General features: G+C 37.6%; 2 protein-coding genes and 1 pseudogene across 3 annotated transcripts; all 3 read left to right on the forward strand.

Annotated features, from left to right (window-relative positions):
- The first annotated feature begins 6,659 nt into the window (after positions 1-6,659).
- On the forward strand, positions 6,660-7,208 carry LOC144250004 (ragulator complex protein LAMTOR4). The gene has a single exon (XM_077792364.1). It carries the CDS (start codon positions 6,679-6,681, stop codon positions 6,976-6,978), a length of 300 nt encoding a protein of 99 aa, XP_077648490.1. The 5' UTR covers positions 6,660-6,678; the 3' UTR covers positions 6,979-7,208.
- A 21,395-nt stretch (positions 7,209-28,603) lies between these two features.
- Positions 28,604-101,600, forward strand: Mbd2 (methyl-CpG binding domain protein 2). Of its 2 annotated transcripts, XM_026409954.2 has the most exons (7): positions 28,608-29,273; positions 45,941-46,100; positions 63,368-63,505; positions 88,107-88,197; positions 89,642-89,819; positions 94,347-94,485; positions 97,968-101,600. In XM_026409954.2, exons 1-6 carry the CDS (start codon positions 28,726-28,728, stop codon positions 94,471-94,473), a joined length of 1,242 nt encoding a protein of 413 aa, XP_026265739.2. In that variant the 5' UTR covers positions 28,608-28,725; the 3' UTR covers positions 94,474-94,485; positions 97,968-101,600. The 2 variants fall into 2 exon arrangements, with proteins under 2 accessions (XP_077648387.1, XP_026265739.2); XM_077792261.1 differs by lacking the exons at positions 88,107-88,197; positions 97,968-101,600 and having other exon boundaries at positions 28,604-29,273; positions 94,347-94,479.
- Positions 101,601-139,682: 38,082 nt separating this feature from the next.
- LOC113197542 (large ribosomal subunit protein mL42-like) lies at positions 139,683-140,098 on the forward strand (annotated as a pseudogene).
- Positions 140,099-144,179: the final 4,081 nt, after the last annotated feature.

Below are 144,179 nucleotides of genomic sequence, written 5' to 3' on the forward strand. Positions count from 1 at the left end.
TTGAGGATGATGCAAACCACTGCAGTATCCTGGCAGATGAAAACAGCAGTCCCTTTAGAAGAGACCTAGGCCAACACTGAAAAACCACACAGGTATTCAGTTGCCCTTATTTCCTGATCAGTTTTGAAAATTGGAATTTCATATAGTGGATGGTAGACAGGTGGACCCTGGGAAACTGCTGGAGAATAAGCAGTGCTAGCTATATGAATAAATAACCTAGGCAGTCACATGAGGCCCCACTTAGAAGAGTCCCACACTTGGTTTAAGGTTCTGCTGTTGTCTTGAAATGTTTAAGCAAGAGACCCTTCATTTTTAATCTGCATGGAGCCCCATGAATTATTCAGCCAGTGCTGGGAACAAGGAAGGGAAGCTGCATAGACAATGTCACTTATAAAATACCTGTATATCAGGCATGGAGCTTAGAGCTTGAACAGGTCATTGCTTTCAATATAAGAGCTCTGGAGGGTAGATATCATTGTTCTCATTTTACTAAAGATGAAACAGATTAGGAGAAATGAAGGTGCTTGCTTGAGTTTATGAATTCAGTAATGGGTCCACTTTTCAGAGTTCTCCACAAGGAAGAATTACTTAATGATATTTCTCCATAGAAGAAATCAGCTCCCTCTGGCTGTTTTCTTTGGTGCTTCAAATAGCAGATGACTTGTACTGGGGAGAATAAACATCCCTCAAGTATATTAGGTTGCATAAAAATAAAAGTTATGTGTTGCTTTATTGAGTATTTTAGGAAAAGAATTGTTTTCTTAATTCTGTAAATCTCTCCCCATGGTTTTAACTAATAGGCTAAAATTCAGGATGGTTTCAGGAAATAAATATCTTGAACTTGGATCATAATTGTGTATTTAAGAGCCAAATGAGAAAAACACTTGTGAGGCAGAATAAATATTGTTAATTAAATAAAATTACGGTTGAAACAATATTCATGGGGAACCTAGGGCTGCAGAGCATGGCTAGTATGAAGACACTGAGGACATCCAAGTGTGGTCACATACACCTATAGTCCTGGCTACATGGGAAGCTGAGACAGGAGGATCCCTTGAACCCAGAAATTTGAGACCAACCTGGGCAACATAGCAAGACCTTCTTCTCTTAAAAAGAGAAGAAGAAGCAGCTAGGGATAGTTCAGAGCATTAGAGGTCAAGACATTATGAACATTAAGGACATTAAAAGGGATAAGAATGACCACTTGGGGCCGTGGTTGTGGCTCAAGCGGTAGCGCGCTCGCCTGGCATGCACATGGCGCTGGGTTTGATCCTCAGCACTACATAAAAAAATAAAATAAAAAATAAAGATATTGTGTCCAAAAGCTAAAAAATAAATATATATTAAAAAATTTAAAAAAAAAAAAAGAATGACCACTCATTTCAGTAAAGAATGTGAACAGTGACTGCTTCTCTCCTCCCTAGCCAAATTGGCCACATATAATTGAGAGGACCAATCCTAGACAATAGTCAAAGGCTTTAACTTGAAGAATATGAGGGGAACAGGGCTGGGGATATAGTTCATTTGTAGTGCTTGCCTAGCATGCAAGAGGACCTGGATTGTATCCCTAGTACCACCAGGAAAAAAAAAAAAAAAGAAGGGAACTTGAGTGAGTGTCTGTATTTATTTCTCATAGAAAGGGATTGGTTTTGTAGGGTCTTTGGCTTATTGCAGTAGCTCTCAACAGAGAATGATTTTTTACCTTAAAGAATTTTAGCAGTGTCTGGAGACATTTTGGGTGGTCACATTTGGTGTTTGGAGCTCTGCGCTACTGTCATCCAATGGAAGAGGCCAGGATGTTGCTGAACATCCTGCAAGGGATTGGATATACCCCCACAACAAAGAATTATTCAGCCCAAAATGTTAGTTGGTCCAAGGTTGGTATCCTAGTAGTGTCTATACCACCTTGCTCCCAACTACCCTCTTCACATCAGACTTTCCAGTTGTAATGAATAATTGGCCTTCAGTTAGTTTTTAATTATAAATTGGAGTTTCTTTTAAGTTTTATTGTGTTATAAATAAGACATTTTAGAAAATGGAGGGCAAAAAGGTAAAAACAAGTATTTAGTTTCTTTAACTATGGGAATTTACATTCTTTGTCTAAAAAACAGGTATTTTGACTTGCAAAGATATTTAAGAAAAATATTAGCTCTTTTATGGAGCTTGTGAGTTGCCCCTAGGGTGAAAGCCTAATGACTCAGAACTAATTTAAAAGGCTAAGAAGCCCAAACCAGAAAACACAGAAAGGCTTTGGATGATTGGAAGCAAACTATAATTACGCTACACAGGCTGATGTACAAGGTTCATGTCGTGGAGCATTTACTTAATAACTTTCATCCAAAGGTCTCAAATCCTTGGCATAAACACTTCAATTGTCATAAAGAAAATCTCTCTTTTTGCTATCACATTGCAACTTCAAGCTTTTTCTGTGTAACCTGAAAGCATTTGTCATGAACCATTTTAGGGCTAAGTTTTTTTTTTTTTTTTTTTTTAAATATTTATTTTTTAGTTCTCGGCGGACACAACATCTTTGTTGGTATGTGGTGCTGAGGATCGAACCCGGGCCGCACGCATGCCAGGCGAGCGCGCTACCGCTTGAGCCACATCCCCAGCCCAGGGCTAAGTTTTTCTAACAGTCAGCTTCTCCTTGCTTTGACCTTTCATTGTGGTTCTGTTAAGTCTGATGAAAACCTGCATAGTCATTTTGGTAATGACATTTTTAATGTTGCTTGCCAAAATATGCTACACTGGCCCAGTCTTGTCATTTTGGATGGAAAGAGGTGAGGACCAATGTGATCACAATGTAAATCATTTGGTTCTAGTGTATAAATACAAATCTGCAAGGCTTTTCTATATGACTTGATGTCATATAGAAATTATAAGCAGATTGACATAGAACAGGTATACTGTGTTAAATTTTAGACATTTAATTTAATGTTACATTTCTTTTTAAAAGAGTCTCTTTTCTGATTACAAAAGTAACACAATTATTATGACGCATTTGGAAAATGTAGAAAGGAGCTAAGAAGAAAATGAACATAGACTGTAATAACCCGTAACCTTGGTGCTCAAAGATAACCATACTTCATAGTCCTTCCATAAAACACAACTTAAAATGAAACTTTTGTTTTATTTCACCAGTGAGTTTGTGTATCTATTTCTTCACCAAACCATGAAAACCATTGTAGATGTGTTGCTTAAATAAATAACACAGAAAGAATTTTGTCCACTTACTTGTTTTTTTTAATATTAGTTTGAAGAAAATGAATAAAGATATTCTCACTACCATCTTGGAAATGTTAATTAATTTCAATTTAATCAATAATCTTTTTCATTTTCCTGGTTTGAGACGAATATAAAAACTTTATAAAGGAAAATAATCCATATGTATAGGACTTATTTCCTAACATTGATTCAAAAGTTTCAATCCTAAAAGTGTTTCTTATGCCTCTGCTTTTTAAAAAAAAAAAAAAAGGTCTTTTTTCTGATCTATTGTTTAAGAAATTAAGACAAACAAAGTATAACTATCCTAGTGACTCATGATGCTAAGGCAGGAGGCTCACAAGTTCCAGGCCAGCCTCAGCAAGTTTGAGACCAGCCTGGGCAACTTAGTAAAAGCCTGTCTCAAAATTAAAAATTAAAAAGGGCTCAGATATAATTCAGTGGCTCCATGTTCAATCCCCAGTACCAAAAAAAAAAAAAGTATAAGTATAAAGTCAAAATCCTCATAATTCCCACTGTACCCTGTAGTGACCACAGTTAACAAAATTTGATAAATTTGTATTTTAAATATTATTTATAATACTTAAGATAGGTAGATTCAATGATAACCATTTCTAATCTGCACAGATGGTATAACGCCATATGTATTATTCATATTAGGCTTTTCCACTTACAACATCTTGAACATCACCTTTTTTCAGTGCAAACAACAATAAAAAAATTAACTGCATAGCCAATGATCTTCTTTCTCTGCATTTGGTCCATACCAACTCTATACTTAATCCATTGTTCTTGGCTGTGTCACCTCATGGCAGATGACAATGCTGAGAAAGCATGTGACAGCCAACAACCACACAGCCAGATAAGAAGTAAGAGAAGCTTAAGGGTCTGGCTTAGATTTTTCAAAAACTCTCTTGAGAACTAACTGTAGTCCTATGAGGAATATCTCAGTTTCTTCTAAGGCACACTCCCACTGACTTAGCAGCCTTTTATAAGGTCCCACCTCCTAAATGTCCACACCATTGCCCAATACCACCTCCCCAGGGACTAAACTTCCAGCAAATGAAACTTGGAGGGATTTGTCACACTTAAACTATACCCAAACCTTTCTGTTCTGGGGACATGCATTAGTCTGTAGTCAGCAAGCTGAAGACCCGGAGAGTTGATGGTAATTCTAGTCTAAATTGATGGTAATTCTAGGCCTGAGAAACAGGATAGCTAATGTGTAGGTTTCAGTTCAAGTCAAAAAACACAGGAGAACAAAGACAATCACAAAGAGAGCACAGAGTCCCCCTTAACTCCCATCCTCAGCCCTTTTGTTGTATTTAGATCTTCAGTGGATTGGATCATGCTGACCCATTCTGGGGAAGGCAGTCTGCTTTATCAGTCTACTGATGGAGAGGCTAACCTCATCTAGAAACACCCTCAAACATATAACCAGAATAAAGCTCATCCAGATATATGGGTTTCCCATGACCTTGTCCAGCTGACAAATGAATAACCATCACAAGACCATTTCCTGTCTCTAGACCATTCTATAATTTCACACAATTGGCCTGTTCTCTTTTTCAAATTCTCTATTAAAGGTCAACACCTCCAGCTGACCTTTCCAAATAGTAATCTCTCAGATACCTCCCCCAGAGTTAAACACATTTTCTCATGTCTTACTGAGTTTCATTTATGACACTTATCCTAATGTCTGATTACAGGTGTGTGCCACCATGCCTGGCTTGTTTATTTGTTTTTATTTTGTTTTTCCCTCTCTCTCTGTTTTTCTCCCTCTCTTTGAGCTCTTTGCAGTTTATTAGAATCCACCAAAAACATGTAGAGTAAGTAAGCTATTCAACATCATTTCACATGCTGAGAAAGAAACTTTTAATGATTCATGTAGAAACTCTTTCAACATCAGTAAAAGAGTTGGACACCTGCATAATGTTAGATTTTTTAAAAGGCCTATAGATGGGGCTGGGGCTGGGGCTCAGCGGCAGAGTGCTTGCTTAGCATGTGTGAGGCACTGGGTTCAATTCTCAACACCACATAAAAACAAACAAATAAAAGAAAGGCCTATAGACAAATCTTCCATGCTGAAGAATTCCAGAAAATATGTATAACTAAGTCCTGCTCCAGAGAGTGGAGCTTAATCTACTGCTATTACTGGTGAGCTAGACATATTGACTTGCTCCCAAAGTATAAGGTGCAGAAAGAGAGGAATAACAAAACCTGCAGAGACCATCTTTATTTAATGATCAAATGGATATCACCTACCCTACTCTCAGAAGAGCTCAGCATCACTTCTGTGGAATCCTTGCTGAAAATGTATAACTTCAATCAAATCACAATAAAACTTCTGACAAATCCCAACTGAAATAATTCACCAATATTCATCAAAACAGTCAGAATCCTTTAAAAAAAAAAAAAAGGCTGAGGAACTACATAGGTTGATGGAGGAAAAGGAGACATAACTAAACGCAACACGGCGCTCTAGATTGGGTCTGGAACAAAAAGAGGACATTAATGGAAAAACTGGTGAAATGTGAATAAAATCTGAAAAGAACATCAATGTTAGTTTCTTAGTTTTGAACTATGTATTATGGACATGCAAGATGTTAGCCAAAAAGGAATCTGGTGAGAAGTTTGTGTGAACTTAATTATCTTTGTAATTTTTCTATAAATGTTATTTTTTTCCAATATAAAAGTTTATGAAGCCAACTGTGGTGATGCATGCCTGTAATCCTAGTGGCTTGGGAGGTTGAGGGAGGAGGGTCCCAAGTTCAAGGCTAGCCACAGCAACTTAGTGAGGCCCTAAGAAACTGAGTGAAGGGGCTGGGGATGTGGCTCAATCGGTAGCGCGCCCGCCTGGCATGCATGTGGCCTGGGTTGGATCCTCAGTACCACATACAAACAAAGATGTTGTGCCCGCCGAAAACTTAAAAAAAAAAAAAAAAAAAAACAACAACTCTCTCTCACACACTCTCTCTCTTTAAAAAGGGCTGGGGAATATAGCCCAGTGGTTAAGTGCCTCTGGGTTCAATCCCTGGCACCAAAAACAGCAAAATAAGCTAATGGGCTGAGGGTGTAGCTCAGTAGAAGGGTGCTTGCTTGCATAGCATGCACAAGGCCCTGAGTTTAATCCCCCAGCACTGCAAAAAAAGAAGAAAAGGAAAAACAAAAATCCAAAACCAAATCTTACAAAAAAAAAAAAAAAGGAAGAAGAAGAAGAAGCCAATCACAAACCAAAATCTAAATGAGCTACAGTATATGTGTTTTTTAATCTTTACAAATAAAAGACGTAAAAGGTGAAATCACAAAGTCCTCTAGAGAGTAACCTCTCATGTTGCTGCTGGCATTTTAAATTTTAAAATATTCTACATCAAAACTATTCTTTTTCATTTTTTACCAAATTTTAAAAATCTTTAAAAGATGCTATCATTAGCTCCTCCAGCACCTAGGGCTGCGATGACTTCTGCACTGACCCAGGGACTGGAGCGAATCCCAGACCAGCTCGGCTACCTGGTGCTGAGTGAAGGTGCAGTGCTGGCGTCATCTGGGGATCTTGAGAATGATGAGCAGGCAGCCAGCGCCATCTCTGAGCTCGTCAGTACAGCCTGTGGGTTCCGCCTGCATCATGGCATGAGTGTCCCCTTCAAGCGCCTGTCAGTGGTCTTTGGAGAACACACACTGCTGGTGACTGTGTCAGGACAGAGAGTGTTTGTGGTGAAGAGGCAGAACCGAGGCCGGGAGCCCATTGATGTCTGAGTTTGCCAGAGAGCCAGGGATGGAGAAATGGACTGGATCCTTTGGCTTCTGTGATGAGACACATGTGTCCTCCACTTCTTGCTTAGCTTGCTGGATCTAGGGTCTTCTGCTTACCCCCCCTTTCCACCCACCACCTGAAGAACAGAGGTTTTCGTACTTTATGCTGTGTTAAGGAGAATTTGGGCAAGTGTTTTTTTCTTTTCCCTTCTAATAAACATGAGTCTGATGTTCCTAGAAAAAAAAAAAAAAAAAGATGCTATCATTGCAGTCAGTGCCCACTGAATGTTTATAGTTGAAGGATTCTTTTTAATATACTGGAGCTAAAACAGAACTAATTGCTGTTGAAGTCAATCATTAAGAGTTTCTACATGAACTGATTCTCATTTGACCATAAGCTTAACTTTTTTTTTTTTCATTTACTTAAAACCCGAAAGATTATTAAGAAATGAATGGTACTTAAAGTGAGAATTGCAGAATTTCCTGTCCACCCAAGGTGTTAGAAATCAAAAGATACAATAGATTTTTCTGCCAGTGTCTGAAATGGCTCCTTCTAGAAGGTAGTAACTACAGAAGATTAAGAGTAGTTTGTTCTTTTTGTTATCGGTTAGGCAGTTAAATGCAACTGGGATAATGTCCTTGACATTCTTTTGTGTAATGACAATAAATAATCCATTGTAGAGAATATCCTGGTTTGGGATTTATACAGAGTTATCTGGAAATCAATACTTAAGATATTAAAATGTATTGAATTATTTAATTTATCTTCATACAGTCACAAATTAAAAGTCATTGGAAGACTAAGAAAGACAGAAAAAACTGTTACAAGTTGGAAAAGATTAAGAAAATGTAACAAATAAATGAAAGGTGGGATCCTGGATCAGATCTTGGGACAGAGAAAGGACATTAGGAGAAAAACTAGTAAGATATGAACAATGTCTGTAGTTTAGTTAATAGTTTCGTGCCAATGTTTACCTCCTGGTTTTGATAATTATACTATGGTTATTTAAATTGTTAACATTAGGGGAAAGTAAAGAGTTAATAACAACTTTCTGAACTACTTTGGCAATTTTTTTTCACAACTTCTGTGGGTCAAAATTATTTCAAAATAAAAGAAAAAAATGCATTGGAAAATTCCTCAGGAAGTTGCTACTTCAAAGTGATATATAATATTTCTCAATATTTCCAACAAAGCCAGTTTTTCCTCAAGCCTGGAAATGGAACATTGTTTCTTCAGTGGAGCAGCTGATAAAATGCAGTGGTTGGCATGTCCTTTAGGAGTATTTTATGCAAAAATACATATTTCAAAATACCAGAATTATACTCTGTACCCTGAGATGTTTACATGTTAAGAGGCCCACTGAATGATTTGTATTTCTCAGTAATGTTTATGCCAGAGTATTTGCTCATTAAGTACAATGTTGAGCCAATTTGTCTAGGTAATTGAAAATTATTTCTATTTTTTCTTTTTTTGTCAAGTGCATATGATTGAATGTGAATAAGTCAATTGTATATGTCATGTGACCACTGTAATCCAATGGAGGAAAAAATGCATAGGAATTTACTAAATAGACAATTGGAGATTGAGTTCTTGAAATTACTTTGTAAGTGACAATCATTAAAAGAGGTCCTTTTGTCAGTTCAACAGTTTTACCCTGTTTTAACTCACAACAAAATCCAGGTTGGAAATGTCCCATTTCCTTACAGATGAGAAATGGAGACTCAGAAAAGTTAAATACCTGTCCCAATCTAGGCTTGAAATTCAGATTGAGATACCTCTAAATACCTAACTATATGTAGTAGTTGATCTAAACTGTAGAAATTCTACCCTTGGTGAGTTGTGTCATAGTGAGAGTTCAGTAAATCTTTTCTTTTTTTTTTTTTTTTTGGTGTCAGAGATTGAACCCAGGGGCACTCAATCACTGAACTACATTTCCAGCCCTATTTTGTATTTTATTTAGAGACAGGGTCTCACTGTGTTGTTTAGGGCCTCTCTAAGTTTCTGAGCCTGCCTTTGAACTCACTATCCTCCTGCCTCAGCCTCGTGAGCCGCTGGGATTTACAGGTGCGCTCCACCACACCCAGGTCAGTATGTGAGTCTTTTTATATACTTGAAAATCTTAATTTTAACTATGGTATTTCATTAGAAAAGTCACATATAATCATATTTTCTTCAAAATATAGAAATGTATAAGAAAATCCAAGATATTAAAAACATTCACTAAATTATTAGGTTCTATGAATAAGTAGCCATATAGATTAACCTAATAAATTATGTATTTTATTAGTATATTAACTATATCAAGATTCTAGGGTCTTTAAATTGCCTTTAAATAGCTAAATTCAAACTTTCTATTCTCCTGTCCAGAGGGCCTTTTATAGTACACTAAATGTGTTTTTGCAAAGCTTGAAAATTTTTCAATGATCTAAAAGAAGTAACTCTCAATGTTTGTTTTGAAAAATAGTAGACCTTTGGCCCTTTATTTACCATTCAAAACTATAGTGAAAAATGTATGGGTAATCTCCTTGGCTGAAAGTTATCCTTTTCAAAGCAGAAATAAATAATTATCCTTACTCTGATCTCATTGAGAATTCTGAATAAAAAATTTAATTATGGACTTTGGATATGGGAAATATTTGCCAGCCGAGATTTTTACTCTACAATACAGATACTATATAATTGGATCAGTAGACAAAGATCATTTACCTGATAAAGAGGGAAAGAAAATTTTGTGGCTATTGTTGCTTTCACCTTACAATTAAAAGTGACATAATTAGACACTGCACTTTGGCACCCTGTTATAAAATACAGGTTGAAACCTCTCCCTGACATCATGAAACCAACAAGTTTCATCCTGTGTGCCCCACTATCCCTCTCCATGAAGCTGAAGTGTGGTAAGGGCTCTCAGATCCTCTTGCTAGAGTAGACAGTATTGTCTCAAACCTCTCTAAAAAAAAAAAAAAAAAAAAAAAAAAAAAAACACAAAACACCATCAATTACTTAGCTGACTTTCAAAACTACAGCGTAACCTGGATAATTGTTTCCTGGACATTGCTGATCACACTCTTGGTACAGGTTAAAAATACCTTTTCCTAGGCACCTCATCTAGAAATTCTGATTTAATAGATTGAGGTGAGACCTGGGGATCTGAATTTTGTGTTTGTTATTGAAGTGCAAGGATTGAAACCAGGGCCTCACACTTGCTGGGCAAGCAATCTATCACTGAGCTACATTCCCAACCCAAGAATTTGAATTTTAGATGAATGCCACATGGGCATAGTTGAGACACATTGGTCTCAAATTTAAAAAAATAAAATAAAATAAAACAAAGCAGCTGTTACTCTTGTTGGGTATTCTTAGGGGACTAGGAAGAGTATGAACTTTACTAAGTGGATAAACTTCAGGTTTCCCCATTGACAAATTATTAAACCTCTCTTTCAGTGTATGTTTTATTTTTTATTTTTTAATTTTTGGTACAAGGAATTAAATACAGGGGCACTTACCACTGAGTCACATTCCCACCTTTTTTGTTGTTGTTGTTTTCATTGTGAAACAGGGTCTCACCAAGTTGCATAGGACCTGGCTAAATTGCTGAGGCAGGCAATTCTCCTCCTATTCTCAGCCTCCTGATTCACTGAGATCACATGCCTGAGCCACCTTGCCAGGTGGTGTCTGTTTTAAAAGATGATAATAATGTCTACCTCTAAAATTTATTACAAAGATGTGGAGGGTCCAGGCTCTTGCCTTCACTAAGTGTGATTGGGGAATGAGCAGCCAACAGTCCCCCAGAAATGTGTTGAATATTGAATATGTGAAATCTTGGGTCTTGCTCTAAACCTGGTGAATCAGAATATGTCTGCTATTTTGATTTTTTGGATGACTCACAGGGATATTACAGTTGGAGAGGCACTGCCCTAGTCACGGAGTAAGTGTTCAGGAAATGCTAGATTCTTTCCTGTCATCATGATCCTTGTACCAATATTTCAGTTCAGCTGGAGCTTGTCCGGCATCAACACTTACTGTTGGTTGAAGTCCATGGGGTGCATTTTGAGCTCTTATACTGGGAACAGCATTCATAAGCAAACAAATGCATGCACAGGAAATCAGGCTACTGCAAAAGGTAATTCTGAGGATTTCACTCTCAGACCTTTGCTCCCACACGCCGCTGCAGGCCGGAAGCTCCTGAGTATTTTTCGGTTTTTTTCTAAGGATGACTGTGGAGTTTCTCGTCTGTGCCTCACTGACGGTTTCCCACAAAGCTTTCTTTACCATTTGGGAATTGTTGCGAGCATGGCCAGCCAATAGCTAATAATTAATGTGGCCATTGCTTGAATAATTTAGGGAAAGCCTCTTCAGAAGGCCTTGGGTTTTCCTATTATTTATTTTCTTTTTAATCTTTAAAGTTTATCGTTGAACCCCGAGGAGTCAGAAGAGGAGAATTAGGTAGAACCTGTCTTACTGCATCAAAGACCTTTTCAGTAATTACCCGCGTTAATATGTACAGCACATGTTAATACATGACCAAGAAAAATGAAGGTTATATTTGAAAATTTAAGGGGTACACTCAGGGAACAATGGAAAAGACTGGCTGTTGCAATTAATATTTTAGCTGGAATATCATTATTAAAACAGCAAGTAGATTTAATTTTATATTTTAAAATAAATAAATGGCTAATTCTTGGATTTATCTATAATTTAGCCATAGAAAGGAAGTCTTCTTCCATATCTCATATTTTGTAAAGCGTGCGCCCCAACAGAATTCATTGAGATCTGTATTTGTTCTGCCACTGATATGTTCCTTATAAGATTTTCCTCTTACCAGACATGAATCCCATTCTCAGAGGCTTCTGTTTATTCTGAATTCTGTTGCTAAGGCAGCATGCCTTCATCGCAACCTCAAGGCTTCCATGTATTTTATTGGTCTTGCAGAAAGTGAAAAGGTGCATTTTAACCTATTGTCCTTGGGGAAATGTGCATACTGAAAGACAGGCCTTCCAAGTTGAGTCTGTCTAGAATTTCACATAAATCTTGACATTCACTGCCCACCTTTTATAATAATGTGAAGGATATTTATCTATTTTTCTTCTCCATTTCAATGAGATAGATTCAGCAGCAGAAATTTAAAAATAAATTTCTTTCATTAAAAATAATGGGTCATTTAAGAATTAGGTCTTCCAGAAATAGGCTCTGTATATAAATAAACAGAACAAACCATTGTTTCTGTCATGGGTTGAATTGTACCCCACACTCAAAATTGATATGTTGAAGTCCTAATCCCTAGACTCAGAATGTTGGGTGAAACACATTGTGAAGTCTCTCAGCTCTTTTAAGAAACTTGTTAAATTGTTCAATGGCTCTTTAACTGTGATCCTATCATCTTTTTCTTTTACATGTAATTTTGGAATAATTCAGACCTCTGGAAAATTTTAAGAATAGTAGAAAGTACTGTCATATATCCTTTGCCCAGGTTTATTTGTTTTATTCCCTCCCCCACACACAAATTATTTATTTTTTTAAACTATTTAGGAATAGCATTTGAACCCATTAATATTTCTGCACATATTTTCTCTGTCCTATCACTATTTTTGGCATGTAATTCTGTATACAAGAACTTAAAAAAAAAACATGCAATCTAAACATCAAGTCGATATCTTTTCCTAGTCATATTTTCTTCCAAAACAGTTTACAGTAATATGGTTTTCATATATTTCAAATAGTTTTTATCTATAAGTGTTCCCTTTAATTTTTCTCAACTCCTCATTCCTCACAATTTTGTTCCTTTAACCTTTCCCCTGTATTTTATCACTATTTTCTGTAGAGGAGCCATAGCCAGGCGCAGAGGTGCACCACAGTAATCCCAGAAGCTCTTGAGGCTGAGACCGGAGGATGGTGAGTTCAAAGCCAGCCTCAGCAAAAGCGTGGTGCTAAGCAACTCAGTGAGACCCTGACTCTAAATAAAATACAAAGTAAGTCTGGGATGTGGCACAGTGGTCAAGTGTCCCTGAGTTCAATCTCCAGTACCAAAAAAAAAGGAGAGAACATAACTGAGTCATAGCTTTGCTCCACATAGTGCCCTCATACTACCACCCACGAGAGCTTAGCTGTTATTTTCAATTCTTTGTAATTCTTCCCTTACTCATATTACAATATAGCAAGGTTCGTTCTATTATTTTTTATTTCTATTAGTTCTTTGAGTTTGAGTTTAGGGTGGTTTCAGTAACTAAGGAACAAATCACTAGCAGAAGTAAGTCTTGCCTAGAACCAATTTTTCCAAACAGTTCTGCTTGGTGTTTCTCCATGGCCTACATAGAAATTTGCTCTGCTTTCAGTTCATGTTCCACTTCTGCTATATATTAGATAATCTTCACCAATCACTTAATCTCTCCTAACCTTAGTAACCATGTCTAATATGATACTTATCTGTCTGTATACTAAAGTGCCTTGTTATTTCAGGGTTTCTTGTGAGGATAAAATCATAAGACCTTAGTAAAGGGCTTTAGAAAAAATGCCAAAGTATTTAGAAACAAAAGATATCCAAGTATCCACAGTGTGTGAGGCGGGGGGGGGATCATAGAGATTACTCAAGCCAAGTGGGTTATTTTACAGATGGGGAAACTAAAAACCAGAAAGATTGAATAACTTATTCACAGTAACTGAACTATTTGGCAAAGACAAGTTTCCTGGTTCCAAGACCAGAGCATTTTTAACCTCAGAGAACTGTCTTCCTAGAGAGAGTCTACTTCTCAGATCGCCCAAGTTTGCCTCCCCATGTCATCATTTAATGTAAAAGACACAACCACAAGAGTAAATGTACAAAGTTTGAATCAATATGCAAGTTTAGAAAGAGGTAGACAATTTAAAGAAAACACACAAGGAATATGGAAGGGTTAGGATTGTGTCTGACATTATTTGAAAGGTGTCAGGAAATCATTCTTGCCCACCAAGGTACAGATTTTGTAAAGGTTCAACAACCAGAACATATATAAAGCTTCTGCAGTTTAGCCCCTAGTTTAAGGTCAATAAATGAGCAATAAAAACTGCACTCATCTTTATCATTTTTCAACGGATTTAATTACAAGATGGAAAAAGAGTGTCACAGACTAATAGCAGAATAGTCCTGTCTGAAGCCCAAATTCAATATTGATCTGAAAATTAAGACTTTTAAGTCTTAATTTAAGACTTGAAGATACTTTCAGAAGAAACAGGCAACAAATTAATTAGTCTGTCTTGTGGGGTGTTGAAGGAGTGCCCTCTCTGACACTAGGTTAAAGCTACTCTTTGGAACAGATCTCATTGATGGAACATGAAAAGGCAAAACAGTCGACAAGGCTTGGAACACACATGTCTCAAAAGGTTATCCGGACCCGGGTTTGATCCTCATCACCACATAAAAAAATAAAGGCATTGTGTTGTGTCCATCTATACCTAAAAAAATAAAAATAAATAAAGGTTATTAGAACTGTTCTGATACCAAAACTTCATTGTGTATCTTTTATAATTCGAGTGAATTATATGAGGGAGAACTACTGGGTTTGAGAGAGAGAAAAGATTGCAACCTGCCAAGGTCAGTACAATCGCCCCAGGAAAATACAGCTGCACAGATCTCCACGATTTCTGCCAGTTCTGGGCCCTGATAACTCTGATCTACACCAGAGTTATCCTATTGTCCTCAGTGAAGGGTTCAATGGCCAGATCCAGGATTTGACATTAAACAGCGAATTCACTTATAATTAAACTAAAAAAAATCAAGTTCCTAGATAGTCTTATCTAGTTTGTACCTCTAGCTAACTAATCAATCATGGACTTTTAAACCTGAGAATAAAGTCAGTTTTAAGATTATAATGGAGGGCTGGGGTTGTGGTTCAGTGGTAGAGTGCTTAGCTAGCACAGGCAAGGCCCTGGGTTCAATCCTCAGCACCACATAAAAATAAATAAACATATTGTGTCCAACTACAACTAAAAACTAAATATATATAAAAAGATTGTAATGGAGATCTGTTTATAAATATTTGAGACAAATTTTATGAATAATCCATGTAATTTGAAAGATTACAATATTTTATCAGAACATTTATTTATGAATTTTCTCTCTAACAACCTTTTCCCAAATGTAAAAGCAACATGCATGAACTATGGTGTTATATTCCTGAACGGTACTGTGGTAAGCAGAACTAGTATTGTTAAGATCTTAAAAAAAAAAAAAAACAAAAACACAACCCAGACTTGAGGGGAAATACATGCTATAAAAGTATTCCATGTTGGGCTGGGGATATAGCTCAGTTGAGAGTGTTTGCCTTCCATGTACAAGGCCCTGGGTTCAATCCCCAGTATCCCCCCAACCCCGCCAAAAAAAAAAAAAAAAAAGTATTCTGTGTTTTTAACTCAGTAAATAAAAGTAAAAGGCATCTGCTCTTAAAACAAATCAGTTTTTTTTGGCATTCAATACTAGTTTAAGTAGGTCACCCTTTTGCTGATGACCTTTATCAATTATTCAGGGAAAATTGCTGAGGTGGTCTCTCATGTTAGCATCATGTTATCAGACAATAATTCAACTGCTTTTGAATCAGTTCTTTCTGCTTTGAAATTCACTGTTCCATTTACTATGTTGCCCTCTGTTTCTTGCAAGTGTCAGCAAAGGCTTTTGTAACACCCAACCCTTTTTTTTTTTTTTTACAAGGTATCTCAATATTTAAGAATTACTGAAGTATTGGAAGGGAGAAGAGGAAGTACTGGTCTGGAAGACATATACAGAGAGGGTGGAGCAAAAACCCACGCTCTCCACCAACCACACCTCTGAACTGAACAATGCTTCCATGAGGGAACAGAACTAAATCACACATATGCATAACTCAACCACAGTTGTGCTTTGCTTTTTTAAATCCCAAAGCCCATAGCTCGTCTCACACTCTAGGTTTCTACTAATTCGAAAATAGGTCCAAGAGAGTACAAGATATATATTTTTTTTATTCTCAATTTTATTAGTGGTCAAAGTCATTTGGAAAGAAAAAGAAGCCTCTGAGGGCTCTTCCCTACCAACTCCACAGCCCTACCCCCTGCATATTGAATATAAATAGCCCCATGTGACAGCCAACCGACTCTTCCACCCAGCAGTGGGGTGAGAAGTTGGTTCTGGGAGAGCAGAGGCCTGTTGGGGCCTGTGGGAGGCTGAACACACCTGCCAGTTCTCTGATTAGAACCTGAAAGCTGGGTGAGCCCCACAGTGCCCTCGGGGAGGCCAGCAGAAGGGTTCTGAAGGCTGGGCTACCTTGCCATTAACCCCAGGGAGCCTCTAGATGGTTGGGCTCTCCTCTTCTCAGTGTTTCAACAAATACCTGCTCTTGCCTTGGGGAAGAGCAAAGAGGAAATGGAGAGACAAGAGAGAAAGTAAGGCAGCGCCTCTGGGAGAGTGCAGCAGAACTTCTCTTCATTATTAGAAAGTTAAAGACCAACAGTCTAAAACTCCTGCATCTGCTATACCCACAGTAGCTGGAAAAAGAAATAACCACTAGCATTTTGGATGTGATTCCATCTTTTTCATTTTGTTTCACCCAAAAGTATTGATTTCAACATCCAATTACGCTTACAGTTCAGCTTGGAGACAACTATTCAAGATTCAGAGCAAGGGGCTATTAGTTACTGTCTATTGGGTCCAAAGTATGTACCCTAAAGATGGGAGCAAACAATGTTCAATCATCTTTAAAGTAACCTTTCTGGTATTGAAGAGATAATGCTGTGTCTAAAGGTAAATAGGTTTCCCTTTGATTTCTACCAGCAATATCTTTCTTGTTATACTTATTGATACATTTAGAGAAAAGTATTCCATTTAAGTTGACATATTTTCCATAAAAGGATCACCCATAAAAACAAAACACACACACACACACACACACACACACACACACACACGCATCGTCCGTTCTTTGATTCTAATCAGGCTTTTGATAGCCCCTGCATTAGTTCTAGTGCTCATGTCTTTCACAATGGTATCTGCCACAGATATCAGATATAGTAACAACCAACAATAAAGAGGGCATTGAACGGTTACAGAATAGATGGAGCAATACATCAGGTATTTTTTTGTATAGTCACCTTGATTTGGTAGAGATCAAAGTGGTTGGGTTCCCCCCCACCCCCACCCCCTTCACCTCTAAGTTAAATTACTAATGAAATCAAAGCTGATTTCATTCCTTATGAAATTTTTACTCCATAACAGGCACGTAAAGCAGACATACCTGTGCTTTGCCTGACACTTCACAACAAAGCAATCTATGTCGTAATGGTGTTTTTATTTGACAATTCTATGTGTCCCGACATGCAAAAACCTAAATTAATACTGAGAGAAGAAAAAAAAAATCTTTGTCAGAACAGAGTCAATAACCAATGAAGTAATGCAAGAAGTTTAAGTATACTAATCCAGATGGCAGAAAAGTTGTGGTGGTCAGGATCTTTGAAGTGGCCCCTAAAATATCTATGGCTTTGTATAATCTCCTCCTTTTTGAGTGTGGGAAGAACTTTTAAATTACTTTTAGCTAATAGAATATGGCAAAGGTGATAAGCTGTCACTTTGATAATTATGATAAATGTACAGATATAATTAAGGTCCCTGATTAGTTGGCTTTAAATTAATCAAAAGGCAGATTATTATTGGTGAGCCAACCTTAACCAAATAAACTCTTTTAAAAAGGATCTCAGGAAATCCGAGAGCTGGGGATATAGCTCAGTTGGTAGAGTGCTTGCCTCACATGCACAAGGCCTTGGGTTCAATCCCCAGCACCATCACAAAAAAAAAAAAAAAAAAAAAAAAAAATTGGGCTGGGGTTGTGGTTCAGGGGTGGAGTGCTCTCCTACCACTGGGTTCAATCCTCAGCACCACATAAAAACAAAATAAAGATATTATGACCATCTATAACTAAAAAATAAGTAAAAAGAAATCTGAGACTCTTTGTATACATGTATGAATATGTAACAACAAATTTCACTATTATGTATAACCATAACACATCAATAAAAATATAGAAGAAAAGAAATCTGAAACTCTCTTGCCCTTCTTGAAGACACACACCACAAAGAGTTGTACAGATGCAAGCAATGAACACTGCAAACAATTATGTGAGCTTGGGAGAGGGCACTGGGCCTCTGTTAACACCTGGACCCAACTAAGCCATGCTCACTTTCTTGACCTACCAAAATTGTGTGATAATAAATTTATGTTGCTTTTAGCTGCTAACTTTTTGACAGTTTGTTATTCAGCAACAAAAAACTAAACAGATTACTTTTTTTAAAATTACTTTTAGCTGATAGAATATGGCAAATGAATACTGTGAGTAGTTCAGTGCTATCAGTCAGTGTTAAAATGTCTTTAAGCTCATAATTATAGCCAAAGGCCATCTCTGAAATTTGGGTCAACTAGAGGAAAGGACAATATTATGAACTATTTCACATTATCCTCTAAGAACCCGAGCTTGTAAACTATTTGCTGAAACTCTTTGCAGATATTAGTTGAAGTGGCAATATAAAATGATTAAAAAGTTGATTTATACTATATTAGCATGTATTTTTATCATTTTAACTTTTAAAACTATAAGCTTAAATACTAATAAATTTCAAAGGTAATAAATATAACTTTACAGTGTGTGTGGGGGGGGGGAGAGGGTCAGGCAGACATCCCTTGATCAGTTGATCAAAATTAACATCCCCAGTAGTGGAAAAAAATTGAAATCCTTTGTCAATGAAAAAGATGGAATGAGAGGAACACATTACCACCTCTGCTTTGTTCCTGCCAAAGATGTAAAACTGAATATAATCATGAAGAAACATCAGACAATTTCAAATCAAAGGACATTCTGCAAAATAACTCACCTGTAATCTCTTGAACTCTTCTAGGTTATCCAAGGCAAGGAAAAACTTAAAAACTGTTCCATAATTGAAGGAAACTAGAAAGACATAGCCAGATCCTTTTGCGGTAAAAGACAATGCTGGGACAGTTGGCAGAACTTCAGTGGGGGCTGAGGCTTGTAGCAATACATCAATGTTACTTTTTGGATTCTGATGGCTATGTTGAGCTATTGAGGAGAAGAATGTCCTTGTTGGAAGAATTACACACTGAAGATTGAATATCATACTGGGAATTTTTAGTTTAAAATGATGAGGGAAAAGATGCTATTGCAATCTTTCTGGAAGTTTGAGGTTGTTTTAAAATAAGAAGTAAACAGGGCAAGCACGGGGTGCATACCTATGATCCCAGGAATTCTGGAGATCAAGGCAGGAGTATTGCAAGTTTGAGGTCATCCTCAGCAATTTAGTAACTTAGACCCTGTCTCAGAATAAAAACAAAAAGGGCTTGGGATGTGGGTCAGTAAGTGTGTGTCACTCTGGGTTCAATCCCCAGTAGGAATAAAAAAAGAAAAAAGAATAAACAAAATCAAATAAAAACTAATATTTGGACTTTTAAAAAATTTTATATTTAGGTAAACCCAGAAGTAATTCCCATGAAGCACTGTTACAAAAATATATTTTTCTTTTTCTCATAATATATGACAATGCTAGGAAAATTATTTATATGGCAACTGTACAATTTTTCTATTCATTTTAAAAACTCAAATTCATCATTTTTTAAAATTTGTGGTTTCACTAATCATTTTTTCTTTTGTAATTAATTGTGATTTGCACAGACTCTGAAAAGTACATAGAAGATATTGACTAGAATAAGTACAAAATGTCTCTTTATTTAATTTTTTTCCAAAGTCTCTTTTTATACATTCATCTGTTCATTAATTCTACATTTCTCTCTAAAAATTAGTTTGAATTTTTCCTCATGCATCATTGAGAGCTATTGATTATTCAGGAAAAACTAATTACTGTATTCTACAAGTCATAATGGCTAACAGCAAATCCATCTTAGATGTTCAAATGTTATTTAATATTTATTAGATATACAAATATCATTTATTTTCATTGTTACTAGATTCCAAAAAGTATTTTCTTCATACATATATCAATAACTCTAGAAAAATTACATACTTGTAAATATTTATGTCTTTTGAAGAAAAGATATTTCCCATTAAACTTTTGGACATGAATCTTTTAATTACTTGCTATTCTCATGAAACTTCTACATTAGAATAATTAGCCCCTGATTAACAGATGAAGGGAAAGGACTAAGGGCATAACTGTCACTCAAGGAGCAGGCTTTGTTCTCTCTCCTGGGACAGCAGCTGTAATCTTTGACACTTTGATCACTGTCCCTACAGAAAGTCTGATCTTTGTCAGTGCAAGTCACCTTTTTGTACTAGCACTTCTCCTTGCATAGTAGATCAGGGCTATCATTCAGGGTTTAAGTTTTTTTTTTTTTTTCCCTGTAAGTTAAGAGTGACAGCTAAAAACAATCTCTCATAGTCCAGCTAAGAAAAAAAATATATATGAAGAGCCCTTTCAGATTGTATTCTAGGAACCTTAGGAAATCAGCAAGCTAAATGCTGAAAATGTCGATTTAAGGAACAACCGCCTAATAGACAAAACTGACCCAACCACACACAATGCCCACACACGGAATAATTAGTTAATATCTGTCAACATTAAAATTACATATTAACAAAGGTAAAATGCTATTTAACTTCAATGTGTAATCAAAAGAGTTCAGGTTTTAAAACCAAGTTCTAAAATCAGGTGGACATGGGGTACAATGTCCCAGAAAATTGGAGGCTGAGGCAGGATGATTCCAAGTTCAAAGCCGGCTTCAGCGACTTAGTGAGGGTCTAACCAACTAAGTGAGACCCTGTCTCAAAATAGAGAGGGCTGAGGATGTGGCTCTGTGGGTACCCACCCCTTAGCCCCAGATTCAAAAACCAGTACAAAAGAAACAAAACAAAACAAAACCACAAATAAAATGAGATGGACCTAGGCTCAACTCCAGCTTTGTGTATCAATTGTGTAAATTGATGGGTAATTCAACCTCTCAATGTCTTACTATCCTTGTCTGTAAACTGACAATAATAATATTAATTTTTCAGGGTGTTATGATGACTAAATAGAATGCAGGGAAGGTATCCAACACAAGAGATGGCATGTAGTAGTCACTTAGGGACAAAATAGTAACTATCCTTAACATCATGAGACTTTTGAGTGACAGTATCAAAAGGAAAGCCATATTATATTTTTTAAAAATTGAGATATTTTATTAAAATAATAAATGTACATGATTTTAAAAGTTAAATAATACTAAAAACTTTAAAGAAATTTTGTAACAGTTGGCCCATCTCTATTTCTCTGCCTCACTTCCTGGAGGCAATAAATTTCTGCTTCTTTAGCAACTTCCTCTAGTATAGATTCATCTTCCCAATTTTGGGTTAGATCACTCAATTATTAGTATATATTACAGAATATCACAATATTGTGACCATGATTATAGTTTCTTTCTTTTTGCCCTCTGAAGTTAATGATGATTTCTTTAAAAAAACTTTTTTATTTATTGTTCTATACAATTAGCACTGATTTTTCCCAATACCCTCAAAGAGCTTTTAAGTATAATTTTCTGCATAACCATCAGAATGGATACTTAATCATTTTTTTCCCTAGATATGTGCCTCTTATGTAGAATATTGCTCCTGGGCCTGTTGTCCAGGTAAGAGCTTCTTTTAGGTAGATCCGAAAAGATTAAATAGCATATATTCTAAAATGATATATCATTAGTGAAGAAAATTTCCACTTTCTCAAGATGATCCTAAGAGGTTCCCCCTTTGAAAGCATATTCAGAAATTATTATCTTATTTCAATTGTTTTATGGTAAAGCAGAGTTGGCAAAAACTAGGCTCAAATAAAATTATATTTCTTTTAAATCACATCATTGATTTTCCTTATGTTCCCCTAGACATTGAAATAGACATTGATAGCCACTTCTTTACTGAAATGTTTTGGCAGTATCTTGTCCCTCTCTTTTTTGGGACCATTTAGACATTATTATCTGTTTTTTTTTTTTTTTCTAGTTTAGAAAATTTCTCTGTTTTCCAACCCTCCCTCCTCCCTCCCTCTCTCTCTCTCTCACACACACACACACACACACACACACACAGCCCTTTAACAGATGATTTTGAAACATGACATTTAAAGGGATAATCTTCAACACTCATAGTTTTGGTACTTTTAGAGGGGAATGTCTCTTTTCTTTTGTTTTTAAACATTGAATTCTTTTTCCTTCTTCGTATTCCCAGTTAACTACTCCAACTCTGAAGCGTGCTGAATTTGGGAAAGAACGAATCTTTGTAGCTCAGGCCCTTCTTTTCCAGTCTGGAATTTTCCTGCTTGTCCAGCCATTTGTTTATGATTATTCTGACTATGTTTCAAAGAGTAAAGTTTGCCCTCCTCATCACCCTGGAGGTGAATGGAGAGATCATAGACCGTCTAGTCCTAACCAGGTAGGTTAGTCCATTAAATATTGCAATTCAATGAGAAGCCTATTTAGCGCTCAGTGTGTGATAGCCCCTAACCTGGTCTTTCTCAATGATGGAGTTATTTGAATGTCATTTTTCTTATTCCTTTCTTTACTTAGATCCACTGCTCAGGAGGGAGAGAAGGGTACTAAACTTTGGACTTCCTCAAGACTTCAACAGTAGCCAATGTATGTGATTCTCTTTTTCATCTGGGACATCAATATAAGGTGCCTACAGAAGGATGATCTCACCAGTGCTGCCTAAGCCATGTTGTCACCAGAAGGCAGGAGTCAGTTCCTGTGGCTGGATCTGGTGAGAAGGTGGCATTGCCAAGAGAGATCACATGGAATGAGAAGACCAGGCCCCTAAAGATACAGCTTGGAGGAGCATCATCATTTGGGGAAACACAACAAAAAGAAAGTATAACAAAGACAACTGAAAAATAATGAAGAGAGAGATGCAGGGGAGGGAGGGAATATGAATCAGAAGAGAATGAAAACATTTTGAGATGTAAGGACCACAATAGTCATTTCTCAAAATTCTCATTTCATACAAAGGAAGGATTCGATTACAAGAGTACAAATCAGGACACCGTGCCTTAAATTTGAGAAAGATACATTCTCCTTTTACAAGAAAAATAGTTATCCAAGACCCCTCTCCCCCAGTGTTGAGTAAAATTATTATTCTGATGTTTCTTAAGTATGTGAAAGCATAAAACTAGTTTTGACCTCCTAATGTTGATGGCTGTTACATTATTATAAATACTAAACAAATTCAGAAGGTAAGTACAAGTGAAATTATTAAAAATTAGTCACATTAAATAACTTTCTGTTATGGATGTTTTCTCCTCAAGAAACCAAATTACTGATCCCAAAATGAATATGGTTGAAATTGCCAGTAGTCCATTGGGTTTTAACCTAAAGGTTCCACTGTTTTCTATGTGTGACTAAGTTTTCCTGCCACTCTTCTCTACTTAAATACTTGTAAAACTTTTGTTCAATGTGCCCTAAATATATTTGATCTTTACACTGCACAACTTTATTATTTACATATTATATTGGCATCTGTTCTTTTACCATTTATTAGTCAATATCATTGAAAATAGCATGGCTTGTTACTAACTAGATCAAGCTGGGCAGTGTAATAATGTGGCATGATTCAGATAGCAGATGGTTATGCAGACAGTTCATTATGTTAGGATTTGTGAACCAAATAGCATTATTATTGTAATGAAAATTTCAGGTTAAAATTTTTGGTAGTGGGGGCTGGGGATGTGGCTCAAGCGGTAGCGCGCTCGCCTGGCATGCGTGCAGCCTGGGTTCAATCCTCAGCACCACATACCAACAAAGATGTTGTGTCCGCCGAGAACTAAAAAATAAATATTAAAAAAAAATTGGTAGTGAATTGGCAAACTAAGTCCATAAACAATTACCAAGGCTCTCCTTTCACATATCTGTTATTCAGAGAATAGAACAGCTGCTGTGAAATGATCAAGTACAAAGATAATTTATTGGACCATACTCTTTGGAACTGGAATTTTCAAGGCAAGCAGAGGTGGTCTCTTGGAATGCTTTTCCTTCCATCAGGGTGTGAAAGGGAGACTCTCTTGGTTGGCAACCACCAAGGAAAAGCCTCCCCAACCACTCTACTTTGCTCTCTTTTAATTTCTCTTTGATTTCCTCTCAGGTCTTTTAAACAGGGGTCTCAAGCTAGAAAGCTGCCTGAATTCTAGCAAAATTTATACAGTTCAATGGGGTAAGGAATTGTATCTCAGCTAAGAATGCTTTCTGCTGCAAGTGTCCAAAAGACCAAGGGTGATTTAATCCAAAATGGTCTGGTTTCCCATATAAGAAGTTTGGAGATGCATAGTTTTAAGACTCTGTTTAACTGCTCAGTAATGTTAGGCTCTTCATCTGGTGGTTCTGCTCTTCTTAGAATGCTGTTGGCCTTTTATCTTTGCTTCATAGTTGCAAGATGATTATCACAGTGTTAAAAATCAGGTACATGTTCCATCAAGGATCAAGGAAAGAGAGTAGTGCCAATCATGTCTTTTTTTAAATAAAAAGTAAATGCTTTCTTGAATCCATTCCCCCACCTCTGTCCTCACCTAAGCGCGTTCTCTCTCTTTCTCTCTCTCTCTTCTCTCTCTCTCTCTCTCTCTCTCTCTCTCTCTATATATATATATATATATATATATATATATATGATAATTAAATAGCTAACTACGTACAATAAATGGATGGAGGAAATACTTAACTGTAATGTGGCACAAATACTTGGGCTGTTGGTGCAGGAGTGGAGGGGCTGGGATGTAAGGAAAGGTTCCTTGGATTAAGTAATGTTTAAAGTGAGATGGAAGAGATAAGTAAGAATTAGCCAAACTGAGGGCACTGGGATAAGGGTGGGGGTGAAAACAGACAAGCTTTTCTTTTTTCATGGTAGGTAGCAGACAGTGTGAGGGTAAAGAAACCAAAGAAAGAAAGTAGGGCAGTTTCAAGCAGCCTGGTAGATAAAGTTCTGAACATGGGATTAGGAGTTGTCCTCTGGACTTAGTTCTGCCCCTTGTGAGACACTGAGATGATGGGAACTTCACTTAGAGGCACAAGGACTCTGCTGAGATGTGTTTCCTGATTTATTGTGTTACTAAGCCTCCCAGTTTGTGCACAACAGCCATAGTCAGCTCATATTCTCCTGTATCGTGTGTCCTAGCATTTTGGTGTTTTGTAGTCAGGATTACAGTTTAAAACCACTGTTTAGCATATAAAGGGGTACCTCAGGGCTCTGAAACCTAAAGACCTTTTTTCCCCTTTCTGGTAGAACTGTATTCTTTATTTTAAGGGGTCAAATTAAGTAAACATCTCTGTGTCTTTTAAATCTAAACATTTATTTATGACTAAACTAATACTACAACTAGCAGGAATTTGAAAAGTCCAACACTTCTTAAAAGATTCCCATTGGTTCAGAACTTACCTCTTCTTGTATTTGCTTGCTTTTCAGATAATTAACTCTTCTCTTTGGTTGGAGCTATTTAGCACAAGATTCCTCTGTAGTTATTCCAAGTAGAAGGTTATAAATGTTTTTTTAAAATTTATACTGCATATACTTGAAAGTGTCATTTGGCCCACTGACAGGCTGTGCCAGCATAATTTTGTTTTAGTTGGGAATTAGGTGAACTGTAGTTGGGCCAACAGTGAATCATAAAACCTGCTAATTAGAGCTGGAAAATATTTTTTTGGTGGTGCCCTCACTCCTATGTCATGTCTTGATAAATTCTGATCTGATTATTTGGACTCAGTAACAGAGGGATAGTGTTGCCCTTGTTATCACTTGATGCAAATATACTCATTGGAAAAAGTAAGAATTCCCAATGTTTAAATCCGTCTCCTGGTGGGTGTTTTATCACACTCAAAGATTCAAAGATAGCTTATGTATTTGTCAATAAAATGTGCACATCTCAAAAGCAGGCACTGCTTCCTAACAGTTCTTCCTAGTTTTATTCTCTGAATCTCTTCTATATTCCACAATAAAAATCCAAATTAACACCTATTTTTCTTGAAAAAAACTTTTATATAATGGTTTAAGCTTAGCTCTATGTGGTAAGCAATAAAGGGAAAAATATTTGAAAGAATGGATCATCTTTCAGGGGTGACAGTTGGTGTTTCAGCACCTGCCTTTACACCTGGGAGGCAGTGATCAGGTTAAATCTCCATTGTTTTGTTTAATGGGCAAGATTTCATACATAATCGGGTCTTGCTTTTGTCTTTCACTTCATCTATACAATAAGCCAGCAAGATCTTTTCCATTGGAAGTGAGATAAGTTGAAAATTTGGTCACAATTTTATAATGTTGGTATGCTTTGAGAAGTGATGAAAAATGCATTCACCTAGACTTAGGAAAGATTTGTTTTAAGAAAAACAAAGAGGCCTGTCTCTTAGGCATTTAGAATCTGTTCTCAATGCTTTTAGGTAATCACTCTAGTTCCTAACTGGGATATCTTCTTCTTTTATGGGTGAACAAATTGTAACCCCCACCACCTTTTTGTACTTTGCTCTGTGATATTGCAGCAGAAAAATTCAAGTGTGACCTAACAGCTTTGAAATGCCTAAAATGAAATTTTTCATAATAGAAGTAACATGAAACTTTACTGGATTTAGCAAATGGAATCTAGTTGTAGAAGTCAAAATAATGACCTCAAATTCATGTGACTTATTCCTCCAAATATGCTCTTATGTTGACTATATATTTGATACATAGCCTTGTCAGATGCAACATAGAATGGTAAAATTCTCCAAAAGTGTCTTTTCCCATCTGTTGTCTCAATTATTGTTTCCACAAAGATTTTGCTCATGTTTAGTCTACAATATTCACTAGGTATGAAATCAGGGTGCTCTGCTTACAGTTTCATCCAAACTCGTTTCATTTTTCTCCAACTTTTATCCCTTCACTGAGCCTTAAATATTGCCATTCCTTAAGATTCAGTTTTTTATCTTCTATTATTATTATTACAATCTTTTCTTTTTTTCTTCTTTTTTAAAGAGCTTGACTCTTCTTTTTTTTTAAAGAGAGAGAGAGAGAGAGAGAGAGAGAGAGAGAGAGAGAGAGAGAGAATTTTAATATTTATTTTTTAGTTTTCGGTGGACACAACATCTTTGTTGGTATGTGGTGCTGAGGATCGAACCCGGGCCGCACGCATGCCAGGCGAGCGAGCTACCGCTTGAGCTACATCCCCAGCCCAGAATTTGACTCTTCTGACTAACAGAAGAGTTCATTCTCTTTCATTTTTTTTTTAACTTTATCTTATTTATTTGTATGTGGTGCTGAGGATCTAACTTAGGGCGAGTGCTCTACTGCTGAGCCACAACCCCAGCCCCAGGCAAGCTTTTTAACTTGCTTATTACTTGAAGGGTGTCCTTCAATTGTCACTTTCACAAATAACTCCTAAATGCATACATTTCCAGTTCTAACCTCTGTCCTGATAACTTGCCTTTAGCATCTAATTCTCTGTTGGCCACGTTTTGAGACACATTGCCTGTAGGAAGCTCTTACTATATTTCTAATAAATGTACTTTTTTGCTGTATGCAGGTGTTGCTGGGACTCAATACCTTTGTCTTTGTGTACATCACTGAGCTATATCCCCAACCCAATTTCTCTCTAATCAAGGACACTGAAAGAATGTCTTGCTCAAAGACAAGTTTGTGTGTAAGAGATATTTGCGCATTGAGGCAAATCAAATTTCCATTTTTCCATTACTTGAGCCGTTATTTCTATACATTAAACTTGGTCTTCAACTTTTAGTGCCTAGCTTTAAAGAAACCCTTATCTGACTGTGCTTTACGCTTTTCAGTCTTCCAAATATTTCATAACATCTTGAATTTCAATAGGGTATTTCTACATTAAATTTATAAAATTCTAAAAATTATGGAAATTTTAAATGTTTCCTTGATCTATTCGCCATTACCCTCTAACAACTGCTCTGGAATGATGAGCTAGCAAACCGTGATGAGTTCCACACAGGTTCCTAAAGGTTGGTGATAAAAAAGTTGGACTTTCAACACAAGGGAGTATTTACCAAGTCAAACGCCACTGATTTTTGTGTTAAGACAAAGAAGTTTAAATTAAGATCCCAGAATATTTGGTAAATTCTAGCTGGATTTGGAGATTCTGGTTATTCTAAGAAACTAGAATTAAACTGCTCAGGACTGAAGGGAATAGCCCAAATTATCTTTTTCCTTTCCATAAACTCATAAAATCCCAGGCGAACTGGTCGATGGCCCTGAAGCCGGCGCCGGAGGACACTTCCTCATTCCTTTACCCTGAGCTCCCTGGGAAGCCGTGGCTTTCGGGGTGAAAGGGGTACCTAAGTATCCCGCTAAGCGAACAGCGGGGCTAGTAAACACAAACCGTGGTCTGGTTTGCTTTTTAATTGGGAAGCAGACACGGGTACTATCAAACCACGGGGAAGTTAACCACTTTGGAAACACACTCGGCTAGACACCGTCCCTGGCGACTCGGGCGACCCGCCTTCCGGGCCCAGCGCGCCTCGTGGGGACTGGGGGCCGGAAGGGCGCGGCCGGGGGCAAAGAGGGCGGGGACCGGGGGCGTGTCCCCGGGGAGGCGGAGACAACATGGCTGCCCCGAGCTCTTGGAGGACCTAAGAGGCGGTGGCCAGGGCCACGCCCCGGGCGGGAGGGCCGCTCTGTGCGCGCCCGCTCTATGATGCTTGCGCGCGTCCCCCGCGCGCCGCGCTGCGGGCGGGGCGGGTCTCCGGGATTCCAAGGGCTCGGTTACGGAAGAAGCGCAGCGCCGGCTGGGGAGGGGGCTGGATGCGCGCGCACCCGGGGGGAGGCCGCTGCTGCCCGGAGCAGGAGGAGGGGGAGAGCGCGGCGGGCGGCAGCGGCGCTGGCGGCGACTCCGCCATAGAGCAGGGGGGCCAGGGCAGCGCGCTCGCCCCGTCCCCGGTGAGCGGCGTGCGCAGGGAAGGCGCTCGGGGCGGCGGCCGTGGCCGGGGGCGGTGGAAGCAGGTGGGCCGGGGCGGCGGCGTCTGTGGCCGTGGCCGGGGCCGGGGCCGTGGCCGTGGACGGGGCCGGGGCCGGGGCCGGGGCCGCGGCCGTCCCCCGAGTGGCGGCAGCGGCCTTGGCGGCGACGGCGGCGGCAGCGGCGGCTGCGGCGTCGGCAGCGGTGGCGGCGGCGCCCCCCGGCGGGAGCCGGTCCCTTTCCCGTCGGGGAGCGCGGGGCCGGGGCCCAGGGGACCCCGGGCTACGGAGAGCGGGAAGAGGATGGACTGCCCGGCCCTCCCCCCCGGATGGAAGAAGGAGGAAGTGATCCGAAAATCTGGGCTCAGTGCCGGCAAGAGCGATGTCTACTACTTCAGGTACCTCCCTGGGGGCGGGGAGGGGGCCACGGGGTCAGGCCGAGGTCAAGGGTCAAGAGCTGGCCAGGTCCGGGGATGCAAGATGGGAGCAGGGGCCCCAAGGGTATGTGGCAAGGACAGGCAGGCCTGGTAATGGAAGGTGTCTGGAACCCTTGGGTGAGATTGACCCTAGCATAGTGAGAGGTGGAGTCTGAAAGGTAAGGGTGTCTTATGTCCAGGCGTCAAGGAAGATAGTTTTGAATAAAGGGTTACTTTAGCAGGGATGGTTAGTACACTGAAGGGTTAAAAAAGAAGGTGTAATTCATCGAAACTATAAAACACAGTCACCCTTGGCTCTTGTCCCAGCCTGTCCTAGATTCATCATCACAAGAGTTGTTTAATCATGCACATGTAGAAGAATTAGCTGTCTACAGGAACAAGATTTCAGTACTTGGTGGCATCCAGGAAAGTTTCATATGAAGTAGCCACTTAGAATGCCTGAAGTTTTTTGGAGCTCTTTGGTGTTGCAGAACGTGTTCTCTTCGGAAACACTGTAATAAATTGTTAGAAGCCTAGACCAGCATTTGCCCCCCAGGGAACATTTGGCAATGTCTGGAGACATTTACGCTTCTCACACCTGGGGAGGAACTGCTACTGGCATCTAGCGGATAGAGGCCAGAGATGCTATCCTTTAAAACATACGCCAGCCCCCGCAATAAAAATTATCTGCCCCCAAATGTTACCAGGGTAAGGTTGAGAATTCTGGTTTAAATACTTAAGGGTTTTCCACCTTAATGTAGTCTTGCAATCCTGTGGTCATGATGTTCATGTCCTTAGTTTGTCTAATAGTAAACTCAGGAAACTGTGGTTATCGATACTATTGGAATTATAAACAAATTTGTGGAATTGTATTATAAATAAGTTTAAGGAATTTTCTTATAAGCCTTTCCATTTAGAGAAGAGTATAAACATGTTATATCCAGTGGTTTGGAGGGCCGCGTTTATGGACTGAAGCATATTTCGGGAACGTGTTTGAATGTTGGAGCCAGTTAGCCATCTGAATAATGTTATGAAGGATTTCTCTTGTGTCATTCTACTGGGAAAATGTGTATATACATATAATACAATGTTTATGAATTGCGAGTACTCAAATAGATTTAAAAAAGTTACACAAAGGTCTGTACATAAGTACATACAAGAATGAGTACTGTTGAGTTAGTGTTGATACTTTTTTTGGTGGTGATTCCCGGGATCAAACCCCGGGCCTCTGGCATCTGTAGACAAGTAAACTGTCTGTTCAGTCCCTGAACATTTTCTTGATGGCTGTCAAATGTATGGATGAGTAGTTTCCGTAAATTCATCTTACCCTTTTAAGTTAAAAAACTATAAAAAAGTTGATGCTGCACTAGAATTTATATTTTAACTTGAGACCACACATCTTGAAATCTGAAATGATAAAATGAAAAAACTTTTAAAAACATACAAGTGATTATTTTGAATTTCCCTATGATTAAATATTTGATTTAATGCTATAAAAGTTTTTGTAGTTAAAAAAAGTTTCTTTTCCCAAGTTCATTTGTTTCATGTAGTGCTATTCACAATTGTTCAATTTTATGTGTTCTTTCATTTATAGCACATTCTGTTTTCTAAGTAGGCAGTCTGTATAACCAACCTTCTGTGAACTGTGGGCTGATGTAGGCAATTACATTTGACAAGAATATTCTATGTCTGGGATTGAACTCCTTGAGGTCTAGTTGCAGTTGAGCATCTTAAACTTTCAATTTCACATCCTGTGGCAGTTCTCTTGGGATATAGTTTGTTTGGTTTTGGGGTGATGTATTTGTTCAAACTAACTTTTGGTTATTGCAAAGTGTTTCTCTCCTCTCTTCCCTCTCAGTGCCCTTTCTGGGGGCACCATGACACATGCCTGTAGTTACAAATACTTGGGTGGCTGAGGCAGAAAATCTATTGAGCCAAGGAGTTCAAGGCCATCCTGGGCAACATAGCCAGACCCTGTGTCTAAAATAACACAGCTAGAACTTTGGGCTAGGGGGATAGCTCCATGGTAGAGTGCTGCCTAGCATGGTCAAGGCCCTGGTCTTGATCTCCAACGCTGCAAGAAAATAGAAAGGTTGTTGTGCACATTTCAAATGTGTTTCAAACATTTTCTTGAGCGTGTTGTCAATTTTTTTGGGCGGGGAACAATGGGGATTGAACCCAGTATTTTGAACATGCTAGGCAAAGGCTCTACCACTAAGTTACACTGCCAGCCCTTTTTATTTTTCAGACAGCATCTTGCTAAGTTGACCAGGCTGGCCTTGAACTTATGATCTTCCTGCCTCAGTCTCCAGAGTAGCTGAGGATTACAGACATGTGCCATCCTGCTCGGCTGTTAAATTTTTTATACAAATGTGGTAAATATTTTATGGCAGAAAAATATGGTAGAATTGATTTAAAACAAACTTTCTAAGCAAATTAATCTTAAGGCAAATCAAAGACCATTTTAGTGATAATTACTGTATAGTCCTTTTTATGAGATGCTGCAGAATAATTTGCTTTTTACTTGTTTATGCAAAATGGAAAGGACACATTGAACAGAGTTCTGTTACTTGTGTTTTGTTCAGGTTTAGAAAGAGAATTGTCTATAGTTTATTGACTGCTTACAAAGTCTTAGTCAGTCTCAGAATTGTTAATACCCTATCTTGATTTCCTTCTGAGAGTTTACTTTCTGAAACAGTAGAATAATATGTAGCATGGTGTGACAGCAGTATAGTAATTACTTTTACTTGTGACTTTACTTTTACTTGTGACTTCAGCTTTCTGTGATGAATGATGGTGATCACCTATTTATTTTAAAAGAGGACAAATTATTTTTCAACCCGCAGTGTTGTGTTTTACACACTAGTGTACCCATGTGCACCCCCCCTTGAAAAAAAACCAATAGATCACAAAGCCTCTGTCATATTAAATAGATGGGTTTAAAAGTGAACTCTGTTGTTAATGAACACCTGCCCCCAGTTTTTCACACAGATTCTAATAATGGTATCCCCTGAATTAGCCTGCCCCTGGGGAAATTAATTTAAACTAATCTGTGCCTGTTAACATAGGGTGTGGCTGACACTTGTTAGTTGGACTGAATTTAAGCTCATGGAGAAAGCTTCATATTTTGGTAGAATATTTTTTGGTTGCTTCTTGAAATTGCCAAGTTCTAATAGGAGGGCATGGCTCTGGTTCCAGTTAAGCAATATCACTATGCCTTCTATTAGGATTCTTGATAGTGTTATGGCAGTTCATATATCATCCAAAGTTTTTTAAAAGGATGTGGCTTGATAAAAAAATTATCAAGCCCATTGCTATAGTTTCTGAAAAAGTTCATTGCTGTCATTTGAACCCATCATTTGAAGAGTAATTTTCTAACTGGTCTCCTAGATGGTATCATTTCTAGTTTTGATAAGACTTGATCATTGGCAGTTTTGAAGTATTTTCTTCCTCATAGGATCCTTAAATAACTAACTCTTGCTTGCCTTTTTTAAAGTCACATCTAAACTTGTGTTTTAGAGTCTAGGTTGTAACTGGGGGTCATGATAAACTGTTACAGTTGCTGTCACAACATATCCTCTGTTTGGATATTGAAAGCATAGTAGTAAACATTTTTGATTCTTAAAAAAGTTATGATGCGTTTGTACAGAACACTTCTCTGGGGGAAAAAAGGTCCAGTGGAACCAGAGAATTAAAGTAAATGCAGTGAGCATAGGCATAAGAAGAAAAATTAAAAAAGATTTCGCATTCTTGATCTGGAAAGAGGACTCAGATTCAATTGAGGTCTATAAAATCATGAGTGATCTTAATAAAAATAGGAGCATAGGGAAGGCAGCAGAACCTAGGAATTGAGGGACATGGAGGTGGTATTCCAACTCCTCAGTGATGAGTGGTGCCACCTTAAACAGTTGTAAGATGTGTATGATTGTTACCTGTACCTCATATAAATTTGTAGAGCTCTTGAAGCTTTAGACATATTTAAGGACTAATTAAGAAAAAACAATTCTTAATAGCTAACCCCAGTTGTATGGATTGTACATATAAATAGGTTTAAAATTTGTAGAGGTATATTCCACTTGGTATTAAAGACTGGTATCATGCTTTGAAGGTCTGAGTTCTGAAACATCAAGGATGTCAAAGTCTAACCAAACTTCCATCATTTCTTTTGTGTTTAAAAACAAAAACAAAAACCCTAACAGTCTTCTGGGTAATATTTGTAGAAAACTGGACCAGGGGAGTGAATGTGACCCTTGTTACAGTTCTTAAATATCTTTATTATTAAAGTCATGTTAGATTTCAGTAAAAAGACTTCCCCCATGTTACGTATTGAACATCTCTAATCCAAAAATCTGAATTTGAAATGCTTCAAAATCTGAAAATTGAAGACAACGCAATATAAGTAGAACTTTCCATGCCTGGCTGCATATGATAGATCACAGTCAAAATGCACTAAAATCATTGCATAAAATCACCTTCAGGCTCTCTGTATAAGGTGTTATGAAACAAATTAATTTTATGTTTAACCTTGGGTCCCATCCCGTAAGTTCGTCATCATTGTATATGTAAATACTCCAAAACCTGAAAAAAAAATCTGAAATTAGAAATACTTCTGGTCTCTGGCATTTTGGATAAGAGATGCTTAGCCTGTATATTCTTTTGTTTATTTATTTTTAGTTACTGGGGATTGAACCCAGGGGCACTGTACCATTGAGCTATATCCTTAACCTTTTTTATTTTTGCTGAGGTAGGGCACTAAGTTAGTTGGGTTTCTCAAAACTCCTGAGGCTGGTTTCCAACTTGGTGATCCTCCTGCCTCAGCCTTCTGAGTTGCTGTGATGACAGGTGTGTACCACCATGCCTGGCCAGCCAGTTTATTTTTCCTGGTTATTCCTTTGTAGTTAAACCCGGCACTTACTGGATTACTTTCATATTCATTACCGTGGAGCCTGTGGTTTTCTCACGTAGCTGTCTTCCTTCCCCCTAAACACGATACTGAACACAGACATGCTAAATAAATGTTTATCTATTGATATTGCACCTCAAATTTTGTAAAAACAAGCCTTAAATGACTTCTTAGTTTTTGCTTTATTTTTATTGCCTATGATGTTGGGATGAAATTTGTTAAGGTATTTTATTATGTCTTAAGATTTTTGAGTTTTTAATTTTCATCATTAATGTGAGGGTACAGTAGAAGGAGTTTTTTTCTGAGATTTTGAATATTTGGGATATTGTGAAAATGGCGAATGGGATATTCATAGTACACAGATACAAAAAAACAGTATGTGTATAGTATATTAGCATAGGGTCTTGTGTGCCTTAACTATGTATTGTGTGTCACACTTTCTGAATTTTGTCAGCTATTAGTACTTTTATTAGAATTATTTTACATGAATTATATTGGATTTTTGTATTTCTAGGAGGCATGGGTACAATTACTTCCCTTTTACAGAAGGGAAGTTTGCACAGGGCAGTGAAGTAATAAACTGGAGGTTATACTGCAGGTAAATGCAGAGGTAGAATCCTGAAACAGGTGTTTTAACTTCAGAACTCAGACCTCTTAACTACTTTTTTGTGCTGCCTAGAATAAAGTTCTCTACTCATATTCTCAAATATTGCAACACCTCATGTCTAATCTATTTTATTGAGCTTGGTGTGCAACTAGAGTAATGTAATTATTTACTATTATACTCGTATCCTGAAGATGGCAAATGATAAATTTGATAATGAAGCCACTGTACCAAAGGATAACCTTTCAGCTTTATGTAATACTGGAAGAAAACAATGAAAACTAGTAGTATATTAACATAATTAAAGAAATATTCTGGGTAATATAAATGATCAGTTTGTTCAGAAATATTTTGTCTCTGATTTATGTTAGGAGTAACGCTATTAATTTCAGATATTCAGATAGGCAGCACATGCCCTAAGGAGCAAGCTGTAGGTTTTCATTTTAAAAGCTTTCATTTAAATTAGAAAAAACCAAATTGTTGCTTGTAGACTGAATTTAGCTTCATCTCATGATAGTTTGATATGGTTGCTGAAGAAATTTATTTACTGCTTTCAGAGTTGAGATAAAGTTGAAATGTACCATAAAGATTTTTTTTTTTTTTTTTTTTTTGGTACTGGGGATTGAATTTGGGAGCACTCAACCACTAAGCCACATCCTCAGCCCTATTTTTTATATTTAGAGACAGGGTATCACTGAATTGTTAAGCACCTCACCATTGCTGAGGCTAGCTTTGAACTCATGATCCTCCTGTCTCAGCCCCTGCACCCTCAGCTGCTGGGATTACAGGTGTGCACCACCACGTTTGGTCCCTAAGGTCCCTAAAGATCTTTTAAAGGGTGCTTAACAACTGAGCCACATCACCAGCCCCTTTTATTTTTTATTTTAAGACATTGTCTTACTAAGTTGCCTAGGGCCTCGACAAATTGCCAGGGCTGACTTTGAACTTGTGATTCTCTGGCCTCACGCTTTCAAGCCACTGGTATTACAGGTGTGCACCACCATACCTGGCCTAAAGACTAATTTTTAGACAAGTTTTGTAGTTGGAGAGAGGAAAGGAATCAAAATATTAGTTATGAGCTTGTTTAATTATACAAAGTTTGGCATGCTTTTGTTTTATTCCTCTTGATATTGTATGTATGGTTGAAGCTTGGGTCCAGAAATGAAAGATACCGGTGTGGTGTCAATACTTCTCCATTAGCTATACCAGCACATCTTTTTGTGATATGCTAGAGAAATTTTTGTTGAGGTGCAACATTGCCATCTGTCCTACATCTGATTTTTAGAATCTGACATGCAAAAATCTCACCTGCCACAATACCCACAATACCTGTATTAGAGGAAATACATAGCTCAAAGGGAACTGATGCATATGCATTCTAAAAATAATCTCCAACTGAAATTGATAGATGATTTTTAAAAATTACTTTTAAAATTTTATTTGTAAGATATAGTCATTTTTAAAATAATTTAATTATTGGAACAAAAGCGGTGGTTTGCAAAGTGAAACTGATTTCAAAATTTTTTTTAGTGAGGATAATAATTCCTCATTTTTAAAATTTATCTTTTGGATCTTCTAAAGACCTAATAAGCTGTCAATTCTTATTTCATGGACTTGTTGTTTGGCCTGAAATTAATACCCTTTGTATCTCTTCCTTATTGTTCTTTTATTTCCCTGAGCCATTTCCACTGAGAATTGAGTAGGAAATTTGTAAAGGGAATTTTTATTTAATTTTATCAGAACTTCTCAAAATTAAATTTCCAATGAAGGAAAATAAGAAGTATGAAATAGAATAAAATTTAAGTAATATCTGGGATCTCATCATTTGGCTGTTTTCATTTTCTTTATAATATAAATTCAAACTCATTAGTTTGGGAAAGTGATATAACTTAACTCTATGTGGATATAATATAAAATTTAAAAATAAGATGTAAAATATAAAAATCCAATTTTAAAATTGAATGCTTATTAGCACTTGTCAGGTTTATTTATTTTGGCACTGGGGATTTAACACAGGGGTACTTTACCACTGAGCTCCATCCCTAGTCCTTTTTGGTTTTTATTTTGAGACAGGGTCTCACTAAGTTGTGGAAGGCCTCCCTAAATTGCTAAGGCTGATCTTATACTCACGATCCTCCAGTCTCAACTTCTCGAGGCTGGGATTACAGGTATGCACCTAACATTTGTTAGGAAGTATTATGAGTGATTTACAAAAGTGAGATGATGAACAAATCCTCTTTTAAAGATTTTTTTTTTTCTTATTGAATGCTGTTTTTTGGTGTTCTTTTTCCATTGTTCTTTTTATGCTGCAAGTATTCACAGAGCAAGGAAGAATATCCTTAAAATTCTTTTTAACAAGGCTTTGTTGGTTTTAAAAAACCTTTCTCAGAGGCTGTTGGGGGACCTCCCTGCAACATGTCATTTTGAGTGTAATTCTGTTAATGCTTACATTTACTGTAATAACTAGTTAGCACATCTTTGTCATCTACCAGATTCAGAACCTCCCTCGTTAGGGAGTTGGTTGGATTCAGTTTTGAATCTTCAGTATTTAGTATGGTCCCTGGTATGTGGAAGTTTGGTATTATCTTGCTGAATGAAGCAAATAGTTAATATATTTCTCTATTAAATCTGGAAGACTGGTGGGTTAATGCTGGCTGTAGATTGGCTGTTCTGTGTCCCCTTGTTCTACCCAGCGTCTTCCTTGTGCCAAATCAGCTATACAGATATTGAGCAGCTGAAGTAAATGTTATTTTACTTTAAATTTGTGTGTTTGTAGTATTTATTTGTATTATTAGTATTTATTTATATTGTATATATGTAGATTTTTAGACATGAAGGGAGCTATAGAATTTTTTATTTTTAATATTAGAAAGCATTCTTTTATTCTTTGCTTGAAAAGAATAAAATTCAAAAATTGCTTTTGAATTATTTTGGAGGATAATATTGCTTTTGCTGTAATTGTGAAGGTGCTGGTTATATATAGCATGTTAAAAGCGGAGTGAGCTACAGTAAAATGATATAAAAATGAAGTAGAAGTGGATACACAAAATACATGTTGCAACTTTTTATTATTAGATTCCATAGTCACATATTTACTTGTCAAGTTAACTGCAGTCTCTAAATGCTTCCCATGTACTTGTGAACTTATTTGAGGAATAGTAGCCCTGATTTAGAATAAAGAATGGGGACTTTGGATTCAGAAGAGTGGGACTTGAATTGTGCTTTACTGTTTTAATGTGAACACGTTTTTAATTTTCTATAAACCTCTGATTCCTTAAATATAAATTAAGGGTAAGAATTCTGCATCATGGAGTTTTGAGATTAAATGAATACATGTGGGGCATTTAGTATGAATAGATAGATGGTAGATAGTCAGGTCCATAAAATTTTAGTTCCTTTTTCCTCACTTAATTTAACCAATCAAGTAGAAGCATGTGCTTAGTAATTATGTGAAGACTTAACAGTATTTTATTATATTTTGAAGTGTGATTGTGATTAGAGTAAATTTTAGACTATAAACATTTTTCAGGCCTTTACAAAATAATACACTTTTTGTTATGAGCAATTTGTGCTCCATGTAGAAAATGTAGAATAGTATGGAGAAGAAAATGACAATCATTATAGTCCCCCAAAGAACTACTGATAATATTTTAACAGTGTTTTACAGTCTGTTTTTAGATACATTTGTCTGTGCATATATGTATATATTTTGTGTGTGTGTGTGTGGGGGGGATGCGTAGACACAAGTTTTTTATTAAGGGAAAATTCATACATGTAAAAGTAGATAGGAAAGTATAATGAATTCCCCGTACTTATTCAGTTTTAACAGTTATCGACTCCTGGAAAATCTTGTCTTATCTCAACTCACCCCCAACTATATTTTCACATAATTCTTAAACATTTAATTTCTTCTGACATTTCTATGGCAGTGTCTCATCCCTAATTTAAAATAAACAGTATTTTTCTTTTTTATTTTCAGAAAACAAGAGCCTTAAAGCAGTGGTGTAAAATTAGTTAGTATCTGCATTTTTCATTTTCAGATTTTAGTCAACCTGGTCTTTTATTTTTTCTTATTAAACCAGATAAAGAGGTGTCATAATTAGCTACAGTAATATACTCTTTGTAATTTTTGTCACATTAAGTGCTACTTTATGGAATGAAATGATATTGGTACAGAATTTGGTTTATTTCTTTTATATCTTATTGTGACTTCCTTGAACATTAATGTTGAAGAAAAAGAGGAATGCTGTCACATCTTATCAACAGCCAAATAAAGAAATTTTTCCTAATTAATAATGTATAGTTCTCCACCTCCATCCCCACAGCCAAGGAAATTGTTTAATGATCAGATATACTTGTGCAAAATCTTGAAATTTTTAAAAACTGCTTTCCTGTTTTCAGGGAAAAGAGCTTGCATGATTTTTAGTTTACATTAAAATATTTTATTGTAGAATTTGTCAAACGTATATTTAAAAGTAGAACTGTTCAAAACCATTGTGAACACATGGTCAATCTTACTGCATCCCTGTCACACACAATAAATCCACTACTCCAACCCACCCTTCACTATTTGAAGCAAATCTAACATCATACAATGTAATTCATAAAAAAGTACTTCAGTAGGTATCTGTGAAGGTAAGGTTTAAACTTGTGGAAGCTTTATAACATATGGAACTCTATTGCAGAACTAGAAGAGAAACCAACATTTGCTTGCTGTAGGAAGAATTGACATTGCTTATTTCTGTGGAGAGTTTTTAGTAGAGATAGGATATTAGATGGAGATCTTGGATATTGGAGGCAAAATTATACCTTGTGGACCATGTAAAAGACCATTTCAAACCATTCAGCCTATACAAGATAGAGTGAATAAAAAATCAGTGTGGCTGAAGCAAATGTTTCTAGGTAGGAGAAGTGGAAAGTAGGGTTGAATGGTAAAAAGGATGCCAGATGGAAAAGGATCTCAGTTGAATTGCTATTTGGCTTCCTTTTGCTAATGAGGTGAAGTTCCTTGAACGTATTTAATTATTTGCAGTATTGGCGTTTGAACCCAGGGTTACTCTACCACTGAACTACATCCCCAGCTCTTTTAAAAAAATTTCTTACTTTGAGACAGGTCTCTCTAAGTTGCTAAGGCTGGTTTTGAACTTAGGATCCCTCTGCCTCAGTTTCCCAAAATGCTGTGGTTGTAGGTGTGCAACTCTGTGCCTATTTTTAGAAATTTAATTTTTAATCAATATATAAAAATTGTACATATTTATGGGATTATTTTATTTTAAAATTAAATTTATTTTAACTGATAACATGAAAACTACAATACAGATTATACCTACATTTTTAAAATCAAATTTACATTGAAGGCTTTTAAAGAGGAACTGTGATCAAAGTGGTATTTTAGGATAGCTAAGAATGGGAAGAGTCTAGCAAATATCAAATCAGTTAGTCTGTCATGGTTATTTAGATCTGAGATGATAAAGACATGTACTGGGCAGTGGCAATGGAAATAAGGAATGGGCCCAGGGTGATTATTTAATAACTGATCTGACATGGGAGGTAGAAATGACATAAGATAAATCATACTGGGGCTGGGGATGTGGCTCAAGCGGTAGCGTGCTCGCCTGGCATGCGTGTGACCCGGGTTCGATCCTCAGCACCACATACCAACAAAGATGTTGTGTCCGCCGAGAACTAAAAAATAAATATTAAAAATTCTCTCTCTCTCTCTCTCCTCTCTCACTCTCTCTTTAAAAAAAAAAAGATAAATCATACAATATAAGAATAGAAATATGTCAGAAACATAATAAAAAGGGGGCTTAGGATGGTCTATTTTAAAATGTACATTTAAAGGTCATGAGGAAAAGAGTTGTGAAGAGGGGAATGATGATATTTTAGTTTTTTTCATTGTGTTTTGATTTTGATTTCTGTTCTTTTATTGATTTGATAGTTTTTCTAATTATAGCTTTTGTACTTTAGTACAAAAAGATTATTCTAATTTCATATTTTTCATGTCTACTAAAATTTGATTTCTGGAGCCAATTATTAGTTAAAAGTTAGGGAAATCTTTTATTTGAACAGTTAACTTGTAAGCTAACAAGTACAGCTTAAAACATAAAAAGGTTAAAAAAATTAGAAAGTTGATGTTTCTTTAGTCTCAAATTTCCGATGCTGTAGAATTTTTAGTGTTGGAACTTTTATGTTAAAGGGATAGTTGAAGACTGTCATTTCACATACACAAAGCAGGTCTTCTGAAGATATATTTTTTATGTCATACATCTGGCAACTTAGTTGTCTAGCTCAGGCAGTGATGAAGACAGGTAAGTCCACAGTGTGATTAAAAAGTATGAATACCACTAAATTAAGGTGACTAGTTTAAGTATTCTGGTGTCTTGGTTGCATTTTTTTAGATCTGAAAGTTTGACATCAGATAAAATTTCTTTTTGAGAATTTGTATTTATAAAGATACCCTAAGATGGAGTTGGGTTTAAGAATTGCTTTAAACAGGGCTGGGGATGTGGCTCAAGCGGTAGCGCGCTCGCCTGGCATGCATGCGGCCTGGGTTTGATCCTCAGCACCACATACCAACAAAGATGTTGTGTCCGCCGAAAATTAAAAAATAAATAAATATTAAAATTCTCTCTCTCTCTGTCTCTTTTAAAAAAAAAGAATTGCTTTAAACAGTTTAATTGAAATGAAGCAAGGCTCAGTGTTCTTATATGAACTGGAAAAATACAACTCAATTTTGATTTTCTATTAGTCCTTGTCTTTAGGGTATTTTAATAATGGGTAGCAGAAATTAAAGGTGTGATCACAAAGGTGTTAGTTCAGGAATGGCATATCAAAAGGGCAGTTGACAGGGAATTTTTCTATGTGGTTGAAAGTGAAACAGTATTTTATTACTGGGATTAGAAGTAATCACTTTGGGCAGAGAAAGCTGAAAATGACTAATATCCTTCACCAAACTACTAGACTTAAAAAAATAATTTCCTCACATTATGAATTGATACTTTAAGAATAAGTAACAGTCACTTTTGTAAGTCCTGGTGTTTCTGAGATTGGGACCTAGAACAGTCATCTTAGAGGGCAGTTGGGTGGTAACTTAATCGGTCTGGGTCAGACCAGAGCTTATGTCCTCAGTTTTTGACTTCCAGGGTCAGTCTGCAGTTATGCAGATGGTCTGTATCTCATGGGTAGATTTATTTTTGAACTGTACCCTGAGTCTTGTATTCTGTTGCTTGTCTTCATCTCCTTCAGAGCAAGGTCTCTGGTCTTAACATTTCTTGGGGAAGCTAGGCTGACTCTTCTTAAAGAACTGAACAAAAGTTAGAGTAGTCATAGAAGAGAGGATGGCTAGTTCTGTTTTTTCTCCTTCTCCTCTCTCTCTTTTTTTCTTTTTTTGGTACTGGGGATGATTGAGCCACAGGAGTGTTTTACTGCTGAACTACATTCCCAGTCCTTTTTATTTTTTTGAGAGAGGTCTTGCTAAATTGGTGAGGCTGGCCTCAAACTTGGGATCCTTCTTCCTCAGCCTTCAGAGTTGCTGGGGTTATAGGCATGTGCCACCATGCCTGGCTTGTTCTGTATTTTTTTTTTCCTGAAGACAGCATTTAATGCATGACAAATTACTATAGCTGTCCAAATACAAATGCTTCATAGAATTCTATTTTTTAGTCATAGGAGGTAGTAATTCAGAATGAGTAGGAATGTACTAGTTGTCAGTTGATAGTCAAATGCTTTTGGATATGCCAGTAGTTAAAACTTGACTTGAACCTTTTTTTTTCCATTAATAATTTATTTGTGTAGTATGTCAGGCATTTTTTAAAAAATAATGCCTTGATATTTTAAAAAATAGTAAACATTGGAATGATTTTAAGCCATGTTAAACTACTAATTTTGGTCCTTGATTTATGGAATCACATTTCATTAATACACCTTTGCTTGTCTTTTTGACTTTGAAGATCCAACCCAGGGCCATGCATGGTGCTAAGCTACAACTGAGCTGCAGCCCCAGCCCAATATAGCTTGTGGATTTCTTAGGTACCTATTTACATTTTCTTGGCTTGAGGGAGAGGTGTCGAAAATGGATATTTCTCACATGATTTTTGTTCCATAGAGCAGTGTAGTAGTGAGGCTCTAGTAGGGTTTCAGATGCAATAGGTACTTGACATTTCAGCTGTTACGTAAAAAAATTACTTATTACAACTACATGCCAAAATCAGTAGTGCTTATCTTTTTGGCAAAAGTTGCTGCCTGAATGTTTCCTTCTGGAAAATTTGTCAGTCAAATCAGGGTCTACTCCTGAGCTCACCTTTTTATTGCACTACAGAGATCTTTTGAGGGAAACCTGATTGAAACTTGTCATTTTATTTTGTGGAGAGATTTTTTTGTTTTTATTTTTGAAGCATATTGAACAGTTTATCAGAATCCTCTTTACTAGTAATTTGAACATCTGATTATAAAGGCTACGTGAGTAGTCTAGCTTAATTAAAATAATAATTATATAAGTGACCTAAGAGCAGAGAAATTTTCACCAACTTCAAATTCGTTTGGATCTTTTATTACTATTCTATTTCTTTTGAAGTATAACATACTAACCATAAAAATATTTTCCAGTTTAATTTTCAAAATTTCATGCAAAGTAATGTTTAAGTAAGCATGGTGTTTATCATTTCATTGTGTCTGCAAATGAAAACCACATCCTTTCTTATTCAGTTGATGGTTTCTTGCTCTCAGAAAGTTACCTTGTTCAGTACTATCTTGCGTATGATGTTTGAGGGTTTCAAAAAGTGGCATCAGGGTCTGGGGTCATGGCTCAGGGGTAGAGCACTTGCCTGGCATGTGTGAAATGAGGCACAGGGTTCATTTCTCAGCACCACATATAAATAAATAAAAATCCATTGAGAGCTAAAAAAAATTTAAAAAATGTGACATAATTTCTGGTTGTTGGACTCATTTAGGAAATGTATAGAGATTGTAATGAAATAGACTTGTGAGCTGGGTGTGGTGGCTTACACCTGTAATTCCAGTGGCTCAGGAGACTGAGGCAGGAAGATTTTGAGTTAAAGCCAACCTCTGTAATTTAGTGAGGCCCAAGTCAACTCATTGAGATCCTGTCTCTAAATAAAATGTAAAAAGGGATGTAGTTCAGTGGTTGAGCACCCCTGGGTTCAATCTCCAGTACCAATAAACAAACAAATAAGTATTGCAGAGGTTAGTAAAATTATTTTAAACTTGAATTGGAGAGTAATAGAAGGCTTATGAGGAGAGGTGACATGTTGGCATGATTGGAACAACAAAGGTGTATGACATATTTTGGTGACTTTGTTAGAATCACAGCACCAAGGCTTGTAGGAAAAGAATCTGGGAAGTAAATATTAAAAACTTTTAAAAGTCTTATTAAGGATGTGAAACTATTTTGTCAGCGCTGAGGAGTCTCTGAACATTTAGAACTTGAATTTGGTACTGGTTATGTGGCTGATGGAGGGGAACAGTGAAGAATTGTGATGTGGCTGTCTAGATTGGAGGATTAGGTACTGGGTGGACATTGATGCTGCTGATAGATGAGAATGCAGAAGATGAGGTTTTGGGGTAGAAGTATGTGGTGGGCAGAGATGATTCAAGTTTTAGACAATATTGAAAGCTATTTGCTATTTTGTGTTACTGAACATTTTGGAAATTAATGTTAGAAATTTGCTATATATGATCCTGTATTCTGCCCCTTGGTGTATTTTGGATGTTACTTCCTTTGTTTTATTCCATTATGTTCTGTTTTTTATTTCCATCTGCTTTTATTGTTTTTATTTTGCAGTTCTGGGGATTGAACCTTGAGCCTTACACGTTAGGCAAGAGCTCTACTGCTGAGCTACACTCCCAGCCCTTGTTATCTTTTATCTGTTAACTGAATTCTATAGATCTTGAATTTGGTATCAGGAATACTTAGTCATGGGATTGTGGAAAAGCAATGTTGATAAGATCTTCATTTGTCTTAAAGTTTGTGATGACAGAATACTGTAGAATGTGACAAGTGGTGTATACTGGTTTAAACTTGACCCAAAGAGTTGTTTTATTGTTCCAGGGGAATATTTTATTGTTGATTTCTCAGAGTTTTTTTGTTTTTGTCTTTCTGTTGACTTTATTTTATAGTGATTAGTGGGTACAAGGTTAGTTTTTAAATAAGATATGCTGACTTCTTTTAGAGTTTTTCTGAAATTCTCACAATTTTTTTTCTGGTGATTTATCACAATGACTATACAATTGGTTCAGGAAATTTATTAGATAAGACTTTGAGGGCATTCTTTCTATAAAAAATTTCTTCCAGATTAATTTCTTACAAGAAAAACTTCAGGAATGATTAGTTTTCCTCATAATTCTGACACTTCTATAGTTTTCCAGTTTTGGCAATATTTCTTACTCCCAAGATAGGAATTTGGCTAGCAAAACTAATGTCAGCATTGTATAAACAGATGTTGGCCTGAGATTTTTTTTTTTGGTCATTTTAATAATTATACTAGGAACATTTAAAATGTCAAAATTCAAGGGTTTCCTATTATAAATGTTATATGCTCAGATCAGACAATATGGAGTCTTTGAGGTTGTGAGTAGTGTTTAAAAAGGGTTATTGATTTCAGAATTTGATCAGAATTTTTTTTCTGATTGCTCTTGGCACACACACACACACACACACATATATATGTGTGTGTGTGTGTGTGTGTGTATACTGGTTATACTTGTGTGTGTATAGTGTGTGCGTGTGTGTGTGTGTGTGTGTGTGTGTATAAAATACTTTTGAAAAAAACCCCAGCATTTTCAGAAGTTAAGTTGAAAAGTAAGTTTGTAATTTTGAAGACAATTTGCATTGTGCATGCTGTTCTATGTATGCAGCTTCTTTGGGTTCTCTGGCAGTTACTAGGTGAGTGACTAGTGGGATAATCTGTAGCAACATCTGTTATATGCCCCAGTGGTGCATCTAAGAGAGTGTTATATTAGATGACACATTGTCTCTTTTTCTAATGAAGTTAGAAAGTTTCTTAAAAAAAATTTTTTTTTTAATGTAGCAACGTTGGGGGCAGAAAGGAAAGTATGAAGGAAAGACTTATATAGATATCTATTACTACTGCTTTTTTACAATTAATTTTATCTTTCTTCTAGTCCAAGTGGGAAGAAATTCAGAAGCAAACCTCAGTTGGCAAGGTACCTGGGAAATACGGTTGACCTCAGTAGTTTCGACTTCAGAACTGGAAAGATGATGCCTAGTAAATTACAGAAGAACAAACAGAGACTGCGGAATGATCCTCTTAATCAAAATAAGGTTGGTTAATTTATTATTGTACCTATATGCTATTTCATATGCTCCCCAAAGAGTATTTTATGTTGTATTAATGACTGAAATTTTGGCCATCTGAACCTCTGTTCCCTCCTCTCCCAGCAAAACTCTTTGACTTATAAATTGATTATTTTCCTGTTATTCAGCAGTACCTACACAGAGAGAACCTAAGTACATCATGCAAAGTAGAAAACATTTCAGTATTTCTCTAGGCCAGTATATATTACACCTTTTGATCCATTTGGATTCTATTTACAGAAGATTTCTTTGTTAGTATTAATTGTCCACTTTTTTTTTTTTTAAAAAAAAACTGGGTGCAATGGCCCACACCTATAATCCCAGCAACTCAGGAGGCTTAGATAAGAGGATTGAAAGTTCCAGGCAACTTAGTGAGACCTTGTTTCAAAAACAAACAGAAAAAGGTGAAGATGTAGCCTAATGGTAGAGTTCTCCTGGGCTCAATCCTTAGTACTACAAAAACAAATAAAACAAAACAAAAAACCACAAAAATGCCCAGCAAAATTCTTATTGCCTAAAAAGAGGAAAAATTTTAATGTGTGGAAATATCCTTACCACATACTTCATAATTGTAATTTTCAGGTTCAAAGTTTGAGGAAGGGCAATTTTATATTGACTTTTGGAAGATGTTGACTCTTGGGCATAATCTCATCCTAGAACTGTGATTGCAGTTTTTTTTCCATTAGCTCTGAATTTTATTGAGCTGTTGGTTGATGGTTTATTGTATAGCAATGTAAACAGTTAAATTATATTCAAAAACCCAATATTTTTCTTTTTCTTCAAGAGCAACTATAAACATAAAACCCACAAGTTGCCCATTGCCTTGTGTAGTACTTATGAGATTGTTTTTCTTGTTTTTATTTTTTCTGGTGCTGGGATTGAACCCAGGGTGTTGTTACACATGCTGGGGAAGCACTCTGCCGCTGAGGATACCTCCAACCTTTACTGATATTGTTTAACCAGATTACTTCCATCAGTAAGCCAGGAGTTGAAGTTAAAGTCACCATTGTGGATGCCTAAGTGGATGATTTTAATAAGTTGATTATCAGTTGTTAAATTGTTTTTCTATAACCACATTATGTCACACCACTGGTTTGAAAGAAATGGAGGGAGAAGTCAGGTTTTTTTCTTTCTTTGCATGTGACTGCTATAATTCTGCAGTCTTCGGAGTCCTGAATGGATTTTAGGAATCCAGAAGCAGTGTGATAGAGTAGAAAGGACTTAGGATTCTGAAGGCATGTTTTGGTGGACTGGCTCTGTTCCTTATTGGTAGATACAGGCTTAGGCAACTTTCTTAACTTTTGAGCGCTTTAGGCTTCTCATTTGTAAAATCAAGGTAAGAAAAATTTTCCTTTAGCATAATTGTGAGAAACACATGGACATTTGTGTAAAAACATTTAGCCAAGGATTTAACCTAAGTTAATTCTTTTCCTTTCCCCATTGACCCTTCTCTAAGCTGCCATCTACCTGAGCATTAAGCTACCTTGGCAAACAGTGTTACTTGGTGTCCAGTGTAGTAAACTTTCTGACCTAAGCTGTCTTCTTCCCTGTGTTTTTAACTTTTTCGGAAGGGCATGGGGCCTTTGCTTCATACTTATTTTTATTAATAATTCAGCTTAATAGTTTGTTTTATGATAGTTGATTTCTAAAAATTGATATGGAGCGCAGAATACATTGTCTCACATGATGTCTTATATTGATTTCCATAGGGCATTGGCATTTTTGTTTAGAGAGGCAGAATGGGAAGGGGAGATTAAACTGTTTCTGCATTGCTTAACTATGGGGTTAATTTGAGTTAATAGTTATGAAGATATTAAGAAGGATGAAAGATAGTGGTAGGAGAATAGGGAGCTCAAGTTAGCAAAAGTTGGGACCATGTATATGTGAAGGTGATATGCCTATAAGCTGTGATTTATTTTGCTTCTTAAATGTATAAAAGAAAATTAAGAATCATATTTCTGAAACTGCCTTTTGGAAATTCTAATCACAGTGCAGACTCTACCTATGGAAGGGGCTCAAATATTTACGAAATGAACAGAAAGCCTTCAAATTATCCTATTGTTTCCACAATCACAGTTTAGCTACACTTAGTATAATGTGAAGATTTACTTCCTTGACAGTTAATAGTTTATTAAAAACCCAAAACTAATTCGTCTCTTTAGTTTGTGTGCACCTTTCTGCTCTAGCTGCGCTGGACCACTCATCATCCTGCACCATGGCATGCACTTTCAAGATTCTGCTTGCTCATATGCTGTTTCCTCTGCTTGGAATGTGCTTCCCCCTTCCCTTCCATCTGGCGAACTCCTCCTCATCCAAGGCCCAGCTCCATTGTCTCCATCTCTGGGAAGCCTGCCCTGCATCCTCCAGGCAGAATAATTCCTTCTTCCATAATGCTTTCCTGATGCTTTGCCATTGTATTTGTGACTTTGTCTGCTTCAATTAGACTGTGAGCTCCATGAGGGCAGGCACCATGTCTTTTTGTTTTTGTATATTTAATCCAAAGCCTAGCACACGGTAGGTACTTAATAAATGTTGTTTGATGTTTATTTAATATCCACCTAATTCTAGAAAATTATAGTAGTAATAAAAGTGTACTAAATAAATTAATGTAGCAGACATTATTTTGGAAATGGCTTTCATTTTCATTGTTTTCTGAAACTTCCTATGTGAATTTTTTGAGGCATAGTCTTATTTTTGTGTGTGAATTTATTTTAGTTACGTAGTCATAAAGTGGAGTTTTTCATTTTTTTTAAAGTAAGCTCTCTTTTGGAGTAACACCAACATTAAACATCTCTAATGAGACAGAAAATATGTGTAGCGAAATAAACTGAATTATGTCTTTTAAATTATGATAGTACAATATAAAGAAAGTTGTGAGATTTAAAATTATTAACAGAACTCTGAGGTAGTGATTTCCTATACAGTTATAAGCCTAGCCCAAGCACATCATTAATTGTGTTGTTTTTCAGGTTTTTTTTTTTTTTTAATTTTTTAAAGAATTAGAGATATAGTCAACAAATAAACTTTGAAACAGGCTAACTTACAGTTTAAGTTGACTAATTATAAGCCAGGATCTTAATGTATCTTCCATTATCAAAGGTGAGTTTACTGGTGATTAGTAATATTTTGAAGCGTGATTGGAAAGATAACTTTTGAAGATCTTGCAGAGTGTGTTTTAATTATTTTAGGATGGGTGAGTGGGATGAAATGGGCATTGTTTTTTGGTTAATAGATATTACTGTTTTTCAGTATCCATTTCTACTTGTCTGAAACTCAATCTTAACTTTACCCTGAAAATCAATTCCGTTCTTGATTATGTTATGTCTTATTGATCTTGTTGCCAAGGCTATAATTATTTCTAGGTAATTCCTGTCTCACCAACTGACAAAGTGGGTTGAACTCTCAAGTAAGTTCCTGATGATATTACATTGGGTTAATAAAAAAACTACAGAAAGATTTCAAGGTCATCAACTCAGAAATGGTATTCAAAGTCACTAGCAGCTTTTTAAGAGCATATTCCAAGAAGAAGTTATAGAGTATCGTATCCAGTGGAATTTTCTGTGATGATGGAAATCTTATAGCCATAGCCACACGTGACTTTGAGTAACACTGTTAGTGTGACTAAAAAACTGTATTTTTAGTGTTCTCTTTAAATTTAAATAGCCACATGTGCCTAATGGCAACAGTATTATAGAGCACACTTCTAGGGCTTTGCCTCTCAGTGTGAATAAAGCAATATACTCTTCTCTCCAAAAGCCAAATAATGTGTAGGCATTTATGCAGGTTTTGATTTTTCAAAGAGGAAATGTTTCAAGTTTTCAGAAATAAGACTTGATATTTTAGGAAGAAAATGGAGATTAGAAGCAAGGTAATAGTTTCTAAGAAAATTTAATTTGAAACACTGTAGGATTGTATAAAGAAGAGTATAGTGGTTCTGGATCAAGACATGTTTAGGGAACTTAAAGTAGTTTGGTTTTATTGCTAGAAATTCTTATTTTAATGTTTCAGATGTGTAAATATAGACCAAATTCCTTGTGTTTCCAGCTCTTGACAACATGAAAATTTTATAAATTAAAATGACAAAACTAATAATAATGAAGTTCTCTAACATTAGTGTGACCTATGATGTATTTTACAAATTGCTTATGATATGAATATGGTACAGAACAATTTTGATTTTGGCTTGACAGTCCTACTAACAGCTTGGAATAACAAGCTTGGAAGACAGTTCTTTCATCACATGTATTTAGAAAAACAAAACAACATATTCTTTTGAATGGAATCAATTTTTTAAATCTCTTATTCATTTTTCATGAATTATCTTGGTGTGAGGTGGATTATATATGACTGTACCTTAAGTTGTCAACCATTTAAAAGATGCTTATTTTAATTATTTTCACAAACTAATAAAAGTAAAATTTTTTAGGGAGCTCAGATATATCTTGGGACAAACCTGTGCAGTTTGAAAAAAAAAATACCAACTTAGTTGTTGGTGATAAAATTAGATTTGGATGATAGATATAGAGTGGAATGAACTGTGGAGACTGGATTTGAGAAGGAATGAAACTGGAAGTGGATTACTTGGACTGTTATAGTTCAGAAAAGTAATGATGGCTTGAATTAATGTTGTAGCAGGAGGTGTGGAAGTGGGAGACTCAAGGTACCTGATGATTAAGATTATAGAGAGGGAATTTTGCTGATATCTGCTAAAATTCTTAGTTTGTTCATTGCCATGGTTTGAATGTGGTTTGCCTCATAGAGGTTCATGTGCTAGTTGCTTGGTCCCCACAATAACGGTTTTGAAGTGGTGGAATCTTAAAAAAAGATGAGGCCTCCTGGAAGGCAATAAGATGATGGAGCTCTATTCTCATGAAGGCATTAATCTGGTCTTGTGGAATGCATTGGGTCTTATCCCAATTCTCAAGAGAATGGGTTGTTGTTACTTTTTTTTGGTAACAGGGATTGAACCCAGGGGTGCTTAAGCACTGAGCCATATCCCCTGCCCACCCTGCCCCTTTTTTTTTTTAAAATTTTGAGACAGGGTCTCGCCTAGTTGCTCAGGGCCTTGCTAAATTGCTGAGGCTGCCTTTTTGAACTTGGCCATCCTTCCTGACTCAGCCTCCTGAGTAATCCCAGCAGGGATTACAGTTGTGCACCACCACCCTTGGCGAGAATGGGTTGGTATTAAAAGAATGAGCCTGGCCCATGCCTGGTGTCTGGCTTCCCTGTTTGCACAGTCCTTTTGCTTGTGGACTGCTGCTTTGTCATATTGTGACACAGGCAGAGTGCCTTCACCTAGCACCGTGCTATTTGGACTCTCCAGCCAGTAGAATAAACTTCATTTAATAAGATAGTAGGCTTTCGGTATTTTGAAACTGATCAAGTTAGTCACTTGTTGGGCAGGACTGGATAAGGGTAAAGGAAGAAGAACAAGTTTGGGGATAGAGGAGGAAGATTGAATTAAAATAATTTTGTATTTGTGTTTCCAAAAGAGTCTTGGGGGATCCCCAGGGATTTAGAATTCTTATCCTTTGGTTTGTCATTGGTTTTCCAGTGTAGGTACAAAGAGAAGAAAGGTATTCACAAGATGAAATAATCTTGTAGGGAGTGAGAAGTACCTTCCAGAATCAAGAGAATGTGGTATAACAAAATCCTAGAAAAGAGTTTTGGTAAATGCCATGGAGTGATCAAGGAGGATAAGACTTTGTTTCAAAATTAGAAAGGAGGGGCTAGAATTGTGGTTCAGTGGTAGAGCACCCACCTAGCATGAGTGAGGTACTGGGTTTGATCCTTAGCACCACACAAAAGTAAGTAAATAAAATAAAGGTATTGTGTCCATCTACAATTAAAGAAATGTTTAAAAAAAATTAGAAGGGAACTGGTGACCTTTGTGTAATCCTTCGTCAATAGACTGAGGGATCAGAAATCATATTTTCGGTGCCAGAAAGTTTCTGGGAGATGAGAAATTAGAAACGAAATGTTCTTGATTTTATAAAAGTTTTAAAATTTTGATTTGTTATTATTTAGTGAAATAATGTACATAAATAGTGAAAAGGATTTTCAGTGGAAAATGCCTTTCTCCCTCTCCTATCTCTTAGTAACCTGTCCTTCTGCCTTAAGGAAACTATTGTTAATGAGTTTTTGGTTTCTTTATTTTTAGAGCTTTGCAGCTGCAAATGTTATATATGTGCCTTTTTTTAAAAACAAAACAAAACAAAAAACCCTTTTCCATAAAAATGGTTAGATTATTCTCTTAGGAAGCTTGAGCAACAGATAGGACAATATTCAGAAGAGAATGTACAATAAGGAACATGTTTACAATACGGAACATATTCTTTTTCTTTTAAAGCTCGAAAGATCAGATTTTAAGGAACCAATAGAGAAGTGTGTGGTAGAAGTTCTAACCTGAGAGTCTGTGCCTCAGGAAGACCTCTAAGAATCTTTGAATTGCTGGGTGCCATGGCACACACCTGTAATTCCAGTGGCTTGGGAGACTGAGGAAGGAGGATCTAAAGTTCAAAGCCAGCCTCAGAAAAAGGGAGGCACTAAGCAACTTACTGAGACCCTCTCTCTAAATAAAATACAAAATAGGGCTGGGTTCAATCCCCATCACAAAACAAACAAAAAAACCCCAAAACCTTTGAATTGTGTGTAGTATTTTTTTTTGTTTGCATTTTTCTAGGGGAGTTTATCTTCATCATAATCTTAAAGGAATGAAGTTGAAAAAACATTAACCACTGACTTTAAAGTAGAAGGAGCAAGGCCTTGTCAGATGATGTGAGTGAATAGGCAAGGGACCAAGTCACTTGCTGTAAATCAGATTAGGCCTTTGACTTTGGCATTTGATAAGCGTGGGCCACTACTGAGTATAGGTTTCTGTTAATTTGATATGAAATGGACACAATAGAAGTGAAGAGGAAGTTGCTCTTGTCTAGTGAGGAATAATAATGGCCTAGACACGTGGTGCCCATGGAGATAGAACTGGACAGATTCTAGATCTCTTTTGCAAAGAGAATTAATAGGTTTGCTAATGAATTATGTGTGGAACATTACAAAAAGATTCAAAGGTGAGCTCTTGATTTTCACATTGGATGGATTAGGGTTTCATTTCTGAGATCATTGTAGGAAAAGACTATATGGGTTGATAAAAATCATTTTGAATGTGCAAAGTTGAGGTGCCTAGTAAATATCCAAGGGGAGGTGTCATGTACGCAGTTGGGTATACTGTATTAGAACTGAGAGTCTGAGCTGGAAAGTCATTAGGGCATAGATAGTATTCTGAGCAATGGGTTAGAGAAAAGCACTCACCTATAGAAAAGGAACCAGGACCAAGCCCTGGAGAAAATCTTAAGGATTTGGTTAAAGAAATCAGCAAAGTGGATTGAGGGATTGAGAAAAGGAGAGACTTCCGAGAGGAGAGTGTTTTTTTTTTTTTTTTTTTTTTTAAAGTTATTGCTGTTGAAAGTTTAAGTAGAGGAAGACTGAAATTTCCATTGAGTTTGAGAACATGAAATTTGCTCAAGAACAGTTTTGGTGGGAACAGAGGGCAGATTGGATTGGGTGGTAAAGTAAATTGGAGATAAAATTGGTTAATGTAGACAATTATTTTAATAAATTTTCTTCAGTAGTGGGAAAATTACTAGGTGGTAGACAAAAGAGATGCTGCTTTGGTTAATCTCTGAGTAAATGGATAGCATCAGTGAAAAAACCATGGAAGTCAAGAAAGCCAAACATTTTTGCAGTGTAATGATCGTGATGGGAACATGCAACCTGTGCTAGGTAGGGAAAAACGTGAAAGGGGTAAACAGCAGTGAGAAAATAGGATGGCCAATGGACAATAGTTGTATATGAGGGTCAAAAAATGAAAAAAGTACCAAGTGAGCTGCAAGGGAAGGTAGTGGAAATCAGAGAATTGGTGCTTCATTAGAGGAGATGGTACAGTTACTAGCATTGACAAGCCTGTGACTGTATTAGGTAAGCAAGATTAGATAGAGAAAGTCAAAAGACTCATGATGTTGGGTAAGTTGTCCACATGAGTATTTAGGTCCCTGAGGACAAATATTGGGATTGATTGGATGACTGGGAAAAAAAAATGTCTTAACAAATGATGGAGAAAACAGGAGGGGCAGAGGGTAGCTAAATGCTATATGGGCTTTACAAAAGCTGGTGTTTTTGAAGGAGCAAAAATGGGAAATGATTTGAAAGTAGTAATGGAGAGAAAGGAAGGAAACCTTTTCCACTTCCTGCCCCTTAGATGTGTGGTCGTAATGGATCAAAAGAGAAAGGGAGTGCAGAGTATAACTCAGTGGTGGAGCACTTTGCCTATTCGTAGGCCCTGGGTTGGAGCTATATCACAGGGAGGGGAAATTTGAGAGCCATGGAAGTCTGAGGTAGATGTACAGAAAATATGGATGAGTGGTGGGTGATGATGTATGTGATCTGAGAAATGAGGAAGTGAGGCCATCTCATTATTACTTGGGTAGGCAGAAATGTAAGGTGTGATGGGATTAGTTTTGGTTATTCTGAGAGTGGCATTCTCGAATCTTCTTATGTACTTAGGACCTGTCTGGCACACTGAGCTCCATGACACTAGCTTTGTGGCTTTGCTCTTGCCTTCATTCTTAGCTTTTTATATGGTGATCTGTAATAAAACTACACAGTGACGTGGGGGCTCCTTTCACTTTTTGCTAAATCTCTGAAGGAGAATAGGTCACCATTTTGGGCAAGTTTGATTCTCTTTAAAGTTTATTAGTATCCAAGGTTGGTTGGCTCTTATTCATCTCCAAGTTGATATTATCTTTACCAGTTAAACTTTCTGTTCAACTCTAAAGGGTAATCTGTTTTGTCTGTGACTTAACTCGTCATCCTGTTGGTTGACCTTACACTTTGTACTTTTCACCAAGGTGTTAATCATCATACTGGTTCCCTTTGTGTAGACCAGTGTGCTAGATTATTTTCTTAGCTATACAGCAGTCAGTTACTATGATTTGTTACCTACAATGAAACTTTTCGGATTCAGAATTGAGGAACATATTTTTTATGAACCTTGGTTCTCCAGGGAGCAATTCAGTGTGCCTCATGCAATGTACAGTGCTTGTTTTGATGTCTTAATCTCTTGCCAATGTGCTGAGCTTTAGATTCTTTGTATTCTTTATTTCCTATTATTTCATAATATAATAACACTATGGTTGACAGTGACTGCCAAAAAAACACCATCTGGACACTGGATTATTTTCCCACGGGACACTTGTGTAGGGCTGGCTGCGTGATTCAGAAGAATATGCTGGTCATGTTTATCTATAAGCATAACTTTGAATGTTAAATAGTAATAGATGGACCAAATCTTGATATTATTTCTTTTACATTATTAAATTTGAGGCAGATAATACAGATTACTCCATTCTTGGCTTAATAAGTCTTTACTGAAAGGCTGCATTTAATTATGATATCTACCACTTAACATCTGTAAGTTTAAGACAAAATGAGACTAATGGGAAGGGCTGGATGGCAGAGCACCTAACATGTAATAGCACTTTTTAAAAAATATTTTCTTTTTTAAAAAATCAATTTATTGATTCTAACTAGTTATACATGACTTTTTGTGCCTCAAACATATCCAAGTGTAATAAATCCTTTTGAGAGGGCCTGGGCTTTACTGTCAAATAAATATATACAGCTAGTGTCAAATTAGGTGTGAATGAGACAATTCCATACAACAGCAACCTTAGTTTGGGTAGGGCTGTTATATCTGGTTGAAATTCTTTGGCATCTTTTGTAATAAATCCTTTGATGACTTTATAATTAAATCTCTTTAAGAAATTTTTTTTCAAGCAGAACTCTTCAAGAAATGTTTTTGACAGTGGATTTCAGCCTTCCACTCTTGTGTTAGCTGTAAATATAGGCCTTTTAAAATGAGCTCAAAGTGTAGCCTACCCATTATTAATTTTTTTTTAGTATGATGCTATTGATCTCCTTAAATGTTGTTCCTTACTTAGTATATTAGACCAAGTGGATTTTCCATACAAAAATAATAGATGCCTGATACACTTTACTTTTTGCAAAAACTATGAAGGTTGCTGCCGGGTTTCTGTTCTCGTGACTAAAAGGCTCAAGGGTCACTCCAGTTAAACTGGGCTAACTGGGCTGCATGAAATAACCACACAAGAGACAGAAATACCTTTTTCTTTGGGGTCTCTGTGACAGTTCCTCTGACCTTAAGGGTCCGCAGGAAGAGAGAGCACCTGCTAACCCTTTATATTGAGGAAAAGCTATTCAAATGAGGCAAGGGGTCAGGTTTCAGGGGGCTGAGTTTATCAGCATGATGTCCACTATCAGCAGGTTGATTGACACCTGGGTAGGCCACACCCAAGGGCACAGTAAGAGAAGGGGACACACACAAGGCACTTCCATGGAAGATTCTATCCTAAACAGCAAGGAGTTATATTACGAAGGAACAGGTGAGCATAGCTTCACTCATGGGGCTGTAGCAAGACACACCCATGCACAAGACACTGACCCTCGAACCCAAGAAGAGTGGGTAAGCCTCTGCCACATTTCTGTGACTGAGCGCCTCAGCACCCAGCTGGGGAGTGTGACCCAGACACGTGCAAGGTTGGTCTCCTACAGGTTGTATAACCCTGTGCATACAGGAAAAACTGCTGAATTGTCTATTTTAAAATGGTAAGTTTTATGATATGTGAATTTTATCTAAATTGTAAAAACTGGAAGATTGCCAGGCACTTTTCATTGTTGACATTTGGTTTTATGGAATAGCATTCACTATTGGCTGTTGTATGTATTCTGGAGCAAATCTGGAATTGCTTTTTGAGAATAGTCTTAATTTGATCTAAAAATACTACTCAGGCACATCTGCCTGTGGGTGAGCCAAGGAATGACTTTGCTTCTGGGAAAGCTCAACAGGTTAATTTTCTAAATTTGAAAGGTATGCTCAGTATCAAATTAATGTGAAAGAGATAACTATTTTTTTTTAAAGAATTTGTGTGCCAAGATAACTATAAATTTCTTTTGCTAATTGTTATCTTCTCCTTACCCCCAGAATTAAAAGTTCTGAGGCAGGGATTTTATTATTGGGTTTTGTTGTTGATTTTTCTTTTCATGACTTGTTCAGTGTGTAGTCAGTGTCTGGCATATGGTAGGCACTCAGTATTGGTTCAGTGACTGACTGGAAACTGCATTAGCAGCAGCAGCAACGACAACAACAACATTACATATGCATTACTTCATTGAATCCTTATAAGAATCTTTGCAATAGTTGTTATCCTCCTATCAGATAAGGAAATTGAAGTTAGAGATAAAAAGTCTTTACTTCTCAAACTAGGGCATGAATATCTCTATGTTGTGTATACAAAAGCACAGAATTAAATAATGCTTGAATGATATTTGGAACTATCAGTTTTATTTGAACACTTTGGATAGGTAGAACAACATTTTAACCTTAAGGCTGATTTTTAAAGTGAAATGCAAAATTTGCATGAATTTTAAGGATAAAATGAGCCAGTCATGGAATATGTGCAATGTTGAACTTTCTCATGCAGCTTTTTTCAAAGCCAGTCTGAAAAAAGCCGTATTTAGAATATACAGCAAGTCTCTGGTGTTCAGAACATGTTATGTGAAAGTTTGACCCAGATCATTTTAAGGAATTCATTTCATATATCTTTAAGTTCTGTATATAGTATACTGTTTCCTTCAATTGTTCTGCAAACATATCTACTGTAAACAAAGGCACCTGTTTGTTATTCCCTCTATTCTTCATTATCAATCTTTCATCTCACAGGCCCTCTCCTCTTATTGTCAGCAATATTATTATGGTACAAAACATTTGATTATCAATTAGTTTGAAATATTGGATTGAGAAAATGAATAACAGTGATTTTTTTCCCTTAAGTACAATTCTTTGCTTTCAAAAATATTAGAGGACTTTACATAGTTATCAACTGATTATTAACATCTTTTTGATGGTTCACTATGTGATATTGTAACATACAACTCAAAAGGAGTTCAGAGATTTGAATGGCAGTAAAATTCATTCTGCTTATTTATGTGATCAAGGTTTTTTAGTGCTACATCTATAAAAAATTAAGAATAGGAATAGAATTGACACCAATTTTTGTCCTATTCTTGAAGTTAAAAGTATTTATCTTGACTGTAAAGTTATTTAAAAAAATTTTTTTTTTTTTTCCTGGCCAGGGACAGTGGGCCTTGTAGTTTCACCTGTTCTGGATGCTGAGGCAGGAGGGTTACTTGAGACCAGGAGTTCATGATCAGGCTGGGAAACACAGACTTTGACTCAAGATAGAACAAAAATAATTAAGAAAGATTATATGAGTGTGTGTGTGTTTTCTAGAAACCAAAAATTTGTATGTAATACATTATTCTTAGTGGTTTATATGCTGTAGAAGAAATTTTATCACTAAGAGTTTTATGGTTACAAAGTTTAAAAAATATTCATGTATATAAAAATTTTCAAGTTAAAATAGGAAGTAATTATGAGAATGGAATTATTATTGTGTTTGATACTGGGGATTGAACCAGGGGTGCTTTATCATTGAGCTATATCCATCACCCCTTTTAAATTTTTTTATTTTGAGACAGGATCTTGTTAAGTTGCTTAGGGTCTCACCAAGTTGTTGAGGCTGGTCTCGAATATGATCCTTCCCAGTCGCTGGGATTATAGGCACGTACCATCGTGCCTGGCAGGAATGGAATTATTAATTCAAAGAGAAAAAAGTTTTTTTTTTTTTTTTTGGTGTGTGTGTGTATAGATGGTAATATTGGGTATATTGACTTCTGTTACATATATCATAAAGCGATATAATAGTTTATTATTAAAGTTTCAGTATTTCAATACTTCTGGTAAGTGTATCATTTGTAATTATTTACATTAAAATATGAAATATTCTTGTTATCAACTTTAAAATATGAGTGAAGTGTGTATATTTTAAAAATTCTCTGTGTAAGAATACAAAAAATACTGGACAACCACTGGTTTATGAAACATAACCTTTATCCACCTCTTAAGTTATTCTGTAATTAAGTTAGATCACTCAAAGATTATACAATAATGAGATCCCACTGCTTTAGCCCTTTTCAGAATTATCTTCACTGAATTGTCCTTAGAGTCTTATGTTCTTTTATGAAAGATTACTAAAAAAAAAAAAGGAAAAAAGTTAACCCATTTGAAGTCTGTTTAATATTTCTTGTGATGTTGAGTGTCTTTCTTTATTCTATATTTAGCACCAGGACATTTGTTTTCTTCATTAATTGTTATATTTCCTCCTTTCTGACTGTGATAACTAAATGATTTAATGTTTCTTTTTGCCTCGGTCTGTGGAAAATTCAGATCCACATTTGATGCTCAGCTCTAGCATAACTTTCAACTTTGTCAAAAGGAATTTTTTTTCTCTGCATCCTTGATTGTGTTTTTAAAAATTAAATTTTTTAAATGAAAATTTTATTGCATATCTGTCCTTTGTGAGTATACAAAGAACCACCTCACATGCTTCATGGAAAGAGAAGAAATTTCTTTCAAAATAAAAATTTATTTTCCCCTCAGCAATGAGGATAGAATAGGTCCTCAAAAAAATTAAATACTTGGGACTGGGACTGGGACTGGGGCTGGGGCTGGGGCTCAGTGGTGGAGTGCCTGTTTCGCACATGTGAGGCACTGGGTTCAAGCCTTGGCACCACAAAGAAAGATATTATGTCCATATACAACTAAAAAAATTTTAAAATAAGTCTAGTGTACATTATAAAATTCATTAAATTTTCATTCAAGGACCTGCCTACATACTGAGAATAGTTGACAAAGTTTGCAAACCTTTAGTTCTAATGTTACAATGTGCTTGTTTGCCAGTTTCATTTTGTATTATAAAGAACTGCTTTACTTTTTTTGAATATTGAAAGAGATTTCAAATATATGGGCAGCTCTAATCTTGTCCCTTGTGACTGTTTGCTTTTTAACTCCTATTAAAAGGAGTTTATGGCCTGTTGGTTATTGTTTAGAAGAATTCTGCAATGTGGCTGGGTGTGAATTAGTGGTGACTCTTCAAGTCCTTAGGGGAGAGTGATAAAACAATTTACTGTTTTTGTAACAGCCTCCAGGAAAACCAGTTAGTCCAGCTTTATGGATGACTCAACTTGATACGTTTTTGGAATATAATATTAATCAGTAAAAACTTATTTCTGTCAAATCTGTAGGCCAGTTAAAGAGAAGCAGTAATAAAAAACCCAAATGAGATTGAGAGGAATGATGTAGCATGCTTGAATAAGATCCCCTGTTCTGTGTCACCAGGGGATTAACTGCCTCATTGAACAATAGAGGTTAATTGTATGTCTTGAATCTTTTAGCTGGTTTCCCAATTTTTCTTTAGTGCTCCCAAAGCACAAGTTAATGCAAAAATATCAGCCTTACTCATCAATAGTTTCATGTGGCCCATGCTTCCAGTCTGTGTTGAATCTAGATTCATGGTTTAGAACAGTTTTGAAGGGTCCCTGCTGCCTCCAGTTATCCTGTGTAACAATCGTAATTTCAGGCTCCAATATGTTTGCTCCTACAAATAGCTGCCACTTTTTTTTTTTTTAGCACCAGCAGAATATATTGTTCTTTTATTAAAAAACAAAAAACTTAAAAACCAAACAAGGTATTTGTTTAATAAAACAATTATCTGATTATACCTAATTAGCAACAGAAACAGTTTTCCTTAAGTATTTGTATGTTAAGCTTTTTTAAGATTGAATGTTGATAATTTTGTAAATTGTATGACTTCGTTAAGGACTTCAGAACGTTTTAGATGCATGAATCAGAGATGTCCAAACTTTTTGTGGAATATAGAATTAGCAGGGACCTTTTTTAAAAATTCACACTCGTGGGCCTCATATTTTTTAAAGGTGGTATCCCAAGGTGGTGGTTTTGTAGCCTGTTAGTCACATTTGCTGATGATTTATTTTTTTAAAGTCATCAAGATGAAGCTGTATATTGGAGAGATAATATGTTAGAATCATTTGAGATGAATATAAACATACCTAGGGAGAAAACTGAGATAAAAGAATGATAGAAATGTTCAGTACTTACAGAGGAGGTAGGTGTATTGTGGGTAAAGGGGAAGAGGTGAGGGCACATTTATTAGTGGATCCAAATGTTGTAGTAATTACCATACTTACCTTCTTAGATGCTAATACTCGTTAAGCAGTGGTCACAAACTCCATGCCTTTAGAGCTTGGGTAGGTAATGTAAGTTATTGAGAAATGTCGCAAAACGAAAACCTGACATCCCTGGTGGACAGCTATTGTCAGTCAGGGCCTGTTGTTGCCAAACCAAGTCTAGCATTTCTCCTATACCTTTCCGTGTGTGAGGAGCTGGGATTCCAGACTTTATGTGAAAACACCAGGTTTTTAGATGCTGGTTTAATGTACTGAAGGTACCAAAAAGTGGACAACAGATACCCATCTGTTAGCTTTGGTGTTCCTACCACAAATCAGCAGTCTTTGTTTTAGAGCATTGCCTCTTCAAGTGTGGTTCCTGCATCAGCAGCATCAGCATAATGGTGACCTTCCTAGACATGCGATTATTAGATCCCACCTCAGCTCTACTAAATCAGAATCTTTGGGGATGAGGCCCAGTCCACATTGTTTTAACAAGCCTGATGGGTGGTCCTGATGTATGCCTGGGTTTGAGAATTATTGGGAATATGAAGATATATTGCAATTTCTGTGTGGCGATACTAAAGGCAAAAACTCATCAAATATCCTATAAATTTGTCAAGTATATTTTTTGTTTAAAAAATACATAGGGTATTTTTTTATATAAATGACTATGTATTATGTGTGTACATATGTATGTGTGTTGTATGTGTGTGTGTGTATGAAAAACTTTTTTTTTTTTTTTTGCCAGAATCAGCACAATCATTAAATTGGATTTTCTCCCCCATACCTTTTTTTTTCTTGTTGTTTTTTGTTGGGATATTGCAAGAGAATTTTAATAACAACTCTGTGCCACATTGTGACCTCATTAGAGTATATCTCACATTTTCATTTTCTGCTTGGTTAATACTTGATAAATATGTTACATAGCTTTCTGAAGCTCAATTTAAAATCTCTTGTGTAAAAAGATTAAATGTGAATATGTTAAAATTTAGAAATACTGGTTGAAAAACCCTTATGCAAAATTCTTGAGACCAGATGTGTTTTGGATTGGGTTCTTTTCAGATTTTGGAATATTTGCATACATGCACGAGATAGCTCACTTGGGATTGAGACCCAAGTTCACACACAAAATTTGTTTTTTATGTATACTTACTGCACATAGCCTAACTGTAATTTTATAAGTATTTTTAGTGAACCTGAGTTCCAACTGTGACCTGTCACACAGGTGTGGAATTTTCCACTTGTGATGACGTTGGTGCCCCAAATTTCAAATTAGGCGTGCTTAACTTGTATATCCTTATTTTATCACATTTTTCTTGAGTTTTTTTTTTTAAGAATTATTTCATTTTTATATAAAAAGGAAAGTTAATTTATGTTATTTCATGTAAGTGTCGCTTCCTAATTGCTGATCAGGTTGTTTATGTTTTAATACCCACGTATATTTAGTACCAATATTTTTCTCTATTCCCCAAATGTAGAAATGATTGCTATGCCAGTGATTGTTGTCCTTAAACTTCTCCTTCCTTTTTTATAACCCAAACAGATTTGGCAATTTAAAATTCTTAATACTTTAAAGACCAAATTAATTATGAATTTTATATAGATAATTTTCTTACATTTAAAAGTATATAAGATGTGGTGGCAAATGCCTATAATCCCAGCACCTGGGGAGATGAGGAATACTAAATTACCTACTGGTGCAGGAAGATCACAAGTTTGAGACTTCAGCAATTTAGTGAGGCCCTAAGTAACTTTGCAAGACCTTGTCTCAAAATAAAAAGGGCTGGGGATATAGCTCAGTGGTAAAGCACCCCTGGGTTCAATGCCCAGTACCAAACAAACAGACAACAAAACAACAACAAATCCCTGAAGTATACACAAGATTTTCATTTGTTATGAGAAAAATTCATATTTGTCTTATACTTAAAATGTACTTTCAGAGTATTTAAAATGCTGAGTTAGACTGGGAATTTTGGAATAATCTGGTTTAAAGTAATAAACATAAAATTAGAAAAAATCATCATGTTTATATATGATATTTATTAATGAAAACACATTATATTCATTCACAGGGTAAACCAGACTTGAATACAACATTGCCGATTAGACAAACAGCATCTATTTTCAAACAACCAGTAACCAAAGTCACAAATCATCCTAGTAATAAAGTGAAATCAGACCCACAACGAATGAACGAACAGCCACGCCAGGTAAGAACTTGATTTGTCCTCCAGTCTCATTTTCTAGAAAATTCTAGCATTTTTGCCAGACAGTTCAAGAAAATTCTGGTTGAAATGGAATGTATATGGAAAGAAAATTATTTTATGCTCTAGGAATATTACATGAATGCTGGAGAAACACTATTATAAGATTTAGGTTAAGTATCTTGAGGAAAAATTTAAAAGTTCATTAAAAAAGAATCTAATGACATGGACTATAGTTTTATGCTTTTTGTGTGGTAATATATCAGACTTGGTTCTGCTAATCTTAGTTTTTAAAGATTATCTTTCTAGGAGTAACATGGCACAGAAGGACGAAGCATGCAGTCTGTGTTAAAAAATATTTCTGTTACTTGGAAACTACTTTTTAGGGGGGGACTTCTGATTTCTTATTTCATGAAAACCATCCCACCCCTTTTGAAAAACAGATACACTTTGTAAATATGGTATATTGTCTTGTGAGTTTCATATTTGTATAAATTCAATTTATTTTTCTCTTTCTTATTGCTTCAAGCTGTATTCCACCAGAATCTTTTCTTAGAAAAATGGTATTATCTGAAAGGCCTCCCTGCTGCATAGTAATGCCATATAGCCAGAGAGGGAGACTTGACAAAATGCCAAACCTTCTACATAATGTTGCTTATTCACTCCCCTAATTGTGGTCAAAAGCTCAGCTATTTCTATGAAGTTCCAGTAACAGTGGGTGAGGGAGTGGAGGGAGAAGCATCTGTGCATTGTTTTCCTCTCCTTTCTCTGCCTTCTCCCACCTGAGGATGAGGAACACTGAGTTACTACAACAATGGTCTTTTGCTCTCATACTCCCTTTTTAGATGTCTCACTCCACCCTTTCATTTGAATTTTGTTTTTCACTAGTCATTCAAGTGTCTCATCTCCAGACTTCACAAAAGACTGGGTCAAAACTTTCAGACAGTTACTCTAGAAGAATCTACTTAAAGAAATTCGGTTCCCACATCCTCTGTAGTGTTTTTTCCTCTTCAGGTGAGCCAGGAAAACAGAAGATATTTGGAGCCACATTGGATCAGCATCTTGCTATAGATGTCTCAAGATTTGAAGTTCTAAACTTGCTTTACTGTTGGTCCCCAAGAGATTCAACAGGGGCCATGTAAGTGTATCACATCCAATATCAAAGATGCGTACCTGCATGTGCCTTTAGGTTCTTGTCATCCCTTAGGTTTTCTTTGGACCATTCAGCTTTCTATGTGAGGCTTTTCCCTTCTGTTTTACTCCTGTACTCAGGATAGTCACCAAACAGTGGTAGTTTCAGAATATTCATTGCAACATGGAAGGAATTCTGCCATTCTGAACTTTACCCACCTAGGTAAAGCCCTTCCCTAGTCGTATTCTTTCTCAGGTACTGTCTGAAGTCTTAAACATCTTGTTCTTTCGCTTTTTGGTGATTTAAAAATCACTTACTCACAGAGATTTTTATTAACTGAACTTTTTGAAAGTGCATAATTGGGTAAAAGAGTTGCTTCAAAAATCCCAAAAGGTAAAGGTAGAATATATATATATAATCTTTGATAACAGTGTTCTACATTGGAAATTTGGGTTTTCATAGGTAGCATTTAATAGATTTTTATCCTCATCTTTTCTTTGCCTAAACATTCTCAATGTAGTCTATAATGAACAGATATTTTGTTTACAGACCAGTCAGTTAGCAACTTCTGGTCATTCTGACAGTAATTTGTTTTCTGAACCTAATTTCATTCACAGATTTAAAAAACATATTTACAGAATATGTTGCTGTCTATAAAGATATTGGTAACTTAGAATTTTAAAGCTGAAGAGTCCAGAATAATTGCTCCTTATTCTTTGGTATGTTGAATAGTTTTGAGTTTTCCTTCTTTTATTATGGTTTATGAGATTACTCTCAAAGGAAAAGTATGTGTCACAAAAGCTAAATCCTTTCCCTTTCCTCTCTCAGCAAAAAAAAAGAATGTCATTTTAATGCAGGTCTTTTGAAGGTTAGTCTTCCTTTTAGCTTACATAGACAGGAAGGCAGATTACTTTTCCAAAAGCTTGGGATGTTTTTCACTTTATTTTCATGTTATTGGATGATATTTACAGAATGGTTTGATTATACTAAGACATCTTCAACATAAAAATTGAGGTAATATGTGACTACTGTGTCACCAATAGGATTCCAAAATATATAAGAAAGTAGAGGAGAGACAATTAATGCTTTTAACATCATGATCTGTCATCTTGATTGTCATCTTGATATTCAATTTTAGAGTCAGGTTTGTTAGTAAAGGAAAGATGTTGATTTTAATTATATTTTGAAATGTATAGCAGATGACAGCTACTCAATCATTATTGAGTAGATAGTTAGCAAAAGATACATAGGCAAAAATGATTCTTCCAATTTTGCTACCCATTAATTAATTAAACTTTAAGTTTCCTGTCTCATTTGAAGTTATTTTTATCATATAGTAAATGAATTAGACAATGAGGTTTCTATTCTTGAGGTTCCTGTAGATATTTTTATTCTATAACCACATCACATTCTGGTGTGGTGTCACCCCCCGTAATCTCACTGTTTTAGGAGGCTATAGCAGGAGGATTGCAAGTTTGAGGCCAGTCTAAGAGACAGCTGTCAATCAATCAATCAATCAATAAAGGGCTAAGGATAGAGCTCAGTGGTAGAGTGGCCCTAAATTCAGTCCCTAGGACCATACTCACAGATATGTTGAATTTTGAAGCCCAGAACGGGGATTAGGTTTCTGCATCTTAATCTACATTTTACCTTCAATAGGTTTCAAGTGATTAATTTAAATAAGAAGCAATTATAAAAGTAATTCTGTCTTATAGGCACATATGTCCAGGTCATTATATGCAGTCTAATGTAAATTATACACATTATCAGTTTTTAATATATTGATTCTTTATAAATGTCTTAACTCTAAAAATGTGAATTAGTGTATGTAAAAAGAAAAGTACACTAAACAGAATTCTGTACAGAATTTAGTAGTGATTTCTGCTTATAATTAAAATTGTGAAGTATAAATGGTATTTTAACTCCTGCTTATCATAGAGTAAGTAGTCAATAATTTTTATATAAAGTTTTAGCATATTTGATATTATCTTTTCATTAGAAGTGAATTTTTCCAACTATCAGACTGTTATTCCCAACAGTAGGATCACTCAAATCTCCGTATTGATTCAGATACTTAAACAAGTCCCAGGATTTTAGTGTGCTTGAATTATGATTTTACTGTGTCTTTCCTGGCTTATGTCTTTAAATATGTGAAAAACTCACATTTTGGATTTTAATTTCTTTGATGCTGTCATCTTTGATGCTTTCCGAACTTTGTTTGCTTCTTTTTTTACTCTTATCCTCAAAGAAATTTCATCTTTGAATTATAACTTCTTCCTTTTAATTATTAAAATATAGGATGCTGATAGGCTTTTGATGTTATTGATAATCTATGAATATTATATTTCTTAAAGAATATTTACTTTTTTTTGGTAGGAGTAAATATTTAAAGCCAGTGAAAAACGCTTATTTGAGTCTTCCACTTGATCTTAGATTTTTTTCCTTTTGTTTTCTAATCCTTCTTCCAGAGGATATGAAATATCTCTTTACCCTCTCATAGAAGTCAGCCTTATCTTTTAGAAAGAATGGTTTAAAATATATTAGAAGAAACATTTCAGATGAAAGATAAATTTAAAAACCATCTGCAACTTTAAACACATTGTGTGTGAAAAGTTTGTGAAATGTTTCAGTATGTAGTTGATGTAACTGAGAATTATTATTCATCAAGGCTTTCTAGCTAGCACCTTTACTTCTTTCTAACTTTTGAAGAGAGATATCCAGTATAGTCTTATCCTAATGGTTTATGATTGAGAAATAGATCAGCTCAAGTACAGAATCCCATGAAGGGTATTATAGTCCTTTTTCTTGACAGAAAAATTGGCTGCTTTGGGCATAGAAAATGCATGACATGTCCTATGCTTCTTAAAAGCATTACTGTGGGGAATGTTGGGAACCTGCCTTGTACAAATTGACAAATAAATAGTGTAGGCAAGTGGGGTTGGGGATGTAACTCAGTTGGTAGAGTGCTTGCCTCACATGCACAAGGCCCTGAGTTAGATCCCCAGGACTACACACACATACACAAAAAGGTATAGGCAAGTGCTGTAGGTGTTGAAGGAGGGTGAGGTGACTGTGGCTAGGAGGTTTGGGATAAGACATGTGCTGGCTAGGAGGTTTGGATGAGATCTATGCTGGACTTGAAGATTGAGAGGAGTTGGGAAAGAACTTGAGAGGGAGAGAACATTCCAATTTGGGAGAGTAGATTTCAGAAAGCTGTTACTAGGGAATGGGCAAAGAAGAAGGAAACAAGCTGAATGGAAAAAAGTTTTTATGGGAAATTGTGGGAGTTGAGGATGGTTCATGTTGAAGTTTCTTTAAATGCCAGTCTTTAGAAGTTTTTAAAATGTTATTTGTTTTCTTTATTTTTTGGTATTGCTTTCTTTGTAAGAGAAATATTTGGAATAGTCAAAAGGAAAAAAATTACTCATTTTCATTTTTATAATAAAATCATAATATTTTCTTTTACTGTTTAAATGTTTTCTTTAAATATTTTAATATATTTTAGACAACATTTTTTTCAATTTTTTTATTCTAATTAGTTATACATGACAGTAGAATGCATTTTGACATATCATATATAGAGTATACCTTCTCATTCTTCTGGTTGTATGTTATGTAAAATTAAACTGGTTGCCTAGTTATATATGCACATCGGATAATAATGTCCAATTCATTCTACTATCTTTCCTACTACACTCATACCCCTTCCCTCCCTTTACTCTCCTCTGTCTAATCCAGAGTGCCTCTGTTCTTCCCTAGCTGCCCCCTATCCCACCCTTTATTGTGAATTAGCATCTGCATACGAAAGAAAACATTTGGCCTTTGGTTCTTTGGGATTGGCTTATTTCGCTTAACATGTTAGTCTGTAGCTCTGTCCATTACTGGCAAATGCCATAATTTCATTCTTTAAGGCTGAGTAATATTCTATTTTGTATATATACCATATTTTATTTATCCTTTCATCTGTTGAAGGGTACCTAGATGGTTCCATAGTTTAGCTATTGTGAACTGATCTGCTATAAACATTGATGTGGCTGAGTGACTGTATTATGCTTTGGTTATCACCTGTATGTTAGTGATTTCTAATCTGTGTCTTTATCCTGAGTTTGAGTTATTGCTCTTAGTCCACCTGCCAAGATTGCTGTCAAATGTTTTCTCTGGTATGCAGATGCTAATTCACAATAAGGGGTGGGATGGGGGGCAGCTAGGGAAGAGCAGACTACTTTGGAAGTATCACCAGTACCTCTAATTCATCTTCCTAAACTCCTTTGGCATCTTATCAAACCTTTGTGCTTTATTCCAGTAAAAGTACTCTGTTCACTACTTTGTTCTGGCCCTACCCAGAAACCTGAGTGTGATCCTTGATTCTTTGCAGCTTTTCATGCTACTTTCTGTGAGTCCTATTGATCCTTCCTCCTGAATGTTCCTTTGTTCCATCCCTATACCAGGTAACTAACATTTTATCTTGTCTCTTTTCTTCCTGTCTTCCTTCATTCTTCATATTGCAGCCAGTTGCTTTTCTGACACAATGCTCTGATAGTATTGTTCTTTTGAAAACTCTTGATGTTTCCTGTTAGATTTTAGGGTAAAGTCAGAACATTTTACATGACTAAGCTCTTCTTGATATGGCTTTTGTTTACCTGTCTACTTCACTTTCTTCTCTGGTTCAGCTTTTTGAATGTGTTATTCATCCCCACCTCTCATCCTTACATAACATGATTATATTTCATGCTGTTCTATTTTCCATCTTCAACTGGCTGTTTCCTACTCATCTCTGAGCCTGAATTTAAATGCCATTTCTGTTTAGAAAACTTTTGTTGTCAAGTCTGATTTGGAGAACTTCCTTAGTGTTTCTTCTTTTTCCTTTTCTGATTATAGTTGTATTATAGTTATTCATTTGTTTGTGCACAGTCTCTTCATTATATCAGTGTTCATATGTATTTCTTGAATTAATTGAATTGAATTAATGAATGAATTTATTTATTTACCTAATCATCGGTCACTGTGCCTTCCACTTGTGTCAGGCACTTTTCTAAGCAATGGGGATACTGTAGTGAACAAAGCAAAGTCCCTGCTCTCATGGAACTTGACATTTACTGTAATAGAGAGAGAGAGAGAGAGAGACAAACAAACAAATGCATTTATAGTGTATCATGTTGTGATATATGCAGAGGAAAATGGAAGAATGAGAGAGTGTATGATATTCAAAAGCAGAAGTGTGGGGAGAGCCTTCTAGACACAAGTCTTATTTTGGCTATTGTATGTAGAGGCCTTACTTAGGGACTAGCAGATCATCCAAAAAAAAAAAAAAAAGCCCTCTTCTAGGAAGTTAAAATTAAAGCATAAATTACATACATGGTGGTGAAATTGGCAAAGTATGTTAGTTGATTAATTGTTTCTCTATGAAGGATCTTAGATAGCTGACTGGGCCAGATGAAGAGTTGACTGCAGGAACAATCGATGTTATTGTTTTTGACAGGAACATGCAGATATGTCAGGGTCACTCAGTTTTTGTTTTGTTTTGGTACTGGGGATTGAACCCAGAGGCACTTTATCACTGACACGTGTCCATTCTTTTTTATTTTTTTGAGACAGGGTCTTACTGATTTGGTTAGGGCCTTGATAAGTTGCTGAGTCTTGCCTCAAACTTGTGATCCTCCTGCCTCAAGAATATTTTTAAAATATAATAAAATAAGAATTTCAGTATTAAAAAATTTATACTCTTAAACTAATTGTTAGATATCCAATTATAAGAGATGGAGTTCTCAAGTTCCCTGGAGTCCAAGGGGGGAGGGTGTTTTGAAATATAATCTAATGCTTTATGAAGGTAAGCGTTGAAATGGAAGCATTATATGTGTATTTTTAAAAATTAAGGCATCCTTAGTATATTCATTCATTGTCACCTCTAATCATCATGTATTTTTCTAATCCATTTAAAAAATGATGACTATCATGTGGAAGAATGCATGAATTTTTAAAAATTTGTATTTCTCTGAGCAAAAGTAATATAGTGAAAAAATTAAGTAGTATTAAAAAACTTTATTTCTCACAGCAGTAGTATACTATTTCAATTTTTTATGTCTTTTTAGTCCTTCCTCAAAGCATTTATTCTTAGTTATTATATGCCTTAGCAGTTATCTCTATAATTCTAAGTGATACATTTATTAGGCTATATCTGTTAATTTTTAAATTCTAGGCATTATTTCTTGACATCCTGCAATGGTAGATTTGTATGTGGTTTTCTCTCTCTGCTGCCATGCTCTTCACATAGTTATATCTCAGTTTTAGATCTAGGTTAAATAATCAGGCTTATATTCTAGTAACTGAGAATATTCTTGGGTAGGGAAAGTGAAGCCCTGTCATCACCACTCCTTTCACTCATGATTCTTTGTTGTTGTTTGTAATCTTAATTCTATGCTAGGTTTTCTATATAATTACAGTAAATCTTTCCTGGTGCTTTAAAATTTCTGCCACTTGCCATCAACAATATATTCCATGTGCTGAAGTCCATGAGATTCCCCCTTATACTTTTTCTGGGGTCCATCTTAGCTCCTACTCCAGTCTGGATTCCTTCTCTGGTCTTGTTATACAGCCGTAGCTCTGGATTTGCTTTTGCTGAGCTTCTGTGTTGGAGTTTGTTTTCTGGATTTCTGTCTTCCTCCCTCTTGGTCTATTTCCTCAATCAGTAATATACCTTCCAGTACCTTACTAATAAAATGTAATAGGAGGCAAAGTTTTGAGAATGTGCACATTAAAATGACTTTATTTTACTTGGACAATCAAGTTTGTCTAGAGATGGGAGTCTAGTGGAAAATCATTTTCCCTGGAGTTCTCAAGGCCTTGCTTTGTTGTCCTGTACCTTCAGGGTTGCTGAAGGGAAATACATTGCCATGCCAAATCTTTTTTCTCCTATGGCCTGTTTTCCCCTCTCTCAGATTGGTTAGTATATTTACGATTTAAAAAAATTCGATGGTGTGTGTACTGTAGGTCTTTTTCATTCATTGTTTTAGTGGGTAATATGGATGACTCCTGTCCTTTGTTTGGGCAATATTCTTGTCTTCCATAATTCCCTTCTCCCTTGAAGTCCTCAACTTTCCATTCTTTTTTTGTGTAATTGGGTAGTAATCATTTTAGAATTTTCTCTAATTTGCCTGTCTGCTTTTGTATTTTTCCATCTTGTTTTACTTTCTGGAATATTATCTTGATTTTTAATTTCTAGTTATTCATATTTTTTTATTTTAGTGATTTATATTTTAAATTTCAGATGACTTTTTCATGGTCTTTATGTGTAAAATTATGCTATGTTGTTCTTTCTTCATGAATGCAACATGAACTCTTTTTAAAAAAAAATATTTATTTTTTAGTTGTAGTTGGACCCAATACCTTTATTTATTTATTTATTTTTACATGGTGCCGAGAATCGAACCCAGGGCCTTGTATATGCTAGGTGCACACTCTACCTCTGAGCCACACCCCAGCCTTCAACATGAACTCTTAACTCTTTTTGTATATTAATTGTAGAGATGTTTTATTTGATGTTAGGTTTATTTCCTGCTCCCTCCATTGACTGTTTGTTTTGGGTTCTGTCTGTCTTGTTGGCTGTTAGGACATTGCTTCAGTAAAAAACCCATTGTTTTGGATTTACACCTGGAATTAGAATTGTTATGTTCAGCTATGTTAGATACTACCAGTTTTTCAAGTGATTATGTGAATTTATACTTCTACCAGCAGTATACATTTGCTTCAGATTTTTGTCAGTCTTCCTACTGTCTGTTGTCATCAGTCTTTGTGTTAGCCTTTTGTCATTGTGACAAACACCTGAGAAAAACAACTTTCAGGAGGAAAGATTTATTTTGGCTCATAGTTTCAGTCCAAGGTTGGGTGGCTCCATTGCTTTGGGCCTGAGGTGAAGCAGAGCATCATGCCAAAAAGGGCATAGCAGGAAAGCTGCTCAGCTCATGGCAGCCAGGAAACAGAGAGAGAGAAAAGGGTCAAGCACATGAGATTGCCTTCCAGGGCATGACCTACTTATGATCTACTTCCTCCAACTTGGCCCCACCTCTTCAAATTTTCAGTACCTCCCATAATGCCATCTGATTATCAATCCATTAGTAGATTAATCTATTGAAGGGTCAGTCTTCATGATCCAATCATTTCCCTAAAATCCCACCTCTGAACATTGCTTGCACTGAGAACAAGCCTTCAGCACATGAGTCTTTGGGGAATGCTTCATGGCCAAACTCTCGGTCTTTAAAATTTTAAATATTCAAATATGTGTCCTGGGATATTTCTTTATTGTTTTTCCTTACAGTTTCTTGGTAACTAATGCTACTAATAACTAATTATATGTGTAATTGATCATCTAGAGGTCCCTTTTTTAATGAAATCCTGTTCAAGTCTTTCATGCATTGTTCTATTAGATTATTTGTCTTTTTTTTCTCATTGATTGTGGGAGTTCTCTGTATAGTTTGGCTATGAGTCATAATGCTTGCTCCCAATTTGCAGATTATCTTTTTACTTAATGCTCTTTTTTTTTTTGTAAATATGACATCATAATTTGAAGCAAGTTGAGAGGTGGGACAGAGACTGGGAGGGTGTGGGGACTTCTGGGCGCTACTGAAATTCTATTTTCTGATTTGGTTGGTAGTTACACAGGCATGCTTATTTGTGAAACTTCAGTGAGCTGTTTCCTTTTTTTTTTTTTTTACACATTTTTGAATGCAGTGTTGTGATGAGGATTTGCAAAAAGTAAAGAACATACTTTATCAATCTCTTCCTTTGTTTTTCTGTTACACATTTAAGAAATGTGTGATTATTCCAAGATTATCAATATATTCCCTTATGTTATCTTCTGACACTTGTTTTACATTTAGATCTACAGTCCATCTGGAATTGACCTTTGGTTTTGATGTAAGGTAGACTTATTTATTTTTTCTGTAAGGATATCTAACAGACCCAGAACTATTTATTGAATCCTTTGCTTTATATTGTTAACTTTGTCATAGATGGAGTGTTTATATATGTGAAAGTCAATTTTTAGACTCCATGTTCTTTTCTTTTAATGTATTTGTACATGTTAATCTCTTTCTCTTCTCTTCTGCTGTATTCTATTAGTTTGTTATTTTTTAAATAATTTACCATCATACTCTAGCTTTACAAAAAAGTGTAAATATATGGTACCATAAGTTTTGAAGCTTTGCTGTTCTGATTCAAGATTATCTTGATTATTATTGGTCTGTCTGCATTTCACATAAATTTTAGACTCAGTTCATTCACTTTTCTACAAAACCTGCTAGGATTTAAATCTAGACTAATTGGGAAGAGATAATTTTTTTATATCATAAAGTCTTGTACTTACCAATCTACAAATTTTGGTCTATTAAGATTTTATACTTTGCAGTGTAGTGATCTTAGACATTTTAATTGACTCCTAGATATTTGATGTTTTTGGTGTTACTATAAATGGTAAAGTTATACAATTTTTATTTTCTAATTATCTTTTGCTAATTAGAAATAATTTTTCTTTCCATATTTTATAGGTGAGTTATAGTTGTACACATTGATGGGATTAGTTGTTACATGTTTGTGCATGCACACAATATAACAAGAATATTTGGCCAATATCAGTCCCTAGTATTTCCTCTTCCTCCTTCCTTCTGTCCCTTTGTTTTACTCTACTGATCTTCTTTCCTGATGTGCTCCCCCACTTTCTTTTCCTTTTTCCTCCCTAGTGTCCACATATTAGAGAAAACTTACAATCCTTGACCTTCTGAGTCTGCCTTATTTTGCCATAATGTTTTCCTAAAAATGAAATAAACTACATGAAACTATTAATCATTTTCTTTATGGCTGAATAAAATTCCATTGTGTATATGTACCATGTTTTCTCTATCCATTCATTTGTTGTAGACACCTAGGCTAGTTCTATAGTTTAACTGTTATGAAATATGCTGCTGTAATAATCGGTGTGCATGTATCACTGTAGTATGATGAATACCAAGGAGTAGTTGGTATAGCTGGGTCATATGGGGGTTTCATTCCTGCTCTTTTCATATTGCTTGTGTTTCTTCCTTTCTAGCTCCGTGGATCTGAGGTTTTACTGTTTTTACCCTGTCAGCTTTTAGTGCCCCCATAGGGTTCTAATACCTCACCTTTGATCTGTTAACATTTGACAATGTTAACAGATCCCAATATAAACAAAATACCACCTAAAACCACATAGTTATTATTAAGACTATTTGGACTATTTGCAGTTTGGTCACAATGTACAGAAATGGTGAACTTAATTATTGTCTACAATATAATCAATAGGTTTGTAAAAGGGTTTACAGTTTCGGTTGGTGGACAAAGAACCGGGGGTGAGGTGTAGGAAGATATGCTGAGGAGGTAGGATGTGAGGAAAACCTCACACCTAGAAAGTGTGAAAGAGAAATGTAAAAAAGAGGGATAGTAGCAGGAGAATAGAGAGGTTGTAGTTTGAGTAGACAAGTAAAAGGGAAGACTACTAGTAGAGTACATGGGACAAACACGTATTTATTAAGAAAAATAAAAAATGTAAAAATAGTAAAAATTGGAGAGAAAAATACAAAGAAGAAAAAATATATATACAACTATAATATACTATTCAGTTGTCTCAGTCCTCAGTATCCTAATTCGTGCAGAGTACTTTGTTTCACATGTGTTGGGGATGTGGGGGCGGGAGAATAGAGGGAAAAGAAAGAAAAAAAGATCTCAGAGGAAGAAACAAGGGTTATTTGGTCGGAGATCACTATCTTTCCTGCTTCCCTTCTCATCCAATAGGTGGGGTTGTCTGTTCTTAGTTGGTATCTCCACCCTCAGGATGGTGGGGCTTACCAGGATGTGAGGGTTGGTCTTGGGTGCAGGGCATCTGGAAGTGGGGTATGGCACCCCCTGGTCCCATTGCGAGATTGCACCTCAAGGATAGGATCTCCTTTTGGGGTCTGGTCCTGTGATGTGGGCACCGAGTCTTATTTCCTCGTCTTGCCTGTAGACCTCACAGTTCCTGCCCTCTAAGTTAATCTCTAAAGTGTATCTCCCTCACTCTCCCTTTCCACTTCCTAATCAGGAAAACCTTTCTCCGTGGGGGGTCATGTGTGTTGTACTCTGGTGGCTGTACACCTGTCGGAGGGCTGTTTGGAATTGGGCAGTCACTCTGCTGAGTTAGCAGCTGCTGGGGATTGGGGTGAATTAGAAAATATGGGTACCTGGCTCTCTGGTGTTCCAAACTGGTAGTTGCCCTGACTAAAGATGGTGATTGAGGTGACCCAAGATGGAAGCAGATGCTTTCAGTGATGGGGGGTCGGGTTGGGTAGGGGGAGCCATGCCATGGCATTGTGCAATGTGTTGTGAGATGAGCTCTGTGGCCTGCAGTGTTTGGCTGTGATATCCCTAGGTGTAGGCAGGCTACCATGAGTAGGGGACTCTGGCAGTAGCTGCCGAGTCCCAAGATGGAGGCAACCAGAGGAGCCCCATGTTAGTAGATGGGGGTCCACACAGGAGTGGTGGTCGGAGTTTCTGTGTGGGTAGCAGTTGAGTGTCCTTCATGGGAGCAGCATCTGGAAATTCTGTGCCAGTGCTAATGCCGGTGGTCCCGCTAAGGCACCTGCCAAGACCTGCATGGGCAAGTAGTCAGGAGTCCTTTCCTAACACTGAGATCCCCCCCCAGCACGGAGGCCGTGATTCCTGCGCAGGATCAGTGTTGGAGGGGTCCTCTACCGCTCTCAGTAAAGCAGTATTCCAACTAGTTGAGACCTGGGTCACAGAGTGACACAGAATGCTACCTCCCTTTGGCCTGCCATCTTGAATCTGCCTCATTCCCACGGTTGAGGAACCTCTGCACGGATTTCCATAGTAGTTGTACTAATTTACAGTCCCACCAATAGTGTAAAAGTGTTCCTTTTTTTTTTCTTTAATGTTTATTTTTTAGTTATCAGCAGACGCGACATCTTTGTTTGTATGTGGTGCTGGGGATCGAACCCGGGCCGCACGCATGCCAGGCGAGCGGGCTACCGCTTGAGCCACATCCCCAGCCCAAAAGTGTTCCTTTTTATCCACATCCCCTCCAGCTTGTATTACTGTCTGTATTTTTGATGTCTGCCATTCTGACTGGAGTGAGATGAAATCTCAGTGTAGTTTTGATTTGCATGTTCCTAATTTCTGTTGATTTTCAACCTTTTTTCATATATTTGTTGGCCATCTGTATTTCTTTTAGAAGTATCTGTTTAGTTCATTTGCCCACTTAATAACTAGTTTGTTTGGATTTTTGTAGTAAGTTTTTTGAATTCTTTGTATATTTTGGATATTAATCCTTTGTCAAAAGAATAACTCACAAAGATTTTCTCCCATTCTGTAGGTTCTCTCTTCATATTCTGTTTTCTTTGCTATGCAGAAACTTTGTATTTTGATGCCATCCCATTTGTTTACTTTGGCAATATTTCCTGCTTTAGGAGTTCTATTGAGAAAGTCTTTGCCTCTGCCTATAGATTGGAGTGTTGACCTTCATTTTCTTGTAAGGTTGCATAGGTTCTGATTTAATTCCTAGGTCTTTGATACATTTTGAGTTGATTTTTGTGCAGTGTGAGAGATAATGTTCTAATTTAATTTTTCTACATGTGGATAACCAGTTTCCCCAGCACCATTTGTTTAAAAGACTATCTTTTCTCCAATGTATGTTTTTAGCACTCTTGTCCCTTGACAAGATGATGTGTCTGAGTGGGTTTGTCTCTGGGTCTTCTATTCTGTACCATTAGTCTGTGTATCTGTTTTTATGCCAATATTGTGCAGTTTTTGTTGCCATAGCTATATTACAGTTTGAAGCCAGATACTGTGATGCCTCTAGCATTGCTTTTTTGGCTTAGAATTCCCTTGTCTATTCTGGAACTTTTATTCTTCCCAATGAATTTTAGGACTGTTTTTCTCTCGTTCTGTGAAAAATGTCATTGGTATTTTGACAGAGATTGCATTGAACCTATATATTGCTATATATTGCTTTTGGTAGTGTGGCCATTTAACAATGTTCATTCTGCCTCTGTCCTTTTATCTTGTGTCTTTTTCAATTTCTTTCTTAAGTGTTCTGTAGTTTTCATTGTAGAAGTCTTTCATCTCCTGGGTTAAATTTATTCCTAGGTATTTTATTTTTCTGAGGTTATTGTGAGTGAAACTTTTTTTAAATTTCTTTCTTGAAGATTCATTATTGGTATATAGAAAAGCTATGATTTTTGTATATTGATTTCATAACCTGCTTCTTTGTTGAGTTTGTTTATTACCTAAATAGTGATAATTTGACTTATTCTTTTCCTATTTTTTGTTTTTTTATCCCTTTTACTTCCTTCTTTGGCCTAATTGCTCTGACTGGAATTTTCTAGCACTATACTAAATAGGAATGCTGAGAGTGGACATCCTTGTCTTGTTCTAGATTTTAAAGGAAATGCTTTCAGTTTTTCCCCATTCACTATGTTTTTTGAAGTTCCTGAAGATGAGTGGGTTTTGAAATAAATCAACAGCATACATTGCTGATTATATTACAGAAACTATATAAACAGAGAAGTCAGACCTGCACCCTACCCTCACAAAACTTTGAATCTAATAAAGAAAACACACACTGAACAAATAGTTCCAAGTATGCTGGCAAGTTACAAGTAAATGAAAAGACAGATGACACATACTTACCTCCTGATGTAACTTATATGTTAAAAAAAAAGTTATTGAAATATTTCCTATGGGAGTAGCACATGATAAATTTAGGGACTGTGAATTATATATACCATGGGCATTTTAGGATAATTGTACCTTTTCAGGCATTTGACTCATATGCCACTACGTGTAAGTTACAGAGTGTTCATGGTGAAATTTAGACAAATAGCTATAGCAGGTGGTTACTGCTCCTTCATCTTCATCATTCCTGACTTTTGCCTTTTGCTTTGTTCCTCCATCTCTTTAGTCTAAATTGTTATCTTTTGTCTTAATAAGAGATCACATTGTAATTTGCACAGCCACATGAATCAAGCTTTGCTTTGGTTTACATGATAATTTTCTTGTCATTATCTAGCCCTTTCTTTCTAGGACACCAACACAAAATAAAGGGTTGCTCATGTTTGACCTTGATGTTTGCAGTCCATGGTATTTGAGTTGGTTTTTTACTGACCATAACTAGACAGCTAAAATATTATTTGAGGTTGATCTGAAATAGAGCAGTTTATAAAGTGGACAGTGAATTCCCTCTGGGCAGAAACAGTATTCATTTACATAACCCTAACCTAGTGTCTTACATATTTAACTTTTTCAAGAGTCAGTGAATGTAAAATGTACATTTTCTGGATTTTGCTTTTGTCTACAAGAATGTGACAAGATCTTTTATTCTTTTTTTCTCCTATATAGCTGGGGATGAAATTCAAGTCCTTGTGTATGCTAAGACAAGTGTTCTACTATGGAGTTACATCTGTGGGACCAAGATCCTTTATTGTTTGATTAGATCTAGTAATTACCTTATGAAAATGAAAAAGATATTCATTGAATTTATATAATACTAGAATTAGAAAATATTCCTAGCATCTTAATAAAATTTGTATTTTCAAACAACTTCCTCATATTTTATCAGTGTTTTGATAATTTTCAGTGATAGATGCAATATTTACTAGTATTTCTAGTTTACTAGTAGAAATATATCCAGACAGATTAGATGACTTGCCTAAGACAACAAAGCTATTTAATGGTTGTGCCAGGACCAAAGTATTTTAACTGCCAAACTAGTGCTCTTTCTATCATACTGTACTTACTCTATTGAATCACAAACGTATCCCACTAATATTTGAGAGCAAACTATGTTAGCATCTATGCTGTGTGTAGTTGCTGTGCTAGCAACTGCGTTGGTATCTTTGTCTATCTTGACACAAACATAGAGACTATGCAGAGCAAAACTCCTAATGAGATTTTAAAAAAAAATTAAATTTAAAAAATTTTGTTCTTTTTCTTATTCTAATTAGTATTCCAGTCTTGTGGTTATACATGATGTGGAGATTCACTATGGTGTATTCATACAAGTGTATAGGAAAGTTATGGCACAATCATTCCACTGTCTTTCCTATTTCTGTCCCCACTCCTTAATGAGATTTTTAAGGCTACTTTTGTTTTAGAAAGTTTTAACACTTTTTCCTTACATATATTATGCATTTTAGGTATTTTTTATTAGAAAAGTAAAAATGTTTATAGTCTTATTTCTCTGATAATTATTGTGCTATGTTCAACTTTGTGGCTTAACAGTAGCAGAGAATAGTGAAATATAAAAAGAACTACCTGAGAGGCAGAATTTCATTAAGTCTCTTCATAGCAGGTGAATGTAGAAGTGAAGTAGGACAGAGGAGGCTTGACTCAGGAATTAGAGTTGGTAATGAGAAGGTTACTGGGACCTTGAGCAAGGTTAATGTTAATTTAATAGTAGGGGCAGAACCTGGGTTGGAAGGAAGAGAATGAATGGAAGGTGGGGAAGTAAGATAGAATTTCTACTAGTATTAAAAGACTAGAGGTGGACTGAAAGAGAAGCAATGCAATTAAGGACATATTTTAGGTTGGTCAGTGTTCAAGTGTTTTTAGCTCTTTAATGGGAGAATCCCAAGGAGAAGAAGGTGGAAGATGGAAATTGTGAGAAGAGAAGTTGAGTGAATTAATAGAAGCAATCCCAGGAGGAGGAAGGAGAGATTAAGAGCATGGATATGGAGAAAATCTTAGCAAAACAGCAGAATACTTATTTCCCTGCAATAGGAGGACAGTTGAGGAGTGGGGAGGATATTTATACATGTTCAGGACCTTTAGGCATAGCATCTGGTGTTTTTAGTTAACAATAGAGTCAGTTATAGGCTGTTGGCTTACCTAATATTCAGTTTATGTTGTTTAAAATGAACAAAAAGAAATAGAAGTTTAGATATATATGAGTTTTAAATGAATTTTACTTAGAACTGGAACTTCAGTGTGTTCTATGTGGTCAGTTTATTTTTGTTCTAATGGAGATTATGGTTTCAAAGGGAAAAATGCATCTTAAGGTGATTTATAAAGGCTGAATTATGTTTTACTTTTTCATATGGCTATTTGGCAAGTTGCTTTTTCTCTGGGATTTTTGTTTGGAAATAGCCAGGCCTCCTGATAGCTACATACTAAGAATTTATGGAAATTGGCACGTTCAAGATCAGCTGCTCAGTTCCACTTTGTTGGTATGCCTGCGTTTGAACGCTGATAGCCATTCTACATAGGGCTATGCTTTTTTCAATAGTCAAAAACAGACTGGCACATGTGCACAATACCCAAACCTATGGTAAATAGAGACTCTTTCTAAATCTGTACATATAGACAAATATATACATGTACATAAAGACATTTTCTAACTTATGGGTTGTGATGTAAAATTTTACATTTCAGATATTGGGAACTTTACATCTTCTAATAGGAACAATATGGTTCTAGCATCTTAGGCTAGCTCATTTAAAGTATGTCTGAATTTTACAAATAATTATTGTTTTATCAGGAAATGTATTGAATTTCAACTTAAGGTGAAAAAATGTTTCTCCCAATTCTGTGTATCTTAGTGACGAGTTGGCTGGGTTCCCCAGCAGTCCCTGTTTGTCTGACAGTGAAAAAAGGCACTGAGTTCAGGCTACTGAGGGGGCTCTCAGAGCCCAAAAAAGGAAGAACTGGGATGGGGCTGTCTTCAGAGCAGGGAGCACAGCTGGCTGTAGTGCTGGCATATGCCATTGGAGGACTCTCCTTCCTATTTCTGCTGTGCGGTCTGGCCTCTGACATTATGTATGTCTAACCCTCCTGTCTTCTTTGTTACTCTCCAGCCCAGCAGTTCCCAAGCAGACCTGCTTTCACCTCTCCTGCTTCCTAACATCCAGGAATATTAGGCAATGTGCAGACACTTTTTTGGTTGTTACAATTGGGATTGTGCTATTAGCATCTAATGTGAGCAAACCAAAGAGGCTGCTAAGCATACTTCCCAAATGTCAGTATGTCAAGACTAAGAAACCCTGCTTTTAAACCATTGGGACTGGTTAGGGTTTTTTTTCCTTCTTGATGCACAGCAGCAGCTCTGAAGTACAGTCTGTTTCCCTGATGCTCTCCTGTCTTCTGCTCTTGAAATAAGCTCAGAGCCCTTTTGAGGTTTTTCTAAGGGCTTTACTATCATCACAACATGGAAATAGATAGACTAAAAATAACAAGAAAATTATAGCTTTGGGAAATCTTAATTAAAAGCTGTTCATGTTAGCCACTGAACTTGAAATAGAACAAATTCTGATCTTTTCTAGGCTTCAATTCATTATTCCCCAGGATGATTTTTCCATCCCCTGGGCTTCCCTCCTTCCTTATTAGTACTGTGGAGCTTTGGCAGTGATCCTTTTCCCTGTATTACAACATTTCCCTAAGTGCTGCTGCACAGCATAGGGGCCTCCTTTCTCTGTTCTTTCCTCATTTTCATGTTGCCCTGTACCACTGACACCAGCCTCACAGGCATGTGAACTGTGCAGTTGCAGAGGGCCTGATGCTTAGAAGAGCCCCTCACTTAGAAGTAAGGACCCTGTGCCTGGTTTAATCCTCTGCTGTTGTCCTTTTAAATTTCTTAATCCTTTTTAAACAAGGGTTCTCACATTTTTCTTTTCTACTGGCCTTGCAAATTATGTAGCTGGTACTGCTACCAAAGTACTCCCAACCAGCTTTGAGCCCAATTGTGAGGCAGTCTGCTTGGATGAGAGGGAGAAGAGGAAGAGTTATAAAATACTTAAGAGTAGCAAGAAACCCTAGCAGAAAATCTGGGAGAGAAGGGCAGATTCATGTGCATGTGCTCAGACTCTTCACTTGCTGATACTGTTCAGAGTCAATTATTTACACATTGTTTGTTCTTACTAATTTTAACTAGTTCAGTGTTATTGTATGATCCATGATGTGCTATCAGCCATAGGTGAAATAAAAGAGTACTCTGATAGTTGCTATGTATTGGGCATGTACAAGGATTTATAAAACTTCCTCATTTAGTTTCCATAACCCTTTGAGATTGTTTTTATTTTCCCATTCCATCGGATAGGAAACTGGTATTGATATAGAGGTTAAGTTAGCTGTTCAAGTTTATAAACTAGTGACACAATAAGTATTTGAACATAGTTTGTTCTAAGTCTAAGGCCAGTCCCATTCACTCTGCTACTCATATATGTCTGTCTTTAGAGATGACTGTCAACTTGAGGTCATTAGTAAACATGGAAGGTCAATATTTTTATCTCTAGTAAATTGTTTTTTAACACTGTGCAGATACATCAGTGCTTTTTGAATTGAATTGTAATGGTAGATGAAAATAATACTGATGTATTGATGTAGATTCTTTTCAATGTGGCCATGACAAGTAGCTGTTAGTATAACCCTTAATCTATCTCACTATTCTTATAGAGCAAAAATTCAGAAATTCTCAGTTAAATATTTAGTAAGCCACTCCCTCTTTTTCCACTTTATGAAATACTTGTTTGCACATATTGTTAGTGTCACTTACCTGGAAGTGTTTTCTTAGAAACTAAAGATTTAGACCCCCTCTTCTATCTGCTGAATAAAAATTTGGAGTTTTGTGTGGTTGGCATTTGCAGTGGAATCTAAGAAAGCTTTCAAAGAATACATACAACACCGTTTAGAGACAGGGTCTCACTAAGTTGCTTCATGCCTCGCCATTGTTGAGGCTGGCTTTGAACTCATGATCCTCCCATCTCAGCCTCCCAGGCTGCTGGGATTATAGGTGTGTGCCACTGTGCCCAGCCATATAACACCAATTTTTTGCTTTTTGTCATATGAACTATCCCAAATAAGTTTAGTATCTCCTTAAAAATCTACTTCCGTTTTAGCTGGGCTTCTTGATTCTGTGTGAGAAGGCAGGCATCTGGCACAGATTGTCTGCAATTGACAATTTACATAATATTTTTTACTTAGTGACAAAGCAAGGATTTGAACCTAGGTTCCTTAAACAGATCCTTATTCTTAAAAGGATTAAGAATAACTTGATAGTTTTCTTAGCATTTATTGCTCAATTGTCAGCCTTTGATGTCATAAAAAGAGGGGTCTGAGGCCTGTACCATAAGATCTAACAAAGCCAAGCATGAAATGCTCTTTTGGTTTTTGCTGTTAAGCCAGGAGTGTTTAATTATTCTGTCTTGATTTTAATTCCACCTATTCTACTGACTAGTTATGATAAATTATTTAACTTTTCTAAGCTTCATTATCCTTCAAAAAAACAAGTAAACAAATCGCCAAAACTCGAGTTAAATAAACAGCAATTAAAAGGCAAAAATGCTACGATTATAGTCCTGTGTTAGTTGTACTTCCAGTAAACATATTTGCTCACTTATCTCACTAAAGAAGCAACTTTTGTGACACACCTCCTGCTTATCTTCAGGGAGGCTAAGTACATGTATTGTGCTCCCACTGATATCTTAGTGTACTTACCAAGTAAGGAGAGCTGTGAGGGAAAAAAGATACAGAGATGAGCTCATGTTTTGTTCAAAGTTACATTGCACCATTGCTGACCATTGATCATTAATCCCATCCCATGCTTCTTCTTTAATCAACTGAGTTCTTGGATAGAGGGTTGCCCAAGCCATAAAGGTAATTAATTCAGGGCTGGGGGTGTAGCTCAGTGGTAGGATGCTTGTCTAGCATATGTGAGGTCCTGGATTCAATTTCCAACACTACATTAAAAAAATAATAAAATGTGATGCACATGTGGGTGCTATCCAATTTTCTGATAGGCTGGAGGGTAACAGCATGTTAGAGTAAGTTAAGGGATCTGGTTGTGGGGATTAGAGAGGCATGGAATAATGGAGGATGATTGTGTGTGTAGGGGCTTTCTCCAAATATTGAATCACTTTGAAGTGTTATAGTTAGTGATTATTTGGCGTCACATCTCACAGCAAGATTAAGCTGAGAAAACCATGGGATTAGGCACGTAGAGTCAGTTTTTCAGCAGGTAGGTTAGGATTTGATGACAGCAGTGGTGTTTATAAAGTGTGTGGGAACAGACTAGGTAGCCTGGTAAACGGAACCCATCCAGATTTGGAGATTTGTCTTTGAATATGATTGTCTCTGGACTTTGGATGGTTAGGAAGGAACTCCAGGTGAACACCTAGTAAATACCTGGAGTTCATAAATATATAGGCTGAGAAATTTTAAACTCAAGGCAGAGGATATCCTTTTCCTTCCCCTGCTCCCTCCAGAGCATTGAAGGCTATGAAGTGGCTGAAGATAATGAAAAAGGATCATAGAATGTGGGGAGAGGACCTGACTAGCTTTTAGAGTAGGTTCAGTGGAAACTGGATAGAAAGGGGGTGATAGAGTGAAGTAGGCCTGGTGGAAGGGAGATGGTATTAGCCAGATGAAGTTTGTGTTTACTAAAAACCAAAGAGTAATTCCAGTACTCCAAAGAAGTACTTGTGCTGACCTTTGTTGCCAGACTCTCCTCCACACCAAACCCTAGGCCCTGGTACCTTTTGTTATCAATTGAATCACATAGTATGGAAAAAACTAGCCTTTCCCACTCAGCATAATGCCTGCTGTGTGTACATTTAAAGTGTATTTTAAAATGCCAAAATTCCCTCACCCCCACCTCCACCCTGAAAACAACAAAGCAGGGAAGAATCTGAGAAGATGGATGATGGAGAAGAGGTGAGTTAGGAGCATACTGAGATGTAAACAGACATTTACTTCGTGAGGACTCTGTTCTCAGTGAAATGAGTGAGTGGACGGTGGAAAGATAGGGAGGAAGTGACCTTGACCACTCACTATGTTCTCTCAAACTAGCCTCTTTCCCTTCTCTAACCTTTCCCACTACCCTCCGTCCTGGGTGGTAAATAATACATGCATACACACAAACATACACATATCCACTTTCATGGTATACACATTTAACGTATTTTTCTGCTTTTGAATTCTGGAGATGATAACTTTTACCATTGAAAGAACGTGTACAGAACTTGTCCATGCATGTCAGATTCTGATTTCAGCCATAGTTGAGGACTATCAGATGACATGTGGTATAACCAGGGTTTGATGTAATCGAGGTCCATACACCCATGTGTCAATCCAAGGTTATTTCCTTTCTAACTTTTTGTATTGTTCTCCTTCTTACTGATAGAAATTTAAAAGTTAATTTAAAATGATAGGTTCAAAAATTATATACTAATATATGGAATTAGAATTTTTAGATAAAATATTAGCAATCAAATTTGTCCAGAATTCTTATGCTTTTATTTTTCTGGTAGTTTTAACTTATTTTTGCAAATCAAAAAATTTATACACAGGCAGAAAGGGAGGGAGGGAGAGAGGGAGGAAGAGAGAGAGAGAGAAAGAGAGAGAGAGAGAGACAGAAAGATGTCCCTTAGTGATTCTAAGATCCTCTTCTGATACCAATATTCACAGATGCTCGAGTCTTCTTTATAAAAATAGTACAATATTGCATATAATCTATGCACATCCTTCTTTATGTTTAAAATTACATCTAGGCTACTTATAAATGCCAATGCTATATAAATTGTTCTTAAACTGTTTTATTTAGGGAACAATGGCAAAAAAAAAGTTGTACATATTTAGTACACTTTTTTTTTTCCTGAATATTTTGATCTCTAGTTGGTTGGATCAGTGTGTGCAGAAACCAGAGATACAAAGAGCTGATTTTATGTATGTAGGTGTATATGTACACACTCAAACATATCTGTGGATTCTGCATACACTAATTAGAAATTTAACTGAGTTTTGTTTTCTTTGCTTTTTACTATAACTTTGATATTCAAAACAAACACAATATTTTTCTACCACAAAGTAAATAGAAATCAAGCAGGGTTTCTTGGGACATTTATACTCACCAGTTATTAACCTCATATAATTACTTGATATCCATGATTATGAATTACTATAATTGTTGATTTGTTCATATTGGCCACATATTTTACTAATGATATGATTTGTAGGAGACATCAGGAGTTGTTACCAAGTGCAAAGAAGGTCTTCAGAAGAGAGAGGCATTCTGTTAGATTTCTGTCATAAATAGAGTTGTACTACCTTATCTTCTGCTGTGTCTGGAGGGCAGTCATCTGATACTTTACCTGTATGCAGAACTCAGAATATAGCCCCCAAGCTCTGAGAGTGGGCACAATTTGTTTAAAGTAAATACACTGAGCCTTTTGCCTCTTTTAGCACAGGTGCTTCATATAATATATATATATGTATTGCCATATTTAATCAACACACTAATTGGACGTAGCAACCATTGCTCCCACATTTGCAGAGGAGAAAATTGAAACTTCTGAAAAGGTTATAGAATAAGTCATATATTTTGTGGTTGAAACTTGGATTTCGACATAGCTTTGTGTGTGTGTCATTCACATCCTCAGTCTGAGTCCAGGTATTCCGGTTTTCAGTCATTAACCCAAATATTTTTTTAGTACCAACTATGTGGAATGCCCTAGTATCCAAGATTAAAGGTGGAGAGTCCTATTGACTTTTTTTCTTTGCTATAAATACGAAAATTATGAAGCAGACTAGAAAAGAAATAAGGCTCAAAGATGAGGCCAATATCTGTCTTACTAACTATGTATCCACAGGACAAGCACAGTACATAGTAGGAACTCAATAAATACATGCCGAATAGATGAATGACATGGGTGAGAAATAATAGCTAACAGGGAAAATGCTAAAATATAAAAAGGATATAAATAAAAGAGCATGACTGTCAGGGATCAATTAATCTTTGAATAAGCAATGCATATTTCAGTAGCCCACTGAGGCAGGAATAGCTTTTCAGTATGCTTCCTGCTACTCAGAATGATGGCCTGGGGCCACTGAGTGACTGTAGTGACTCAGGCCCTGTGCAGCAAGGAGAAGGTGACTCCCAAATGTGATATCAAGTGTAAAACCAAGGTGGTACCAAGACATTTTAGCCACAAAAAAGTGTCTTTTTTCTGTTAAATATGCTAAAGGGCTAGACAAACATCAGGTCTTAGGAAAATTATCAGTGTGCAGTAGCTCTTCCCCTAATGGTATTGGATAAAGGGGCTAATACATAATATTATTTGTGTTTTTTTTCCCTGATAAGTTTTAACATAAAAATTTCATGCCAAATGAGTTTTTAAAAAATTGAAATTATATTCTTTGGAAACTACCTTATAAAGAAATATACATAGTATACGGGGTATAATGATCTATTTAATTTATCAAATAGGTTGCATAAAATAACAAAACATTTATTGAGTAATATTGATCTGAAAGAGTTATGATGTGTTGAAATAATTCATGTTTAGAGTATTATTTAGCTTGTTGTAGGGAAAAAATGAGAAAATTATAGGAAACTATTGACATGATTTAAATTTCATTATCCAACAGCATCGATGCGCTACTTTCTTGTCTCAAGAATGTATCTATTAACAGTGATATTTTGCCTTACAGCTTTTCTGGGAGAAGAGGCTACAAGGACTTAGTGCATCAGATGTAACAGAACAAATTATAAAAACCATGGAACTACCAAAAGGTCTTCAAGGTATTATCTAAGTTTAGTTGAGCAGATATTTATTAAGTACCTACTGTGTGCCAGGCACTGTGTTAGATGCTGTGGATTCAGAATTGAACAATTTCGCCAGGCATGGTGATGCAGGCCTGTAATCCCAGCGGCTTGGGAGGCTGAGGCAGGAAGATCTCAAGTTTAAAGCCAGCCTCAGCAAAAGCGAGGTGCTAAGTAACTCAGTGAAACCCTGTCTCTAAATAAAATACAAAACAGGGCTGAGGATGTGGCTCAGTGGTCAAGTACCCCTGAATTCAGTCCCTGGTACCAAAAAAAGAAAGAAAGAAAGAAAGAAAGAATTGAATGATACCAGGTCTTTGTTTTGAGAGATCATGTGTGTCTAGCTGGATGGCATACCCCTTGTGTGGTAGTAAACCCAGGGAGGACATAAATAAGAGACTTGTACCTTGTAGGGATGCCTCTATGGAGTAAATTACTTTAGGTTTTTTCTGTGTAAAAGCTTTGGCTCTAGGTTGGGTTTGTCATCTAATTTAATGCATGTGCTGTGTGTGTTTAGTACTGAGTGCAAATGAACAATAGGATTTCCCAAACTTCCAGCTTCTAGCAGCATTGGGCCCAACATTTGTTCTTTCTCTCATCCTCTTATCAAAAGAAAAACTAAGCTCTTTTTATGCCCCTCCCTCTACAAGCTGTTGCTGTAAGTAGCAGGAGAATGTGTACTCTGGTTCAGTTTTGGCAGCTAGTGGTATGTGGGGTGGAGAACTCAGTTGCCAATCTACCCATCATATCACATGGCAACTCTATGTTCTAGAGAATCTTTATCCTTCCAGTGTTAGAATTTCAGCATCTGAGCCTTGATTGTGGATTACTCAGAAATTCTCATAATTTACAGTTTGACTTTTGTCTCTTTGTGTTCTTGGGAATTATTGTTTTAACTAGTGAACTATTTTAGAACTTAAAGCAATTCATTTTAATTTTGCTGTGTGCAGTCATTGATTCTATTAATCTGGATAGCTAGGCATTTGAAAAAGATGTTAAAGCTGCAAGTACAGCATGCTTGCTTTGACTTTTCCTTCAAAGTCCTGAAACAAGGAAGATAAATATTACTAGAAATTAATGTTAAAAGCTATAAGGAGGGACTATTCCGGGTACATTAATAGGGATACTTGAGCATAATCCAATGCCTTTATAAAGGATTTAGATTATTCAAATAATTGACTTTTACTTGAGGAAATGTAAGTTTAAAACCTTAGAAAATGTATTTTAAAAGTTTTATTGAAATGCAATACTTTTTGTTACTATGTTTTATGTTAGTTGCTTGTGATATCATCTTTTGCTGCTTTGGTTCATGTTGACTTTAACCTATGACCCCACATGAACACAAAAATGTTGATTGTTTCAGGTCACATAAGGTTTGTTTGTCACATTGAAAATTTTAAGTATTGCTTCTTTCTGATTGCAGGAGTTGGTCCGGGTAGTAATGACGAGACCCTTTTATCTGCTGTTGCTAGTGCTTTGCACACAAGCTCCGCACCAATCACGGGACAAGTCTCTGCTGCTGTGGAAAAGAACCCCGCTGTTTGGCTTAACACATCTCAGCCCCTCTGCAAAGCTTTCATTGTCACAGATGAAGACATTAGGTAATTCAGTTTATCATAACCCATAAAGCTTGATTTTTGCCTGTGGATAAATTTTATATTGCCCATTAGGTTCAGTGTCACACATAGTACAGGTTGAGCATCCCTAACCCAAAAATCTAAAATCTAAAGTACTTCAAAGTCTGAAACTTTCTGAGCTCTACCATGAGGCCACATTGAAAAATTCCATATCAGGAAACCTTATTTTATGCACAAGGTTATTAAAAAATATTGTATAAAATTACTTTCAGACTGTGTTATTAAGTTAATACATGAAACACAAATGAATTTTGTGTTCAGGCGTGGGTTCCACCCCCAAGATATCTCAGTATGCATATTCAAATACTCTAAAGTCAAACAAAAATCTGAAATACTTCTGGTTCCAAGCATTTCAGAAAAAGGATCCTCAAATTGCTAGTGAATTCACTCACTAGAAAATCCTTTGCCTGTCCTTCCCTCCCTCCTTCCCTCCATTCCTTTCTTCCTTCCTTCCCAGAGCTTTTCTGAAAGTAATGGAAGATGATGATAAAGTACTGTTATAATAAATACATGCTTGTAAAAGGTGGAAGGGGACCATCATGACCATGTCCAAAGGATAGCTTTCAGGACAATTATTTTCTTTACACATCATCTTTACAGTTTTGCAGTTTGGGCTTCTGAATTTTAGTTCCTTGTTCTCTCAGTTTATTCATTCAGTCATACCTTTTATGATTGCTTCCTGTGTAGGTTTATTTGCAAACAAAAGATCTCTTTAAAGCAAAGATAGCCATATTGCTTTAAGCTAAGTTTTCTTTTCAAAGTATGATTTAGTTATCTTGATTGTGTTTACCTCACTTATGCTCAATTTAGAGATTTATTTACTTATTTCACTTTGTTTCAGTAAATACTTAAGGTGCCTCCAAAGACAGACACCATAAACACACAATAGAGCAAGAAGAGAAGCACATAAGAAAGCTGAGCATCTGGTAAAGAATAAGATAGAGCCAGGAATAAGAGGACATAGTTGCCTCTGTTAACATCTTTTACTGTTTCTAAGACTGGACCACAAATTAGGTTTTTAGTAGCAAATAGTAAAAGGAAAACATCTAACTTAGATTGATAGTATGAGCAAACCATTGTTCAAGAGAAACAGAACTATTCTGGGTAGTAAAACCTCAAAGAAATTCTTATCTAGTAATTAGGAACTTCAGTATCATTAATTAAGGATACCTAATGATGACAGTGATACTATAGTATATTTGCTTCAAAAATATGACAATATGTATACTTCACTGTTCCCATCTTCCGAATGTAAATAAAAATTTTACTGGAGTATTATTCCTAGACAAAACCAGCAGATGGCACTTTTGAATCACAAAATATAAAAATATGTTTTCTATTTGTATTTTGTTTTTTTTCTAAATCTATAAAAAGTTGACATAAAAATATTTCTAAATGCATGAGTCTAGCTAGATTTATATTGGAAAGCTCTTGGGTTTTAAAGTAATTCCCTTTGCAAGGGTATAAAACAGCTCAGAGTTCTAGTCATATGCCTTGATTGCATGGAATTTATTCATTCATTCATATGCAGTGTTGAGTATCGAACCCAGTGCCTCACACATGTTAGAGAAGTGCTCTACCACTGAGCCACAGCCCCAATCCATTTGCATAGATTTATTATCAACTTTATTTCTGAAGAAATTAAAATAGGGGGCTTGGGCTCTGGCTTAGTGGTAGCGCACTTGCCTGGTATGTATGAGGCACTAGGTTCGATTCTCAGCACCACTTATAAATAAATAAAAAATAAAGATCTATAAACATTAAAAAAAAAAAAGAAAATAGCAAATGTAAAATCGAGTTGAGGAATTAACGTGCCTTTTGCACTGTTTACCATTGAGGACGACAGGTACTCAAGGAAATAAGTTCTTTTCCATCTTGGAATGAGGACCAAGTTAGTCAGCAGGGATTCCACCAGATCATCATGGGTGTGGACTGAGGTTCTCTAAGTGGTATCGTGGGAATGCCAACAGCGTCCATATCAGATCATCTGGTAGTAGAGGAAACAGTCTCCAAGCCAGGTCTAGATGATTTTCTTTTCAGACAAATTTATCTATCAAATTACTCATTTGATTTAATTGTCCTAACAATAATTAAGCAGAACTTATTAAGCAAACATTCTTTGTTGAATTCCTATAGGTTCAAAATAAATGACAGTATGTGGGATTGTTACTTTTCCTTGATTTGTTAGCCAGTATTCTGTTTATATTAAACCTCCAGCTAAAGATCTCAATATTAAGTATATATCTTTTCAGTTTATTTGATAATATTTTCATCCACCTGTGTACTTGCTTTCTAATATTTGATAACAAATTCTTATTAATTTTGTACCTTAAAGCAAGACCCATTTATTATTAGCTCATGGTTCTGTGGTTCAGCAGTTTGGGTTCTCTGCTTGGTTTCACAAGGCTAAAATCACAGTGTTGGCTGGACTGCTTTACTTTCTGGAGCTTAAGATTCTCTTTAAACTCAATTGTCACAGTATTCACTCTCGGTGGCTGAAGGGCTGACTCCTGTTGCCTTTGTTGGCCAAGAGATGGGGCTGCTCTCAGCACCTAAAGTTCTTGCCATATAGCCCCCTTCATGTATCCTTAAACACATCTGTCAGAAAGACTCAGCCTCACTAAGGGCTCTTCTTATTAGGAGAACCACTGTATAAATCTTTGTTTTGATTAATTCAAGATCATTCAATTAGTAACCGCATTATACTTACAAGTTCTGTTCATCTTTAGGGAAAAAATTATGTAAGGAGGGTAAAAAGAGTGGAGTGAGGAGGGCTTGGGGAACATCTTAGACCTCTGCCTGCCACCGTGGACACTTTAGTTTCAACATTTATCATAAAGTTGAGAAGTAATGTTTAAAGTAAAAGTCTTCATTAGCTGTTAAGATAGAGTTCTTCATCCAAAAGCACAGTTTGCTCCATTTTCCCCGTCTTCCTGATGGGATTACTCCAGGGTCGTGGTAAATATTCTTGTAGTCTGTTACGAAGAGTGAGACACTGCCATGAGACTGATGTGCCATTTAGCAAAAACTTTGAGTCAGTGGGCAAGCAGGGAGACAGATTATTTAAGAAATAAACAAATGTGTTATGTTGATCCTGCCCCACTACATAAAAATCTGTCATCTCCAGTGTCTTCTTATATGACAGAAGCTATAGAGTTCAGGCTGACCCAGTAACCACCCTGTCTGCCCCTTAAGCTGAAAATTTATTTAAAAAGTAGAAGTCATTGCTGTTTTGGAGTTTAATAAAGATCTAAAGTTTTTATGGCTATATAGTATATGTGCCTTATTACCTCCTACCTTGGGCATGTCTCATTGAACCTAGAGACATGTGCTCTGGAGGAGAGCATGTGTGAATGCAGCTGGCTGAGCCCCCAGGAAGTGAGTACTCCATGACCGAGGATGACATCCTCTGTGACATGGTGCTTCTACCTTTCTGCTGTCCTAGATTTGGGCAGTGCCGCAAGGTGTCTTCCTTCAATTATTGTTTGGAAGATCACTTTTCCAGTAGAGCCCTGCGTTTTCCTTGTTGTGTCTTCCTTGTGTTCCATCTCCCACTCTGCATCGATCCTGACCATCTTTCCTCTGCTCTCGACAAAGCACTTGACCTGTTCTCTGTTGGTAGTTAACCCACCTCCCTCTGCTTTCACCTCCCTTCACTTCACCAGGGCCTTTACCTACCAGCCCTTACTATTCCCTTGTGTTTCTTCAACTTTGGCCTTTCTACTTAGTTCTCGATGTAAATTCCTCTTTTGCCCTCTCAGAATTTTCAAGACAAAGTGTCTATTAACAGCATTTTTTCCTGGGCTTTGTTCTCTGTCTATGGTTCAGAGCCTTATTAACTCTTACTTTTGAGGACTCCTTGCAGTCACCAAGACACAGAAAAACCCATGGCATGTTCTTGCTGTGCTCAGCTTCTCTCGGTTGAAGTGGAGCTTTTTGGTCTCTGTTCTTGGTATGCAGGCTTATGTGCCTGGCTTTTCCATGCTGCCCCATTGCCTGCAGACCTGGGAGCCCAGGAGAGCACTCTCTCCCAATGTAGCCATGGAATGCCAGGCCAAGTCCCAGCCCACCGACTCTCTACTTCATGTCTTTCTCAGTGCTTCATTTAGGAAGGCATTTTTCTTTATTCTTCATGTTGCCTCCTCCTTCTATCCCTGCCTCCAAATTATTTCTAATTATTTTTCGTAGGAATATACCTATATCTTCACACTTTAGAAATTCTTGGAGTCGAGGAAGAGATCACTAAAGTAAAGTGACTCTTGAGAATTCTCTATGAGACAAAGGGTAACTGTCTGTGCCATCCCTCTTTTAGTCAGGGGTACCAGTGTATTTGGTTTGTGAGTTTATAAACAACCTTTGCAAAGTCAAAGGAGAGGAAAGTGTATTTTTCCTGGGGAATTTAGTGACTTTGAAGTAGGGATGGACTTTTGTAGCAGCTTCATATTTTCATTTCATGCCAGATTTTTAGTGTCTTTTTCTGTTTTTGAAAAGGAAACAGGAAGAGCGAGTACAACAAGTACGGAAAAAATTAGAAGAAGCACTGATGGCAGACATCCTTTCCCGGGCTGCTGACACAGAAGAGATGGATGTTGAAATGGACAGTGGAGATGAAGCCTAAGAATATGATCAGGTAAACTGACACCAGACATAGACACACTTGGAACTCACGTTTATTTTCTTGTCTGCAGCCTCCTCAGCACTGAGTGAAAAAGCTGCTGCTTTACGTAGGTTATGCATATGCTGCTGTCTGGCCCCCCCTTTGTATCTAAGGACCATATAAGTTATTATACCTATTTGTTCTCATCCTTTAGCTTCCTTTATTAAATCAGGTGGGAAATCTCCAAGTTGTCATTTAAGAAAAGCAGAGAAAAAAGAAAAGGACTGTGTCAGGGAGGGAGGAGTGGTTATAGGAGAGGAAGGTAGCTGTCATCTTCACCCCATTAGCCCTCTGGGATATGTTGATCCCTCTTTAGAATTATGTTAGCAATATAGACAAAATTCTTCACTTTTTCCAGGCTTTCTTTACTGTAGACTCAATGCTGAGAGAACAAGAAGGACATTGACAATATAGTACATAATTTACAATACAAATTTTGATCTTACCCTAAACCCACATATGAAGTTCATAGTCTCTGTTTCGTGGGTATATATTTTCTTTAGATGATTACACTCAGATTTCTAAGGCTTCAGTGTAGCATTTCTTTTTTAATATTTTTTAGTTGTAGTTGACACAATACCTTTATTTTATTTATTTATTTATATGTGGTGTTGAGGCTCGAACCCAGCGCCTCGCATGTGCTAGGTGAGCACTCTACCACTGAGCCGCAACCCTAGTCTTCAGTGTAGCATCTTGTTTCCCAACTTCTATCCTGTATCTTGGCATCCCTTGTTTTAATTTCTGCCACCCATTAGCCAGTTATTTGTTTCCTTTGAAGCCCAAATTGAGGAGAGATGGGTTAGTTAACATGGTGTGAAAGGTCAGAAAAGCCTCTCTGGGGAGGTGACATTTACACCGGGCCTGAAGTGTGTAGGACTATGTCGGGAGAGTTTCAGGGGTCCCGTTAGAAGGGACAGCAAAGGGAAGCTTGGTTTCTTTAAGGAACAAAGAAAAATCAACATGATCTGAACGTCGTATGTCTGGAGAGGGAGGGCCAGTGTGTAGGCAATGTACCTGATCACACAGGGCCTGTGGGTCATGTTAAGGACTTTGAGCTTTATCATTAACACCAGTGGGAATCCACTGAAGCTGAATAGCATAAGCAGATTTGCTTATTTATAAAATCCCTACAGCTGCTACAGGAAAACATGGATTGGAGTAGGGACAACTTGAAGCAGGGAGACTGGCTGGGATGCTATGTGGTAGTCTAGCAAGAGACGGTGGTGGCTTCTTCAGGGTGTGTCCAGTGAGCAGGGAGGAGAGGAGGAAAGGGCAGATCTGAGATATATTTGGAGATAGAATCAGCTTGAGCAAGTGATGGATCAGTAGTGAGCTTGAGAGAGTGGCAAGATGAGTCATTTCCCTCTCCCCCTGTCTAGAAGAGAGGGAGGGATTCCTGTGTGATAGAGGACAGAGAGAGGCAGTGAGCATGAGTGTGGTTGTTGACACCACCTTCCCTTTCCATGAGTGCCTTTCCTTAATTCAGGAATGACTCATGCCACAATGATACATAAACCAAATAAGAGATACAGTGTCTTACATCTGCAAGTCCAGTGACAGCAGCACCAGCACCAACCCTATTTAATTTCCTGATGAGGACAGGAAGACACTGTATTTACACTTGGTATTTTGTTTTCCAAACTAGCAAGGATGTGTTATTTGGGCTCTCATGGGTGTACATAGTATATATAAAGTTTGCCAGAGAGAAGTCTGAGCACGTTTCTTTTGTCTGCGGCTCCTGCCATATTGTCTCTGGGGTGTAGCGAGGAACTCTGCACTGTTGCACCTGCACCCGGTTCTGTGCCATTGTGTCAGAACAGACTCTGGGAAGGCCTTCTGCTTTTAGCTTTGGTTTTTCCTCAGCCTTTTCTCCCAACAACAGTTTGGGGTAAACAAAGGCCATGTAGTCTAGGCTTTACCAAACCTGTGCTTCCAAGATCAGATAAAAATGGGCACATTCAGTCAGGGTGGTATGGCTGTAAACTAAACTTGTGCTTTCTTTGCAGAGAACTTGGCAGGTTGAGATCAAGGCAGAGCTCAGTCTGTGTAAGAAAGCATGTGTTTTAGTCACTTTCCACTTATAGAAGCTGGCACCTGCTCATTGCCTTGTACAAATGTGTAGTTAGCAATAATAAACTAATTTTTAAATGATTAGAGCTTTCATAATTTCTTAAAAAGTGGCAAGTATTTTGGTATGTTAGGTAGGCAGAGATTTTCATGTTATGTTATATTCTAAACTTGAGAATGGTATTATTAGATCAGGCCATTAGACTTGTAGATTGTGAAAGATTTAGAAGTACTTTTTAGTTATCAAAATTATATTTACCTAACTTATCCATTTAGCCCCATGTATGCCTAAATACTTGAGAAACTGGAGCATCAGCCACATGACTTAATTGGATGCCCATAATAACATGTGGAATAGGTAGAACTTAGTTTGGCACAGGGTGGAACATGGCCAACTTCACATGGTTCATTGATCATAAGAGGTGGACCCTGTGGTTAAAAGTAACCTGTGGTTCCTTTCAGGCCTGTCAACATCATGCCACGGCTCTTTATAATGCTCCTTGTTGGCAAGGTGGATCTGCATTTCTTTTTTATTTTCATATTTTGTAGTATCAGGGATTAAACCGGGATGCTGTACCCCTGAGCTGAAACTAAAACCCCAGCCCTTTTTATTTCATTTTGAGACAGGATCTCCCTAAGTTGCCAAGACTGGCCACAAACCTATAATATAATCCTCTTACCTTAGTTTCTTGGGTAGCTGGGATCACAGGGGTGCACTATGATACCTGGCTTTATTTTTTTTATTTAGCTTATTAGCTAAATGATAGGTTTAGATTTACTGTTACTTAAATTTTACAATCAGAGAGAAGTGTCTAAATTATAAACATTTTAGGAATGATTGCAAGAAGATAACTATAAAACAAAGAGTTAAAATATTTAGCTATGAATGAGATATCATATCAAAGACATAAATAGTTCAATTTGCAGTTGCACAAGACCATCTCATGATAAAAGGATAAACAATAAAAAGACTGCATATCTATCATCTATAAATGCCCTAAAGTAAAATCAATCATTGTGAAGTAGAATAAATCATTGTAAGAAATTTTCTCAGAATATGCTTAGATTTGCCTGCTATCTATTATGAACTCTTTCAGTTCCTTTTTTATGCTGATTTAGCTAATGGTAGATAGAGAATATTTGCATAAGTATGAAAAGGGGTACATAGACTTTCTTTGAAAATGAAATGGGTATTAAATAGTATCATCAAAATAAAACATCTGAAATAATGAGGGAATATGTTGAATACTTTGTATTTATAATGTACTATAACTAAATGTTTAATTGAGACTTCTGATTCTAAGTGAAATTTAGGCTCTGATTACTTCAAGTTTCTTCTCACCTGTTAAATCACTGAATTACTTAAGTTTGTTTGTTTTTCCTTACAGGTAACTTTCGACTGACTTTCCCCAAGAGCAAATTCCTAGAAATTGAATAAAAACGTTTCCACTGGGTTTTGCCTGTAAGAAAAAAATGTACCCGAGCACATAGAGCTTTTTAATAGCACTAACCAATGCCTTTTTAGATGTATTTTTGATGTATATAATCTATTATTCAAAAAATGATGTTTATTTTGAGTCCTAGGACTTAAAATTAGTCTTTTGTAATATCAAGCAGGACCCTTAAGATGAAGCTGAGCTTTTGATGCCAGGTGCAATCTACTGGAAATGTAGCACTTACGTGAAATATTTGTTTCCCCACAGTTTTAATATAAACAGATCAGGAGTACCAAATAAATTTCCCAATTAAAGATTATTGTGACTTCACTGTATATAAACAGATTTTTATACTTTATTGAAAGAGGACAACTGTACATTCTTCCATCATCACTGTAAAGACAAATAAATGATTATATTCACAGACTGATTGGAAATTTTTCTGTTTAAGAGCACACATAATGAATAGCCCCTCATTAGCATTCCTGATGGACATGCAGCGTTGATCCCTGGGCCTGGGTTTGATGGAGGTGGTAGAAAGTAGCTTGCGTATGGGCAGTGAGCCTGTCCCCAGGAGGTGCTTTGACCATTAGCGTTGCACTGTTGGTAGCACGAGCAGTGTGATTTCACTAGTACTTTTGATTCTGTAAAAGCCATGCTATTTCTTTCTTTTTGGTTTGCTTTAGGTATGCAGGTGCCCTGTAGGTGTTAGTTGAAGTCCGTGTTTGTTGTTTTTGCTAGAATATTTGGCTGTTTCTGACATCCATTACCTTACTGAGTGAACAGGTGCAGGTCAGAAGCTTTGCTATAGTGAGAAGTAGTTTCTAGGCAGAGTTGCTTTATAAATCAGGTTGTGATACTTTACCCCATTTATCTGGCCTCCAAAGTACTAACAATTTTTTTGTTGATGCTTATAAGCCAAATCTTTATTACCACTTAAATTTCTTGATATCTGGTTACTAAAACTGGCATTATATTATTGAGTGAGTTTTAAAATCAGAACATATTTAAATTAATTTGATGCCAAGGAAGGAAGGGAGTGGTTATAAGCAAACTAAAGCAAATTTTGAGAAGTAGAGCAAAAATAATGTCATTGTATATTAACAGTTTATATACTTCTTAACTCTTGAGTTCATTTAAAAGTAGTCCTGATAGAGCACTTGCATGGGTTTGGTCTCTTGCATCACAAAATAGGTAAATAAATAAATTCAATAAAAATTAAAATTAGACCCAAAATGATGTGTTCAAATATATGACCAGCAGCTCTGCATCTGTCACCTGCACATTTTATCACCAGTACCTCTAGTTCACTTTCATTCTCAAGGGAGGGATAGAGGGGGTGATTTCTTGAAATTGCTGATTTATGTTTGAGTTTGATGCCTAGGCCACCAATTTCCTTGGAACAGTGTTGCTAGTAGTCATGCAGAGAGACTGGGGTTCTCTGGAAGGACTGTTGGCAAAGGATCCTTTCTCTGGGCCATCTGAGTGTCCCAAGTGGGTTGAGGGTGGAGAATTAATATGAATTTATTTTTAAGAGCCAACAATACACTAGATAGGATGGCTATCCAAAGGTTTTTCTCCTTCTCTCCTAACCCTGTGACTTCATTTGCTATCAGGCATTGTAATGTTTTCACCTTGATGAGCATACATTCTTTTTGTAGTACTTCAATCAAGGTATACGTGCTTTCTAAGCAGATTTGTGTAAGTGAAAACATAATGTACAATACTACAAAACTTTGTTTTTCTTCCCCTCATATACTTTGCTCAGGTAGAGAATGAGATACGAAAGCCATTACATGGTGTTCTACTGGGGACCATCCCTAAAGCCTGGGGTGTTCCCCATATACCCACAGGGCATGTCCAAAGTTAAACTCTTCATCTCATCCCCACAAACCTGCCATCATCTTGCATTCTCCAGCTTGGGTACAAAGCAGACTATCTCAGTTGCCTAAGGCAGAAGTCCAGGAGTGATCTCAGATGTTGTTCTTTCCTTGTTTGGGATATCTGTCGATCCTGTTAGAACTGTGAGTTTCACCACACCTCTCACAGGTAGGCCCCTCTCCATCCCAGGACCACTGTCTACCTGTGAGCCTTCCTCTCTTTCAGGAGCTTCCTCTATTGTACTTGTACCTTGTACTGTCCCTTTCTACCCACTTCCCTCTCGACTTTTGTCTCCTCCATATAGTCATCAGAGTGATCCTCAAAACAAGCAAATGTGATTCTATCCCCTTCTCTGCTCAAGATTCCTCAATTTGTGTGTAGCTTAGAGAAATTTTTAAGATCAGGCACTTTGAAATTAGGAACTTGTGTCGGAATCCTGGTTTTGCCATTTGTGTGATTTGGCAGGTTAGTTAATCTCTTTGAACCTGTTCTTCCTCGGGTGAACTAGGAATAATACCTACCTCAGAGAGTTGTTGTGAGGTCTCAGTGAGATACTGTGTATAAACTGTCTAGCACAGAGTCCGGCGCACAGTGGTTTCACACATTGGAGAATGCTTTTGTTATTGTCCCTGCAGGTATTAGTTTCATGTCACTACCAAGAGGCTTGATAACCCTTACAACCCCTACACTCATACTACTTTATTTTCAGTACCTTGTTTATTTCCTCTGTAGGAAAGTTCTAAATCTGTATTTTATTTATTTGTTGACTTTTTGTCTATTTCTCTACTAGAATGTAAGCTCCATGAGAGCAAGGATGTGTCTGTCCCGTTCAGAGCTCCTGGCACATAGTAAGCACTCAATTTCTGCTCTTAGTGGGAGAATGGGAAAGACGCTCTTCAAGGTCTGATAAATACCTGTCTAGCCCCATCCTGCTACTATCCCTGTTGTACTTTGGGCTCAAGAAGAACCATATCACTTGCACTTTGAAGTTCCCTTTGGGCCTCTCCTTCTTAGTACCTGTTGTTCCCTTTACCTAAAACGACCTTTGCCTGCCCATCCCCGGCAAATTCCTGATCATTGGTCGAGTCTCAGCTCCATGGCTACCTCCTCTGTGATGTTGTCTCTAACTTCTCCAAGGCAGATGTTCTTTTTCCCTCTTCCAAGTTCCCACTGCACTTTGTAAATACCTCTGTGGAAGCACTTTATTGTATTGTATTGTAAATTTTTTGCATGTCTGTGTTTTCTATGATACTGTAAGCACCATGAAAGCAGATCATCTTTACATCCTAATGTCCCCAGGACCTTGTACAGTGCCTGGCACACGATAGCTTGTCAATAAGTGTTTGTTGAATGAATTTGTGATTGAACCAAGAGTGATGCAGTTGGAAAACTGTTGGAAGATGTATGTGTTATTAAGAAAGGGGAGTGCCCGGTGGCTTCCAGGGTATTTTTTTCTTTCTTTTTCCTCAAGAAAGGAGATTTAGAGAGCATTATGTAATCTCTTTGAATATAAAATTACTTGTGTAGATTTTAAAAATAATATGAGTTGAATAATATAGATCTTCATCAATGATTGCAAAAGATATCAAAAGCTTTGTGATCTCAAATGCTACGAAATCCAAAATAAATATTTGCACTATTAATATTTCCATAGTAAATGCTATGAGAAAATGTACAGCAATAAATTTTGAAGCTTTAAAAATGTTTGTGTAAGTCATCTTCAGTGACTTAATTCATGATTGACGTCTTTGGTCTGTGTTTCCTAGAACCAAGAGACTTCAGACTGGAGTGCAGGCCCCCTCCTTTCAGAGCATACTGATTGACACTACTTTTATTGATCCAGAGACAGTGGCTCAGTCGCTCTTCTGGCAAGCTTAAGGAACAGAAGGGACTGAAAGGGTCCTCCACAGAACCAGGGGAAGGCTTCCCTCGGGCCCTGGTCTCCAGCGTGGCTGTCCTGTCTTTCAGCTCACATTCACTTCAGGGATGCATATGCCTAAGTTGCCTTGAAGAGTCCAGGTGGGGCAGGTTACATCAGTTACATCAAGATGGGCTAGGGACCACTGTGGGGTGGGGTTGGGGCTCGGATCTGAGGGTGGTCAATCTACATGCACGTCTCAAAGGGTCTGGAGTGCACTTTAGTTTGCACATGGATTCCTCCACAAGATCACATGTGTTTTTTTGTAGTAAGAGTTACTTTTTAAATTATTGACCTTTATTTTTATGTCAGGAGTACAAAGGCTTTCATTTCCTTTTATGTAGTATTTTATAATTTACAGGATACTTTTACCTCCATTATTGTCATCTTTGCATTTTCCATGCAATATGTAGACATTCTTACTACCCTCATTTCAGAACACTTTGACCATCAGTGTCATCTTGAATTTTAACCGTGCAATAAGTACATATTATCCTCCCAAGTTAAGGAACCAAGGATTCAGACAAGTGAAACGCCTTACCCAGGGTTCAGAGAGGGGAATCTGAATGCAGAGGTCTCCTGTTTGTGGAAGGTCACACTCTCCAACATTCCCCCATTCAGGCTTCTGCTGCTTTTCTGTCCAGAGAAAGAGAACAACAGAGTTTGGATGATCAAGTACATTGTGGCTATGGTCTAAAACCCTAGATAGGGCAGAGTGATTCTTCAAAGGGCAACTGGCTTTTCATATATGAGGAGTCAAAACTTTTTCCAGCAAACTCTTCTGTTTAGAAATCCTTTACAAGGATTGTGTTATGTAGGAGGTGGGAACATGTGTACCTTCTTAATCACAGAATGTTGGGAATTGTTTGAGGGGCCATTTAAGCATACCGTTTCCATTGTAGTACTTTTAGCTTTGTGTCCCTGAACCTGGTAGCAAGATACAACTGGACCAGAGGCCCTGGGAAAAGAATATTCAAAATAAGGTACATATTTCTAGGGGATGCATACAACCATGCACTGGAAGTAGGAAAATACTTAACCTAACATTTGTCTTCATCTCATCTCTGTTGGTTAGGTCATGTTACCATGACCAGGGCTGGGGGTATAGCTCAGGTTGTAGAGTGCTTGCCTCACATGCACAAGGTCCTGGGATCAATCCCCAGCACCACCAAAAGAAAAAAGAAAAAGCAGAGCCCTTCCTGGTAGTGCACGCCTTAGTGCCCTCCCCCAGTTACATCCCACTACCCACTTAAATTATTAATCTCTCAAATGGATTGACCTATTGATTCAGTTACAGCTCTCATAATCAATACATCAACTCTAAACATTTCTGCATTGTTGCAAACATGAGCTTTTGGGGGACACTTTTTATCCAAACCATAACATTAACTTTATTTTGCACATACCCTACATATCTAATTTATAGAAAAATATCCAAAAATTTAGGACCTATATTTTTGTTTTTGAAAGGGTTTATTACCAAAAGAGTTTTAAGACCATTGTTTCCATGTAGGACTCCTCATCTAGGGTCCTTATGCTCCTGAAATCAAGGAACCTGCCAACTTCTTGCCATTACATACGAAATATTTTGATTATGTGTCCTTCTCCAGGGTAGTATCCACAGCTTCTATAAAACTCTAAATAGAGAATGTGTATCAAGGAAGAACGAGTCACCGAGGTGGCTTATGCTGCCACATACAAATCAAGATCATCTGTAGCTTAACTTTCCATTTTGATTTAATGAATCAACGATAACAAGGTACATGAGTGTTCCCCCATATGATAACACATTTCATAAATGGTATTAACCTCTTTATTAAAAATTTTTTTTAGTTGTACATGGACACAATATCTCTTTTTCTGAAAAATATGTTTTAGTTGTAGTTGGATACAATACATTTATTTATTTTTATGTAGTGCTGAGGATCGAACCCAGTGCCTCACACGTGGAAGGCAAGTGTTCTACCACTGAGCTATGGTCCCAGCCCAGTAGCCTTTTTCTTAAAACAAACAAACAAACAAAGAAGAAAACAAAACAAAACAACCCTGATGAATTTTAGGAATTAGAATATGCTTTTGGGGGTGTTACCTTTATTTTTGCCGACTGAATGCACATTCCTTGGACTAAAAATGAAAGTGGGAGTTGCGCTTATGCGTTGGGGAGGCTGATGGGAAGCTCTCAGTGTGACTTTGCGACACCGTATGGTCTATACAAAACCCTTTGACCTAACAACTTCTAGGTGTGTGAAAATAGTAACATGGAAACTTGAGAGGGAGGCCCCATAACAGCATGGTAGAATGTGCTGTCTTTGATGGACATTCACACCTTTAAAAACTCCTCTCTTTCCTTCCTCTGTCTTCCTAAAACAGAGCCACTTACTATAATGTCACGAATGAAGGAACCACAACCTTGCAGCTATGACTGTCATTTTAAAAAACTATTGTGGCTTTTGGGGGGAAAAAAAACCCTCCTGATTTATCAGAAGCCCCCGCAAGAAGGTCTGAATTAGTCATCTAAGACTGAAAACACGTGGAGGGAAAATACATTGTTAACTATGAGTTAAAAACACACTCAGCTCTCCTGGAACTTTGTCCAGGGAACTGTCACTGGGACAGCTTTCTGTCACCGTGACAGAATTCCTGAGATAATCAACTTATAAGGAGGAAAGATTTATTTTGGCTGAGTTTTGGAGGTTTCAGGGCATGATTGGTTGGCCCATTGCTTTTGGGCCTGGGGCCAGGCAGACCTTGGAATGTGTGGCCCCGGAAGTTGCTCACCTTATGGTGTCAGGCAAGCCAAGAGACAGGGATGAGCTGGGGGTTCAATGTCCCCTTCAAAACCATGCTTCTCCCCACAGTGACCTCACCTAAAGGTTCCACTACCTCCTAATGGAGTCAAAGGTGAGCGTTTTGGGACACTTATCCAAAACAGGGGTCATAATGTCTGTTCTTCTGATTACAAAAAAAAAAAAAAATAGTTCCACAATATTGCCATAGTCTTTAAGAATATATTTAAATATTTAAGAACATTGCTATATCCTGAAAGATCAGTAGAGGAGCAAGAATTAAAGAAGGAAGATAATTCAAACTTCTCTGATATAGTTTGTCATGGGAGATTTGAAAAAGAAATAAATATAACAGTGAAGGACTTTATACTCTCATAAACATGCCTACCTAATACCCTCTCGTTAATTAAATGTCCCAAGCTAAAAACTCATATCTTCAAATAAAATTTGAAACTTATGTTTCTCATTTTTTTTTTCCCTGTGGTGATGGGGGTGGGGATGGACCCAGGGTCTTGCACACACTGGGCAGGGATCCTACCTCTGAGTTACATCCTGGCCTTCCGTTTCTTTATTTAACCATCTGGCACATGGCAGACATAAAAGGTAGGTTAGCCCAACAGCCTTGCACGATGCACTGCTGCCATCTTGATGCTCCCAGTTAATGCCTGACGTTTGGATCTTCAAAAGTCATGGTGTGACATCAAAGAGAAAACTTGAGGCTCAAAAGCCAGCGTTGCAATGCTGGTGGACAAGAAAGCCAGAAATAATCCAGTCTCAACGACTTTCTTAAATTTCTTGAACTAATCCTAGGAATATTTCTGTGCTGCTTGCTAAATAAGCAATATGTGCATGCATGTCTTTTTTCTTTAAATTTAAGCTAATGCTAACGGATACATACTCAAAATTTTAGACTCAGTTTTGAACAATAATATTCAGTTATTCTCCGGAAGCTCTGTTAAGATTTTTTCCTCATTATCAAGACTTCTTGTGTTACTACTCATGTGAGGTCTTTGAAGACCCTGCCTGGATAACTAAGGTGATTTCTATCTGTTCTCACTGTTTCTAGTTTTCTCAGGCTTCATTCCATTTTGCATAGTGCCACAAGATCTTCTTCATATATTCTACATTATCTGACCTTCGGGGTTACACTTAACATGGGGATTTTCCCTTTTGTCCCCAGGCCTGAATTCCTCAAATGATGTTCTGGCCAATGGTTTACACTCCCTCAGGCTTCATTGGCTACTGGGTAACATGCTCATTCCTAAACCAGACACAGGGAAAGGGGATTGGAATTACCCGGATGGTGCAGATGAAACACAGGAGTGTGTGGCCACAGGGAGGACCTGCTTCCATCTTAACTCTTTTGTGTTACACTTTCCCAACCTTTATGCTTCTGGTTTCCTTTCCTTTTCTTTCCTTCCTTCCTTTTCTTTTGTAAAAGTAGTTTATTTTTCTCATAATAAATCCAAATCCTATATTTTCTTTAAGGCCAAGAGCACCAAATTTTTTTCCTAAGGGCTCAACCTAAACCAGGGGGTTGGGCTTTATGGAGCAGGCAGCCACTACCCTATTACTTTTAGATATGGTTGGCCCCTCTCTAAAATTCCTGCTTCCAGTCTGTCTCCTCTCGGTGGCATGAGTCAGTCTGACACGTTGTATATGGCTATATAACGATGGTTCTTCAAATGTTCTTCATCTCGACTAAGTGCTGAGTTCCTCTGGGGCATGAACAATGACTTTTAAAATGAATGAATTAGGGGGTTAATTAATCCATTTAGTACTTGGCATTGGTCAAAGTTTGAGGGCACAGGCCTGCACAAGACCACCCTTACTTTGAGCCCGATTTCAAGTTTAGTGAGTTCTCAAAACCATCCTTAGATTTGATAATTTAGTACAAGGACTCAAAGAATTCATTAAAAAATATTCATGGTTACAGTTTATTGGAGGGAAAGATTATAGATTAGCATCCACTAGAGAAACACATGGGGGGAAAGTCTGGAAACACCCACTGTTCTCTCTGTTGAATGGGAATGCATTCCCCTCCTGGTACCATGTGTGCCCCGTGTGGGGTATTGTGAACCAGGAAAGCTCTCCCCAGCTTCAGGGTTCAGAGATTTGTTTGTTTTCTTACTGGAGCGTCACTGTGTAGGTATGATGGATTGATGCCCATGGTTGAACTCAGTCTCCTGTTTGAAATATCACATAACCCCAAACCCTCAACCTAAACCAGGGGGTTGGGCTTTATGGAGCAGGCAGCCACTACCCTATTACTTTCAGATATGGTTGGCCCCTCTCTAAAATTCACTGTGACCAGACCTCACCCTAAAAAGAACTGTGTTATGAGATATGACCTAGAATACCCGGCAAGAGGCCAAGGGCAAAGGCCAGACCTCTTTTTTGGGCCAAATTCTCTAATATGCACGTCATGATAAGTCTTTTGGTAGCTGATATAAACTTGGCTATTACTAGGGCCTTCAGAAAAATTCTGTTGATAATTCAATTACTATTTAGGTATTCTAGAATAATGAAACTAAAAGAGCAGTTAGCATTTAATGTCATCCAACTGAAATTTTCAACTCTACTTTTACTATGAAGGAGTACTTCCTTGTAATCATCACACAAAATAAGCAAGAGAATCTCTCTTGCTCTTTTACCACAAATTAAATAAGATAATTAAGACATAATTGCTGTCTTTTTTCTTAATCCGGAGCAGAAAAATGGCTTAAGAATAAACTACAAGGACATAGACTGAGTAATTTTGCAAACACTTTACCTCCTGGTAAGAAAAACAATGATTTCCATTTTAACCTTAGCAATAACACTTAATTATTGCAGCAATTACAAAACCATAGGTCTTCCCTATCTTTAATACTTTTTAGGCCTTTGAAATCCATCTATCTCCTATATATTGCATTAGAACTTTCTTGGTTCTGATCTTATGATTCATAAAGGGACAAACCAATTTAATGGGGCTGCAGGACAGGGGAATGAGTCTTCACACTTAAGGAGTCATCCTATCTTGGGAGTCCTGAGGTTTCAACGTCAACATTGAAGTGAAAAAATCCCTTTACCTCTCTCTGTCTCTGTTCAACATTATTTTAGAAAACTCTCTCGATCTACTATAATGTACACCATAAATAGTTTGGCATATATAATTCTACAAACTAATTCTAAAATTAGTCTAAATTAGTGACTCTCAGTCTAGGGCAACATTCCCTCCCCTCTGGGGGAAACATGGCAATATTGAATCAATTGTCACCACTGGGGAGAGAAGTGGAGTTGCTACTGACATCAAGTAGGTAGAGGCCAGGGATGCCGCTAAAATCCAACAATGCATGTCAATATTGCCAAACTCCTGTTCTAAAGAAAGAGGGTTTTTTTGTTGTTGTTGTTTATTTAAGGCCACATGGAAATTTCTGAGGATTTTATTTTCTTTGTAAGTGTCAATCACTATAGGTGAATGGGGGAGGATGGGTAGAAAGCTCTAAAGTGCTCTTGCATGCCTGAAGGCCATCATGCCATTCTTTTTTTTAAAAAAAATATGTATTTAAAAAATTATATACACTAAAATCCAGTGTTTTTGATGTACTGTTGTGTTGACAAATGAGTAGGGTCATGTATCTACCATCATAAATATACAGAACAGTTAGCCCACCCTCCAAATTTCCTTTGTGATCAACCTCTTCCTTATTGTCAACCACTGACATGTTCTCTGTCCCTTTTCTGTCACATTGAGTGAATAGAACTATGTAGTATATAGCTTTATGTATTTTGCTTCTTGCATTTAACATAATGTGTTTGAGAATAAGTTCATTCTTTCACTGCTATGACTGTTTGTTTATTCATTGTTATCCATTCATGTGTTAAAGGATGTTGCTGTGTTTTGTTTTGCTATTGAAGCTCTGTAACCATAACACATCTTAAAAGATTTGTTTATTGTTAACAGAACCAAATAAAAGAGTAGCCTCATATTCTCTACAATGTGAGGCCCCCAAATTCAGTGTAAGTCCAATACACATGCAAAGCAATTTAACCATTCTCTATTTTGCTTTAGAGAATCTCATTCATTCACCTTCCTAGAGGCTCATGATCATGCTAGATCTCATCACAAAAATACAAAATACCCTGTAAGTGCAACACACACACCTCAGCATAACACTGAGGGCCCAGCAGGAAATTGATGTGACATTCACAACGTTGTGCATTATGGGATTAAGTGAAAGTTACCCGACGAATGGACTGTTTGCAGAGATGTAGACAGTTTTAAAACCAAATGCTGGTTGAACACTGAGGCCAGCAACACCAGGAAGGTGTTGCAATGCAGAGGGCAAGTGTGATTCAGTCTATAGAGTCACGGTTCTGGGGCACAGGGCAGGGCAGGGACAGAGGGGTAGGAGCACAGGGTACACTGAGTAATCTGCACCCCTCCATTTCTGTTAGGTTCCTTTTTTCTCCCTCTTGCCTTTACATCTGCATTGGTTTTCCTCAACTCCTTGACCCCAGTTCTCTCCACTTGGTTTCTACTGAATACTGACCAACTCTTTAAGGCCCTTTCTCCATGAATTGCTAACACTTTAACCAGTCAGCTCTGATCATTTCTTACCTCCACTATTCATGATGCTAGTGGCTTAGATTCTGGCTGTTGATTGCAATCACTTGGGGTTGTTATTCTGTGCAGTCTTGTTCCTATTATAACTCCTAGCACTTTGATTCATTTTCATGACCAGATTGTAGTGACCAAACAACATGTTTTTATTTACGTAGTTCTTGGCATAGAGGAAACTAATTTTTTTTTTTTTAATGAATAGTAAACAGATATTACCTGTTGTGGTTTAGATTTTAGGTGTCTCTTAAAAGCTCATGTGTGAGACAATGCAAGAACATTCAGTAGTCAAATGATTGTGTTATGAGAGCTTTGACCCAATCAGTGAATTAATCCCTTGAGAGGGATTAACTGAAGGCAGGTAGGATGTGCTGGAAGAAGTGGGTCATTGTGGGGCTGATCTCTCCACTGCACTCTTGCACCATGATGTTCTGCCTCACCTCGAGTCCTGTGGAATGGAGTCAGCTTTCTATGGGTTGAGACCTCTGAAACCCTGAGCCCTCAAATAAACTCTTCCTCCTTAAAATTGTTCTTGTCAGGTCTTTTATTCACAGCAGTGAAAAAGCTGACTAGAAAATTACCAAAAAGCACTTATTTCTAACTTTTAAGTGGCACTTTAAATGTTGTTAGATGGAATAAGGCAGTCACAAAAATACAAATACTGTATGATTCCACTTTATTGGGGTCTCTTGAGTAATCAATTTCATATAGACAAACAGAAGAATGCAGATTGCCAGCAGCTGAGGGAAGGGCTCCCAGGGAGTTAGTGTTCAGTGAGTACAGAGTTTCAGTGTGGGATGATCATGGTGGCGATGGTTGCTGCTGTAGTTTGGATCTGCAATGACCCCTAAGGCCCACCTGTTAACGACTGAGCCTAGATTGGCACTATTCAGGGAGGCTGTGAGCTTTAAGAGCTGGGGGCTGGTGGGAGGGCTTAGGCCATTGGGGTGTGTCCTTGAAGGGATAGTGGGACCATGCCCGCCCCTTCATCTCTCTCTCTCTCTCTCTCTCTCTTTCTCTCTCTCTCTCTCTCTCTCTCTCTCTCTCTCTCTCTCTCTCTGCTTCCTGGCTCCCAAGTAGTGAGGCCCTTGCTTCACCACACTCCCCGCCATGATGTGCTTCTATCTCATAAACCCAAGAGCAACAGGGCCAAGTGATCATGGCTGAAGCCTCAGAAATCGTGAGCCCAAATAAACCTTTACTCCTTATAAGTTGATTTAATCTTTTTATCTCTGGTATCAGTTATGGTAACAGAAAGCTGATTAACAGTTGCACAACATTGTGAATGTACTCAATGCCACTGAAGTAAGTGTGTGTGTGTTTGTGTGTGTGTATACTTAAAATTATTAAGATAATGAATTTTGTATTATGTATATTTTACCATAATTTAAAAAAAATTTTTTAAAAAGGTAGTTAGGGAAACATCATCTCTTTCCCCTGGCCTAATCCAACATAATACAGGAACGCGATTTGCTTAGTGATCACAATCTTTGTGGGGTTGAAGAGAACAACAGTATAATCTTAATGATACTCTTATGGAGCTAGAACTTAATTCTGATATTTGTTTTCACATTTTCCTATCATGTGTTTTTGAATGACTCTTTTGTCTTAGTGACTCTATCATTTGAGATCAGAATATCTCAGGCTATTTTAGGATTAAGCAAACGTGGGTAGGAGGGCCTTCTGGTTGCACCAGCTGCTATGTGTTAATGCATAGAGATGCATCTGACCTGGCCATTTTCTGAGTGAGCTGGGAAAACATGTCTTGCCTTTCTCATTTTTGGTCTGCAGTGCTCCTGAAACTCTGTGGAACTGGAAAGTGGGGACTTCCCTCGTAGATCTTGCTCATGGCAGTCAAAGGTGGAACTTATAAGTCATAAGCCATCTTGCTCACATCATGCATTTCAGTTTTGATTTCTTTTCTTCCTTGATGGCCGAGTAGTTTGTTTGTTTTCTTAGATGGGTTTGAGGACAGTTTTTGGTTAATTATTGAAGGGGGAAAAAATGATTGGATTTAAAATAGCTCTCAGTTTGATCCAGAGGTGTGTTTTCAAAAGATACAACTCCTTTTAGAACTTTGTGTGATGGTACAAATGAGAAGGGAGAGGATGCCTATGCTCAGAGTCACCTTTGTGATCACAGGAAGGTGCCATGTTGGAAGAGGGAAGTGATTCCTGCAGGGACAGGGCCTCCCACCTGGGAGGTGACACAGATCAAACACATGCAGGTCAACGTTACTCTCTTCTGTTTCTTGCTCCCTTTCCTGTTTCTTTCTACGGAAAAGACTCTTCAGTTCTCACTGAGCTGGAGAATTTCCAAAGGCCGACGTGTAATATGATGGCGGACAGATACATAATCTCAACTGAGACTCCTAATAACCAGACATGGGAGGTACTTCTGTCCCCTTGGCAGATGAGAAGACTGAGTTCCAGTGCACCTTCACCAGACCCACTCAGCTGGTGGGCAGCAGAGCAAGGCCTTGACCCCAGGCAGCACCATGCCAGGGTCCATGCAAGACCCATCTTCACCTTCTCGTCTCTCTACTTGGGTCAGGTTAGTACATTCAGAGAAATACTGCATGAGGGGACGAGTGTCGCCCTACAGAGGGACAAACTGTGTTAGTGACAATGACCTTTATGGCAATCTTCTTCTGAACCCCTCAGAACTGAGAGAAAGAATATACTCTCTAGCCAATGGCAAATGGAGGAGAAAGAAGGAGAAAAGGGAGAAAAATGCAACTTGGGATAAAAAAAATGTTTCTTTTTAATGATAAAATGTAAGAAAAAAAGCTTGTGTCAATGTTGGAAGGAAAATAGGGACAGTAGTCCCATGGCGCAAGAAGCTATTTAGATAATTTAGAAAAAATTGCTTCTTCGGCACTTTGTGTCTTCGCTTAGATGGCCTGCTCTGGGCCCTGGCGCGTCACTTCTCGAAGCCTTTGGTTGGAGGGGTGGCCTCATTACCTTCATTTTTTACCAGCTGCCTGGGTAGTTCAGGTTCAGATGGGCCGAGCTGAGGTAATGACCCAGGCAGGCCAAATGGGAAACTTTTTCTACTCTTGAGAATAAGTCATCAATTTCATATCTTCCCGGAATGCTACATTCTTCCTAAAAATAATATAAAAAAATGTATGCAAGTTAGTTTCCCCATTGTTTTTTATTCAAGAAAATTTAAGATGGGCTTTGCAAGCTCATTCATCAACGTCCAGGAAATGCTTAAAAATGAAATGTGCTCCACGAAGCAGCCATTAAAAAGTCATTGCCGCATTTCTAACAGAACTCTTCTGGGGCTCCATTGGAATTCACCCCAGTCTTCCAGACCTGATGCTTTTTCAGACCTGGGGTGTGATTATTGCCCAGGCAGGATCCAAGGGCAGCTCCCACGTGGTGGGGGAGGTTCTTCCTCTTCTCTCCTCTCTTCCCCTCCCTTGCTCTCCCCTTTCCTCCTCCTTTCTCTCCTCCTTTTCTCCTCTCCTGTCTTTTCCATCAGGATGATGGCAGCATTGCTTCCTTTCAGAACCTGTTGCAAGAGAAATAGGGCAGTCAGTGTCGGCTCACAGGATCAGGTTGTGATTGTCTTTGAACCCATGTGTGGTGTTCACATTCATGTGCTGTCTGCCTGGGGGTGCAGCCTGCCTCTCCCCTCCACCACATGTGGTGATAGAAAAGAAAACCTTGTACAGGGAAATGCAATCTCTGCTTTCTGGTCAAACCTGACTCGTATTTTTAACAAAAGGGCAGCCACCAATGTGAGTACCTCCATCATGGTTCAGGCTGTGAGGACTTGCCTCTGAAGTCGTTCACGTGACTGAAGGTATCTACTGATGGAAAAGGCTTTGTGTTCATTGCTGGCTCACTGGGACACTCTCACAGGTATCTACCTCATTTTAATATTTTAGGACTTTTAAAGGATGTCGTGTTTTAAAACAAAGTTCCAGCCGAATGCCTATCAGCAGTTTCAGTAGAATTTTACTGTTTATCTTTCCCCCCCAATATCTACACTTCAAAGTGCGAAGGAACAGCATCCATCCATCCTCACTTGGTACCCTTCCAGCCTTTCGGCACAGTACTTCGTCCTCCCCACTGCTTCTCTAGGAGGTATTTTGCTAGGGCTGCCATGGTGGCTTCGACAACAGTCATTTATTTCCTCATAGTTCTGGAGGCTCCAAGTTCAGGATCAAGGTGTCAGAGGGGTTGGTTTGTTCAGAGGACTCCTTCCTTGGCCTCTTCTTGGGATTAGGACACCTATCTGTGTCCTAATCTCTTCTTATAAGGCCTACAGTCATGTTAGATTAGAGCTGCCAGGTGATCTCATTTTCACTTAATTACCTTTTTAAAGAGCTTAATGCTGGGTTGGGGGTGGGTGGGTTGCTCAGTGGTAGAGCATTTGCCTAGCAGGTACAAGGCCCTGGGTTTGAGCCCTACACCGAAAAAAGAAATGAAATATCTTATCTTCAAGTATAGCCCTATTTACTGGGGGCTAGGACTTCAACATAGGAAACTTTTGGGGAACTAAAATTTAACTCATCCTAAATTCTTGGTGCCACATCTTAGATGTGGAGATTTGTTGGAATTTATTAAAAAGGTCCTTGTGACAGTGTATTTTCACTGCACACAGGATTTCAGTTTAATGCCGGCCCTCTTATCTAGAGCCCATGGATTACTTGGAGTCCACAAACATGCTGAGGTTGTGTCCAGACTTCCTGGGTTCTCTCTAGGTAATGAGCTGTCTACTTTTCCTCTGGGCTCTGTTATGGTCTGGATAAAAGGCCCGTGTGAGACAATGCAAGAATTCAGAGGTGAAATGACTAGGTTATGAGAGGGTGGTAACCATAGGCAGGTCGGGTGTGACTGGAGGAGGTAAGTCACTGAGGGTATGCCCTTGGGGTTTACATTTTGTCCCTGGTGAGCAGAGCATTCTCTGTTTCCTGCTTGTCCTGTCCTGAGAGCTTTCCTCTACCATGCCCTCTGCCACCATGTTCTGCCACCATGTTCTGCCTCACCTCGCACTCAGGGCAATGGGGTTGGCCCACCAGGGACTGAGCCTCTGAAACTGGGAACCAAAATAAACGTTTCCTCCTCTACATTGTTCTTGTCAAGTCTTTTAGTCACAGCAAGGAATAGCTACTAAAACGGGTTTGTAGAGCAAAAAAAAAAAAAAAAAAAAAAAAAAGTCAGCCTCTACTGGTTGATTGCAATGGCTTGAATATAATTTGTCTTCTCAGAAACACATATTGGAGTTTAATTCCCCCAAATTTTGTGTTTCTACCATCATACCTTTAAAAAATTACATCCTTCCACCTGTCTAGAAAGTCCAGACAATAGTAATTGCTTCTAAATTGAATAACAACCAGTAATCATTTTAATAATATAAAGAACAAGCATTAAAACTTCATCAGGCTTCCTACAATGTCATAGCCACTTTCTGTTGACTGGAAATCTTGAACGGGATAAAATAAATTCTTAATACAATTTTTACTCTGCCCTGGGCTCTCTGTATCCACGGTTCTGCATCTGTAGATTCAACTACCAATGGATGGAAGATGTTGGGGAAAGATAAAGTGTCAGTACTAAACATCTTTGAAAGTTTCTTCTTGTCACTATTCCCTAAACGACACAGTATAGCAACTGTTTACATAGCATTTACTTGTGTTTCGTATTATTCATTTCTGGAGATGATTTTAAGTATACTGGAGGATGTGCATAGATTATATGCAAATACTACGCCATTTTCTATCAGGGACTTGAACTTGGATTTTGGAATCTACAGGGTTCTGAAACCAATCCCCCTTGGATAGGGAGGGCTGATGTAGTATTGTCATTGGACTTCTTTACATAGGTTATTCTGTCATTTCCAGGTCACAAGATTAAATCAAAGGAACAAGTCCTCTTGCCCTGTGTTGGCTGGGGTGAGAACAGTGCTTATATAGTCATCGCTGGCTATAGGGCTGTTCCTGGGTCTCCTTCTCTCCACTTAATTTTACCTTCCAACTCCAGGGAGAACAGGATGTATTTTACTCCCTTGGGCAAAAATTTCTTAACTAACAAAACCCAGATGACAAGTAAACATAAGTAGCAAATATCTGTAATTTGGAAAGATTTGTATTCTCCTAGTTTTTCAGAAATTACATATGTAGCCATGAAGCCTTACAATTTGCAAACCAGTATTTGTCTTGATACTTTTTTGAAACTCTATGTGTGTGGGGGAAAAGATTTATTTTAAGGCATAAATAGTTCTATATGCTTTGGAACTGTATCAGAATTCCTTACGCAAATGAAAATGGGAGCTCCTCAGAGTGAAGTTGCCAACGGTGAGGTGGATCATTTGACAGGGGCTTACATATTTATGAATTTCTTTCGCTCAGCTTCTTGGCATACTTTCTGAGTGACAACTGCAGTTGGAAACTGGAATATTTTGTGAATAATTATGATGCTCTTTGAATTACTGGAGGAATGCATGACATCCTAATGGGCGAAAGATGGTGTACGAGTGAACTTCTCATCTGTGGAAATTGTCAATCCAATTATTCCAGCTAACTCACCCGTTAAATCAGATCACCACCCAATTGATGATTGGATCATTGGTAGTAAAGGTGGCCTGAAATTCCAGAAAAGTACTTGTTGGGTCAGTGTCTAAGGCACACCTGTAATTTTCATGAAACAGGCAACTGGTTTAGTAGTCACAGGCATGAGGGATTGAATTACATTCCATGTTTTTATTTTTGGCGTCAAATCAAATATCAAATACAACTCCTTGTCCCTGACATTATTCACTTTTAAAATGCAGAATATTCCCCCATGCACACACAGGTTTTAAAAAAACAACACTTCTTCCCCGTGTCCACTGAGATAAGGAGATTTACCTGAGATTGTGTTTTTTCAGGCTTACCAGCTGGCTTTGAGATGTTAATGATTACCACCCCAAGTAGCTTTAGGGTTGCTCTTTTGTAGGAGGGATGGTTGCTACCCAAAGGAAAATCCATGAGAATCTCAGCAAGCTCCTGCCCGAGCCCAGACACCAGCTGCCTTCTCCACTGACTCCAGTGAACTCTTCATGGCCCTCGGCATCTCTTCCGTGATTATCATCCCGTCCATCCAGTCCCAATCAGGGAACCCTGAGCCATGATGCTGGTGGAGACAGACAAGCCACTTCAAAGCCAGAGCTAGAGTTCTGGAAGGGCAGGGCTTCTTTAGGTAGGTGATATTTAGGGAGTGACAGAGCTATTGTTTGTGAGCTCTTGTTTCTAAAGTCCTTTACTTTCCCCCTTCATCCCTATATGTGACACTGTGGAGACCTTCTGACTATAAATATGGATCATTTAAATTTTAAAAGCACATGTCTCAGACCCTCTTGGATCTCTTACTGCTCTGAGCTGTCTTCCCTGACGAGGCTGAAGTGCTTATGCAACCCCTGGACATCCACCCTAAAACTGTCCCCAAGTCACACCGGCAGACTGGGAATGCCCGCTTCCTGGGCCTGATTTCCTCTTCTCTCTTTAGAAGGAGTCAGATCCATGGATGAACTGTGAGTTCAAAATCAAGCTTTTCGTTGCCAGAGTGTGCCGTTAAGATTCTCGTGAGGCCTAGACTGGACACGTGGCGCCCACCCCCACCCCAGCCTGTAGTAGTCATGCAGCTTGCTTCTGCACACAGCATTGGGTTTCAACTTAATGTGACACAGGGCACTTTGGGGACTCTTTCTCCTCTGGGCAAGGAATTAGGTAAGGTGACAGGTGAAAAGGTAATTGGAGCCACCTGGGCTTCAGACAGGACCATGACTTCCCACTGCCTTCCCTGTAGTAGGAGGGGCCTGGGAGTGTTGGCAGTGGGCCTAGGGTCTCAGCTGTTGCATGGGGGAGGAAATCAAAGATTCACATTCAAAATGCAAGCACTTGTTTCCAATCTGTCTGACTCCTATTGTAAAAAGCTTTGCAACTGGCACTTGGGCCATGAGGAATTCAGGACCAAATTCACTTCTATTAAGGTGGTTTTAATTGATTGATAGCACTTGGCCGTGGAATTGCATTTCCCTCTCCATACCCTTTCTGATGGTAAGAAACTGAAGGGACACTGTGCTATTTATTTTATTCATTTTCGCCTGCGTCGAGTGCATAGCTGGTTGTGATTGAAAGGGAGTACCGCTAGGGGTCAGTGCAGTGCAAAAAATGGCCAAAGGCTCAGGGCGGGAGCGGGATTGTTAAGGTTTCAATCACAGCTTTGTCCCTGTCTCATTCTAATGAGGGACCCGTCCTATTACTTCTTGCTGAGCCTGGCTTCAGAAGCAATCCCCTTGATGGCCATTTTCCTTTAATATAAGTTTAAACATTTGCAATCAAAGGCAGCTCTAATTTGAAATGTAGCCCTGGTAGTGCTGTTCTCAAATATGCTTTTTACCTTTTCTGTTTGAACCTAAGAGGTTGCCTGCCCCCTCCCACTGTCCTTTCAGAATGTCCTCCTAGGGTGGGCAAAGGCCTGCTGTCATTTCACCTCTCTGGCTGCACCCCCCGACTCCATTTCCTTCAGAGCCCTGGTTTTGGGGGGGTGTATGTATCTTTTTGTGTGCATCAGGCCCTTTCAGCCTTTGTCTTTCAAATATGAAAGTTCCTAACTTCTTTCATTGTGCTATCAAAGGGGAGTGGAGTCTCAGGCCTGGTGTGGAGGTGAGTGAAGGAGAAGGATGAAAGCTCAGGACCAGGTAAAATGGCAGGCCGGGGTGGGGAGCAAAGTGGAGATTCCTGGCTGACACTGCAGGGTGTGGGAGAAGGGACACCAGGAATTTCTGGAGGCTCCTGTCCCAGAAGTCATTTCAGCTCCTCCTCCTTGCCCTTCTCTCCTTCAGTCCTGCCCTCCTCCATCCCTGATAGGGCTCCAAACGTCTTTGTCTGTTATCCAAGACTCTAGCTGCCTTTCCAGCTGGGTTTATTGCCCACCCCACCTCCTATCCCCACCTCCTATCCCCACCTTACCCCCACCCCATCCCCACCTTACCCCCGCACCCCTACCCCAGCTGCCATGTTCCAAACACAGTTAATTAATTGCAATTTCCAGGGCTTTTTTTAGATTTTACTTGCATACCTTTCTTTCCTATTTCTCTATTGGGTCACTCTGTTCAATATCACTTCCGGGAAACCTTCCCCAACTCATCCTAGCAGACTGATCAAAAATAAGGTATTGTCCTCAGTGTTCCCTTAGCACATGATAACATTTCTCAAAAGTGTGTGTCATGGTGTACACACTGATTATTTGGGTGTCTTTTTGACCACTAGATTCCAGGTTCCTAGGGGGAAATATGGAGTGGCCAGCGCATGGCAGGCATTCATTAATTATTTTGTGGATGAAGAAGGCAGTGGATGTGTTGAAAGAGGAAATGAGCATCATTGGTGACAAACTATTTGTCATGTTTTTGAATCAGGCCCCTCTCTAGTCAGGATGTTTGGAATCTAGAAGTGTAGTTCTGTGTTCTGAAGGGCACAATGGAGCCTTCCACCCACCCACCAGCTGGAGTGAGGAGTAGATAAAGATGGTGTCTATGGAAGTCCAGATGATGTATCAGTAGAACTCAAAATTATCCCCCCCAGTGAATTCTAGGACACTCATGCAACCAAATGCATGAGCCTAATGGCTTCCTGGAGGATGAGCTTTTACCTACTGTCTCCAATATCTTTTACTTCTGCAGATCCTACCCAGTAAACCTGAAAGACATACCCAGATAAGTCTTCTTCCTAGCATGAAAGTAATCTCCAGTCAGGGTAGAATCATATTCTTCTGCTAGTTTGGCAGAGATATTCTTCCAGTTGCAGGCAAATTCTCTCCAGGAACCAGAATAGCTAGCCTGAAGTGCTAATCCCGTCTTTCCACCGGAGGGCAGATATGTCCTATCTGTTGAAATACACCCAGAGTATGTTCTACATAAAGACCACATTAGTAAAAATGTAACCTCAAAATTATGTTCCCGTGTTTTTCTCTGCATGTCGTTAATATTTAAAAGCATCTAAATTTTATTAGTATACATAATATTAATATCCTAAGCGAATATATATATGTTCTTGTCATACTTTCTCATAAGGTGATTTTATGGATCACACAGGGTCTTTAGCAATAGAAATTCTTTTGTTTATCCTGGCTTTCCTTTGAAGAAAAAAAAAACTTTATTATGCAAAAGGAGACTTTTAAGAGAAATAAATGTAGGAGTAATGTGCCATAAAGTTTGCTCTCATATGTTACTTTTGCCTGATATATTTTTGAAACAACAATTCCAATCCACTGATTTTTTTCTCCCCACTTCAAGATTTTTTTCCCAGCTTGGAGAAGAGCTAGCTGCAATTTCTAAGTGGAAATATTTTGATTTTGAGTACTTTTTTGCTGACTGATTTCTGTTGATTGAAAGCTAAATCATGGTGAATGTTATGGCTGATTTGTGGCTTTAAGGAGTTCTCTAAATCATGTGGAAGTGGAAGCCCTATAATGGTGAAATACAATCTATTATGGGTTACTCAGATATTTGGAAAGCCAAGGTATAGAAATTATCCAGAGGCTCAGATAAAGGAAAGTTCTTCATGTGCTTTAATTTGGGTGATGGCATTTAAAATATGGGTGCAATGGCATATCTGCACAATTTTTCAGTAAATGTGTGTTTTTTAAAAACACAGAACTAGAGTCTCATAGTTACTTTCAAAGTTGACACAGCGCTTAGAGCTCAAAGGTATTCTGGGGCTTATGTGCTTCCTTTGTCTCAGTTCAAAGGGAAAACTTTACATATCCAGCACCTCACTATTATTCCAGAGACTTCTCAAGAGGGGAAGGGAGCTAGAGTAAAAGGCGTTGCATTAATTTTGCTGTGTAGAGTGAGCATCAGGTAGCTCAGTGGAATGGTATTGCATGAGATCAAAGCTAAAACCTTTGGCTGTTTTTTGTATGTCCTGCTTTTTCACTGATGTTATGAAATATGAAGATGAAATATGAAGACTGTGCCAGAAATGGTATGGGAGCTGACTCCCCATGCCAACAGCCTTCTGCAAAATCAGGGTAGGGATGGGAGTGTTTAGGAGAAAAGAGGAAGAACAAGAAATAGTGTCTGTGAAGCCCCTTTTCCTGTCTTTCCCTCTCAGTGATAAGATTTGGAGACCTCAAAGATGTTTTGCTTGGACATTCAAGTTGCTGAGAAACCACACAGCACAACACCTGCTTCTAGCCATCTATGTCAGTACCTTGCCTTAGATCCTGGCTGCTTCAAGTATGGCCCAGGGACCAGTGGCTTTGGCAACATCACCGAAAGGCTGAACACCTTGCCTCACCCCAGACCCTCTGAATCAAAACCTGTATTTTAACAAAATCCAGTTGATTCATGTGCACTGAAGTTTAAGATGTGTTGGCTTAGATTATGTGTGTGTGTGTGTGTGTGTGTGTGTGTGTGTATGTATATATGTGTGTGTATATATATGTACATATATAATATATATTTTAAACTAGGGAACAGAGTTCATTCCTTCCTAATCTGGCTATTTTCTGAGCTTCTAGACTACCTGATATAAGTTATCCAAAACTGGAAATACTGATCTCAGGAACCCAGTGATGAAACTACCTATGAAGATAAAGTACACCAGCATCCCACCCTTTTCTCATTACTACTTATTTTTTTAAATATCCAATATAAGGTGCAGTTTGTCTTTCATTAAGCAAATGTGATAAAACTCCAACTTACAAGTCAGAAAGTGAGAATGTGATTATTCACATTATAAAAGAGCCAGCTTACAGAAAAAAAAATCCTTAATTATTTCTTTACATTGCCTTGGGGTACACTTGAAAATAGAATTTTGATGCAAATGTTGATTCACAGTTCAATTTTTAAGATGGCATATAAAGCATAGAATACATAAATTGAGACATGATGACACAGATAGTAGTTTTAGGTACATTATTAGTAGAGTTCAGAAAGAGCTCTTGACCCCCCTCCTCATTTCTTTTTTTTCCCATTTCATCCTCATCTTTCTTAGCCTAAAATCTGGAATCGCTTCTTTTTGTTCATCCACCAACCTATTTAACTCCATTGCTTCACACGTCTATGGAGCCAACGACTTCTCGGAGGCTGAATTAACTAACCAAGGACCCTGTAAGGATGAATTCAAGGAGAAGGGCCCTTCAGCCTTATGAATGGTAATGATGGTATCACACTTGACTTGAGCCTGAAAAATCCTCTCTGAAGGTGGATATGTTCTCAGAGAACAGTGGGCCACAGGACAGAAATATTTCTCAGGTCCCAGACATTATCTGTCACTGATGAACTACACTGGGGACAGCCGCTTCCAGTGGTACCTCCTCTGCAGTCCCACGGCCCTTGCTCCTATTTCTCTTCTGATACTTTCATTTCTGTTATGCAAACGTGTTTGTGAGGACCTCTGCAGGGACTTTGCTTTTCTCATTTCCATGTGTCCAGGGCTGGGTAACTCATGGCATGTCACCCAAGCTTGCTGATAATTTAAAACTCTGCTGCCCAATTACTGATCCTTTCAGAAAGGGGCAGGAATCTGACATCTGAGCAAAGCAGCTACAGAAAGCTGGTGAAACCCCAGTCTGTTACTTCCGTTCACAGATGCCGTGGTAACACGGTTCCTCCAAAATACCAGATAGAAAAATTAGTATTTGGCTGAGGAAATGTGGCTGTATCTGAATATTAATAACCATGAAGCACTGGATGCACTAAAGAAGGAAGAGGACCAGAGGAGAAGGAGAGCAAAAGGAAAGAGGAGAAGGAGCGAGAGGAAGAAGATGAAGAATTAGGGGGAAGAGAAGGCTGCTCCATTGCAATGCTTTGACTGTCTCATTTATCTCCAAGGCTGACTCTGATGGTGAACTAAGTCACTTCTTAGGTCGGCACAAGAACTCAGCTGTGCTGGAAACATTGCTTGTTCACACAGACTGATAAAAATTTAAAAAAATAGGCCCTACTGCTGGGTACACTGGCACACATGTGTAACCCCAGTGACTTGGGAGGCTGGGGCAGGAGGATTGTAAATTTGAGCTAGCCTCAGCAACTTAGGGAGACTCTGCATCAAAATAAAAGATAAAGGGCTAGGGATGTAGTTCAGTAGTAGCTCAGTAGTAGAGTGCCCTCGGGATTTGGCTCCAGGTATGTGCGCGCACACACACACACACAAACACACACACACACACACACACACATGTTTTTTCTAGGCTTTGCTTAAGAAGAATCATGTTTGTCATCTAAAAACCTAATATGGAGCCATCACAGACTGATGAAAACCTGCCCAGGTAGCACCATGGGAGGTGGTGACTTGCTAGAGTGATGTGATGCTCTTCCTGTAGCTGGGGCCTTCCCCTCTAGGCACTGATACCCTGACACTTTGGTCCACCATCTTACGTCCCCCTTCCATGCTATTTGGAGGAAGCCTTTCATTCAGAATTTCACAAAGATCTACTAGTTGGCCTGATTGAACTTATACTTTGGAACAAAAGCCATACAAGTTTTTGAATATGATGAATCAAAGGGATAGAGTAGGGGCCTAGGAGAAGCTGCTCCTTCTTCCTCACTAAGAAAATGTTGAGTGAAAGTATAGAGAAGGGCCTGCTCTTGTCTAGTTTGGGTATTCCTTGTCTACTATAAAAAGTTCCGTTATCCTCTAAAGAATTTCTTATACTGCTTTTTTCTCCCCTACAGTGGTGCCTGGAGATTTCACTTGTTTTTATTATGGCCCCAGTTGGTTAGAAAATACTAAGTTTTTGTGTTTATGAAGAGGCAAAATATCCTTTTACCTATAGTCTAGCTCCACTGTCTTCTTTTGTTTGTTTGTTTGTTTTGCTTTCATCCATCTTCATTTTTTACTTTGGGAAAATGCAGTTGACTATCTATGTTCCTGGTGGACAACTATTCTTTGTCTGAATAATTATAGTTCTACAAAACATCCCTAGTCTGTAGAGCTAAAGACAAACAAAACTTATTTCTAGATTCTCTGGAAAAGCAGCAAATTGGTGCCTGGTAAAAATATTTACTCAAAAAAAAAAAAAAAAGGGAAAAGAAAGAAACGTGAAGAACAATGACATCCAAGGGATGTTGAACACCCATGTACCCTAGGCACGCTGAGAAGTGTGTCACGTATGTTGCTTTGTTTCATTTACAAAATGAAAACTGTGAAGAGGTAGAGTCTTCCCTCAGTATCTGTGCGGTTGGTTTCAGGAACCCTGTAAATACCAAAATCTACAGATGCTCAATTCCCGTTTACAAAGGGAAGTAGAATTTGCATAAACCTACGCGCATCCTCCCAGGTAGTTTAAACAGTCTCTAGGCTACTTTTGCTGCCTAATACAATGTAAATGCTGCATAAATAGTTCTGCTGCATTGTTCAGGGAATAGGGACAAGGAGAAAAAAGGCTGTGCATGTCCAAATGTAATGTAATGGTTTCCCTCAATATTTTCATTTGGTGTTTGGTTGAATCCATGCATGTGGAACCTGCCGGTACAGAGAGACAACTCTGTCTCCTCCTTTCTGTTATTATGGAGTAAGAGGGAATTAAGGTACTCTGAGCAATATTGTCTTAACAATATAGAAAGATAGAAGAGGAAGTTGTTATTTGGGTTAATGTGCTGCTTCTTAACATGGCTTCAAACCAAAGCCTTTCTTCCTCTAAAGAAAATTCCCCCAATTCCCCAAATCCTGGGGATTTTGGTTGGAGGGCAGAAGTTGGGTGATGTCCTGTGAGGACTGGAGCCCTTGGACTGCAGAACTGGTCAGCAGTTGTCATGGGATGGGGTCCCTGGGCCTCCATGTCTGGAGGCAGAGTTCTTGCTTGGACCTCTTCTGTGGTGATGACCCTGCCAGTCCTCCAGTCTGTCCCATCCTGGAAAATGTCACCATCCATCCTGCCCCTCAACCGCAAGCCAGGGATCATCTGCAAGTCTCCTCTTTTTCCTTCCTTGTCAGCCAAGGTTGGTTTTCTACCCATAATATAGAATCTGGGCTCTTCTGTTCTTGGTCTGCTTGGGCTTCTCTAACAAAAAATAGCACAACCTGCCTGGCTCACAGTGGCAAACTTGTATGTATTACTCACTGCTCTGGAGGCTGGGAGTTCACGATAAAGGTGCCAGCAGATTCAGTGTCTGGTAAGGGTCTGCTTTCTAGTTCATAGCAGGTGCTTTCTTGCTTCCTCACACGATGTCCACTATATTCTTAAGGAAGTCTGTTACCTCCAGCAGGCTCTGAAGACTCTTGTTTATTTATTTATTTAAATATTTTTGGTACCAGGAATTGAACCCAGGGGTGCTTACCCATTGAGCACATCCCCAGCCAGATTTTGTATTTTATTTAGAGATAGGGTCTCACTGACTTGCTTAGCACCTTGCTTTTGCTGAGGCTAGATTTGAACTCAAGATCCTCCTGCCTCAGCCTCTCAAGCCCTGAGATTATAGGAATGCACCACCATGCCTGGCTATTTTAAAAAAAATATTTTTTAGTTGTCAATGGATCTTTTATTTATTGATATGCAATGCTGAGGATCGAACCCAGAGCCTCACACATGCCAGGCAAGCACTCTACCACTGAGCCACAACTCCAGCCCCTGCCTGGCTTGTTTTTCTATTTTCATTAACTCAAGAATAGGTTACTGGCGGTTTGTTCCTGTAGTTCTTCCTTCCTCTCTTCCACTGTTCTGAAGACTTTGACCACCACCATTTTTCCCCCATGAAATATTGCTCACTTCCATTACTGTTAACATAAAAAAGTAACTTTCTGATTAGAGTTAAGGCTTAAAAAGAATCCCCTGCCAGAGAGCACATAGCACCCAGGTGCTTCCATTTGCAATATTATTCAGTACCTCCCTCTCCCACTTGCAGCAGGTAAGTAGTGCTTCTTTTTTAAAAAAATCCATACTTTGTATATCCCGTTGGGTTTCAAAAATAGAGTTGGTGGCAAAAAGCGAATTTTTAAAGGGCAGAATACAGAAGAAGATAAACTATCATGCAGTCAATTTTTGAAGATAATTGCGTTGGTGTACACAATAGCTCAGGAGCCTCAGATTTCTCATGGGTGGGACAGGGTGGAAAGTTGAGGCTTCCTCATTGGTGATTCTTGGAATTCCATGGAAAGCAGTCCTCCTCTTCCACCATGAGAAATACCTGATGCTTGGATATGTAAAATTTCCCAGGTGTTGCAGTTTGGATATACAGTGTCCCCTGAAAGCTCATGTGTGAGACAATGCAAGAACGTTTGGAGGTGAAATGATTAGGTTATAAGAGCTTTGACCTAACCAGTGGATTAATCCACCGATATGGATTAACTGAGTGTACCTACGGGCAGGTAGGGTGTGGATGGAGGAGGTGAGTCACTAGGGCATGACTTTGTATTTTTTCCCTGGTTGCTGGAGTTCTCTCTCTGCTCCCGGATTGCCATGTCCTGAGCTGCTTTCTCCACCCATCCTCTGCCATGATGTTCTGCCTCTCCTCAGGCACAAGTTATGAAGTCAGCTGTCTTTGGACTGAGACCTCTGAAACCGGAGCCAAAATCAACTTCTCTAACTGTTCTCATGAGGTCTTTTGGTCCTAGCAGGGATAAAGCTAACTGAAACAATGGGAATATTCACTTTACTCAAGTTTTAAAACTTTAAGAATTTACAGCTACATCTAATTGAGCATTTAGGAAGGGAACTTGACTGAGTCCCTGGAACGTCAGTTCTCTGTGCTTGGCTGATGATGCATGGAGAGTTGGTGAGAGAGAGAGAGCGTGCTTCAGCCTAAGCCTGGAAGTGAAGGGAGTGGAGCTTTGAGCAGGTGACTGGGTCCTTGGCATTTTTCCCCTCACTCTGAGGCTTTACAAGCTGCCTGATCCTTTGGACATCTGTATAATGTGGTACATCTAGGGACCTTTTTATGTGGCTGTTGGAAATGTGACTAAAATAATTATGAAATGTAGCTCAAGCAGCTGACACGTAATAAAATAGCTGATCTCTAATCTCTTATGGGCTGTTTTAATGCTCTAAGCACTCTCTTGAAGGAGAGAGGAAGAAAAGCTATTGATTTTTGCTCCATTTGGGGTAAGTTAGGCTTTAGTTGTATTGACAGCTGCTTGTCCCCAGGGAACTTGTTTGGAGGAATAACTACATCTCTTCTCTGGGTCAGACAGACCCTATCTCCAGAGGGTTCTAACGAAGAGTGGACATGGAAGGATTTCTCAGGTTCATGTTTTATGCTACAAAAGATTACCACCAGCTAGCTGAGAATGTTGTTATTTCTTTTGCATCGAAGGATTTAGAGTCATTGGGATTATCCAATAACTCAGGGTCATCAATTCCAATTATCCAAAGATTAGAACCTCTTGCCACAGGCTAGCGGAGCAGGAAGAAACTGCTACACTAGCCTGTGGCATCCAGGGTCTCCCACCTCCACCAGCCAATCTAAAGTTATTGCATTAGCCTCTAATTGTTGGTCTTAATGTTCAGATTGTTTCCAGGAAACTGATGGGAGGACATGATGTACTTCTTGTAAATATTTGTAAGAGAAAAATCAAACTGTAGCATATTAGAGGGAGTATAAAGACAGGTTTGGTACGTGAAAAAGTAAAGAGGGACACTTTAGAACCTTCAATGTTTCCGCTGGATGTTAATTTCCCTTTCTTTTGTGGGTATTTCTAGGAATTTTTTTAAAACTTTAATAGTAAGTTGTAGATGTTTCATTTAATAGCAATAAAATATATGTATTCATAAATGATTTTAATATATGATTAATACTCTATTATATCTCTCTTCTTTCTTGTATTAGGTAGACACTGTCCTTGTGCTCTGCGCACATTTTCCTACTAGAATAAGTTTTTAGAAAATTGTCTGATGATAGGTATTAGGTTGAGCTGGTTAATTTCTTTAATAGATAACCAGTGAGCAAAGTATAAGGAAAAAGAGTTTAAGAGGGGTGGGTGGGAATAAGATAGAGTTATATGCTACTTATCCTAGGAAAATGTAATTTTATTGTCACATCTAGTTCAAGGGTCTTGTCTTCTCCTAAATACATTTCAGGCTCAGTTGAGATTAGGGAGATATTTCCAATCACGTTAGTTTCGCAAATGGGACCAACTAAGCGAGAGTTAGTAACTGTGTACTGTATACGTACACGTAATATAGCTTTATACCAATGTGTTAAGGAAAGGGCTTGACTTTTTTCCATGTGACATCTGTATGTATATATGTATATATTGTGTGTTTGTGGATGTTAAATAAATGCAAGATATGTAGAAGAAGAAAATGTAGGGATTGGGTAAATTTATAGCTGAGCGGTAGAGAACTTGCCTAGAATGCTTGAGGTCTTAGGTTTGATTCTCAGTATGAGAGAAAGAGAGGGAGAGGGAGAGGGAGAAGGAGAGGGAGAAGGAGAGAGGGAGAGAGAGGGGGAGAGAGAGAGACAAAAATCTAGATTACTTTTAATTGTAACATCTAGAGATGACCATTTTTAACATTTTGAGATTTGGCCTTCTTATAAACACAGGCCTATACTAAATGTATTATTTTGTTGCCTAACTCTTGTATATTAGTAACAAATTCTCAATCTTTTTTCATGGCAGTAAAAATATATATATTAATCAATAATTTTAATTGCTGATTATTATCCTGTTATATATCTGTCTTAACCAAACTCTAATTGATGGGCATTTATTTTACTTCTATTTTTCTGCTTTCCTTTAAAATACTTAGATGGGAAATTTTGTAAATACAACTTGGTATCCTTATGCATTTTTAAGGATGATTTCCTTTGTGTGGAATTATTGAGTCAAAGTGTATGCACATTCCAATATTGATTCATGCTGACGGACTTTTCCAGAAGGAGCCAACTGATGTGACAAGTGTATTGGAATTCTTTTTCCTTACACTTAGCCCATCTCCATCTTTAGAATTTCTTTCATCAACTAGAGGTATAAAAAAGGGTTTCTCTTTATTTGGACTTTTATTTTTTATTATTAGTTAATTTTAAACACCTTTCCAAGATTTTAAATGGTTTTGTAATTTTAGCTCTTGCATTTAGTATGTTTAGTATAGACCCATGTTTATAAAAAGGCCAAATCTCAAAATGTTAAAAATGGTCATCTCTAGATGTTACAATTAAAATTAATCTAGGTATTCTCTCTCTATCTCCCTCTCTCTCATTTTGAGTTAATTTTCATATCTTGTATGAGGGGTCCAACTGTGCTCTTTGGGCTATGAACATCTAGTCTCAACACTCTTTGTTGAAAAGTTTGTTCTTTCCCTATTGAGTTGTCCTAGCGACCTTGTTGAAAATCAACTGACCGATCCAACATGGCGGCGGGTGCGGAGAGATCAAGTCTCTGACCTCTTCAGCTGCGCAGGCATAGGGAGTCGTAAACCCACTAAATGCTGTTTGCTCAGGATCACTAGGCAATGCTGAGCTGACATGGATCTGGGGTGAACAGTCTGGGCCTCTCAGAACACACACCGAGCCTGGATCGGCTGAATTCAAGCTCCCGTTCGCCTGCTTCTTGCAGACAAACTGCTGTGACTCAGCACTAAACGATCCCGCTGAAACAACTGGTCAGCCCTTCTGATCCTACGGAGGTTAATGCCAACCGAGCCTTCATAGGTGGTGGCCACAGGATTGAAACGGGGCTTGGGAGAGACAGTCAGGACCCACCCGTTGCATTGGTCACCGGGCAAAGGGAATGAACTGTCACCATTTGCATGGGATACCACCATGGCAGAGAACTGACATCACCAGAATGCAGCGGAGGAGATAACTTCATTGAAACCAGCGGCGACAGGGCTCCCGGGAGCAGCAGACCTGGCATGTAGCCAGTATTGTGGTGAGCTTCACCGGTGAGCGGGGCCTGGCTTGAGGAAAAGTGGAGAAGTGTCTAGACACAAGAGAAGGCCCTAGGCACTCAGGATTGGAGACCCGCCCAGTCTGGGAGGAGGAGCTGCTGCACAGTGATTGGTTCCTGCGTATTGAGAGGAGAAGCTTGCAATGGAGGGCACAGCTCCACCTACTGGAAGAGAAGTTAATCAAACTCTAAGACTGCATTTATTAATTTTTTTTAAAATTTGAGTTTTTTTTATTTTCATTTTTTTGTTGTTTTTTAAATTTTTAAATTTTTTTAAATTTAAATTTAAATTTTTATTATTATTATTTTTTTTAAATTTTTTTCTTTTTTCTTTTCTATTTTTTTCCTTTGTCTTTTCATTTCTTTTCAATTTTCTTATTCCCCCTTTCTTGAATTCTACCTGCTTACTCTCATTCTCTTTAGTGACTTCTTCTCTTCCCTTCTAATACCTTTCCTCCCAAGCATCAAATAAATTTATAGGAGTAAACAGTAACTCAGCAGTCAAACAGAACAAGAAGTAACATGAGCAGCATAGAAAAGCAAGGAAGAAAAGGAGTACAAACAATGCAGGACAGCCTAAATATTCAGGAGGACCTAGAGTCATCAGAAAAATGGTCATATAAAGAACTCAAGGAATACCTTAGATGGATGAATGGAACCTTAAAGAGGATATGAGACAGCAAATTCAAACAGTGAAAGAACACAATGAAAATGAACTTCATAAACAGATAAAGGAAGAAGTTAAGCATCTTTATCAGGAGATAGAGATTATAAAAATAATCAAACAATAATTCTAGAAATGAAGGAAACGATAAACCAAATTAAAAACTCAAATGAGAGTATCACTAACAGAGTGGAGCAAGTAGAAGTCAGAACATCAGATAATGAAGACAAAATATATCATCTTGAAAAGAGTCTAGCCAACTCAGAAAGGCTGGTAAAAAAATCACGAGAAAAAACATCCAAGAGATATGGGATAACATAAAAAAACCAAACTTAAGAGTCATTGGGATAGAGGAAGGTATAGAGATTCAAACCAAGGGAATGAGTAACCTGCTGAATGAAATAATTACAGAAAACTTTCCAGAAATAAAAAAGGAAACGTATATACAAATTGTAGATGCATACAGGACACTGAGCATACAAAATCACAGTAGACCAATGTTAAGACACATTGTTATGAAGATATCCAATATACAGAACAAAGAGAAAATATTAAAAGCTACAAGAGAAAGGAGGCAAATTACATTCAGGGGTAAACCAATAAGGTTAACAACGGATTTTTCATCACAGATGCTGAAAGCAAGAAGGTCATGGAACAATATATTTCAAACACTGAAAGACAATGGATGCCAACCAAGAATTCTGTATCCAGCAAAATTAAGCTTCAGGTATGACAATGAAATGAAAATCTTCCATGATAAACAAAAGTTAAAAGAATTTGCAGCCAGAAAACCAGCATTGCAAAGCATCTTGAGCAAAACACTACGTATGAGGAAGAAATGAAAAACAATAACCAAAACCATCAGTGGGAAGTGCCTCGGTAAAGACAGAGGGCGGGGGGAAAGATAATCATGGAGAAACAAACTAAATTAAAAAAAAAAAGGATAAATTATCAAACATGGCTGGAAGTACAAACCATATATCAATAGTAACTCTAAATGTTAATGGCTTAAACTCTCCAATAAAGCAACATAGGCTGGTATCATGGATTAAAAAAACAAATCCAACAATATGCTCCCTCCCGGAGACACATCTGATTGGAAAAGACATACACAGGCTGAAAGTGAAAGGTTGGGAAAAAATATACCATGCACACGGTCCTCGTAAGCAAGCAGGGGTGGCCATCCTCATATCGAATAAAATCGACTTCAAGACTAAGTTAATCAAAAGGGATAAGGAAGGACATTATATACTGTTAAAAGGAACCATTCACCAACAAGACATAACAATTATCAATATTTATGCACCAAATAATGGTGCTGCGACGTTCATAAAACAAATTCTCCTCAAGTTCAAGAATCAAATAGACCACAACACAATAATTATGGGTGACTTCAACACACCTCTCTCACCATTGGACAGATCCTTCAAACAAAAGTTGAGTAAAGAAACTATAGGACTCAATACCACAATCAATAACCTAGACTTAAATGACATATATAGAATATATCAACCATCATCAAGTGGATATACTTTTTTCTCAGCAGCACATGGATCCTTCTCAAAAATAGACCATATATTATGCTATAGGACAACCCTCAGTAAATATACAGGGGTGGAGATAATACCATGCATTTTATCTGATCATAATGGAATGAAACTGGAAATCAATGATAAAAGAAGGAAGGAAAAATCCTTCATCACATGGAAAATGAACAATATGTTACTGAATGATCAATGGGTTACAGAAAACATAAAGGAGGAAATCAAAAAATTCTTAGAGATAAATGAAAATACAGACACAACATATCGGAATCTATGGGACAAAATGAAAGCAGTTTTAAGAGGGAAATTCATCGTCTGGAGATCATTCCTCAAAAAAAAGAAAAAACCAACAAATAAATGAGCTCACACTTCAACTCAAAGCCCTAGAAAGGGAAGAGCAAAACAACAGCAAATGTAGCAGAAGGCAAGAAATAATTAAAATCAGAGCGGAAATCAATGAAATTGAAACAAAAGAAACTATTGAAAAAATTAACAAAACAAAAAGTTGGTTCTTTGAAAAAATAAATAAGATCGACAGATCCTTAGCCATGCTAACGAAGAGAAGAAGAGAGAGAACTCAAATTACTAACATACGGGGATGAAAGAGGCAATATCACAACAGATGCTACAGAAATACAGAAGACAATTAGAAATTATTTTGAAAACCTATATTCCAATAAAATAGAAGATAGTGAAGACATCGATAAATTTCTTAAGTCATATGATTTGCCCAGACTGAGTCAGGAGGATACACACAATTTGAACAGACCAATATCAATGGATGAAATAGAAGAAGCAATCAAAATATTACCAACCAAGAAAAGCCCAGGACTGGATGGGTATACAGCGGAGTTTTACAAAACCTTTAAAGAAGAATTAATACCAATACTTTTCAAGTTATTTCAGGAAAAAGAAAAAGAGGGAACTCTTCCAAATTCATTCTATGAGGCCAACATCACCCTGATTCCGAAACCAGACAAAGACACCTCAAAGAAAGAAAACTACAGACCAATATCTCTAATGAACCTAGATGCAAAAATCCTCAATAAAATTCTGGCGAATCGAATACAAAAACACATCAAAAAAATTGTGCACCATGATCAAGTAGGATTCATCCCTGGGATGCAAGGATGGTTCAATATACGGAAATCAATAAATGTTATTCACCACATCAATAGACTTAAAGATAAGAACCATATGATCATCTCGATAGACGCAGAGAAAGCATTCAACAAAGTACAGCATCCCTTTGTGTTCAAAACATTAGAAAAACTAGGGATAACAGGAACTTACCTCAACATTGTAAAAGCTATCTATGCTAAGCCTCAGGCTAGCATCATTCTGAATGGAGAAAAATTGAAGGCATTCCCTCTAAAATCTGGAACAAGACAGGGATGCCCTCTATCACCACTTCTATTCAATATAGTTCTCGAAACACTGGCCAGAGCAATTAGACAGACGAAAGAAATTAAAGGCATAAAAATAGGAAAAGAAGAACTTAAATTATCACTATTTGTGGAAAACATGATTCTATACCTAGAAGACCCAAAAGGGTCTACAAAAAAACTACTAGAACTAATAAATGAATTCAGCAAAGTGGCAGGATATAAAATCAATGCGCATAAATCAAAGGCATTTCTGTATTTCAGCGACAAAACTTCTGAAACGGAAATGAGGAAAAACACTCCATTCACAATATCCTCCAAAAAAATAAAATACTTGGGAATCAACCTAACAAAAGAGGTGAAAGATTTATACAATGAAAACTACAGAACCCTAAAGGGAGAAGTAGAAGAAGATCTTAGAAGATGGAAAAATATACCCTGTTCATGGATAGGCAGAACTAACATCATTAAAATGGCGATATTACCAAAAGTTCTCTATGGGTTTAATGCAATGCCAATCAAAATCCCAACGGCATTTCTTGTAGAAATAGAGAAAGCAATCATGAAATTCATATGGAAAAATAAAAGACCCAGAATAGCAAAAGCAATTCTAAGCAGGAAGTGTGAATCAGGTGGTATAGCGATACCAGATTTCAAACTATATTACAGAGCAATAGTGACCAAAACAGCATGGTACTGGTACCAAAACAGGCGGGTGGACCAATGGTACAGAATAGAGGACACAGAGACTAATCCACAAAGTTACAACTATCTTATATTTGTTAAAGGGGCTAAAAGCATGCAATGGAGGAAGGATAGCATCTTCAACAAATGGTGTTGGGAAAACTGGAAATCCATATGCAACAAAATGAAACTGAATCCCTTTCTCTTGCCATGCACAAAAGTTAACTCAAAATGGATCAAGGAGTTTGATATCAAATCAGAGACTCTGCGTCTAATAGAAGAAAAAGTTGGCTCCGATCTACATATTGCGGGGTCGGGCTCCAAATTCCTTAATAGGACACCCATAGCACAAGAGTTAATAACAAGAATCAACAAATGGGACTTACTTAAACTGAAAAGTTTTTTCTCAGCAAGAGAACCAACAAGAGAGGTAAATAGGGAGCCTACATCCTGGGAACAAATTTTTACTCCTCACACTTTAGATAGAGCCCTAATATCCAGAGTAAACAAAGAACTCAAAAAATTAGACAATAAGATAACAAATAACCCAATCAACAAATGGGCCAAGGACCTGAACAGACACTTCTCAGAGGAGGACATACAATCAATCAACAAGTACATGAAAAATTGCTCACCATCTCTAGCAGTCAGAGAAATGCAAATCAAAACCACCCTAAGATACCATCTCACTCCAGTAAGATTGGCAGCCATTATGAAGTCAAACAACAAGTGCTGGCGAGGATGTGGGGAAAAGGGTACTCTTGTACATTGCTGGTGGGACTGCAAATTGGTGCGGCCAATTTGGAAAGCAGTATGGAGATTCCTGGGAAAGTTGGGAATGGAACCACCATTTGACCCTGCTATTGCCCTTCTCGGACTATTCCCTGAAGACCTTAAAAGAGCGTACTACAGGGATACTGCCACATCAATGTTCATGGCAGCATAATTCACAATAGCTAGACTGTGGAACTAACCAGATGCCCTTCAATAGATGAATGGATAAAAAAATGTGGCATTTATACACCATGGAGTATTACGCAGCACTAAAAAATAACAAAATCATGGAATTTGCAGGGAAATGGATGGCACTAAAGCAGATTATGCGAAGTGAAGTTAGCCAATCCCTAAAAAACTAATGCCAAATGTCTTCTTTGATATAATTAGAGAAACTAAGAACAGAGCAGGGAGGAAGAGCAGGAGGAAAAGATTAACATTAAACAGAGACATGAGGTGGGAGGGAAAGGGAGAGAAAAGGGAAACTGCATGGAAATGGAGAGAGACCCTCATTGTTATACAAAATTACATATAAGAGGTTGTGAGGGGAATGGGAAAATAAACAAGGAGAGAAATGAATTACAGTAGATGGGGTAGAGAGAGAAGATGGGAGGGGAGGGGAGGGGGGATAGTAGGGGATAGGAAAGGTAGCAGAATACAACAGTCACTAATATGGCATTATGTAAAAATGTGGATGTGTAACCAATGTGATTCTGCAATCTGTTTTTGGGGTAAAAATGGGAGTTCATAACCCACTTGAATCTAATGTATGAAATATGATATGTCATGAGCTTTGTAATGTTTTGAACAACCAATAAAATAAATGTGGCATATATATGAAAAAAAAAAAAGAAAATCAACTGACCATAAACACGTGGGTTTGCTTCTAGACACTTAGTCCTACTCCGTTGGTTAGATACTTAGTACCTCTATTTTAGGCCAGCAACACACTTCTTAATTACTGTCGCATTGAAGTAAGTTTTGAAATTGGGACACATGAGTTATCCAACTTTGTTCTTTTTCAATATTGCTTTGGCTATTCTTTTCATGATTTGATTGACTGTTTTTTGGTTTTCTTTTGAATTGCCTGTTGATACCAGCTGCTAATGACTTATTTCTTTCCTTTGTGAAAAAGAAGAAAGATTTCTTAATTTCTCCTGATTTCGAGGAATGGGGATTGGTATAAAATGAACTTGCTTGCGATCCAGTACAGTGCTTTGGGCATTATTTGTCTTTTATTTATGTCTGTGTAAAAAAAAAAAAAAATTAGAGCAGGCAAGATCGTGAACAGAAAAAAAGGAACCTTCACCTGGTACCATGAGTAAGACCACTTAAGACAGATGGCATGAGTTAACAAAAAAAGCAGGCATCATAATTAAACATACTAAGACTGGGATACAGCTCCGTGGCAGAGCCCTTGCCTAGCACGGTGAGGTCCTGGGTGAATCTCCAGCACCGAAGACAGACAAACAGAACACAATAACACACCCCCATACTGTCTCAGGCAATCCACGGGGGAATGTAATCCAGGGTGTGCCATGGCTCATTGGTATTTGGGAAAGAATTTTCACATTTATTTTAACTAAAGGCAAATTTATTAAATGTTATCAGTCAAATACAACTTATTATAGTAGGAAAAGTAATGAATTCTGAACCAGTACTTCAGCCTTAGAATCTTAAAGACATAATGCATAATGTATAACTATCAAGTTTCTTTTCTGTAAAATGATTCTGATTATAGGATTCTACAGTAATATATATATATAGGAAACACATACAAACAAGTAATTTGGAAATTATCAAGAGCAAAGTTAAGGTGCTGCTTTCAAGCCAAGCATAGCTCTTTGAAGTGGACAAGTAAGGTAGTGCTAAGTTCCAAGATCACTTGGGGGCATAATAATATCCAAAATTCCACCTCTTGAAATATCTTATCTGACCAACAGGACATCATTCTATTCTATCTATCATTCTGTTCTATCTGTTCTCATCCCCTTTTGAGGGGCACGCAGAGGGGACTTATAGCAGCCTCTCTTTGTATTATCAGATGCTCATCCCTCATTTTCCTTTCATATTAAAATCTACTTCTAGGGAAAATAATCTTTTATAGGCAAACACTTAGTTTTAAACTAATTTTATTTCATTAAAAACATCTGTTTTATGCATATGGATTGTGATGTTTATATTGTACAGTGATACATACATGGACATTAACAGAAAGTACTTATATTTAGAAGGATATGCTGAAAAACACTTTCCTCATCATGGCAAATAATAAAGAAATCTGGGAGCCAGAGGTCTGATTTTGTTCCAGACCATCTATCTTGAGCATCTTCATGGATTTCTTTTATTTTTGTGCCCGTCTTGATACTGACTTAATGTCCGGGTAATTTGAATCCTGTTACATGGTCATCTGATTTCAGTTCTTCTTGGTTAGATTGGTCCATGTCAGTTGAACAATGTGGCATGGTGCTGTTTCGGCCTTGAGAAGTTGACTTGGGCATCTTACTCAGTGGCTAGGCACCTTCAGGTCCCTGCTTAGGACCCTCAGTACTTAGAAACAAAGCAATGCATTTCCCCTACTCTCTCCTGCTCTCCTCTTTACCTTAACCTTTCCCTGGCCTCTGCTCATGTTTTTGGCCACTCATTAACCTTCTCAAAGCTCTAGAACTTATTTCTGACTTGATACCCATCAAAATGTACTTAGGCCCCCTTCCCTTAGTGCACTTAAGATCCTAAACTGACACCAAGCAACACAGAAGAGAAGGATATTGGGTCTGGAGTCAAGAAGGTGTGTTCTAGTATCATCTCTTTATTATATCTGGTCTTTTTCTGGTCTTTCTTCTAGTCTTTTAAAAACATTTCCACATTTCTTGAATTTGCTAAAAAAAATACAGTTTCCCATATAAAAATAATCTTACAAAACAGCGTCTATACGTGAATGGCTGTTGGAAGACTCTGAGTTGACAGTAGGAAAAAAGAAACTTTTGCTTTTACAAATGAACACTTAGCAAACCATCGACAACTAGTCATCTTTTCAACATCACTGGTCAAGGCATGGACTGCCTTTTAAAATTAATTATTTATGTGGTATGGTGTGATAATTTCATACATGCATATAGTGTTTAATGATCAAATCAGGGTAGTCAACAAACTCCCCCTTTCCCAACCCTTTCCAGCCTTAATAATCATAATTATCTATTCTGATAAACTTTAAGAATTTTAAAAATTCTCATTTTAGTTTAATTATAATGAGAACATATGAGAGGAAAACGTGCTATTTGTCTTTCTCAGTTTGACTTATTTAATGTAGTTTCCTTCAGTTCCAAACTTTTTTTTTCTATAAATGATAGGACATGTCCTTTTTTATGGCGAAATAATATTCCACTGTGTATATATGCTACATTTTCTTTATCCATTCCACCATGGATGGCAAACTAGGTTGATTTCATATCTTAGTTATTGTGCAGAGGGTAGCAACAAACATGGGCATACAGGAGTATCTTTGAAATGCTGATATGACCTTTGAATATGTTCTCAGAAATGGCATAGCTGGACCATATGGTAGGTCTGTTTTTAGTTTTTTTGAGTTCTACACAATAAGTATACTAATTTACATATCAACCAACAGTGTATGGGAGTTCCCTTTTCTCCACATCCTCATTAACATTTATTATTTCTCATCTTTTTAAAAAAATATATCTTGTTAGTTGTTGGTGGGCCTTTATTTATTTTTATGTGGTGCTGAGAATTGAACCCAGTACTTTACACATGCTAGGCAAGCACTCTACCACTGAGCCACAACCCCACAACCCACTATTTCTCATCTTTTTATTATAACTACTCTAACTGGGTTGAGATAATATCACACTATTTGACTTAAAATACACAACAAAGCTATAATTAAAAAAAAGCATGTTATCGGCATAAGAACACACACACTGACCATTATGACAGAGTAGAGCACCCCAAAATAACTCTATGCATTTAGAGTCAACTGATTCTTGACAATGCTGAAAGAAGAATATATTTGAGAAGGATAGCTTCTTCAATAAATGGTGCTAAGAAATGGATATTCTGAATGAGGAGTTCAGCCTTGGAATCTTAAAGTCATAGCGCATAATGTATAACTATCAAGTTTCTTTTCTGTAAAATGATTCTAATTACAGGATTCTATAGCAATGTATAAGAATCACATACAAAAAAGTAATTTATAAATTATCAAGAGTAAAATTAAGGTGATGCTTAGTTGAAACTTGACTCCTATCTACCACTTTATTAAAAAAAAAACTCAGACTGGATCAACAACATAAATGTAAGACCCGAAACTATGAAAATAGTAGAAAGAAACAGGGATAACACCTCAAGACCTTGGTATATCAGTGATTATTTGGATGAGAACTCAAAGCAGTGAAATAAGCCAATCTCCAAAAAACCAAATGCCGAATGTTCTTTCTGTTAGGCAGATACTGACTCACGATGGTGGAGGGAGTGGAGGTTCACTGGATTGTTGGGGGGTAGTGGGGAAAAGGGAGGGGGGATGGGAATGGGAATCGAATATAACTTTCTTATGTTCATATATGAATACATGACCAATGTAATGTCAGTGTAATGCCACATCATGCTCAACCACAAAAAGGGATGTTATACTCCACGTACAGATGATATGTTAAAATACATTCTACTATCATGTATAACTAAAAAGAACAAAGAAAAAAATCAACAGAAGAGAGAATGGATAAATAAACTGTGGCACATCCAGAAAAAAAAAGAACTCAAAGCATAGGAAACAAAAGCAAAAATAGACCAGTGGGTTTGTATCAAACTAAGAAACTTCTTCACAGCAAAGGAAACAATCAACAGAGTGGAGATGCAACCTAAAGAGTGGGAAAGGGGTTTGCAAACTATTCACACGAGAAAGGATTAATATACAGAATATATAAGGAACTCAAAAACTCATCAACAGAGACAAAACTCAACCAAATAACTCAAATATAAAGTGAGAAAGGATATGAACAGACACTTCTTAAAAGAATAAATTCAAGCAGACATACACCAAGAACTGGAAGAGCTGTATCAGATTTTAGTTCCTTACTGTTCTCCATAGTGGCTGTACTAATGTATGTTCCCAGCAGCGTTGTGTGAGAGCCCCCCTTTCTGCCCATCCTCACCAGCATTTGTTATTTTCTGTCTTTTTGATAATAGCCATTCCAATCGATTTATGAAAAAAAATACTCAACTTCATTAAGAATTGCAAGTCAAAAACCACAATGAGATGTTCTTGCTTTTTAATGTTAACTGGGGTTATTCTGACATGTTAACAAAAATGTTAACTGGGGTTATTCTGACATGTCAATCTCAAGTTCAGAATGCAGACTTTTTGAGATCACATCTTTTACTCCAGTAATGAAATGCGTACAAATTTATCAGATATTGAGGCACTCTAAAATGCTAACTAGGGCAGGAGTGGTGTGTAGGACCTGGGCTGAGGTAACATGGTGGTCTGGTGCAGAAATAAAAATTGATGTGCCAAGAAGCAGATTTCAAAGGCAGGTTCTCTTTAAAACATCTTTTATCGTATCACCTGATAATCATCCTCTGACATCATGGCAGCCACAGCATTGAAATGGGTGATATCAAAGAGAACTATCTTGCAGCATTTATTTCCAGTCCAAAACTCTAGCTTTATCTGGTGTTTGTCATAAATCTAGATGTTCTTCTTTTCCAAATCACTATAATTGCAAAGCAGAGCTCGCTTTGACACCTGATGGTACGATGATAGTATGCTATAGCCCTTCTACGGACATCTCATAAGAACACACAGAAACTGTCTCTCAACCAGATCTTGTGCACATGATCAAGTGTTGAAAAACAGATTAGAAGAAAAAGGTGAAAACCTTCAGCAAGGACCCAAAATAGAAAAATTTAGGAAAATATTTTTTTTTCCAGAAGGAATCGTTGATATCTTCATGGACAGCAACACAGATGTCATAAGAAACTCAATCCTGCAAATGACAGATGATATTGAGATTCTTGGGAGAATCAAAGAGAAATGTTATCCTATGTCTCATTTGCCATTTGAGAAAATGCAATCTGGTGTATTCACTAATTTGCTATACAGTACAATAATAACAAAACAACAACAACAAAATGTTAACTGGGGTTATCCTAATAGTGGGGTGAAGGGCAATTTCTTATTTTCTATATCATATCTTTGAATTTTTCTATGAATAAAACTTTAAAATTAGAAATGCCCACATATTAAAATGAATGTTTTGCGGGGCTGGGGCCGTAGCTCAGTGACAGAGCGCTTGCCTAGCATGTGTGAGGCACTGGGTTCAATCCTTGGCACTGCGTAAAAATAAACAAATAAAATAAAGGCATGCTGTCCATCTACAATCACAAAAAATAATAAGAAAAAAAAGTAAAATAATATTTTGAAAAGCACTGCATTTAAAAATCAATGGTAGCAAGCCACCACTGAATGACACTACAAGCTGTTAAGTGTGGGTTGTAGACCATTTTATACCCTCTCCTACCTGCTTCACCTTGGGCAAGAACCCTCTCACTGCCTCACTTGTCTCCTGTCTGTCCTGGCATTTCAACAGCACACATTTTCTGAGCCCTCGTTGGAGCCAGACACTCTTTTGAATGGTGGAAATAGGATTGGGAACAAAACAGACCAAACTTTTTGTCCACTTGAAACTCACCTTCATCTGTTTTATCTACTTGCTGTGAAAATTAAATGGGTTAAAATGTAAAGCGGTTAGAACAATGACGGGCACAGGGGAAGTACTCCTAAATATTAAACAGTGGAGATGATGACGATGATGCATGTTACTCTGTTTTTTAATGGAAAGATGGAAATCTGGTCGCAAATACTGGAATTGAAAGCGAATATTTGAAACCCAAGTGTTGGTTTGGGAGCTTTTGTTGCAGTTGTGTTAGGGCCTTATAAGTGATTTATGCAAAGTCATTCTGATATATTAAACCACCCCGTTGCTCTGTGGGCCCACAGAGCAGGGACAGGTGGGCCCCGAGGTGCTCAGTTCTTTTTCCTCTGGTCATGAGTGAGCTGGACACTTCAGTGGAAAGTCATCATGTCACTTAAGACAGCACCGCAGGATCTGAATTAAGTCTGTTTCGAACACACTCTCCCCTGCACACATTTTGAACTGCATCTGTTTTATTTTATTATTAAACATGCATGAGCAATGTATCTTTGAGGACATAGGATGGCTCATAAACTTGCCTTGGGGTGAAAAACAAAGCAAAAGTAAAATTTCTTGTCTTTAAAACACTCATCAGCACTTATTCTCCTCTGTTCCAGTTATTGTTTTAAAGAATTAATCTTCAGAAATATGAGCATAACTATTTTTTTTTTTGGCAGGCTCCAGAGTTCATTTTAAATAGCTTGACATTCCTTGCACAATTCTTTGTAAAAGATTTAAAGAAGAAGAAGAAACAAAAAGAAAACCTTTGGGGTTGTGGCTCAGTGGCAGAGCACTTGCCTAGCTAGTACGTGGGAGGCACTGGGTTCGATCCTCAGCACCACATATAAATCAATAAAAAATAAAAGTACACCAATAACTAAAAAATATTAAAAAAAAGAAAAGAAAGCCCTTACCCATTTCTCTCCTCTTCTCTGGCAACTTTTGCCCATGTGCAGTCTAATTGAAAGTGCTACATTTTTTCCCCCTCTGCTTCAAATCCCTTGAGAGAATTCTGTCCAATTTAAAGGCTATTAGAAACCGTTAGGATCATGTTGTTATTATTTATAGCGGCTCTCATTGGTTGGGGGTAAGGTCACTGGTATAGAATGATTTGTTTTTCTTTTTAAGAAAAAGAAATCTAAGCTCTGCCAACAAGAAAATTAGATCATAAAGGAGAAAATGGGAATGTATCATTTATTTTGTAAGCAGTACCTATTTAAGAGACACATTCTTTAATAAGACTTCACAGTGCTCCCAGCTATGTTCCCTTCTGTTATATTTAGTGAGGAAATTTCCAAGGCAAAAAAATTAAACACCTTCAGGTTTTGCCCCTGGTTCTGTGTCTGTCTGGCCCAGATCTCAGCAAAGGTCAATATTACTATTTTATTTTAGAGTCTCCTTTAAGACAATGGATGCAAAGTTATTGAAAAGACCTCTTTAAACAAGTCTTATAGAGAGGAATGTGCTATTTTAAAAGGTGGAAATGAGATGTAAGATTGGTTTTGAATAGGTGGTGTAATGCCAGCCTCACTGACTAAGGAGTCAGGGGAGTTAGATTCTAATTATCGCTTTGCTACTAATCCACTGTGTATCTTTTGGAATGTTGCTTTACTTCTCTGAGTTTCAGTATACCCATCTATACAATGAGGGCGTTAGGTTGCACCACTAGCTTTTAGCCATATGGATACAATTCACAGTAAGACATGCATTTTGTGTTATAGCCCACTATATGTACATATGAGTAGAAACAAACAAACAACATAAATAAAAGTATCAGAGAGAGTTTTTCTTTCTGTATCTGATGCTCTTCTATTTGCTAATCCAGTCCATTCCATTCTGACTATTTAGAGGCAAATGGAGACCACTGAATTCCCTCATACGTTGCAGCCTACAGTTACTTAAACCCTGGACTAGATAGTTTTTAAGGTCTTTGCTGGGTAGGAAAACCTTTAACGTAGATTAATGAGAGATCTTGGAGTTGCTATTAGAAAATAGCACTTTTCAGGGGAGAATTAGCTCTTTTCTTTTATGAGCTTTGTCAGGATACTTGAAGTAACCAACTGGATTTTGCCTGAGGGGAGGGCTATTTTCTGTGGTTGGGTGTGGGCCCTGGGAACTGGGCCATCCCTGGAATCCAGTGTCCCAGCGGCTGCTTAGTTGGCCACAAGGTTGGCTTTAGGTAAAGTCATGAAATAGAGGACATTTGTTTGTACATCTACCTCCTCGTTTGCAAATCTCCCAACCCCCAGGTTCCTGCTCCAATCTAGAAAGGTCAAAAACAGTGCGGGGGTGACTGCAGACCCTCATGGGCTCCTGTGAATGTGTGGTCTCCCTGTCCCCAAAGCGCAAAACCTGCAGGCTGCCGCCCACGAGGAGCTCAGGAGGACCGACGTCCACATGAACCCATACCTCTGTTTCCCAGGGTTAATTGTGATGAGATGGAGGCAGAGGGGGAAAGAGGGTTGGGTTCGGTGACTACAAATGGACAGGGACTCATCACCACGGTACCTGGTAGGTGACGTTTGTCACACTGATCACTATGCTTTTGCAGTGGCTCTGCGAGGGCAGATGCTTTCTCCCTCAGCAGTGTTCTCTGCACTGACGCTCGCTCGTTGGGATGACCGTTTTTGAATGTGAACTGTTTGACAGTAATGACGACCATTTAAGAGTGCCGGTCGGAGGGCAGTGGTCTGTGGAAATGACTTAGGAACTGAGAGGACAGGATGTCAGACCCCAATAAACAGTGGGGGGCATCTGATCTTCAAGAGATATAAACCTCCTTTTTCTGTATCTTTTCACCCAGGACCCTGCTTCCTCAGTGAGTGGCTGCAAAATCCAGTCATTTAAAAGAAGACACAGGGCCTGGGGATGTAGCTCAGTGGTGAAGCCCTTGCCTAGCATGCACAAGGCCCAGGGGCCCAGCTCCAGCACTGGAAAGAGAAAGAAAGAGGCATCAAGATTCTTTCTTTCAAACATTGAACAGGAATATTTAGGGACAAGGCTTAGAGGCTGCTAATTTGTCTAGGTAAAAGATTGGCCTTACTTGGGAATTCCATAAAAAAATGGGATTTTAAGACTCAGGGAGAATGACACAATTGTAGTTAGGACTGACAACAATAGGAGTGTTTTTCTTTTTTTTTTTTTTTAAAATCAACATTTTAACTTCTCTACTCAGGTTCTTATGTATATCTTATGTATATAGTCACGTACTAAATAATGGTATTTTGATCAGTGGTGGATCACATATAAGATAGTGGTCCCATAAGATTCTATTGTTTAGTGATGCCATAACTGTCTCAGTTTGTGTACATACTCTGTGGTATTTGCCCACTGATGAAATTTCCTAACAATGCATTTCTCAGATATATCTCTGTTAAGAGATTCATATAT

The sequence above is a fragment of the Urocitellus parryii genome, chromosome 13, assembly GCF_045843805.1.
Source record: "Urocitellus parryii isolate mUroPar1 chromosome 13, mUroPar1.hap1, whole genome shotgun sequence".
NCBI lineage: Eukaryota > Metazoa > Chordata > Mammalia > Rodentia > Sciuridae > Urocitellus > Urocitellus parryii.

What these genes read in the sequence shown, in the direction of transcription:
- LOC144250004 (XM_077792364.1), top strand. Translation starts at nt 6,679, where the DNA reads ATGACTTCTGCACTGACCCAGGGACTGGAGCGAATCCCAGACCAGCTC.
- Mbd2 (XM_026409954.2), top strand. Translation starts at nt 28,726, where the DNA reads ATGCGCGCGCACCCGGGGGGAGGCCGCTGCTGCCCGGAGCAGGAGGAG. An exon ending in TGAACGAACAGCCACGCCAG is followed by an intron (nt 63,506 to 88,106) that starts GTAAGAACTTGA and finishes TTTGCCTTACAG; the next exon opens with CTTTTCTGGGAGAAGAGGCT. An exon ending in ACTACCAAAAGGTCTTCAAG is followed by an intron (nt 88,198 to 89,641) that starts GTATTATCTAAG and finishes TTCTGATTGCAG; the next exon opens with GAGTTGGTCCGGGTAGTAAT.